At 32.1% G+C, this 123,762-nt stretch overlaps 1 protein-coding gene across 3 annotated transcripts; it reads left to right on the top strand.

Moving 5' to 3' along the window:
- The first annotated feature begins 42,414 nt into the window (after positions 1-42,414).
- LOC113512826 (uncharacterized protein CG43867) lies at positions 42,415-121,351 on the top strand. 3 transcript variants are annotated; one of them, XM_052894583.1, is made up of 27 exons: positions 42,415-42,473; positions 84,439-84,534; positions 86,078-86,266; positions 86,639-86,758; positions 88,596-88,772; positions 89,888-89,987; positions 90,662-90,816; positions 91,449-91,574; positions 92,032-92,149; positions 93,111-93,353; positions 93,979-94,258; positions 94,484-94,691; positions 96,261-96,422; positions 97,426-97,566; positions 98,194-98,338; positions 99,044-99,156; positions 100,112-100,333; positions 105,559-105,681; positions 107,860-108,017; positions 109,166-109,343; positions 110,716-110,871; positions 111,696-111,870; positions 112,695-112,866; positions 113,557-113,686; positions 114,849-114,980; positions 115,138-115,218; positions 115,698-121,351. In XM_052894583.1, the coding sequence occupies exons 2-27, from the start codon at positions 84,448-84,450 to the stop codon at positions 116,070-116,072; spliced, it is 4,266 nt and encodes a 1,421-aa protein (XP_052750543.1). In that variant the 5' UTR covers positions 42,415-42,473; positions 84,439-84,447; the 3' UTR covers positions 116,073-121,351. The 3 variants fall into 3 exon arrangements, with proteins under 3 accessions (XP_052750543.1, XP_052750542.1, XP_052750544.1); XM_052894582.1 differs by lacking the exon at positions 42,415-42,473 and adding an exon at positions 49,289-49,808; XM_052894584.1 differs by lacking the exons at positions 42,415-42,473; positions 84,439-84,534 and adding an exon at positions 85,275-85,461.
- The last annotated feature ends 2,411 nt before the right edge of the window (positions 121,352-123,762 follow it).

Genomic DNA, 123,762 nt, shown 5'->3' with positions numbered 1-123,762 from the left:
TAATTGTGATAAAAAGTATTCTAATAATTCAGGATATGGTTTATTTGTTTTTTATTTATATACGTCTCGCCATTTTACTTAGAGTAACAAAGACACAAACTTACACTTTAATATTAGAATGTAGCATAGTGTAAGAAATAATATGGTAATTTTCCTTTTGTTATTATAATTTCTGACCTCTTTGTGGTAACCGAGTAACAATACAATGTGTTCACATTCATTCTCATCTCTAAAATGTAGTAAGAGGCAATTAAATTAACAAATATATATTTCTTTCCTTTTTTACGTCTTGAAAAAAAAAATACGAGAAAATGTAATGATAATGAGTATCTAATTGTCAATATTTTCTAGAAATTCAAAATATATACAGCTATTATTTGCTATTGCTTCCGTATTCTAACTTTTGAATGTCATCTTGCGGGATTCTTCTTCTTAATATCCAAATTTTATTTATTGATAATTCAGCATTTTGTTTCTAATTCTGATAACAGTTATGGAAAAAACCTGATTTAAAAATTATAAACATCACCTATGAAAAGTATCATAATTTATGTGAATTCCTAACAATTATAATTTTATTCTTCTGTACCCTATATTTGCCATATTAATTGCTACTTTTCAACTTACAAGTTGAAAGACAGGCATGCCGGCACAGATACTTGGCAGTAGTAATACAAATAGGACAGAGATAGAGGTAGACGATTTTTAAAAGTATAAGAGTCTATCATATTTAAAAATCAGTACAAAACTGACTTAATTGGACTTGAAATAAACGCGTTCTATATATCTAAACTACTTTTTCGACGCATCGTACGGTCGTTTCCTGCAACAATGACAAACACAATATCGCCTTGGGAATACCTTGGAATATTCATGGAAGCAATAACGTGCTATAAACAGAATTGTACAAAATATTCGCGGGGCACGCTTAATCCGGCGACGCCGTTAATATATGCGCGGCACGGTGCCGGCAGCGACCGGGTTAAGGCAACGGTTAGGTTAGGCACGGTAGGCTTTGTGCTGCGTCCTACAATAATTCTGCACAGAATAAATGAATGTTGTATATTTAGATTCTGTAACCTAGTTTGAGATTATTTTTATAACCTGATGTTCTGTTTATTTGTATTCAGCCAGTTCTTATTTTTTACTTTGCTTGTGTGGAATTAGGTATCAATGATTTTTTTATTTCTATAAATGAACATATTTTGTACATTTCTATACAGAATAAACAAACGTTGTATAGAACGATTAGATAACCTAATTTAGAGAAAAGTTTTAAATTAGTGCCAACTGATTTTTGATTTAAGTTAACTTTTTATCCACGACGTTGCTTGCGTAGAATTTCTACTTTGTTGTTAACAATTAATGATATTTAATGAATAAATGTTATATTTATTCACTTTATACAAATTATTTAAATTACGATTCTGTAACTTTGTTTGATAAAATACATTTACATGTAACAAATTTTATGTTTACTTATGTCTTTACTACTTTACCAGATTATGTCCCTAATTTTATTAGCTTAAAATTAGTAGTCCGGTGTATATTTTATGCATTCTGCACAGAATTTCTTTATACATAATTAAGTATATTGATTGATTTTATTACTAGACATTTTTAATGTTTATGCTGTTAATATTATCATCATGTTTCATTCATTTCCTATTTAACAGCTGCGCTCTTGTCGGTGGAGCTCTTGCCATTCACTATAATTTTCAGCGAGTCTCTTCACCTCTTGATACGACACGACACCAACTATTTCCTTGATCTACCTGATATGTCTTGTTCTCCCACTTTTTCCTTCTATTTTACATTCTATTATAATATATTAGATGTGTAAATGTATTTTTTAGCTTCTATCCACGTATTTGCTCGTATAGAACTAGGAGTTTGTACTTTTGATCTTTTACCCGACTGCGCGACTAATGGATAATATGCCTAAACTCCTATCCGTATACATTTTATTATAAATTTGTTAATACGTATAAATTAAGATTATAATTAAATTATGTATAGCAGAAATCGAATAATATTTTGAATTATTACTATAAGAGAAAAGGGGTTTGACAAATTGTTTACGTTTATTTAGGACGGGGTTCTCTATCACGATCGCATAAAATTTCACTTAACACATTACCTATCGATTTCTATAATAACATCATTAAATACTAGCAATAACCTGCGGCTTTGCCCACGCGAATCAGTAAGGATATAAAGTATCCTATGTGTTAAGTTTGCACAATCTAACCCTGTACTTAGTTTCATTCAAATCCGTTCAGTATTTTTTACGTGAAAGAGTAAGAAATATCTATCAATCTATTGTTACAAACTTTTCTATTTATAATATTAATAGGTTAACCTGAAGGTGAGATAAAAAAAGAAAGAGGGGGGGGGGCATTTAGACGATCTCTTTCTTCTTCTTGAATAATGTTTTTGCCGAACACTGCGATATCGGTTTTATATTTTGTGTTAATTTCAAATCGAAATATGAAATAATTATAGAACAAGTCTAAAGAATAATTTAAAAGAATATATCATGAAATGTTGAAAAGACAAATGAATAAAAGGCAGACTTGTAATATCTTAAAGATAACCGAATTAAAAATATTTTTACACAGAAAAGATACGTGGTACCCCATAGGAATTTTCTGGCATTACAAAGTTCTAAAGAAGTTAAAAAAAAAGCGAAGCATAATTTAGCATTGTTAAATGCGACTGAGAAGTTACGTAAATAGATTTTAAATGAAAAATAATATTTTTGTAGATAATTAAAAAAAACAAGAATGGCAACAATGGATATCATATCTATCACGGTGTATTTTGTGATGTAAAGTACTGTTTATATCAATAATGTTTATATAATAGTTTATACTAACCTATGATTAGTATTTCCCATCAGATAAGCAATCAGCTTATTTGACATTTCCAGTTGCATGAAAGAAATAATATCAGTGTTACTATAAAAAAAAATTATCTAAACAGCGTTTCACAAAGTACTACCTAATTAAATATTCTTTAGACAACTTTGTAATAAATTGATCTATTCGTATACTAATAGTATAAAGAGGAAAAAGATTTGATTGTTTGTTTTTTTGTAATGGATAAACTCAAAAATTGCTCAAGAATTTAAAAAATATTTTAATTTATAGAAAGCTACATTATCAGCGAGTACTGTTACTATAAGTACTCATGTGAAACCTTGTCGGATCGCTAGGCAAGTTTTATTTTTTTAAAGCTCTATTTATTGGCACAGTATATACTAAGCCACCTAGTGTTCGTATACTAAGTACAGAATATTAAAATATTTTTGTTAAATCCCTTCATTCGTTGGATAAATGAATAAAAAGCTTTCGAAAATATATGCAAATAGAATAAAATGTAACAAGGTAAAGATGAAACATCTTAAGAGAAAGTTGAAGGGTCTGAGAAAGAATAACACGAGTCAATTTCAACCCCTAACGGTGCTTTGATCATGCTATTGGTTTATGTAAAATTTTTAGATTTTTTTTTGTTTTGCAAGACGTTTGTTTTTTAAAATGAAGTGGGTATTAGAGGTGGGTAGTATACATATATATATATATATATATATATATATATATATATATATATATATATATATATATATATATATATATATATACTGTAGTTATAATATCTATATATGGGTACAATATCTGGTATATTAAATGTTGAATATCCAATATATAATGTCGAATAAAACACCTGATTGAAGTGAATATAAATATCCGACTAGTATGAGTGATGTCGAAAGGGTTGATGACCTTTATTCCGCCATCAATGTCTAGAGGAACATAATACATAGATATTCAAGCGCTACTGATATTGCCCATTTTTAGTAGGTATATATATGAGTTTTTACGAACGTTTTATGTGACAATGTTTGTTACTCTTTAATGCTTAAACTACTTTACGGATTTAAATGAAATTTGGTACATGGGTAGGCTATATCCTAAGTTAGTACACAAGATACTGTGTGATATACGCAGAATACAGCTGGTATATTAATATTTCAAAATTGCTACAGGTGCATGAATTAACATGTTTAACAAAACATACTACACAATACGTAAAATAAAAATACACAGTTGTGGTACGTTGTAAAGATTTAATGTACTGATTCAAGTGGGCGGAGTCGCGGGATAGCTAGTGGCTAATAAATTAAATGTGATATACTCGTATTTTACAATTAAAAAATATGTATATAATTGCTACAGTTTTTTACTGCATTTTTAAAATCAACTACACAGGCTATCTATCTACTATCACCATTTATTTTGCCTTTTATGATTTTATTTCGTAAACTCTGTTTTTATCTATGGTTATTTTGCATTTTTTAATGTAATACATAGACTGTTGAGTACAGATAAATAACATATGATAACTCTGTTGTAAATTTCTAAGAAAAAAAAAGACTCCTAAACTAATCTGTTAAGATCTTGTTTATGGTTCATTCAGCTGCTTTCCATCTTAATCACTAGTTCATCAATTTTCATTGTTGGCAATGTAATAACATAATTGGGTTAAGATGATGAATGGTGATCGCGCCGCGGACGCAGGTGGTATGTTTGATATAAAATACTGGAACGGGCTTTCTCTGTTACTTCTGAATTGATTTCAAAATTATTGTTAGTCTTAATGTAAATAGCCTAATTTTTTTTTAATATCTTTTTATTGTGACTTTAATTATGAGAAGGTTCTCAACACGTATGCATTTTTTATGTGTGTATTAGGCAGTGCCTTCGCCAATTGGGCATAGATTTTTTTTATTTGCAATCGACAGGATTTAATGTGGTATTAGTAGTCTTATATTACTCATAATTTTATTTATCTATTTAAACTTTAATGCATAGTAAAATTATATGTACATTTGGCGGACTTAACACCGGACGGTATTTTCTACCACTTAACCATTGGATAAAGCAAGAAATAAAATAAAGAAATAATTTTGTCATGATTAATGACGCTATTTTCTTTTTCTCTCTTCATTTAAGAGTTTCCACTTGTCGGTGCAAATAATTCATGCATCTTCTTCCAGCCAGCTCTATCCCAGGCCATATCCTTGACCTCCCCATACGACATGATCCCTAGTTTCTTTATGCAGAGTAAAACAAAAAAATTTTTAGTATAGCGAGTACTAATATACGAGTATTTTCAAACAGAAGAAGGTACTCAATTCGATTGTATTTTTTTATGTTTGTTACTTCATAACTCCGGAAATTCGAAACCGATTTAAAAAAGTTCTTTTTTTATCTTTAAGGATATGCTTATAGACTGATCTTATAAAAATTTAAAGAAAATCAGTTCAGTAGTTTAATTTTTAAATCAAAGTAACCGATTTTGTTAGAACTTAAGTCGGTTTTTTTTGTCGAACACGAAAATAATCGAAGATTCGATTATTTTTCCCATATTAATCCTGTTTATTTTTTGTAATAACTTATTATATATACTACATAAAACTGTTATCATAATGTAAGTTTGCAAAGGAAAATATTTTATTATTATTATATAATATTAATATAACATTTTAAGAAATCTATTCAGGACTAATCTGGGACACATTTCTACAATTAACACAATGCAAAATAAATAGTGTATAATATTATGGCAAAAAGTTCAAATATTGACATATTTTCAAATTACAGTACTTTTAAATCTGCCGTTCTAATAATAAAAAAGAGGTAAATAATCATCCTCTTTAATATGAAGTGAATGTATATTAAAGCTTACCATATATTTTTTGCATGACACCTTTTATGTTATTTTGTTTAAAATAAATAAATTCTCCCTTTTCTTCTGAAAAATTAAAATATGCCGTTGTAACCAGTAATTAAGCCATCACTAAATATCTGAACTATTTGCATGAGATAAAAATTGTAATCATAGTGGAGGTCCCGTTGGTTGCTGTAATAAATAAATAAATTAATTTAATGAATAATTTCCATTTACTCCTTTTTAATCTTATATTATACTTATAAAACAACATAAATATTAAGTAGAAAGTTCATATTAATATTGTATTAGAATTTTAGAAGCATTTACAATAACCTCGCTCACTTCATTATATTGAAAGCACAATGTTCCACGGTAAAAATGAAAAACAATAATTATTAATATCGTTCAATTTGTAGAAGCTTTCTAAGCTTATGTTCAACTTCGAAAAGTTATGAAATTTCTGCTAAATAATGAAGTTTCGCAAGTGAAATTCAATTAATTTATCGTCGATGAAGGAATAATGGGGCTTAAACAAAGAAGTTTCTAATGGCCCCATCACAAAGGAGGGTTCTGGGTGATTAAATCTTGGTGAAAACTAATAATTTTGCATATTTGAAAATAACTACCCATGGAAATACTGGGGAAATCTGGGGTGAAGGGATTGTTAGTAATGAGGTTCAATGACTTCATTGCTAACAAAACCATCGTAATTAATTCACCTTGTCGATGGCGAGCTATATATTGGTAAAAAATGGCCGTGGACATCATATTGAACAATTCCTCTGAGCACAGTCCGTTGTGCAAGCTATGTTCATTACAACGAATGTCTCTGACTACTCCATTAGGGAATAATCCCATATTCCATTTTCGTGAACATACTTTTTTTCTTAAAAGTATATTTTTATGGGCATTTTTCGTAAGTTTCGGTCCATTATGACATGACTGCATAGGAAATTGTACAGGAAATTGGGCACGTGACGCGACCGGACGTGACGTCATCGCCCGTTACACGAACTAGCCAATCAGAACATTCAATTACTACCGGCCGACACCAGTTTAATCCGGTTTAAATTAAACGCATGTAATTTGTTGCAGGTACGATCGAGATGGATTTGCTGTTTGCTGTGTTGGTAAGAAATATATTTAACCAATGTAAAATTGTACTAATCCCAATTATTGTGCACGTTTTTATTAATGCAATAAAAATTCACAATACTATGTTCAGTATGATTACTTAACATTTGCTCTTCACTTTACAATTTTGTATTACTAAAAGTTATTATGTAAGTATTCGTATTTTATTCTATTTTATTTTAAAAATAGAGTAAATAATTTTAATATAATCATTTTAAGTGATTTTTTTTTATGTTTAAGAAATTATTACTCATAAGAAACGTATTTACAATCATAAGTAAACTAAGAAAGCAATTGACTAAAAATAAAATACTAAACTATCTATCTCAAAATACAAATACTTACACAATATTCGGCATAATATTTGAAGAAAATAATTTTTATTTTATTAAATTTATTATGATTTCTAAATATAAATATATTTATCATCACATATTTTAAATATATGTGGTAATAATCTAGAAAACATAATTTATTTATTTATATCGCTTTATTCTACAGTAAAACCTTAAATTATAGAATGCAGAGTTCTTAAGAATTAGTACAATAGCGAACTTATGGCATAAAAGGAATATTATTGGATATACCATATAAAACAAAAAAAAAATTTAAGGAAAATCGAAGAGCTTAACAAATGGACTAGAGATTTCATGTTGATAATCGCTTAATACAAACACCTAATCATGTCAGAACCCTGATCCGAGTGGATGTATCTCGAAATACATCAGTACACAACATCCGAAGAAAAGCAACAACATAATGAGACCATTAAAGCCACCCCACTTATTTCATTAAAGACTCTTTCACGTCTCCCCGGAGTTCGTTTTCTCCCATTTTTCCCTTCATACAACACACTGAGTGGTTATTATTAAATTTGAGAGAACACATGTTTCCATTGAGTGCTTTTATTATGTTTTTCACAAGACTTTAAAAAAATATGGGGCAATTAGGTTAAGTGATTGCCTTACGTTACAGTAGAATGTAAGTACATTTTGCTCTGCAAAAAAGTCTTTACTTAAAACATGATATATTTTGTCTCCACTCAAGTCTCTTATAAACAACTAGATGTTCCGTTTACAAAAAGAATTATCATAATCGGTTCAAAATAATGATGTAATGGCGTAACAAAAAAAAATTAAACGGGAACCTCATCCTTTCTGAAGGCGCTTTAAGGTAGATAACTTGTTGGGACTTTCATTTTTTTATTTACTAAATATTTCGAAAACTAACAGAAACATATTCACATAGCATTTTAAATAACTGGTCTAAATAATGTTTAAATAATAATAACAATATTTATTTAATTAGACTACATAAGGCCCATTTTGTTAGTTATAAAATGACTTAACCTATGTTAGTAAATGAGCGGTCATAACGCTCTTACATTGATAACCTGTCCCACCCAATATTTTAGGATAGGACAGTCCATTTTGTCAGCAATTGTCTTCAGGACACTGTTTGAGCTAACACGCACCCTACCTAGCAGCGAAATAACTTGATATGATTTCTGTATATGTTACGCAATACTTCTCGCTGCTTCGCCTTCGTAAATTATAATAAAAAGTATCATGTGTTTTAGTTTAGGATATGATCTTAGCATATGATCTACATATATGTACAATAAATTTCATTAAAATCAGTTTATGCGTGATTGAGTCGTCCTAACGTCTTTATAAACAAATTATAAACATTTTAAATGTTAGGATTTTTAACTAATATCCTGCAACTCCGCTCGCATGTTGTATCGCATCCGTGTACATAAAGTATCGTATCCGCTAAGTTAGGATATAACCTACCCGTGTACTAAATTTTAATCTAATCCGTTCAATAGCTTTTACGTGAAAGAATAACAAACTCCCATCCATCCATCTATCGATACAAACTTTCGCTTTTTAACAAAAATAATAGAAATTTATATGATATAAAATTAACAATATTTGCCGTGTGGTCCCGGCATAGAATGGGCCACCCCTTCCTTTTCTGTGGGTGTCGTAAGAAGCGACTAAGGGAAGGCAAAAGATGAACAGCAGCGTCCTTTTTAAAACATTTTTAAACCCTAACTGCGGTTGCCAATCCTCCTGCCAAGCGTGGTAACTACTGGCAAAACCCCCCAAGGAGGCTTATGTTCAGCAGTGGACAGTTAAAGGCTGATATGTATAATGATATCGATGAATAGAATTTAACCTCAACGCAATATAAAATTGATAATACCTGTATTACTTGTTTTCATATATCAACAAAATAAAATGCCGCGTCCCGAACTAATTGTATCGAATCCCACCTAAGTTATTTGTCTTTAAAGTGAGTTCGGACGCGGAAAACTATTTTGTGGGAATGGTGAAAATTTTCAGGCGCTAGTGCGGTGCGCACTGAATTCACAATAGCCCAGTCGCTCTTTTTAAAACCAACCAAACCTAGTTTCTCGAAGAGGGAATGAATGGGAATTTATATCTGTAGTCATAACGGTAATATGTTTATTTGCAATTCATTTAGAATTCTACATTTGATTCGAAATTGTACTAAGATTGTTGATGCAAAGCTTAAAGAGAAATCTTTAATATAATTCGAGGTTTCAAATTTACCTGAGTCTAGTTTTCAACCAAACTTTTAACTTATGCTAGTAATAACATATAAGTCACTAGCATAAGTTAAGAGTTTGGTTTAATTTTAATGAAGCTCATTGTGCCATCAGATTGTTCTATCGGTTTCTCTTGGCTATAGTTACAGGCAGTATGTCTGGTATACTATTGGATCAAAACGTTCTCAAATTTTAATACTGACTTATAAAATACATGAAATAATAATATTATTTGTAGATACAACAAACAGGATTTTGCTGTTAACAGAAATAAACACGCAATTTCAAAATTTTCAAAGCCGATTCTGTTCAATTAATAAAAATATCATGTAACATACTCGTACACACACAAAAAACATATTCAGATTTAAAATTTATGCACCTTTTCGAAATTACTTTATTTAAAAAAATGTGTTATTTGAAAAATATCACATAACATGTCCACAAAAAAATATATGTATGTAAATTTGAAATTCGAATTCATGCATCCATTCGAAGTCAATTAATTAAAAAAAATGTGTAACATTAATGAATAGTGATATTTTTGAATAATTCCATTACATTTTTCCATCAGAAACAATAAACGCTGTTCTATAAACAAGAAAATAAAATAGGATAAGCTCTAATCAATTTTAAAAGCTGAACTAATGCAATAAAGTCTGTCTTGCAGACTACAGAGCGATCCAGACTAATGCACTCATTAGTCTGCCGGATGCGTCTTCAGAAAGAAATATCCACTCTACACTTGATTTTCTTAGGTTTCCTTTGTGTTTATTATCATTCTTGTTTCTTTCCGTTACATCAGTTTAAAAATCTGGAGATAAATTCACACAATGTTCTAATTTCTTTGTTTTTTTTTCGGTATCTGTGTCACGGATTACAAAGTTATAGTTTGTTTTTTTGCTCTTAATTTCCCATTACTAAAGTTAGGTATTTTTTATATTCTTTATACATATTTAGCAAATCGGTTTGCGCGTTACTTTCAAAAATAAATATTACTCGTATTATAGTTGCAACAATGCTGAAATGCTTTTGGCTAGTTTTTTTTTTTTTTTTTTGCAAATGACATACTGTAACCATTATAGCTACGGAGTGTAGAACGATCCCCCACTAGCTGGAGTGACGACCTGAAATGCATTGCAGGGAGTCAGTGGATGCAGGTAGCTCTGGACCGTTCTTTATGGCAGTCTATGTTTTTTTTTTATATATATATAACTTAGAATGGCAAACAAGCTGACGGCCCACCTGATGGAAAGTGGTAACCGTCGCCTATAGACATAAGCAGTACCATGGACATAACAGAGTATACTGTTTCGCCCATGATACCTCCCCATGCGTTGCCATTCCTGTGGACTCAGGTGTTATTCCTCCGTACCCAGTAAATTCACGCCATATCCCACCCTTCAAACCGAAACACAGCCATGCAAACAACTGCTTTACGGTTGAAACACGACAGAGGTACACAAGCAATCGACTTTTGTACAAAGTCTTCAAACTGTTTTGTACAAAAAAGTGGGAGACTTATGTCTAGCAATGGACGAACAATGACTGAAATGATGATGATGATGATGAACCATTATAGCTAAGATAATATACATAATATATTTTTGCTTTATAAACGAATGGTACCGATATTTTTTTTTTTTATAAAATTTAACTATACCTGGCATTCAGTATTCTTTTTATTCGAACTATTCAAATATTTAACACCAGCCAGTAGTTTATTCAATTGAACTTAATTAGGTACACTTTGTTTAAACTAGTTCGCAAGTCCTTTTAAAGTTCCATTCTAATTTCAAAAGGTATTTATTACAAATAACTCGATGGATTACTTCACTGTTTATTTGGAGTAAAAATATTTTAAATTAAATCTCACGAACGATCCAACGCAAATATCCCATTTTTATCTGGAGAGAAATTTTTTTGGCACATTTTTAACGGGTATTTCTAAATCAGTGAACTGCGGGTATTTTCAAGTGCACTTGAATTGAAGCCCCATTCCACGGCGTTTCCACTCCAGAAGTAATTTTTCAATGCGAGTTTCTTACGAATTTAATATATATTTATGACGATAGATAGTATATATTTTATCTTGTAAGTAGAGAGAACTGAATGACAACGACTTACTTTACATCGTCTGTAAATGTACATATATAGAACCTCGCGGATTAGTGGTTATTAGCCCATAAAACTCCAATGGACGTGAGTTCAAACAAATTTCATCGTCATCGAAGATTATATGAGGCTCCACCTCAATAACATTTATATACTTAAATAAAAATTTCGTTTATTGTTTATTTTATTTACTTAAATTTTAATTTATTTAAATCGCGCGAGAACCATAGTTTCGAGAGTTTAAAAAAAATCGTGTTTGTGTTTGTGTGTGTGCGTGTCTCAAAAAGGGTGTTATTATTTACAATATTTAATATATATATATAATATGATATATGGAGTACTACGTAATACTAACTTAACAAGTATATGATATATTCTTTAGCAATATAAAGGTTGTAAACCTCTTGGTAATAAATAGAAATAAAGCACAAGTTCTCACAGTTCATTTAATTTAGATATCATACTATTAAATCATATATTTACTTATTTTACATTGTATATGAAATATAATAAATAATAACATAAATACCCAACTTCTGTTAATCCATTAACACTTATTTAACTATAGCTTCTTTAGGACTTCCATTAACAATAATTGTGATATATTTTATATAATGACCACGTGGTTTACTATACTTGTTCACTCTTTATACGTTAGGGAGCTCCGCTCTGTTCAACGGTTGAACAAGAAGTGCCTCCCCACCCAAATAACAATCTTTTATATCTACAAGGCCGAACTCGAGTGAACAAGTCAGCGAGACCACGTGTTCTTACAATTTCATTTTATTCAAGTATCATGACAATAAATAATTATAAAATTAATTAAAATATAAATTATTGTTCTATATACATTACAAGAATAATTTATTACCAAATTTGGTATAATAACAATTTTAACGTTTTATTATATTTAAAGTAGTTAGTTTGATTTTTATTAATAAATGTAGGCACACATTTTAACACAAGATGTTTAAGAAAATTAATATAATTTTAAATAAATATCTAACACATGCGTACGTATTACACACGTATATATTTATATATATAAAATATTGTCGTAGTGTTCAACAATAGACATTCATATTCACGTGTGTCCAAAACTCATATTGATCAGAAATCATAAATGCCATTACCTGACGGCTAGGCTAGCACGCAATATGAAGAGGTTTACTACGACTTTTTACTGGCGGTCGTTTATTATAAACTTTATGATAGCATAAAATATAAAATAATGGCGTATTTTTATAACCCGTTGGCATAAAACACCTTTTACGTTTGCGATAACATCGTTATTGGACTGACTGGCATGAGTATTGCATTAGTGGGTTATAGAGAGATGAATCTCTTGCAACTGATTGGTAACAAAGTCTTCACCGGAATAAATTACTTCATACAAAGTTGTCTGCATGGATTTGTTTTACCCATCATTTCTATTGTTAAGCCATTAACATGTTATGTTCCAGTTTGAAGAATGGGAGGATATCATAATGAAGTTACTGTAATTCAAAATTTTATTTTTCAAAATATAATTTCTAGTATTAAAAGCATATATCAGCATTCATGGATAATATCGCATATTTTTGATATCAAATCGTAGAAGTACCCCTATTCTACTTCGGCGAATCCTTTCAATTATATTTTCTACTTCGAGTTTCCAGAAAAGTCGATGTCCCCGAAATGTAGAAGAAAGCATTCTGTAAAATGCCTTTTGTGGGTATCAGCTTTCTGTGAAGATACGAAACCAAAAAAGTTTACCAAAATTAGACATAAATTTGTTGAATATCACCTAATTATGTATTGTACCTCAAATGTCGTTAGTATGTATCTTGAGATCTAAACACTGAGTTTCTTTGATGCGATGTAAAAAATAGACATAAATCGCATTTGTTAAATATCACCTATCTCTGTATTCGATCTCAATATATAGATATCATTAGCATATATCTTGATATCTATATATTGAAGTTCTCTGATGCGATGTATATCAATTACGTATCGTGTCACTATATAGTCGTGTCATCGTTTCAACAATATTATAGGTACGAGTAGTAAAATAAGTATTAGGTATCCTACTCAATATTTCATAAAATAATTTACCATAACATGTTCCTTTATTTCCTTCTCATTACGTATTCACTATTTTATGGCCTGAAGTTTTGTTAGAAAATACTTTAATGGGTCATAAAAGTAAAAATTTCTAGATTCGCCGGCTGATTGTTGAGTAATATCAAACCGCTATTGTTTTAATAGTATTTTTTTGTTTCTCATTAGTTCATGTAATAAGCCTTCTTTTAAAATAATAGGTACTTATAAAACGTCACATAATATTAGTAGGTCGTCTAAACAATTTTAATAAATTTATTTATTTCAACTGTATTTATTGCATACAAAGATTACGTTGTTACATATTATTATCGTATTTTCTTAGTACATAAATGTTTAGTGAATAAATATATACATTTTGCTATAAAAAAGGAATAGCTGTTTTAACTGTAATAAATTACAACATATTGTCTTGACACATTGAAATATAAATAAATAAATATTTTTTTACCGTCAACTTCAGAAATATCTCAATGTATCTAATTACAAATTGCAAAATAATAACAATAAAAGAGAAGTACAATGAATTATTTGATTTTAGAACGCGTAATTGTCTATTATTAAGTAAATTTAATAAAAATATTAAATGAATTTAAAAAAGGATTTAAATAAATAAATAAATTTTACTCCACAACAATTTTTTTTTATACAACTTAGAATGGCAAACAAGCTGACGGTCCACCTGATGAAAAGTGGTAACCGTCGCCTATACACACGAGCAGTACCATGGACATAACAGAGTATACTGTTTCGCTCATGATACTCCCCATGTCTTGCCATTCCTGAGGACTCAGGTGTTATTCCTCTGTACCCTGTAAATTCACGCCATAACCCACCCTTCAAACCGAAACACAGCCATGCAAACACAACTGCTTCACGGTTGAAACACGAATGGGACAGAGGTACCCAAGCAATCGACTTTTGTACAAAGTCTCCCTCCGGTACAAACAAGATATTCCACCGCAAATAGAAAGATATATAAGAGATATTTATATTAGCGTATAAAATAAAATATAAGGAGTTTCTCATCATTATAATATCTAAATATTTTTTTTTATCTTTATTTGCTCACGATGGGTATGTGAAAGTTGACATGTGTCCGAGAGAATGTAACACAAAAGTGACGCTTGACAGACAAAAAAGGGAAAGGAAAACAGGTAAATATTCCGCGTCGATCCTAAACAAGTAGCGACAAGTGTATGATTATAAAGATAATTGTATTCGGTGTCTGGTGTATGAGTCATTATGTATTCTAAGTTAAGATTAAAGTAAACTCAGATCACAGTCAGAATCTTACTAATATAATAAAATTGTAACTAAATAATATCTGTACATAAGAGATAATCAAGAAAAATTAATATAATAAAAAAAACCGTCTTCCAAAAAAGACGTTCATGCTCACTTTTTTACTTTATCCGAGCAGTAAATACTTTATATTATTCTCAATTTCTTGTATAATATAGTATGTTTTATTTATGTGTAAGTATATTTGTTATCTATATATATTTATTCGTTTATATATGTCATTCTAGTATGTATATATATCAATAATTACTAGTACCACATTCGAGTATTTTGACACTTCCTTATGATTGACTGGGAGAGAATGCTTTTAGCAATAATTCTGCCATGTACACATATGTGTACATGTGTATTAAGACCCCTTATATTTATTTATTCATTACTACATATATTATGTAGTAATAAATAAATAAATATAAGGGGTCTTAATAAGAGCACTGGAATTTAGTTTGTATGTATGTTTGTGTCCGCATTAGGCACTAAATTGTATACTACTTATGTACTTTTAATTTTTTTTTGGGTTTTTAATGGGTTTCCTACTACTAAAATCCACGCGTACGAAGTAGTGGGTTCAAAGGTAAATATAAAATAATCAAGAAATAGGTCTGGTCCATCTAGGTCCATCTAATACAATATTAGCAAAGAGTTTATTACTAATTAATTGTTATTCTTTGTCATCATCTGAATGATGATACTGTAAAGAACGCCATAAAGAACGATCCTGAACCACCTGTATCCACTGACACCAATGCATATGAGATCATCACTTAGTAGTACTTAGTTAACATATTAACATATTGACGGGCACAAATTCCTCTATTAAATTTGTTTATGTACTACGAATACTTACTCTGTAACTTTATTTCATTGTAATCATTTATGTAGTAAATTTTAAATATACATAATTTTTTTTTCTTAAGTATATACATATCTAATACATCGCAAATGGCCAGACCATTACAAGCAGATATACTTGTAATACATATACATATTTATATTTTTTTTTTTTTTTAATGGATGATAATGGAATGATAACCCCGCCTGCGCTAACAGTATACGCTGACGGAGTACCAGTGATAGATGATAGGTGAGGATGAAAAGGCAGGTCAGTTAGCCCATCGTGATGAATACACTTGGAATTCAACACGATGGTTTCCAGGGGAGACCACGGGGAGGTCGACCTGTTAGGGTATATTATTAGCAATGGAAATGATAATCCGCATTACTAACAATCCCTTCTCCCCCACATATTTATATTGTGCAGGAATAAAACTCTAAACCATTCGTAGCTGATTCTGTAGCAGTATATTAAATCATTATTTTTTTTATGTATTCCATAAGAGTATTTATTCTATTTTGTCATAAACTTACCACACCTCACATGAGTCATACTCTTTTTAAAATATTATGATTGGTGAATAAATTAAAATAATTAAAGATTGTGTCCCGCAAAAAACAACTACAATTGTGACAGAATCACTTATTTTAATCTACAAACTAAGCTACTAAATCAATTTTGATAAAATTCCTGTGGGATCAATCTGTAAGTATATTCTTTCGGGTAAAAGAAGACTTTTCCAAATCGCTTTAGAACTGACGTAGTTTCGAGTTAACAAACATAAAAAAATATTACTGAATTAAGGACCCCTTCTTTTTGAAATCGGTCGATAAAAGTAAGCAATACCATACCATCAATCTCTTATACGAGTATCAACACTTTGAAAAGCACATTTTTGTTACGAGTATGATCACTCAAAATAAACCTAATCATAACATCAAAGTGTAGCTTGGGGTAACTCCACCCCCGGAGGACGTCAACTTCGTTAACAATTTATTTTATCTTATACGCCTTTAAGATCGCTTACACGTATTTTTGGCAGAAAACAATTTGTATTTCGTTTTATTAGTAATAATAATAATAATAATTAATAGTAAACGTAACGTTGAAATACCTACTTGTAAATTATTTGTATTCAGCCGATTTTTAAAAATATTGTATGTGTGTGTGTGTGTGTGTTTGCGTGCGTGCGTGCGTGCGTGCGTGCGTGTTATATCTATTAAACTGAATATTTCTCTCGAATAATTATGAGTTCACAAAAATTTTGAATTTTTCATAACAATTTGGTAACTGACTAAAAATTTAATATGGAAGAATATTGTTATTATATTTTTACAAATATTTATTTAGGAAATAAAAATATTTGTTTCCACTGGTAGATAACTCCCTAAAAATGGTTCTCAGAATTTTAATTCCATCCTATAGTATAATTACCTCCATAGTCACTGTAATTCTTTTTTTATCTCTATATATTATTTTGTACTCGTATGTATGTATTTTTATATTTATATATTTTTTTTAAATTAATCCTCAAGGGCGTACAAGCTCGCATTGTATTTATATCATTGCATAATTATACACTCGCAGTAGGGCGGGAACTCGTTAATAAATCATTAAATGTGTCCGTCCGTCCGTCTGTGACAAGCCCCAGCTCTCGTATGTAACATTAATACAAGACCAGTTGGACAGTGCCCCCGTTATATTAATGTTTTCTTGTTTACTGTTCATATTTTCATCTGTAATTGGTAAAAAAGTATTTACAATAGTTTCATGCGGGGAGGAGAAGGGATTGTTAGTAATGGGGATTAGTAGCCCCATTACTAGTAATATACCCTATCAGGTCGACCTCCTCGTGGTTCCCCCTGGAAACCAATCGTGATTGATTTATTGTTAGATTCGTCATGGTGGGCTAACTGACCTGCTTCATTATCACCTATCATCCCTCACTGGTGCCCCGCCGGTGTATACCGATAGCGCTGGCGAAATTGCCATTCCATTATCTTCCATTAAAAAAAAAAATTATATATGTTTCAATTCACAAATGTTGTGAGTTCTAGTATTATTTTAAATGTGAAAGTTTGTAAGAATGTCTGTATGGTTAGATGTTTGTTACTCTTTCATACAGGAACTACATACTAATAGGTTTTGAATAAAACTTGATACACAGATAGGTTATATCTGAATTTTAGATTATGTAGACAGAGTGTCTCCATACAAATGTTTCGGCAAAAATAGTTAAATATATTATAATAAAAAAAAAATAGTTCGCAATTCAAATTTAAGAAATTGATCTGATCTGGGAAATATTAAATTATTGGCAATATTGACAAAAAATACCGCGTTTTGTTTTAGTGAAAAAAAATGGTTAAATGTCAAATACCTTTTTTCACTCGATGCTCTATCTATAATCTAAGACTCTAACTTAAAATATAGGCTATTTTATGCACTGATTTACACCGCACTCTGCGATTCTCATAATACCCCTTAAGCGTCGCCATTCCTGACGGTTAAGGTTGCCATAACAATTATGCCTTTATATTTCCATACTAAGTAATATCAATGATGATACATTGTATTTTTACCCTATCACAGTACGTAAATTAACAATTTAATTAAAATATTCAAATTGTTTAAATAAATAGTAAGTAAAGTATTATATTTATATTTTGTGACATTTATATTACACCTCCATGTTTATGTAAAAATGACAGTATTTTCATCGTGCCTTCGATCTAACTGTTTATAATTACTCCTCTCTATCCAAAGGATGTCTGTAAGAAATCGCTTTTAGCGATAAGGCCGTCCATTGTTTTATCACTGCGATCATTTTTTGTAATTGTTTGTATCCCATAAGTTTACTAGTGTAATCTTTTGGGAGAAACAATAAAGAGTCGTCTATCTATTTGTATGGTCGACAACATCTAGCAATAAAATCGTCCGCATATATCTCTTCCAGTTCACAAAAACCGTATTCCGAGGAGAACTGCGGCAAATATATTTTTCACGGACCCTCGATCCTTAATGCACTGTTAACTTAAATCTTTACAACGTTCTACAACTGTGTATTTTTATTTTATGTACTGTGTAAGTATGTTTTGTTAAAAATGTTAATTTATACACCTGAGTCCTCAGGAATGGCAACGTATGGGGGGTATCATGGGCGAAGCAGTATACTTTGTTATGTCCATGGTACTGCACACGTCTATAGGTGACGGTGACCACTTTCCATCAGGTGGGCCGTCAACTTGTTTGCCATTCTCAGTTTTATAAAAAAAAGACTTGTAGCAGTTTTGAAATATTAACTTACTAGCTATATTCCGCGGCTCGGCCTGCGTGAATCAATGCATTAAGTATGGTTTTGAATGAAATTTGGTACACCTACTCGTGTACCAAATTTCATTCAAAACCATTCAGTAGTTTTTGCATGAAAGAGTAACAAACATTCTTCTATTCATACATCCATTCTTACCTACTATTACATTTATAATATTAATAGGATTTGTACCTACAATTAAAGAGCCCAAACTTTTATTACAAATAAATAGGGTCAATTCTGAGGTAACATTGCCTAGACTTATCTCTAAAATTACAATTTAGCAAAACTAGTACAGACCATCGAGAATTAAATGTAAAACAGTTTTGAGTTGCCTCTCCCAAAATTTTGTTTATATTCGTCTTTAGAATAATAATCTCGCTGTAATATTTATTTGAAAATTTAATTTTCAGACATAGAGAATTTTTTCATAATATGCCATCATATGTTCCTTCCTTTCCCGTGGGTCTTGTAAAAAGCGATTAAAAGGGTAGGCGAAGGATGGTGGATTGGACAACAGCGTCCTTTTTCAATATATTCATGAAGATCAACTCACACATATAAAGCCTAACTGCGGTTGTCAGTTCGCCTACCAAGCGTGGCAACTACTGGCAAAACTCCCCAAGAGGGAGGCTTATGTTCGGCAGTGGACAGTTAAAGGCTGACATGATGATGATGATGATAAGATACTGGAATTAATATCGTAGTTTACCTAAATGATCGCGTTAATTCCTATCTTTTAAAATATAAATATTACTATTTAATTATTTATGTTATAATATAGTGTAATTATTTATATTGACTTTATTCACGTTTTAAATTCGGAGATGCCCGACTAGTTTCATGCTCAACAGGAGCCCTTTTTCATGAGCGTCGCAATGACTACAATACAGTGTGACTCACGATAATTATTATTCAACAATAGATTTTGCTTTACCCATTCCGCGTTCTAAATTCAAATATGTTCATAATGATGTATCTATTTACGAATCATCTCATAATCTTATTAATGTACTAGCTGTTGCCCGCGACTTCGTCCGCGTTTCGGTTATTTTTCGTAAAATAAATAGCCTATGTCCTTCCTCACAATTCAGTGTTTTTGATGTAAAAGACACATTTCCCTTCACTGCTCTGCTCCTATTGATCGTAACGCGATGAAAAGTATACCATAACCTGCCCAGGAGTATAAAGAATAATTGTACCAAGTTTCGTTAAAATCCGTCTATTAGTTTTTGTTTCAAAATTATAACCATTCTATAACGGACATACAGACAGACAGACAAAAATTTTATTGATTGCATTTTCGGCATCAGTATCACACACACACACACACACACACACACACACACACACACACACACACACACACACACACACACACACACACAACACACACACACACACACACACACACTCGAATATTTTTAATAAAAGATTTATTATCGTTATTAATAATTCTGTTTATTCACCCGGCGTCGTAACAAAATCTCTTATAATAAAAATAAAGAAAAATATAAAAATACCAGCAAAGCGACCGTCGGTTAATAAGTTGAACTCCAACGAGCTGGTACACAGGTGTCGGCGCGGAGTGGCCAGTTCAAACTTTATGATTTACGGTTTTATTCGGTTATTAGTATTAATATTTCACTTTTCATCATTATGCTGCTTCCTTTAAAGGACTGTTCGTGGCCGCGGGTTTATTCGCGTGACCTGGTTATTAAGTAGTCCTATAAAGTACCCTATGTTCCCATAAAACATGTGCATGATAAATTTTATTTAAAGTAATATTATAAAAGGATTGATTCTTTTTTTTTTTTAATTAACGGGAATTTTTCGACACAGAACAAACTTAAAAATAATACATGTTCTAAAAAACCTCAATGTCAACAGCGAGTAACTTCTTATCTTTCACGTATTTAAAACAAAATGCAGTCAGGAAATATATATAATTTATGCATTTTATTTACAAGAAATTAAAGATCTTTTACCTATCTTCCGTTCGAATCCGGTACGGGTTACTTGTTTATAATATCAGTATGGGTTTATGTGAAACTAGTGTTTCGCATTCTTTGGCTTTAATTTGATCGACATATATTAATTCGTTCATTTAGTATTTAAAACACCAAGATGTAACAAACATACTTTCACATTTATAATATTAGTAAGGATAAAGATTAACAGTTCACAGCATTGGCTAACTATGTTAAATATAAATTGGCGAATTTTTAGTTAAATTGCCTAATCTTCTCCACCTACACCCGTTTTTATATGTAACATTACATAAATTTCTTCGGGGTCACCTAAAAACCGGTTTGATTACTTTCGACGGTACCATTACTGTCAATCGAGTCATCCCGGTGACCATTTGTCACAGGCGATCGGCCGCCACGCCTCTCTCGTGTTCGCAGTTTCTGGATTGAACTAGTTTGGGCCACTTTTATCTCGTTTAAACTAGCTCTGAAAAATAAACGTTGAATGAATTCATCTGGGAATTTTTCAACTATCTAAGCGTGGAGGCATTTAATATTCTCTGTTTTTTATTTTACGACTTTCTCTTTTGAAATTTGTTGAAGCGGTGTTTTATCCTTTTATTAATGAATATAATATTGTTTTAAAACTAGTTGTGGCCGCGACTTCGTTTATCTAACTGTACTATACTGTGTGTTAATTAATGTAACCCATTCCCTAAAACTAGTGGTACTATTCATTAATTGGGTCTCAAAAAGTATTTTTTCCTTGAATAAAAATCATATTACCTAAAAATAAAAAATAAATTAAAAGTCACAAAAAAGAACAGCCTGTATCTGTTCTTACGTCTCTATACATTACAAAGTATATGCCCACCTATTTTTTTTTAATGGGTGATAATGAAATGGTCACCCCGCCTGCGCCATCGGTATACACTGGTGTGACACCAGTGAGGGATGATAAGTGATGATGAAAAAAAGCAGGTCAGTTAGCCCATCGTGATAAATTTACTAGAATTAACCACGATAGTTTCCAGGGGGAACCACGTGGAGGTCGACCTGATGTATTGCTAGCAATGGGGCAGTTAAACCCCAATTACTTTCCCCCCAAATATACCCACCTATTATTGTGTAGTGCCATTGTTACAAATAAAAAATATTCTTTTTTCGCTATTTTATTATTATTTATAATTATTGTTTTTAGCAGGGCCTATGTTAACCAATAGACAGTTAACGGCTTTAGGGGCAAAAGAACTGTATGCTGGTATGGAAACGCCGTGTTTTTAGAAAGATAATATTATTAAAAAAATATACAAAGCATATAAGCGAACAAAATAAAACTAAACTGATACTAACTTCAAATCACAAACAAAAACTTCTTTTTAAAAAAATTAAAAAAGAAACTAAAAAGGTGCGTCGTGAACAAGTTATAAATCATCAACAGTGTCATTATCATCAGATAATGTCACTTTAACAAAATTGTGCTGGAAAAATAAGAAATGTTACAGATTCGTCCACACTGAAGTACCAATAGCGGTTTACCTGAAAAAAAAAAAGTTATTTAACGATAAAACATCTCGTAATGATACCTTAAAACCCATAAAACAACACTTAATGACGTCAGACAGACGCGGAGATAAATACATTATGCATAAAAATGTTGCCAACATAACAGCACAAATGCGGCAATGTTTGACCTACTTTTTAACTAATTCCGTCGAGGGGTGCTGTGAAATGAAAGTCTTTAAATTGTCGTATGAGTGCTAAGCTTACAAATATTATACGTGATTTTGCCCGGTACTTCGTATGCATGTATTTTAGAAATAGAAAAACCCTATAAAACGGACCATTTCTAGATCCTAATTAGGAATAGTCTATAGTCTCTAGATTATAATCTAGACTACAGTGTAAGGATCTTCAAAAAGGTCGTATTAAGGTTTCTTAAGGGTCGACAACGCACGCGTGACATTCTTGGTATTACAGGCGTCCATAGGCTACGGTAACCCCGTTTACCATTAGACGTCTGCTAGTTTGTCACCACAGTTGTATAAAAAAAAGATAGCGTATCAAACATACATTGGATTTCAAGTGAGACCTTAGAAACACAGCTTTGAAAACTAGATTTAATTTGATGTTGTAGTTTTTACGTGACTTTGGAACAAACGTCCAGACAAAATTTATATATATATATATATATAAATTTTATTATCTATATATATATATTTATATATATATATATATATATATATATATATATATATATATATATATATATATATATATATATATATATATATATCTTAAATATCTCCCATATACAGACATCTAGTTAAAATTTTTATTTGTAAGATACAGAGTGAAGTCGTGATGTGATAATTAGCATCCCCCTATATACCATAGAAACATGAATCAAAAAATGATAAAAAATATTGAGATAAGTAACAACTACTAAAGACGCATCCGGCTATTCAATTAGTATGGCAGACACAAAATTATTAAATATTATTGAAAATTTGATTCTCAAATTTTTTAAATAACTAATCTCATATAACTGTAATCATATAAATCATTAATTTTATAAATGTGAAAGTGAATTTGTTTGTTGCATTGTTCGTAACGGCTGACCAAATACTATGAAATTTGATATACGCTTACTACATATATGAGATGGAGAAGGATATAGGTTACTTTTTATTGTAAAGTACAAATGTTCGCCTTATAGTTTAAAGCATGCAAAATCATTCTTGGCTAGGGCCAAGTTACATTACATCTAATACATAAATATACATTATTTAACATTACATCAATTACTTATTGATAATAAGAAATTTATTATTATCAATAAGTAAAATTAATAGTATGTTAAAAAATCAATCAATAACAATACATTAGATTCAGTTCAATGTCAGTGCTATTTAATAATAAAGTACAAATTATGTCATTCTGTAAATAATTTTGTCTCGGTTAATAAACATATCCTGGTTATTCGAACGAAGTCACAGGTAAAAGCTAATGTCTTTATAATTTTACATTATGCAGTGTTTAGAAAAAGCCGAAGGGACAAATAAGGACAAAATTAGCTTATTTACTCAAAACTTACAAATGCCCGATCACCACTGACAAATGTGCAGCCGAAGCGAAATAACAAAGAAGGAAGGACAATTATTTAAAGCGCTTTAGAACAAAAAGCTACGCGAGATATGTCTCGGTGAATAAATTGGGCCGGTGGCGACGTACGGCAAAAAAACATTTGTTTTACACAAAAACAAAGCCATATGGGACCAGGGTGGTGGGGATGCTTTAAGTGCATTACGCCTATACATATACTCGTACATATATATGTGTTAGTGACCCGTACCGGCTTCACGTTTTTTTTTAATAAAATGTGACCCTTGTTACTGGCTGATAATGTAGCTTTCGGTAGGTGTAAGAATTTTTTAGATCGGTTAAGTATTTTTTTGAGTTTATCCAATACGAGCAAAAAATCAAATCTTCACTTGTTATATTAGAGAGAATATTAATGAATAACAATATGGATGAATATCCACCGTTACTGTTTAGTATTCCAGCGAGGCTCCAATCGGAGATGATAGTTCAGGATGAAAGCAGATTAGTTGATCCATCATGACGAATTCAACAATTAATTAAATCACAACAGTTTCCAGGGGAGTTTTATTTTATGCAACTTAGAATGGCAAACAAGCTGACGGCCCACCTGATGAAAAGTGGTAATCGCCGCCTATAGACACGAGTAGTATCATGGACATAACAGAGTATACTGTTTCGCCCATGATACCCCCCATACGTTGTCATTCCTGAAGGCTCAAGTGTTATTTATTCCTCTGTACCTTGTAAATTCACTGCTATATCCCACCTTTTAAACTGAATCACATTCATGCAAACACAACTGCTTCACGGTTGAAACACGAATGGAACAGTGGTGCCTAAGCAAGCGACTTTTTTATAAAGTCTCCCTCTGCTAGTTCCGCGTGGAGGTCTACTTTGTAAGGATTATTGCTAGCAATGAGACAGTTAGACTCCGTTACTAACAATCTCTTTCCCCATAGACTAAAGTAGGTAGGTACATACAGATAACTGCTTAATCTCCCTCTGGTAAGTTTGTAGTCATAAATTTTATAAATCTCTTAAATGCCTATTATTTATATTATAAGATCGATCATTGTGACAAGGTAAATTTTGATGATGAATGTTTCAGCTAAGGTATTTTAATTGTTGTCCCCCGGGACGGATAGATGAAAAGTTCTCATGAAAATTGGAATTCGCCCGGTGACATGTTGATGGATTGTGGCCATTGTGTTGATTGGCGGTTGGTTGGCTTTTTCATTGCATCTGAATACTTAGTGGGTGGTTTTTTTTTTTCAATGTCTTTTTCTACACCTGATTTCTTAGAATAAAAATATTCATACTACTCAATGATAAAGAAGAATGATACACTTTACAAAATTTAATGAAATATACCACCTGATGTAAAAGTTGTAATCGTTGGCTATAGACATGATGATAGCACAGTGTACACTGTGATACCTCGCGCATTGCTATTCCTGATGCCTATAGTATTACGCCTCCGTACCTTATAATTTCACTTATGTTAATTGTAGCAATTTCAATAAAGAATGACTAATATCCGATATCTATATATTAGGTTTTTCTGGACATTGATGATCACTCAGTTCGATATCATCCATACCACTCGGATATATACCTACATATCAAGAGAGTTTTTTATTTCGATATTATATATTGGATAACCAATATTTTATATACCTGTTAAATGGCCAGTATATGTATAGATATTGTAACTACAACATTTAGATTAACTGTTAATATTTAATTTAAATCATTAATTCATTATTCTGTCTAATTAAGAAAGGGTATAACTTACTCTAATTAATTCTGTTTCAGCATACATAATTACTTTAATTTTCAATGAATTAACACATTAATAACACACACATATATGAATGGAATACATTTTTAGAAATTATCCTTTAACTCTAGATACATTTAAATACGGTTAATTTATATCTGTAGCATAGATATTAATTACTTTAAGAATTTGGTAAAGTTAAGCTAAAAATGAACGAAGAAACGAAAGCACACTTTTTATAGTAGAAAATGTGTAATATGTAAATAAATTGACAGCGAAATTAAAAGAACACTTTCTATCTACAATGCATAATATTATAAGAAAAGAAAAAAGGTAAATACGATACAAGCGCGATAATGGATTTTGGACAACACTAAATTAGCGCTTAATTTAATTTAACGCCAAATGTAGACACTAACAGTGATTGGTACATTTGGCGCGTAAATTATAAAACACTGGCCATTTTATCTATTTTATTGATTCTATTCCTTTTAAATTATTTGACAGTATGACAGTATAATGTAATGTGTAAATGAAATAAATATCTAATGAATAAGTTATAGTCAAACATGTTTTTATCTGTTAATTATGTACTTGTAATTTTTCAGTTGTATATCGAACGTCTAATGTATGTTTATTAAAAAAAAATCATTGTCTATAACATTATTTTTATGTAAATAAACGAGTTACAGTCAATTTGGAAAAGCACTTTTCATAATATTAATACACCGGCCCTGTCAAAAATCAGTAGTATCGAATGGATCTCGAAAGGCCCCGTAATAAATGGATACGGGTCCAAATTCGCTCAAACCCGTACTGAAAGCTGTACCTCGAATAATTTATTAAAAGCGCCTATACTGCTTTGTTGAACGGCGTCCCGGCAGGGTTGCCACTCGTGAACAAATAAAATATTCAGTTGTGGTTTATTCATCATTTTTATTTCTTCGCCGGTCGTAGGGTATTTTTAATTTTCTACAATAATCCTTCTGTATAATATATTAACAAATTTTGTTTATATTGAGTTACAATACTCGAATAAGTCAATATTACTCTTTTGGTATGTTGAAGTTTATTATAATATTGTGGTTAACTTGAGTGGATTAACTTTTTATTAGTATTATAAATAACATAAGTCATAATATGACTAAAGTGATCGTATTATATTAATAAAAATTATTGATCACTAAATAGCATAAAGTAAATGTATTGGTTTTGTTTTAAAAGTTTCTAAGTGAAAATATAGCTACTCACGTTCATATTTGATGCGTTTTGTAAAATTTTACTTAATAACTATAATAATATAACGTGTACTTACGAAACTCTTAACAATGAAAGTTTTATTTACATTGTAAGTATATTTTCCTGGACTGGGTCTGTCTGCACAAAATTGTTTCCTAATATATTAAGCCATTAAAATTTCTAACATTTAAATAAATAAATAAATTACATTATTTTGGAGGATTTCATTATTATTTTTTTGTTTCTATTATTATTATATTTCTATTATTATATTGTCTATGCTTGTGCATTAAATTATTCACAGTATTTAGAAATAGTGACAACATAAAACCAAATTAAGCTTGCTATCAAATAAAGCAGCATCTCAATAATTTGTATTTAAATTTTAATAGAGAATTTGCAATACACTGGTGCAATTTGAAATGCACTACGAGCAAACTGAATTAATCATTCGAATCTCAATTTGAATTACAAATTGGCACGCCTATTTTGTGCTCGGTGTTGGCAACCCTGTGCCTACGCAATGTCACTGGACATCAATCACAAAGATGGCGCCCAAATTGTGGTTATGTTCCTTTAAATTCTATTAAAAAATACTTTTCGGGTTATGTAGATATTCCTGTGATTTATTCTCGTGTTGACTAATATATACACTTATGGAAAAAGAAGCCGAAATGGAATATTGTTGTTTGATATTAATTTTATTTTCCTAAACAGGATATAACCATTCCTAAATACTACTTCTAATCAAATTTTATGACGATTAGTTTAGAAAACAAACAAACTCATTTTCACAATTACAAAATTTTTAAGGATAGAGACAGTAAGGATATTTAGTAAGGATTAGGACTAGTACTAATCTCAATTCTTTACTAAAATGTACTTAAAAAAATTGCGACTCTTCCTTGCTTTTTTGACGTCTTCAACAGAAGTCGAATATACGATTATTATGTTGTATTTCTTCTAGAAAATTCATGACAAACACCACAATTCCGGCTAACGAAGCTCATAGTTAGAAGTTAAGAGTAAATTAGATTTTGTGCAAGAATTTAAAAAATATGAAAGTTATTTTCCCACTGCAGGGGAATGAAATTCGATTTGTTAGACATTGAATATGATTTCTCCTGGCTGAGCGGGAATGTTAAGAGATTTTTTTCAGTTTATTCATTCAAAAGTGTTCTTTAACGATATTTTACTTTGGTATATATTTCCGTGAACATATAACATTTTTTTATGTTAGTAGATAGTACGTCTGATTTTTGAAAACTTGTCAGGTGTTAATAACATAGTCTGTATTTACTTTACAGCAGAAAACTACTAACAAAATTTTAGCTTTACTAATAAAATTATTATTATAAATAGTATTATATATATATCAACAAGCGACTTAAAAAAGGAGATTCTCAATTCGATTGTATCATTTATGTTTGTTACCTCAAAACTCTGTCAGTTATAAATCGTTTTGGAAAATTATTTTTATCTTAAAGGATATAGTTACAGATTAGTCCTATAGAATATTTATCGAAATCGATTCAGTAGTATTTTTAAATCAAAGTCATTGGTTTTTTAAGTAGGTTTTCTTGTGGTACACAATCTTAAGTTATAATTTTATCATAAGAATATTTATTATATTTTTCATTATATTTCATTATACATCTATATAATAAAACACATACATTAATAATACTTACGCTCCCAAATAAAACAGCATCAATTTGTCAAAATTGTGAACGAATTTACGAATGAATGAAATAAAACTCTTGTGGTGACGAATTAAGGGCGATAATATTGCGACGCAACAGGGATGAAATGGCGTGGCAATTAAATTATCACTTATGTGCGTACCAAATGTAATTATAAATATGATCCTGTTGCTGATATTTAGCGTAATAATAATAATATGAAAGTATATAATGCCCAAGTACTATACCACCCGTTACTTTTCCGTGGGTGTCGTAAGAGGCGACTAAAGTAACTTAATAGTCAAGGGATGGGCAGCAGTGTCTCTCTTAAAATATCACTAAAGCCTAACTGCGGTTGCCGATCGCCTGCCAAGTGTGGCAACTACTGGCTAACCCCCACTTATGAGGGAGGCCTATGTTTAGCAGTGGACATTTAACGGCTGGAACGACACGAAGACAATAATTATAGAAAATATGTATAAATAAATTCATGCATTCCTATAAAAGTTGTTTTTTGAACCCAACATTAAATTAAACTATAAGATTTTGAAACGGATTTGCAAAAAATCCTATTAATATGAGAAAGTTTGTAACAAGAATAAATGATTAGATAGATGAATGTTCTTTACTCTTTTACGCAAAAACATTTGGATGGATTTATATAAAATTTGGTACACGATAGGTTATATACTTAATTAGCATACAAAATATTTCTTATACTGACTCACGCGGATGAAGACGCGGAATGCAACTAGTTCATTATAGAATCGTACACCGTTCCCAAAATCAGATAATGCAGGTGTGCAGTACCTACAAACTAAAGTGATTTTATAAAGTTTCCAGTATCCTGCATATATGCGGTTATGACACTCCATATTCGCTAACGGAATAGCACGTTGTGACTATAATCTGGTAGGGTTAGGTTCTCGTCATTTTACTAAAACAAGAAATTTCAGCAGTTTTTGTTATTGTAAAATTTACCTATTTGTTTATCAGTCGTGTTTATAATTATCATCAAGGTAGCATTGTCATTATTTTCTTCTTCCAAGATACTGCGTCATATTCCAAAGTGAACAAGTCTGCTGGATTGCCATCTATATAATGACCAGTCCTACCCAATATGGCCAATATCTCGTATTGGAGCATCAGATTTACACTTTCATCATATCATTGGTTAACTATCCACGGTTGAATTTAGGCCTTCCTTTTGGTGGGTTTTGTCAGTAGTTGCCACGTTTGGCAAATATTATTAATTGAAAATGAGTTTTACAATGTGTTACCTTTTGACGCTCTAATAGCTTAACCAATCATTATGAAATTTGAATTTGATTTGATTGAAATACTAGCACTATGAGGTATGAAGATATAGGCATAGACCTAGCTCGATGTGAACGGAGTCGCAGATGAAAGCTAGTCTATAAGTAAGGTTCATCGCAAAATTAGTCAGAAAATTGCATCGTTGCTATTCAACGACCCGGGAAGATAATATAAAGACGTTATAGAAATGCATTTCTAACTTTCTAATGGCGCTGAGCATCTCACATAGTGACTATAGAACTGTCTGAACTCGGAAACAACTGGCATCACGTGGGAAATGAACCAGCGACCTCTCGCAGTCAACACTCGCGTAACGTGTGTAATTAGACGCAACGAAGGGAGCGATTCCAGCTGTTCACTTGCAGTTCCAACAAAATGGGGTTAAACTGGTTTCGCTTTTGGCATTGAGAATTTAATTCTAAAGAGGATTTCGACTCGAGGTGTATGTTGCGATTTGATTTTGTTATTTAGACAACTTAACGAGATTGCTTTCGGTTTAAGTTTACTTAGCTTTAGGTTCAATATAGAATGTTTAAAGCATCTTCTAAAAGGATGAATATCTCAATACATCTATTTTTGTTTAGAATATTACAGAAAACGAAAGAACTGATTTGTTGACTCCATTTTCGCATTGCGTAGTTTATGGTTTATATGACAATAAGTGGGTAGAAGAAAATATATCTGCTTCGGAAGCGGAGGCATGATAGCGCTTCATCAGTCTACTCGTGACCGCGGTCGGTGTAAATTAATCGACACGTCGAGATTTTCTTTATGCAACTTAGAATGGTACATAAACTGACGGCCTACTTGCTGGAATGTGGTAACCGTCGCCTATAGACATGAACAGTACCACGGACATAACGAATTTGTGTCGCTCCATGATATACTTCATGCGTTGCCATTTTGAGGTTAACTCAGGTGTTATGCCTCTGTAAGCTATAATTTCATGGTCATATAAATTATTATAGCTTACCTAAATGATCTCGGTAACTCCCGTCTCTTATAAACCAAGAACCGTTTTTCTATTCTATTTTCGTTAATTATAAAGCGATATTGATAAACATTTTTGCAATCTACTTGGTTCGCTCTCGTGTTGATCATAATTACAATTGATAACGTTGTTTTTCTTTACAAAGCAAAAGTCTGATTGTTGCTAGGCAAAACTTAATTGTAGATACTCGTACACGAGTTCTAACGTTCTAAATTTAAATATTTTTGAAATCGAAATGTTAAACGTGACGTAGGCTATCGGTGCGTTTTATTTTTATTAATAATGTTCAAATTAAATTAAAATATAAATTTTATCACGACTCAAGATTTTTTTATGCCAAATAGAATCTACAGTGTTTGCAGTTACGATGTCTATTTTCATCTATGTCTATGGTTAACTACTTTATCACTATTGTCCAGGCCTGTGAGCTCATTATGGGTATCAATACCGAACGTCCCATATTTAGCACTATTGATACCACTTTAATTAAGCTAATAGGTAGTTACAGTGCTACTTAATGACCTGTAATGACTAATATTAATGCGGATGGACAATTTGGGATTTGCAAATGTAATATAGGACGATCAATTTGTATGATTTTGTAATTTTTAGAAATAAACAATAGCAATCTAATATGAACATTAATGATTGATTGTAATAATAATGTATGTATAGTATAACGGACTTCAAAAATGTTGAAATAATTTTTTTAATAGAAATGTAATATTATTGACAAGTAACTTATATCCATAATTATAGTATCCAGCGGCTTCGTCTACGTGACTCAGTACATAAAATATGCTATGTGCTAAATTAGGATACAACCTACCTATATATTTATACGTAATATTCCTTCAAATATGTCCAGTAGTTTTTGCGTGAAAGAAAGAGAAAGAGAGTAAAATCCATCCTTACAAACTTTTGCATTTATAATATTCATTTATTTATGTTAGTAGCTTTTACCCGCGACTTTGTTCACATTTGTATATGTTTACTGACCGGAAAGAAAGTATCCTGTAACTATCTCCAGGGCTCCATTTATCTCTATACTAAAATTCATCATAATCGTTTCAGCGGTTTAGACGTGAAAGCGTAACAAACAAACTCACTTTCGCATTTATAATATCAGTTAAAGATGTTATACTATATCTATGACAAGTATATCAGTTGATTTGAAAATCGAATTAATATCAAGTCGAAATCACGTCGAATTCGATTGCTGTTCAATTCTGTTTAAATAATTTTTAGGTCAAGTTGACAAGAAAAAACAAGTGATTTGTTTATTTATTTACTCAAAATACCTAAAAAAGTCCAAATGTTTATATTAGTGTTTGTATTATGATATCATCATCATCATCATATCAGCCTTTAACCATCTACTGTTGAACATAATCCACCCTCTTGGGGGTTTTGCCATTAGTTGCCATGATTGGCAGGCGAATTGGCATCAGTTAAACTTTGAAGATGTTTTAAGAAGGACACTACTGCCCATTACTCGCGCTCCCTTAGTCTCCTCTTACGGCACCCACAAGAAAGGAAGGGGTGGCCAATTCTCTGTCGGGGCCATAAAGTCATTGCATATATATAGATAGTAATGTACGTATATAATATGTTTGTATGGGAAGGAAAGGGATTATTAGTAGTGTAGCAATATACCCAATATATTGCAATATACCCAACTAGGTCGACCTCCTCACAGTTCCCTATGGAAACTATCATAATTAATTCCTGATGAATTCATCATGATGGGCTAACCGGCCTGGTTTTTCATTCTCATCTATCACCCTTCACTGGTGCTCCGTCAGCGTATACCATTAGCGCAGGCGGGGTTACCATTCCATTTTCACCTCCCCAAAAAAAAGTTTTTGAATGTATATAGTATGTACGTATATATTATTATGATATAAATTTTGATTATTATGACTCTACGGGGCATTACATCCATAACTCAGCGGGCACTACTCTTTGGGAGGTCTAGTAATAAGAGTTTAATATGAACTAACATGATTCACTATAGTTGATTATCGTGTTACATCAAATTTAGCTAGTAGGTATCCTCACTAATATTATAAACTAGCTATATCTCATGACTCCGCTCGCGTGAAACAGTGCATAAAGTATCCTATGCCCTAAGTTAGGATATAACCTACTCGTGTACCAAATTTAATTCAAAAACGTACAGTACTTTTTGCGTGGAAGAGTAGTGCGTAACCGTCATCTATAGACAGGAACACTATCATGGACACAACAATGAACATCTATTCATCCATCCATGTTGTCTAGGATAGGTTATATTCTAACCTAATACATAGTATAAACTAGAAATCGATCGTACAGGGATGGTAAAATACAAAATCCTAGTATGCCACTCGTATATACATACATATATTATGTACAGTATATGAACCGTCTCACTAAATACGTACACAGAAACCACCTTTTAGTTCTAGTTCACTAAAACCGGTTTCCAAACGAAAGAACCGGCTCAAAGGATCGGCACAGAGTGGATTCGACGATTCACAGTTCAAATTTTTGGCTGCGAGCACCCTGCGGAAAATCGAAACAGAATTCTGGGAAACTCCACTCAATAGATGAAATGTTGGCAGATTTCGCCTCCGCTTTGGAAAGTGTTTGGAGCAGGGATCATAAATAATAACTCTCTAATGTGATCAAGTATGTTTGTGCGTGTATTTCTGTTGAGGTACGTACTTGTGCGTGTGAATGAAAATCAGTCTTGAGGCAATGTTTAGATTTTGTTCAAATAAAATAAGCGTATATCAATTTTGACACAATTAGCTTAATACGGAACTCAGTAATACAGGAGTGTGACTTTTCGATTAATAAAAGAATCAAATCGGTTCAAAAATGGCGAGGAGGTCTTACATACAAAAAAAAAAAACAATAAAATTTAGAACATTCTCCATCCAAAGGTTGCCTGGAAGAGATCGCGATTTTAGCGATAAGTTTTTTCATTGTTTTCTTTCATTGTTTTCTTTCATTGTTTTCTCATTGTGATTATTTCTTGTAATTGTTTATATCTAGAATAAGTTTACTATTGTAATCTTTTTCAGGAAACAATAAAGAGTATCTATCTGTCTAAAAATAGGGAAAAATAGATACATAGATAGATCTATATATCTATCTAACATTCTCTTTTTTTAAAAATGATAAATAAGACAAAATATTCATATTCATATATGATTAAATGGTATTCTGCGTCATTCAAGTGATTTTTTTTTTTAAAGGTTTTCAGATATTATTGTTAATTATTTATAAAAATTACTTCATGTTGATTTTATATTATTACCCTTTCTTTACTTATATTAAAAGTGAAAATATAAATATCAAAGTGATATTGTTTGTTATTTCTTAGCGCCTTAACGGTTCAACCAATTGTCATGAAATTTGATATACACGAAGATAGAAGGACGTATATTACAGTTTATTCCGATCAATCAACATATCCCGCTCGAAGTCGCGGGTAAAAGCTAGTTATTATTAAGTAATATTATTTTTATGAACGACGGATCCCAAATTTCCACTTATTGGATATGGGAATACTCTTGGTATATTTCTGTCTGTTATTTGATGCATCAGTGAGCAAGGGTTTAGCTCCCATTGAAGCAGCTTTCATCAGAACGTAAGTTTGACTCAAAGGAAATATGTTTAAAGTGCTTTCGAGCAAGAAATTACAAAATGACTTACCGACGTCAAGAGATTCTTTATTTCGTGATTTGGTTATTGACGTTTAGAGGTTTGTAGGCATTGTCGAAAATATAAAGAGGAAAGATTTTTTTATTTGGAATAGATCAATGGATCATCATCATCGTCATCGTATCAGACGTTAATTGTCCACTGCTGAACACGGGAAAGAATGGGAACATTCTATTTGTAAGGGATATATTACAAAAAAAAAAAAATATTTAAATGATTTTTTTTCACCTAAAAAGCCATTACTAGCGAGTAACGTAAGATGTATTTTATTAAAAGAAAAAAATTTATAGCGGAGGCGGGTCCTTAGTAACTTAAAATTTTAGAGATCCCTAATACCCTATTGTTGTGCCAACAATGTTTATCACGGGACTTTAGCTTCTATATACGACAGGAGAGAGGTAGACGAACTTGATTTTTATACGCAATAATATAAAAAGCAAACAAAAGCTTAAAAAAGTTATTAAAATGGGGTGCTTTTAAAAAAAAAGTGGATAAAAATTATAGCTATGTTTATGAAAATATTCATTAGAAGAACTTATAATTTGTAGATTTAATTTTTTTTTATAAATAGCCATATTGTATGGTTTTGCCCTCACATATGAAAATATTTTTTTATGCAACTTAGAATGGCAAACAAGCTGACGTACCACCTAATTGGAAAGTGGTACCCCTCGCCTATAGATAAGAAAAGTACCATGGACATAATAGAGTATTATACTGTGTCGCCTATAAACCCTTCATGCCATTCCTGAGGATTAAGTTGTTATGCTTTTACTGTGTAATTTAATTTAATTTGAGAATAAAATTAGATATAAGCATATTATGTTAAATTTAGTGTATAATTTAAATTTTGGATACATTTGAAAAATTAATATATATAATTATAATTTTTCAAATGTATTCAACCAAAAATTGTCTATAGGCGACGGTTACCACTTGCACAAATAAGCTGATAGCCACCTGATGGCTTTCCATTAGGCGGGCCATCAGCTTATTTGCCATTTTAACTTACATAAAAAAAATTACGTTACAAATATGTAATGTTATTACAGAATATTTTGACGCTATCAAAATTACTGTTTTTTATTAGATATTTTATTATTAAATATTTATTACCGGGATATTCCATTTATATATCAATTTCATTTATAATACGTCTTTATGTATTTATTCAAATACAATAACGGTAATAAGTAAACGTTTTTAATAAAATGATGGATAGAAAAATCACGCTATTGGTTCCACAATATTTGTATACGTATGTACAGTACTAACAAATTAAATGTATCACGCAAATAAATTAGAATAGATTAAATTGTTATACCTACGTAAGTAGGTTCATTGATCCGTATAGAGATGTAAATAGATAGATAGATACTCTTTATTGTTTCCTCCATAAGATTTTAATAGTACACTTATTATAAATATAAACAATTATAAGAAAATATTACACTAAGAAAACAATGGGCGGCCTTATCGCTAAGAGCGATCTCATCCAGGCGAAAGTCTTACCTGACCTGTGGATGGAGGAGAAAAGTAATTAATTAAAATTTACGCTACTCTTTTTATTTTTTAATTACATTAAGGCTAACAATAATTTGAATATATAATTCAGTATATTATATTATATATATATATATATATATATATATATATATATATATATATATATATATATATAACCGAATTTAGAGCCTCCTTTATTGTAAAATCTATTAGTATATATAAATCAATAAATGAAACAGTATATATATAACATAAAATTGATATGGCGTCAACACGCGTGTACTATATCAATTGCAAAAAGAATTAACAATCTCGATTCAGAATCGGCGAAGTAATCGTGTAACATAGCCACGAAAAATAAGGATTTCTGTATAACAAAGGTTCGACTGGGCAAGAATGTTGTAGCATTGAGCCCGCCTATTGTACTGTATGTTTTGTGCTCAGTCCTTACTAATATTATAAATGTGGAAACGACTTTGTTTGTTTGTTACCTCTTGGCGCTTTAACGGCTCAACCATTCATCTTAAAATTTAGTATGACATACTATTTTTTTGGCCATGTGGTGCCGGCATAGAATATATTACCGCTTTTTTTCTTGGGTGTCGTAAAAGGTAACTAAGTAGGACGAGAAACGACAGCAGCGTCCCTCTTAAAACATCTCTAAAGCCTAACTGCGGTTGCTAATTCACCTGCCAAGCATGGCAACTACTGGCAATATCCCCTAAGGGGGAGACTCATGTTCAACAGTGAACAGTTAAAGGCTGATATATCTGATATATAGATTATGATATTATAATATTTGTCCTGAAAAAGGACTTTGACTACTTTTTACATTGGTCGATCAACATATCTCGGTGATGCGGAGAAAATCGTATGTAAGAGCTAGTGTAGATGTCAATAAATAATAAATTTAGACGATTTGTGAATTTCTTTCCGCTGAAAGTCGCTTAAAACCATTAAACCACTGCAATAAACACCGCAACACACCAGCACTCTGCAAACAACGAATGTCAATAAAACTGACATTACAGTGAGAGGAGCCGGCTGACCCAAATGTGTCATATTAATGCCCTATAAATATATTACTACCACTATAAGACGACCTCCCTCATTCGTCTCTTACTATTCAAAATTATTACTAATATATTGCGCTCAGAGCTCAAATGTTGTGGTCGTCGGAAGCGTAGCTTGCCATTACTTCGATTTAGTGGTGATATGTGACCCCAGGCAGTATCACGTGCTAGTCTAGTTGTAAGTTATAAACGTGAATGAAGTTATTGAAACGCGACAAGTAAATGCAACTGTATCATAATTTAAAAAATAAAAGAAACAACGAATTCAATCACGATAAAATGAATATGGAACACGTAGTGAATATCAACTAATTGGCCATGTGGTCGCGGCATAAAATAGGCCACCCCTTCGTTTCCCAAGGGCGTCGTAAAAGGCAACTAAGGGAGAGCGAGGGATGAGCAGCAGTGGACAGCAAAAATATGATATGATAATGCAGCTGAACAAACTGTAATGAACATGCTCGTTAATAAAAAATTTGGGTATTCCATTGCAATTTGGATTCTATTGTGATACCTATCAATATTTATCTGTTTATTGTCCAATGTCATGTGAGAATCAACTATATTGTTTATGTGTGTTTATTTTTATATTTTTGGTGCAATAAAAAGTTAAATAAATAAATATTATCTTACATTGGAAACTATTTTAACACAGATTCATTAGCGTTTTTTAGAAAGCTATCAACAGAAAACAATATATGAAATTTTACAATAGCAATAAAGGTGTTGTTTGTCTCGTCAAATTCCCAATTATTAATCAAACGAAAAGAACTATGACTGTTATCTTACCTACCATATGAGAAAGATTATTAATAGCATGTATAAAAAATAAGAACAAAAGAGGACCTATGATAGATCCCTAAGGAACACCCATTTTAACAAACTCCCTCAAACTTTACAGCATTTTTATATCAACGAAGGTAGACAAACAAATATAGATAAATCATATAACGCTACGACGTTTGATTTGTCGCACTCTGTAACTATGTACCTACCGTACTCGTTCCGTTTGACGTTTGCATTGCACCCGCTTCCTTCGTGTGCATTCAATGTGCATTTTATTTGTGAGTTCATTAGTTACTTGTCATGTTTAAACCTGGTTTATAGAAGAAAATAGGAAATATGACTTGATTTATATTTTCTCTATTTATACTTTGTGTTGTAGATGGATTATCGTAACGGTCTAGGTATCTAATAAATCTTATTGATTGCTCTCTATTAAACCGTTAACCCGTGAATTAAATTACAAACATTGTATATATTTGAGACAAAGACTCTTCCATATAAGTGATATTAAAATTGTTAATATCCTTTTAATTTTTGTTAATACCACTGACGTGACAAAAAATCTACGAACCTCTTGATGGTAAGCGGTTACTCTAGCTTATAAACGCCTGCAATAATAGGGGCATTACGCGCGTTTTGTCGACCCTGACGAAACCTCTTTATCCCTTTTTTGAAGAACCCTATCCTCTAGTCTTTTGGAAAAACCTCAACAGAGAACTCATTCCATGACCTGAGCGTTCGTGGGAGAAAACACTTCTAAAACTACGCTGCATGCGACTATCTAAGCTCATAAGATATGAGGGTGAACTCTCTGAAATCTAACTTCATTACATTTCATCTTAAATATATTCCATATACAAGGTGAATTAAAATTTGTTAATAGAGTGAAAGTGAAAATTTTTCTCAAGGAAACAACTCATGTTTTCAAAAAAATAAGTTTCCAAATAAGGATAAAAACAAATGTTATATACTAAATAATTTGACAGCTAAACACGTAGTATAAGTATTAGTGACTTTTGTATAGTTTTGGTATGGTTTCTTTGCTGTATGACAAAATTCTATAATTAAGGAGACTGTCTAACATAAGCCTTCTCTTTCTATATATCATAATTTTCAGCTAGTGTTACTTACTAGATGTATATAGCAAGACTTTCAGTATTTTATCTATTACTCTTTTATTACTTTGTACTATTGTTTTTTTTTTTTTTTTTCATTATAAGAACTTAAAAGCAAAAAGCATTTAACTATTTTTACCTTTTATTCCGACAGACATCCATTTGCTCACGCTAAGTGTTTGTTTTAACGTTTAAGTGCTGCGAAATATTGATAGGTATGTATACTACATGCCATAAGGAATTAAAGGAATTTACCAAATTTTGGCTTTTTATATTTCTCTATTTAAATATGTACACATTTATATGTATTATTTTTCCTTTATACTTATATATCTGTATTATAATAATCATTGTATGTTATTAGAATTTTTGATGTCACATTTATTAAATATACGTACACATTTGTTATTATTATTGCCTATTCTAATATTGCTTTCCTAATTCACTGTTTATCCCAAAAATTTACTAGTAGAGAATACTACTAGCATTAATTATATCTACCTTTTGTACTATATTTTTATGTGGTAAATAAAGTTAGTTAAATAAATAAATTTTATAGAATAGAACCGATCAATATTAACATAAATAATATTTTCAGATCTTCTGAAAAAGACATCAAAGTCTGGCAAACTCACGAGTATATTATATGCATTATCTGACAATTTTTAAATTTACAACAGAATTCACAATTTAACAATTTACAACAGTTACTACAAGGTAACAAATAAGGTCTACAAGGTGACGAAAAGTTCAGAAATCCCACCCAAAATGGTTGAGTAAGGAATGAAAGGTTGATTTGAAGAACGTCTCCCGAAGCATAGGCCTTAAAATCGAGATGAGATTCCCCCGAACAAAGCCGGGTAGGCCGTAGTGCTGCGTCCAATTTGTTGCGAAACCCTTCAATTGGGCATTTTTTCCTGTGTAGCGCACTGTTGTATCATTTCAGGATTTATAATAATGACATGATTCACCCTAGATTTGCATTTTAGCTGGGCCGAGATGATGGATCCGGTATATCTGTATCTATTCTACAGCTGTGGGATAACGTGGGCTTTCAGAATTCAATCTGTTAGGAAAGGAAAATGAGAGTTTTGACAAATCCCACCGGATATCTGTGCTCACATACATAGTTATCTACATAGCTTTTGATGCTCAAAATGGGATAACAATTTTAGCGATGTGACCTCGTGTTTTTTTTTTATATATTACATCCTCTGAAGACAGTGCTCTAACTGCGAAACTGTAAAGAAACATATGTCGAATAACGTCAAAAGATTTTAAGCCTCCCACTTTAGCTGTTGAAATAGTATGGGAGAATCAAGGTATTTGTAATTTTTGATATTTAAAACGCGCAATATTTTGTTTTAATAACATATATTTTATAGCGAGGGTAGATTCGTACCTTCTTATTTATAAAAACGTAAAATTCTCATTAATCTTTTTAACTACTGAAGTCGTTTGTCTTTTTTGTTAAAATTCCCAATTTGAAAACAATAAATAAAATAGATTTGTAGGTTTTAATTTTTATGAATCATCATCTTCATCATCTTCCTGTCTTTATTCCAATTATTAATTAGGGTCAGCATAATGTGTGTTTTTTTTATCCATATTACAAAAAGATTTGACCTTGTAGTTTTACGACCGGCCGCCTGCCTGATTTTAACTCTCTTTGGAATATGAATTTAATTTTTATATAATTTGTATTTTTATGAATATAGTGGTTAATTTTATATACGATCCTTGTGATGTGCGATACTTAGCATTTTGCATCCATCCACTTCCAGCGATCTTTTTGATGCCATTTTTTTTTTCTAAGTTGTAGGAAATAATAATTTAAATATGTAGTTATTCCATTTAGAGGTATGTCCAGTTCAGTATTCTAAAAAATAGAGGCGGTATTTATTTTTTAAGATTCTATTCTATATGCCTACGAACATACGTAAAAGAACACAGCTTACAGCGAAAACGATCTCAATACAATACAATCTAAGTCCTGTTTTCGCACCCGTATATCACCGCTATAACATTTGCAAGTAGCGTACACCCTTTCACGAACCGATTCGCCTCCCCGCTCCTCAGAAACCGCACGAATACTCTCTCTTACATAACAATAATACCTTTTCTACAGCCTCCCTGATAAATAGCTGGATATACATTATACTACCTATATTTTGTTACCCCTGCGACCCACGTGGTTCAATAAAGTATGCGTACGACAACAGAGCCATCTGTTGGGTGGTGGTAGAGTTACTAAGTCTAATAGACAGCGCCTGAAACGGTTCCATTCGTAGCGAAGCTTCGCGTATGCTCTGTAACGAGTTTAATATAAATAGCAAAGAGATGGCGTTACTAGTAACATTTTTGCATGAAGAGGCATATCGTTATTGGTATTTAAATATCTATTGTTATTATTGCATTATATTACTAGCTAAAGCTATTTATATTTTAATCTTTTAATGCCTTAACATTATTGAGTATATTAACGGAGTATGATACAATATATCAACATACCTTTTCATGTAAGTAGACTTGTTCTCATCATCTTTAGATATGAACAATCCCACAGACGTGAGAGGAAAAAGGATTGTTGGTAATGTGGATTAGCAACCCTATTACTAACAATATACCCTTTTAGGTCGACCTCCTCGCAGTTCTCCTTGGAAACCATCGTGATTGATTTATTGTTGAATTTATCACGGATGGGCTAACTGACTTGCTTCATAAATCCTACCATATATGACCAAAGAAACATTTTAACATTTTTAAATCTATGATATAACCTTAATATGAAATTTTTGCTATGTTCGATTCCAAAATTTCAGATAATATTTCATGGTAGGTCCTTTGGTCAAAAAGTAAATTATCATAGTTTACTTAAATGATCGCGTTAATCCCCGTCTCTTATAAACCATAAACCGTGCAACGCGAAAATCTAAAAGATAATATAGGTACCGATTTTGTTGCAAAATACATATATGTATGTATATATTAATGATATTTTTTTTCTTTCCAGCTCTCCGAGCTCGAGCAGCGAGTTCTCGAAGCGGAGGGGAGGGCGGAGGAAGCGGAGGACAAGGTAAATTTATCTCCTTTTAAATGACCACTACCGATGTTGAGGTCATCATTAATTTTACATTAACATCTTGATTTCGCATTTATTTCTTTTAATATTACAATAGAAAATAAGGTGATATTGAGAACAAATTTAAAGGTAACCTTTTTCAATTATACAGGGTTAAACCAAAATCTGTAACTGCATGTAAAGCTAAGAATCTATACATGCTATAAAATATATTAGGACAGAAATTTTGGGAGTCAAAAATCAAAACTGACAAAGAATTTTAAGGCTTACTGAGTCAGCTCAATGCACCGTGTTTTTTTTATATGAAAAGGAAATAATGATCCTGCCTGCACTATTGATATATATTGGCGGGGCAATAAGACAGGGATGATAAGTAAGAATGAACCAGATCAGTTGGCCCATCGAGGCGAATTCCACAAGAATTAATCATGATGGTTGCGAGAGGGAACCGTGTGGAGATCGACTTGATAAAGCATATCGTTAGCAATGGAGCAGTCAGATCTCATTATTAACAATCCCTTTCCCCTAACTGCGCCGTGTTAGTATGGGAGGCTTAAAAATGTGTCTCTTTTCGATCCAGAAGCATTCTTCGATGAAACTTCACTTATAGAATACTTCCTTGTCTTGCAATGCCAACAACTTCAGTTTTATTATCAAATATGAAAGTAAGTTGGTTTGTTACCTTGTAGCGCCTTAAAGGTTTAACCAATTACTACGAAATTTGGTGTACACGTACTATGTGGGATAAAAAAAGATATAGGCTACTTTTTATCCCAGTCTGTAAACATATTCCGAAAAGTCTCAGGTTAAAACTAGTATGTAATAAAAACACTTGCCTACACAAGATTGCAATTTTAAATGGAATAGACAGAAATATTGATCCCTTTAATATTATTTAAACAAGATATTATCTACAAATATAATTAAAGTCGTTCATAATTGTATAACTGCATAGTGTATAGACATTTTATATGCATATCTATGTATTGTATTTGTTTTCCATTTCTTATTTGTCATTAAAATCGTGTGTGCTACTGTTAATTTATTTTATTTATTTATTTACTTTATTTATTATTTTTTAAGAATCTTACAGCTGTAATAACTTAATAATAAATAACTATATATGACAACAATAAGCTAATTAGAAGTTACTACATATAATCAACGTAAATTGAATTATAGTCTAGATAATTAATAAATTTGAGAACACAGGCTAAACGTCGTTAAAATAAATTAGTGAGTAATTGGAGGTAGTTTTTTCTTATTAAACTGCTGCTTTTATTATTAAACTTTTATATAGGCTTGCACAAAAATAGAATTCAAAAATCGAACGTTCCGCTTTAAAAATAGAATCTCTTTTTTTAACATAATAGAATTCTTTGTATTGAGACCTAAGTACCCAACTCAACCCATTGTGCAAGTCAGTGGGGTTAGGAAAAACATTCCATTAATCCTGCCCCTGGCAGATTCCGGTAAGCTATTGTTTGACGTGGACCTTCGTCAGTGTGGGAGTATTAACTGCTGTTTCTGTGTAGACACATAATTATAATCTTCCTACGATTTTCGACGAAAAATAAATTCCATTGACTATATGGATCTACTAATATTATAAATGTGAAAGTGAGCTTATTTATTTATATATTCGTTAATTCTTAGCTCCTGAACGGTTTTTTCAATCACTATGAAATTTGGCATAGATATTTACAGTGTGGTAAAGAATTTTTTTTAATGGATGGTAATGGCCCCCCACCTTCGTTAACGGTATACGCTGTCGGGGCATCAGTGAGAGATGAAAGATAGAAATGAGAAGGCAGGTCAGTTAGTCCATCGTGATAAATACACCTGAAATTCAGCACGATGTTTTCCAGAGGAGACCACTTGAAGTCGATCTGACAAGGTATTTGACCGATTGCTAGCAACGGGACTGGTACTCCACATTACTAACAATCCGTTCCCTCCCGGTAAATGACTTAGGCTCTAATCTAAATCTCGGTCATTGAACATATTGCGGTCACGCTGACGAATATGCATACAAAAGTTAGTAAGTGTACGCGGACAAAGCCGAGGGAAACAGTAAGTTGTTGTTATTGTCGTAGCTATGAAGCGTTTATAATACAATGCCCATCTAAATTAATTAAACTACATTCAGTATAAGCGTGTAATTTATTATTCAATTAAAAATGTAATAAATTGATTTTATGGATTTTACACAATAAAACTGTCTACATAATAGTTAACGGTCGCTAAACCAGCAAATTAATTGTCATGAGGCTATATATTGGGGGTTATTAATTAACTAAACTGAAATTGTATTTTGAGCAATAAAATGCTGCTTTATGATAATTCATTGCAATATCTCTTTACTTATATTACAATATTAAAGCTTCTTATCTGTCTGTGTATATATTTAATGTTTAATAATATCTTTAGTGATTCCGAGTTTTTTTTTTATTTTTGTTATACAACTTAGAATGGCAAACCGAGGTACCCAAGCAATCGACTTATGCACAAAGTCTCTAGTAAATAATTAACATAATAGATACTCTGTTATGTCCATGGTACTTACTGCTCATGTCTATAGGCGACGGTTACCACTTTCCATTAGGTGGGCCGTCAGCTTGTTTGCCATTCTAAGTTGTATAAAAAAAATCAGTATGTTATTATACATTATATCATATGCATTTTGTTTTTACCTAATGGTTAACTGGTAGAAAATGCTATACGGCATTAAGCTCGCCACTTGTATAAAGTTTTATTGTGCAATTAAGAATAAATATAATTAGGAATAAAAAAATAATAATATAAGAATCAGTTACGTAAAATGGAAGTGTACAATGTAATCCTTCTATGCAATAAAGTATAAATATGTATATAAGTAGGTATGGGGAATTATGAAATAATTGTATTAAAGTAATAACACGGTTACATAGTTCGTCAAATATTCAACTAATGTTCCAACTCAGTGTTATCATCATGCATAGCTGAGCGTTTAATTTCACGAGCGTCTAGAACTTTCACCTCGGGAATAACTTATAGACAATTTCAATAGAACTTAATGAAAATTTAAACAAACGAGTAAATTTAGACCCGATTATATAATACAATGCCGTGCGATCTCAGCATAGAATGGGTGACCCTTTTTTCCCTTACGTGTTGTAAGAGGCGACTATGGGAACTTAATTGTCGAGGGATGGGCAGCAACGTCCCTCTTAAAATATCAGCCTAACTGCGATTGCCAATCCTCCTGCCAAGCATGGCAACTACTGGCAAGGTCCTTTAATGGCACAGACCTATATCCAGCACTGGACAGTTAACGGCTGATATAATAATATAATACAAATCAATAATGGATTAATTTATTGAATATTTCGAATTATTATGAATATCATTTAAAGGATGTTTTGGTGATAAATAAAAAAAATATCTTTGTCTTTTTACTAGTTTTTACGCATGACTGTCAGCGTAATTGGAATATGTTTACTAACCGGAACAGAAAGTAACCTATGTTCTTCTCCATTCCATATAGTAAGTATATACCAAATTTCATAGTTGATTTGTTAAAGCATTCAGATGCTAAGAGGTAACAAACTAATAAATAAACTCACTTTTACATTTATAATATTAGTAAGAAAGTACGTATCAAAATTCGACTGAAACACAGTTTAATTAATATTTCTTTCTACTGATTACGGCATTTTAGTGGCCCACTGGCAACACGTCATAAAACACCCCTATTTCGGAACATTTGTTAGAATACACGCTGACAACTGAGAAATGGGGGGAGTCGCGCGCGGGATTATGTTCAGGTGCGAGGGAGGTGAGCGTACAGACAGTAGGGTAAACACTACACATAACTTGTCATCTTGTTTTTGCGTCAGAAAGTTCTGAATTAGCAAGATAGATAATGTAAAGTTATATTCTCTTATAGAACTTGAACTGTTAGACCTAACGTTGATATGACAGATTGGTTTCAACAGTGCGAATAAAAAATATGGTAAATAGAGACTTTGTACAAAAGTTATTTGCATGGAGACCTTTGTCCCACTCAGCTGACTTTATAGTTTTTTTTAGCCTTCCCAAGAAAATAGTCTTAAATACGCCAATGACACTTTTAGCACAATGTATTAGGCTCGCTTAGAAATCACATCAAATGAACTTATACATACATTTTGTTCTCTTACTGTATCTTATCAATTTTAATTCTCTCTATTCTAAAGTTGCCTGGGAGTTGCCTAATCGCTAGATGGCGATAAAGCTGCCCATTATTGCATCTTTATCTTACTTTTATGTAGTTAACTTTATGTAGCTAGGTAAATAGATACTCTTTATTGTTTCCTCCAAAAGATTACAATAGTAAACTTATTATAGATACAAACAATTACAAGAAATAATTACATATAATTAATTATTCATTTTGTTTGTGTTGTTACTTTTATAATTTGTATGATTCTTTGAAGGGAACAATACATAGTTTTCATTCATTCAGCATTCATTCACTCAATAAAAGCTGACTTCATATCGTGCAGCGGTAAATTATAAAGCGTCAATCAATTTGCATGTAAAAATGTATGCTTTTGCCAATTTTATTTAGAAAAAAAAAATAAACTCATCTGCCGACGCTACAGTTGGCTGTGTGCACACGACTGCAAATAACGATCGCTAAGCGGATCAGTTTTATTGATTTTCCAAATTGCGGGATTATGACTCACTTCGCTTGTATTAACTCTATCTCTTGTCATCATTATAATAAAATTTTAAAGTTAAAAATGTATATAAGATCATATTTAAATTTGTAATTCTGTAATTACAAAGTATTTACAATTAGATATATATATATATATATATATTTATATATATATATTTATGTGTAAATTTTAAGTGGCAATGTAGATAGCTACTTTCCTCAGTAACAGCACACTATAGTTTTTATGTGCTTAGAGAAATAATCTACAATAACTTGTTGATCGTAGCTTATTTCCCTGATAGAGTTATATATATATATATATATATATATATATATATATATATATATATATATATATATATATATATATATATATATATATATATATATATATATATATATATAATATATATATATATATATATAATATATATATATATATATATATTATTAGAACTAGGTTTTTACCCTCTACTTCGTATGCATGGATTTCTGAAGTAGGAAAAGCAATAAAATAAAACACTTCTAGATTCGAATTTTAAGTTAAACCTTTAGAAACACAACTGTTAAAACCACATTTAGTGAGGTAGTTTTTGCGCAATACTGGAAGAAACATAGACAGACAGACAAAATCATAAAAAAATTGTTTTGGTATCCATTGGTGTTATTAAGGCCCCTCATATAATTTTTTTTTTTAATATCTTCGATTTATTGACATCGTCTAGTTACATTTTTTATACGTATTATATAAATAAAAAAAAAAAAACATAATATGCTCATAATTATTATGGCAACAATTAGCAAATTTATGTAATAGGTGAAAATGGAATAGTAACCCCGCCTGCGCTATCGGTATACACTGACGAGGCATCAGTAAGGGATGTAAGTGAGGATTAAGTTGGCGCATTATGACGAATTCGACAAAAAATAACCACGATGGTTTCCAAAGGTAACCTCGTAAAGACCGACCTGACAGGGTATATAGCTAGCAATAGGGCTTTAGACCACATTACTAATAGTCCCTTTTATCTACTGAGCATATTAGTTATTATATACTTACTATTTTTATTATTTTATATTCGATGAGTATTCTACTTATATAAATTACTAGCTTTTGCACTAGACTTCGTACGCGTGAATTTTAGAAATATTACCCCCTTGTGGATTGAATTTTCTAAATTGCTGACTTATTGTTCACCTACGCCAGGGTTTCCCAGAGTGGTAGCTATCTACCGCTTGGAGTCGAAATTGATTTTCCAGGAGTCGACATAAACGAAAACTGATTTTGGAGGTCAACGAGATCTAAAACTCGACCTCTAATTAACACAAGCCCTTATTTGAAATTTTCAAGTTACTGTGTAATATATATGTATGTTGAAAATAATTTGTATTAATAATTATTAATTACATTTAATATATACTGAATTAAATTTCTGTTTATTTTGTTAAATTTTGACCAAAAAATGATATCATTCTACCGCAAACTTTTTTAATTAGTAAGTATTTTGATCAAATAGGGAAAAAATTAAAGATTTTAAAGTAATCTGGCTATGAATGTCCGCCATGTCAGATCATTTTTAAAAATGGATCTTTTTGTTGCCCAATTGAATAATTAAAATAGTTGTAATATATGACCTACGCTATATAAAGATTTTTTTTTACAAAATTTCAAGATTCTAAATACAGCGATTTCGGCTGTGTGTGTTAATATATAGGACAGTCATTCAATCAGCATCCACTTTTATATATAGGTATATAGATTATATTTTTAATGTAAGTCTCACAACCGTTAGGTACGTTTATCCAACTGTTCACAGTTGGATATTTTTATTAATCGGCAACATCAAACTATTCTCTTTTTATTTGAATGAACATGAATGATATAACCCTACGTGATTGTGCCCCTTGATTCGCGCACCCCAACCAAAAAATGTTTCATAAAATGTCCAAACGACCTGTAACCTTATCTCGTCGCAATAAACATGTACCAATGATCTTTTGTCGCGTTTTTTTTTTTATCAAGCACCTTTGATGGCCTGGCAACATCGAGTTTTGCCCTTCGATGCCACCCTTGTACGCATGCGCGATTCAACCCTTACAAACTTCAAGTTGATACACCAAGCTACCGTACGCGAGAACTTCGCGACGATAAATATATATACATAATTTCTCTTTATTATTTGACTGTAAAATTATAAAATAAACGTAATTATAATCCGTCTATAAAGTTACAAAGTGAAAATAAACTGGCTACCATTGATACAGCGTGTTATCAATATAATACTACACTCTAATACATATATAGCTGGTGTTATGCTTTTGATCAATAGTACCTATTTATTAATTTGTGTTCTAGATAAGAAAGTAACGCTTTAACATTGATATATAACTAGGTTTACTGCAATTGTGATAAAATACCATTTGGGTCTAAAAAGCAACGAGTATATAAGCATATAAGTGTTTTAATGACTGTTTATTTTCGATAGTGTATGGTCAATTTTTGAGGTTGGTGTGCTCGCTTGGTTAGTGATAGTAATATGTCGAAACCTAACACGTTGAAGGCACACAGACTGAGTGCTGAGTTTGCGGAAAAAAGAGGTCAGACCATCAAGAAAACGGACCCTACCAGCTTATAGCAACCACCAGTAAGTAAAGCATGTTTTTCTTCTCAAATAATTATATTATAATACTTTTTTTTAAGTACAGCATAGATTAAAACCTATAGCCACCTTGAAGTTTACATTTTGTGCTATTTATTGATGGAATTAATAGAGACTTCTCATTGTGACTTTCCATGGAAATTGTACTGAAATAGAGGAAGTGTTCCAGCATTTTCATTCTAAAAATGTATACAAAAATTTAAAAAATAATCTCGATTCATGAGTCATTTTCGTATACTAATATTTCTATTTATTACACAGATAAAAATATCAATAATTGTTTATACCACGAATATGTCAAACAAGCATATAGCCCATCTGGTGGTAAACGGTCACTGTAACCTTTTTACGCCTGCGACACTATTATTTATATTAATTGCATTTAAAACTACTTATTATTTCCTCATGCTCCTCAAATGTTGAGCCTACATTTCTAGTGAATACACCATGTATCCTCTTCTATAGGTATTCCATCACCCGTATCCAATAACGAGGACAGGATACCTTAAATACTGTACCGTAATTCATAAAAAAAAAAACTACTTATTATTATTGATAGAATATTCAGTGCATATGTCTGCTTTAAATATTTGCTGCTAGTAGATTATAGTTTAAGTTAAAAATATTTATATTATTCACGCATTTCGGCTACAGTATAAATAAATTATTAATATAGTAGAAAACTACATTATCAACGAATAGTCTATATATTATTTTCGAAAATTTTGTACACCCGTGCGAAGCCGGGTATAATCACTAGTTATTTATGTATAAATATTTTGTTCTGCAAAAAAAAAGATCAACTTTCATCGTGACAAAACACACCAATAAGCAATGAGATGTTTCGTAAATATACTCTTATCATATTAGCTTTATCTCGCGGCTTTACCCGCGTGATTTAGTACACAGCATATCCTATGTGCTGAAGATAATGGATTTGATTGGAATTCCAAAGTTATAAACTTTCTTATTTATAATATTAATACGATTGCAAATATTTGAATTTAGAAACCGAAAATGTGTGTTTACAAACCATTTCGTATTTTTTTTTTTATGATTTATGTGTTTAATATTATATGTTTTTTTAGTAATTTTTTTACTCTTTAATGAAAAGTGGCAGTTTCAATCATCCCAATAAAAAATATTAACACGGGACTTTTCCTGTCAATTGCTAAAAGAATTATCAAAATCGGTTCAGAATAAACGGCGCAATCGTGTAACATGGCCGCTAAAATACGAATCGAGAACCTCCTCCTTGTGTAAGTCGCTTAATTAGCTGCGTAACACGGAAAATAACATTAAAAATATTTCGAGCGTGTTGCCATCGCTTGTTGTAATCACCCCCATTAATATTCGGCGTTATAAATTCATAATCAAATTCATTGCATTGCCAGTGGAAACATAACAAAGTAAGGAATAAGAAATATTGCGTGTAAGCGTGTTTAATAATCGTTGCTTCAAGATTTATAACTAAATGGAATGTGCGGCTCGATATATAGACTCGATAACTATTAGTTTTTACTAGAATACTTTGTACTATAACGAGAGTAGCCTTCTTTATCCCGAATACTACGTGTGTAACAAATTTATTGACGATTATCACTGGCCAGGCGCCAAGTGATAACAAACAAAACGTAATAAACAAACCAACATAATTTCCTATCTTTATATACCTCCCTTAGTATTTCCTACCATTTATTTCATAGGGAAGACACAGAATAACTTCATTCCTTTATTTCACTTACCTCTTTCTGATGTCGCACCACGATGATGGGCCAGCGACTGCATTCATGCACGGTAGACCGCGTACAAATAAGTTTGCCAACTCTTATGTGTACCGTACCGTAACAATGTGGTATAACTCTTCCCTTGACTTGTTTACTTCATTCTACCTGTAAAACATCGAATTCTTGAAACGTAGTAGTAAAGTAAAAAAGCACTTAGTGAGCCGGCATTGTGCGGCCAACCGTTGAGAAGGGGGGGGGATTGTTAGTAATGGAGACGAAAAATCCCATTGCTAGCAATATACCTAACCAGGTCGACCTCCACGCGGTTCCCCCTGGAAACTATCATGTTTGATTCTTCATGATGAATTTATCATGATGGGCTAACTGGCCTGTTTTCATTCTCATCTATAACCCTTCACTGGTGCTCCACCAACGTATCCTGTTAGCGCGGGCGGGGTTACCAATCCATTTTCATCCAACAAAAAAAAACCGTTGAGAAGGTAACCTCTTTTCGGTTGGTCGTATTTATGGACGAAGTTCACTCAAGATGGTGTGGTCTAATAAAAAAAAATATAATTAGATTGTAACAGGACGATGTCTGTACATGAAAAATATTTAAGAAAGATTAATATGAGAGTCTTCAGAAGACTAATGCTAAACCAATATTTTTTAAAAATCTCTTTGTATGCTTGTTCCTGCGTTACTCAAAAACCATTGCACATTATTAGATACGGTTTTCACATTTGTATTCTTTAAGTGAATTTAAAAAATGGTATATATTTTATCTATATATTATCTTCTGAAATTCAAAATTACTAAAAATAAATGTAATTACGGGAATACTCGTAGTGGAACCTTATGGTTCCGTTGAGCTAGTGTAAGGTGCAGTAAAACTTCAAGTAATAAAAATGATAAATGTAATGTATGATGATCATCGTTAAATTTAAATGGCCGACAATATTTAAATGAAATTTGGTACTCAGGTAGATCACGTTTTAAATTCATACCTTTTATACTTATTCCATTATAGCCTTAAAAAAACAGCCTGAAACCATATCAAAGCGATCGAGATGTGATGCTGGAGAAATATATTGTAGATACCCTAGACTGCCTTTCGTACTAACGCGTCTATTCTTCGGGATTTAAAAATAACAACCAAACTCTTCACTCTATGTCTTCGCAGAACTAGAGTTCTTTGGCCACATCGCCCGGAAAGGTGATCATAACCTCGTACAACCGATTGTAGGCAGGGTGGACGGCAAGTGATCGAGAGTGATTCCAAGGTTACAGTTAAGCGTTATCCAACTTAGTTGTCCTATTAGTTACATTAGAGCCTACAATCCGATAAGGTATTAATGAGAACCATTTTAATAATGTTATTAATAATGAGTAACGTTAGAAATGTGTATTATTTAGATATTTTTGGCCGAGTATCGTATTTTCTTTTTATTTATCCGAACTAGGTTTACGTATTGACTCATCCAAGTGTCAATTAATAGAAACCCTAACGACGTTTACATCTAAACATCGGTTACCGAATTACATTCTTATATAATTTAATAACTATATTAATAGCAACATCTGAGTTTCATGCTCGTAAGTTTCTTCTCAGCTGAAATTATATTCGAATTGCGCGGTAGGTTCATAAAAATTAACGATTGACAGAGTTGTAGACTGGTTGAAAGAAAAGAATTACGATGAGACGGAAAATTTATTAAAAATGAAATGTAATATAAATACAACTACTAAATAGATACATAAATTAAAATAATATTTTACAATTAAATTGAAGATGAACTTTTAAATTGTTTAAATAATATTACAGTAAACATACAAATAATTTTACACACTCTCCCACACACATACATTCAAATTACACTCTACACACAGGGAGCACATTTTTACACAATTTTCATTATTACCAATAGTTATAATTAAATGAATTAACTTTATATAAAATCAACATTCTATATGTAGCACTAAAAATTTAGCTGAACTAATATTATACTATCTAATGAGGGTTGAGCGCTGTTGTCTGAGATACAGGTTTTATAACCTAGTTCAGACACAGATGTTTCAACTGATCCAAATGTACAAATGAATTCTTACCTACTTTTACTGTAATTTCCAGTGCTGAGTTTGTTACAATCATGGTTATGCAATAAAGTTATTTATTTATTTATTATTTATTGACAGTACTTATCGTTAAGTTTATACGAATAAAAAAATATTTTAAATTTATTAAAAAAAAAAGGTTGGCATTATATTAAAAAAAGTAAACTAATTATTATTCATGTCGTTTGGAGCACATGGTTTTACGATTATTATCTACATTCTACCTCTTTCAACATGGACGCCACAGCCCACAGCTGTTTCTGTTGTACGCGTGCGCAATGTTTCCCGCCATCTTTGAACTTTTGCACGGTGATTGACGACATCCTCTAGTCTACCATTCTAAAATACTACTAAACTATTAGTACTACTTAATTTATACACGTTTGAGGGTAGCACCCTGGTATTAAGTCGAGAGATTTAAGGCCGCCTTCTGAAATACTCTACTGTTTAATTGTTTTTGAGTATTTATTGTTGCTCTATTATAGCAGTATAGGTTTATTTCCTATTCATTATATTTACTGAGTCACAATTTTTTTAAATATCATTCGGAAACATTAAAAGTACATATTGAAAGTCAATTAAATAGAATATTCATACAATTTTGTATCTGTCGAATATTTTTTTTATACCACGAAGGTGCCAAACAAGCATACAGCCTGTCCGACAGTAAACGATTACTGTAGCCTATGGTCGCCTGTAACAATTACCGTATTAAAAAGCGCAACATTTTAAAACAATTTACGTTGTTTTTTAAAAGAGTTTGTAGTGAGACAGTCTGCCTAGTTGTTATTATAAATTTAAGGTCATTGCCTATTTTGTCTACTTCACTATGGCAGCCATTTATAATTGTTTCTATTGTACTACAAACACGCGAGTCACGATCAACTCATTGTTAAAGTTTCCTTAGGTTTTTGTGACTAAGCTTTACTTCGCTAATGTAAAGTTTCATAACAAAAGGACCAACAGGACTCAAAACATTAGTAAGTTTCATATTATAAATATTAAACTTGGAAAAACTTTTACATTTGTATGAAATTTGAAGCACAGATGGAGTATCTTGTACCTCTTTATCATAAATCACATATGTGAAGTCGCGGGATAGAGCTAGTATATTATGTATTAAAAATGTAAGCAATGATGTTATATATAATTTTAAACTTTCGCGTTATTTACACATATTTTACATACACAATTGAGACTTAACGCAATCAATGAAAAAACCTACCTAACCTACATACCTGCTTTTTTATTGCCTACGTTTCGACGTACGTTGTAGTCACGACAGGACTGATATAGAATAAAGATAGAAAATCTAATAACTATATACTATAATAGGGTAAAATAGATTTCACTCTATATAGTATTAGTTATAATTAATTATATTGATATCATTAGCATTTTTTTTAATGAGTGTACTTTAAATGAAGCTAATCTAAGCTAAGCTATGCTTTTTCATATTCTTACCGTATCCTATGCAACAACGCAAACTTTTTATATACTCCACTATGCAAAAACGCAAACTTTTTATATACGCAGGAGTCTTCAATTGTTTCTTAAAAACAACGATCTCAATAATCTAACACTAGATACAAATATGAACTTGTTGTTCCTATGTATCGTTTAGAAAATGTTAATAGATCTTTCATGGGAATGGGCATTAAATTTTATAATAGGGTACCGAAGGATATTTTGGATATACCTTTTAATAAATTTAAAACTGGTTTAAAAAAATACTTATTAAACAAAGCTTTCTTACACCTTAAACGATTACTTGAGTGACAAACATGCGTTTTAGTCAATCATGCATGGTCTTTTTAATGACCATGAGACAATACATTTAAGTAAATACACATAATGTTAACTGAGATTTAAAAGAGTAACTGTTGCGTTTTTTGCGAGCTCTTCTCAACAGATAACAACCTTCTGAACTCTGCATTCATAAAAAATTACAATTTAAAAATGTTTTTAACAAGACTATTTGAATTTGATAAAAAAAGCATAAATTGAATAATGACAGAAAATATAGAGTCCCCATTCCCAATTTGAAGCTCGTAATTAGTACCATGTTAAATATTTATAATGGGACGCTCAATTTATTTTATGATTTTTCACTCATATTTATTTTAGAAACATGTTAAATTTCGTTGGTAGAACACTGCGCAGTGATTTCGGCTTCACCTGTATATTGTACCTTACAGATAATAGGATATTCTGATTGAATTAATATCCAATCAAAATATCAAATAATAATAAAAGCAGAGAACTTGCGTAGATATATTTCTAGACGATAAAGTAGAAAAGCGCGTTAGTGATCGGTGTACCTACGCACAGAATGAGTCACGGGTGCAATAACCCCGACCAGACAGTTGGCTTTCGGATCAGTCGATAGATTTGTCCATGGATAGGTTATTTGATTTTTTCTCTCATATGTCTTATCTATATATCCACACCAAATCTCGTATAGATAGAAATTATTGTGTTTCAATAGGACTTAATTAAAATGTAAACAAACGAATAATCGACGTATGACACGTCTTTTAGTAGCCAATAGATTGAGTGCGTTTTTCGATTTATTACTAATTGCATTTAAAGAGTGCTGGGCAATACATTTATATAGACATACAAATATATAATTTCATTTTTACCCAATACATAATCTATATCGCCGTGTGGTCCCAGCATAGAATAGACCACCCCTTCCTTTCCCGTGGGTGTCGTAAGAGGCGACTAAGGGAGGGTGAGCGATGAGCAGCAGCGTCCCTCTTAAAACATCTCCAAAGCCTAACTGCAATTGCGAATCCGCTTACCAAGTATGGCAACTACTGGCAAAACCCTTTTAAGGGGGAGGCTTCTGTTCAGCAGTGGACAGTTAAAAGCTGATATAATTTATGTATATGATAATTTATATACCTTTATATACTTCTTGCAAATGTAACACGAGTCACACGACTGAATTATTTCATTGCATCTTCCTAGCTCGTGCGGTGGTGAACTAAGCATATTTTACAGCCAAAACCTTTTAGCGTTAACAGAAACATCTAGTAATTAAAATCCAAGATTCCGTCACGTTAAAGTTTATCACAGCAACAATATGTAAACTTTGCACCTCGTTCTACGTTATTAGAATTTATAGACTACTAGCTTTTACCTGCGACTTCGTTCGCGTGTCCAGAATAAGTTTATTGACTGAGATAAATATTAGCCTATATCTTTCTCCATCCCATATAGTACTGTGAAGCCGTTAAGTCTCTATAAGGTGGGAACAACAACGGTCCACCACCCCTGGAAACCATCGTGCTGAATTCCAAGTGTTGCTTATCACGATGGGTTAACTGACCTGCCTTTTCATTTTCACCTATCATCTCTCACTGGTGCCCAACCAGTATATACCGTTAGCATAAGCGGGGTTACTATTCTCTTATTATCTATTAAAAAACCCTTCAAATCGAAACACAGCCATAAAGGCACAACTAAACAACAACACCATAGGGAGACTTTGTACAAAAGTCGATTGCTTGGGTACCTCTGTCCCATTCGTGTTTCAACCGTGAAGCAGTTGTGTTTGCATGACTGTGTTTCGGTTTGAAGAGTGGGATATGGCGTGAATTTACAGGGTACAGAGGAATAACACCTGAGTCCTCAAGAATGGCAACGCATGGGGGGTATCATGGGCGAAACAGTATAGTCTGTTATGTCCATGGTACTGCTTATATGTCTATTGGCGACGGTTACCACTTTCTATCAGGTGGGCCATCAGCTTGTTTGCCATTCTAAGTTGTATAAAAAAAAAGCAGGCGAACGTAAGTGCATCAGGTAGGTCGTATAGTATTATATTGTCTATACTCTCTAATGATGGAGATAGAAACATACTAATTATCTATTTGCATATTAAAACATGAAAACTCATATACCAACACTAGTTTATTTACCATAAACCTATCAGAAGCATAAGTACGTTCTGCACAGTCGTTTATAATGATATCGCCTGCATTGCTTCAGTATTCCAAATTTAGGGTTGTCAAACAAATTTTCTACACACCTGATGTTGTTACTTTTTAAGCGATTTTAAAAAACGTTGTTAATTTAAAGTGATAAAGTGCTTTATATTATTCTCAATTTCGTGTATAATATAGTATATGTCACATATTTGTAAGTATATATATGAATAATATATATAAATATATATTATTCATATATATTTATTTGTTTATATATGTAATTTTAGTATGTATGTATATCAATAATTAGTAGTATTTCCACATTCGAGTATTCTGACACTTCCCTATGGTTGTCTGGGAGAGAATGCTTTTAGCATTAAGTCCGCCATGTATACATATTTGTACTAATGAATAAATAAGTAAAATAAAATAATTATTATAGCAATTACTGCTTATACCGTATCAAAACAGAATCACAACAATACATACATTTTAAAAAAAGTAGCTATAATTGAAAAGTTTTCTCAATAAAATATACAACAAAAAGTTATGTTAGTTTATAAATTAATTTATGAAAATAGTAGAATAGAAAACAATTATTACCAGAAAAAAACACAATTACAAAAGAAAATACAGAAAATATATATAAAAGAAGTGCCCCATACTAGGCGAAAGGAACCGGCTCAGCTGATGCTGTAAGTGTCTCAGTGCAATGTGAACAGATGCACAGCGCTGGTTTTCAGCCAGTCCTTCTCTTAACAAAATGCAGGGTACATCTGCAAATACCTCTTACAAGAAATGTTTCTTAGATACTATATTAAATAAAAAAGGCACAATAGCACAAATGCGATTTATATATTTTGTGACTAATTCAATTGTATTGCCTCAAGGCTCTGTAATAGGTCTTCTCAATCCATGCCCGGTATTTGTACATCAAATATCTGCTTAACAATACATATTATATCCATAAATAAATATCACGAATACTCCATAAATCTCAGCAACAAATACAGACAGAATAACAATATCTCAATACAGTTTATAAATATTGAATATTAGGCGTACTTGGCGTCTTGGCAACCCTAAGTATATCTCCATAATTCATGAGTCTGCGCATAGTATGACGCATTGCGAATTTACATAGATTTCTGAACACAACCCGGCCATTGGGCGCAGCTGGCTCTCCTAATACATTTTTTATTATTTTATCGTGTACTGAAAATAGATTTTTTTCTACTTCTTCTATTTTAGAATCGGTCTATGTAATAGTTTGATATTTTCTAAAGCGCAGAGATGGTGCTTTGCATAAATAAGATCCCAGAATTTAGGATCAATTTAATGTTCATTTTCTCGTCACAGTGTAATTCTCCTATCATAGGCATAGTGGACAGGGTTCTTTTTTTATAGGCTGACATTTAGAACATTACCCTCGAATGCGCTATCCGTGTACGCTGACAGGGTACCAGTGAGGGATGACAGGGGAGGGTCAAGTTAGATCAGTCAGTCCATCGTAACGAATTCAGTACATACTCGTAATTATTATTTTTGTAAGTTAGATAAAAGTCCCAAAATTCCATAGGGAGCCTTTGTGCTAAAGTCATCTGCTTGGAAACCTCTGCCCTATTCGTGTTTCTGCTATGAAGCAGTTGTGTTTGCATGGCTGTGTTTCGATTAGAGATATAAAAAAATAATACCTAAGTCCTCAGGAATGGTAACGCATGAAAGGTTTTTTTTATATATGATAATGGAATGGTAGCCCCGCCTGCGTTAACGGTATACACTGGCGGAGCACCAGTGAAGGATGATAAGTGAGAATGAAATGGCAGGTCAGTTAGCCCATCGTGATGAGTATACCTGGAATCCAGCACGATGGTTTTTGGGGGGACCACGTGGAGATTGACCTGACATATATACCCATATTGCTAGCAATGAGACTGGTAATCTACATTACTAACAATAAGCATGGTGGGTATCATAGGCGACACTGTATATTCTGTTATGTTCAGGATACTGTTCATGTCTATAGGAGACGGTTACCACTTTCTATCAGGCGAGCCGTCAGCTTGTTTGCCATTCTAAGTTGCATGGATAAATCGTACAATAACTGGCCATAATTCTTCACAGAATTAACGGGTAACTAAGTAATAATTCTTATATCACAACCACGAATCAGTTACGATCAAGTACTCCTTTAAGGATATCACGTAAATGTCACAGGAAACGCTTCTCCGAACTATCCTTTATACTGTCAACGCATCTATATTCGAGGACTGTCTGTCTGTCCGTCACACTGGTCGTAATGAGGTGATTGTTACTGATTTAGTATGGGCAAGATGGCGCCTCGGTGATACATGACACGTGTATTATGGTTTTATTATAGGACAGTTTTGTACAATCGCACGGTAGAGTTAAGTGCGAATAGAATTGATAACCTGTGGGTTTCGTACCGTACTTAGCTTAATGCTTTCTTTTTTTTATACGACTTAGATTGTGTTTCGGTTTGAATGATGGAATTTGATAGTGAAATTACTTACTGTGGCATTTACTTTATTTTAAAAAAATGGAACATGTTAAAGATACCATGAAGATCACAACATAGTAGTCTGTAGCTTACATGATGTTATTCATATAGAGAGAGACTAAAGTACTGCTTTCCATCATTTGGGTCTTCAGTTAAAGTACATATTCCAAAAAGTATATAGGATTTCTAATTATTATGTTTTGTAGTTATACTATATTAAACCATCTTTCGTACATTAATGATTATTTTGGGCTTTATATCCGTTCCATTCCGCGCCATCCGTTTTTCATATCTCCTACATGAAGTTGCAAAAACCATATCTATCAAAAAGATTATTGGTTACTTGTCTAGGACAATAATGATATGTCAGTTATTACTCAATTTACTCTTATCGATCGTATAATATATCGAAATAATATTAATAATAATGTTTTGTCTCTGTCAAGCAATGTATTTATTATACTGTAAAGCGAATGAAGAGGCACTTTGATATAAGAATACTGTGAAACAATCCATTCGGAACAGTATACGCTGGGTAATACAACATTTTGTGTTTCAACCATATCTCCAAACAATTTCAGCCACAATATAAGGGAAAACAAACTTGGCCACTCGCCAACCACGTCCAACTGTACTTCGCCTCTGTTTTCGCCTATTTTTTTTTCTCTGCTTGTATATATCTGAGTACTGTAAATTAATTGGTGTTGTTGAACAATTATCTTACATGTGTAACTTTAATCTGTAGAGTGAGATAAGAACCAATTGTACCTACAATTATACATTTATCTTTTTACCGACGAGAGAGTTTGTATAATAGTCGTCTGCTTGGATACTTCTTTTTTTTTCTGTAAACAACTGCGCTTGCATTACGATTTCGATTTAAAGGGATATAGCAGTGTAATTACAAAATACATATTGATCACAACGTGGATCTTTATTATATATTTCTTTTTAATAATTAAAATTTTATTCTTTCTTACATCTGTCAATTGATGTGCTACAAATTTTATCAATTAAAAAAATAAATTCCAAATCGGTTTATAACTGATGGGGTTATGAATTAACAGACATAAAAAAAATATAATCGAACTGAGAACCTCCTTCTTTTTGAAACCGGCTGAAAATGTATTTATATATAAAGGGTGATATATAAATCATTAGTATACTTATAAGGAGTGTTCTTACTGGGAAACTGAATATTTTTCCTAAACAAATATGAGTCGATTTTGAACCTTCCATACTGACATGGACCGTTCAGTCGGCTGTCCTGCTGGGAGGCTTTACATTTTTTTGACGTTTATGGTAACATATTTATTTAGGGAAAAATGATTGAATATACTGATATAATGCTCTCCTAAAAGGATGCTAGTAATATCGATTGTAGCCAGTATAAATAAAATTATGCAAATACTGTCCTTTGGTCAGTGTATCACTTGAGAAAGATAGATTTGGTTGTTTTTTTTAATATTCATATTATTTCCTCTAAGGTTTTTAGGAAAAGAAAAGTTTGAAATATTATATACAATTTATTTCTAGCTATTAAACAGAAAAACATACAATGTGAGCAAGAATAAGACGCAGATACTGCTGTCCCGTTTTATCTTGTGGAATGGAGTAACGAAAACGTATCTATCGATTGTTTTGTTTGCTTGCTTAAAAAAGAAGTTGTTATTTATATTATTATATGTATTAAATGTATTTACTATTTTATAAATGGTGCAATAAAGTATAAATAAATAAATATTATACACTGTACTGGCATACAAAATAATCGTAACCCACCTGGATTTAAAAATAAAGACCCTTAATCTCACCGAAAATAACCCCATACGATGCAAAACGACAGAATGAAACCGAAATCCACGCTGATTACTCTTTTACATCTCTTTTTATCGCCGATTGCGTTACTCTAACCGTTGTTACCCTCACAACATCCTCGTTTTGACTCCGTTGACGCCACTTTATTGTCTTACAATGTTTATTGGCTATCTATGTGACTTGTAGTCCGTACTAAACAATAACTACTCACGAAAATAGCTCTAAATCCTATTGCGAGAAGGTGCAAAATGTAATGAGTATTTTCACATAATGGGCGTAGCTGCTGGCCCACGTTCTGGCAATTTACAAGAGAGACCATTGTTATTATGTGTATAAGTGTAATGCGTGTTGATTAATAATGTTATGGTTTAATTAATGTTGTTGGAGGGAAGGAAATTGTTACTAACAGCCTCAGTGCTAGCAATGTACCCTATCAGGTCATCCTCCACGTGGTTCCTACACGGAAACTATCATGATTCATTATTGTCGAATTCATCATGATTGGCCAACTGACTTACATTTTTCCTCGTCTATCATCTCTCACTGGTGCTCCGCCAGCGTACACCAACAGCGCGGGTGAGGTCACCATTCCAGTTTCCACCGTTAAAAAAAAATTAATATTGTCAAACAATTTATTATACGGCGCGTAAATAAGAGAAAATGAGAATAGATATTTTATTAAAAGAACTGTTCAAGATAAAACATATAGCGATCAATTGCCTGTACAGCCAAAAATGCAATGGGTGAGAGTGGAATGATAACCCCGCCTGCGCTATGTGGCACTGGTGCCCTGCCAGTGTATACCACACTGGTAGGGCACCAGTCAAGGATTATAGGTTAGAATGAAAGCAGGTCAGTTAGCCCGTCGTGTCGAATTCTATAAGAATTGACCACAATTGTTTCCAGAGGGAACCGTGTGGAGTTCGAACTGATAGGGTATATATTGCTAGCAATGGGGCTGTTAGACTTTACTACTAACATTCCATTTCCCTCCAACCTACAACTTATCTTGAATAGGTACCTCTGTGCTATTCATCTTTCTATCTGCCAAGCTGCAGTGTCTGTATTTGACGATGTTTCAGTTTAAAGGGTGGAATTATAACAGTGAAGTTACAGAGTAAGTTAGTTCTCAGAAATGGTAACGCATGGATACCATGAGCGTCACAGTGTATTCTGTGTTGTACTGTTTACGGCTATAATTGAAGATTATTACTTTCCATCTTAGATTATTAATTAGTCTCCGCTGTGCTACGACTAGACTAGACAATGCACTGCTTAAGGACAACAGTAATATCGCCGTTATCATTAATCTTAGCTCACCATCTAGTGGGCAGTCAACTCATTTGCCATTATAGTTTGAATTGCATAAAAAAAGTAAAACAAACAAACAGTTTCTATATTTTTTATAACAAGCATGCGGCTCACCTGATGGTAAGTGACTACCGCCGCTCATGAGCACTTGCAACACCAAAGAAGTTGCAGGTGTGCTGCCGGCCTTTTAAAAAGGAATATGCTCTTTTCTTGAAGGTTACGATGTCGTATCGGTTCGCTGCTGGGTATTGATTTGCTTGTAAAAGAAAGTGCCTTGAAAAATGCACGCATTTATTATATTATAGCTAATCGTATACAGTTTATCGTAGGCAGGTATTATTTTAGCAAAAGTTCTAGATTTTTAATTTCAATTGTTTTTTACCACGAAAATGGTCAGGTCATTTAAACTATAATTTTAAAGAGAAAAGATTTACTTTTAATTGTATTTTTATTTATAAATGGTTTATTTAAAAGCTTCTTAACCGATTTTAAGGTAAATAACACGTGTGGTATATAGCACTGTATTTTAATTAAAAAGAAAATCATGCGAAGCCGACGTGGGTCATTAGTATAATATATCGTTAAATAAAATAAAAACTTGTGAAGTACTACAAGTATTTTTTCACTTATAAAGATATTTTTTTATTTACTTCAACACCAAAGTTTCAATGGATCACAATGCGGATATTTCCGTGCAAGCAAACTTTGTATTGTCTTTTTACTGGTCGTCACGTCTGTACCTTGCGTTGGAATCGTTCCAAATACAATTTTATTGTTCATATAATTTCTCGGGATGTCCAAAAAAGCAATATGAGAGCCGCACCGGCGAAATTTATTTTATTACAAGCTTTAGTGCAATACTACTTAGGTACTATTTCACTTAAATACCTATCGATAGAGAGATAGCGCTAGTGTTATTATATTTCTTGTCCGTGATGCTATATCTGTATTTATTATCATACATTTCAAAATAGTATCGGTTTATAAAAAATATATGTATACTGGAAATAGCAATAGAGGTTTAGAATCTAAGAACAAGTTTGTTTAGAATATATAAAATCTCAAAGATACTGAAATCTCAAATAAATTACTTTTAAATTTACACAGATTAAAATCATAGATTAAGGATTCCTGGCATTCTCTTTCTATAATCAAAATAAATATTTATTTAGCATTTAGTCATTATTTCCTTTTAAAGTAAAAAGAGTTACAAAACAACTTTAAAGAATTTTTGTGCAACCATTTTAATAAGCATATGTATGTCCCTATGTTTTTAGGGAAGGTCGTTCAGTTTTTTAAATACTGTAATTGGACTTCAGATTACTGACAATTTTTCCGTTACACCTTTGTACGTATAGTGAAATAATAATATTCAAAAATTTTCACATTTATATTCTGAAGCTTTCGTAATTCTTTTGGCACTAAATTATAACTTTTTATACATATATTTTATTATGTATTCAACACGAGTTTTGGTCCTTTCAGATTACTTTTTATTATCACATGTTGTTACTTCGTATACTCATCATGTTTAAATAAGTATTTTTACTGATTTTATAAGTAAAAGACTATGATTTATTAACTATCTGTTTTATTTCAGTAGTATAAGTATATTGACATGAAAAGTCACCTTCACACGAGTTACAATAGTATTGTACTAAAGTTTAGTACAACATAACTAGTAACCAAACTTTTAACTAAACGACTTGTTTCAATCGATCGTAAAAATCGAGAAAGTTCTTTATTAATACGGTCGTTTTTTTTATATATGTACTTATTCGTATGTGAAGCTATAAATTTGTTGAATTTTAATAATTGTTATTAAAGCAAATAACATATTATATATTTCGTAGCGAAAGGGGTCAGCGACCTACCAAAAAATTTTATATTATAAACAAATAATTTATAAAATAATAAGTATATATATGTAATATAAAACTCAATTTACACTATCATGAATAAATAGCTCTTTAGTTTTTATTTTAGTAGTCTATGATATTTTAGAGGAAATAATTAATAGTATCTATTTCTATGAAAAACTCAATTGAACTTCTTTTTCAATAAGAAGTACAATAAAGCTTGGAATTTAATTAATGTTTGTATTTACTATACACTGAACATTCCGTGAGTGGTCAAGGCAAAGGTATTTCCTATATGACAGCAGACGTGAATTCCGTGCATTGGAAAACTAGGATAACTTCTATGCAATTGAAGCTATTTAGTATCTAGACCTAAGTTTCATTTCATAATCAGCTTTATAGGAATACTAGTGATCCGGCCCAACTTCGCACGGGTAGATAGAAGTGTCGAAAATAATAATATATCGTATGTTTCCCGTTGATAATGTAGCTTCCTATGAGTGAATGATATTTTAAAAGCAGTTGGGTATTTTTTGTGTTTATTCATTCATCATCTTCTTACCTTTATCCCAATAATTTGGGGTCGGCGTAATATGATTTTGTCCATATTAAAAAAGACTTGGTTTTTAGTTTTACGACTGGCCTGTGTTTGTCTATTACAAGAAAAAAAAAATTAAAAATATTTCCTCCTTGTAATATTAGCATAGACAAATTCATTATAATAACTATTAATATAAAATCTTTTCGTTGTATACAGATTTCTATTTGGAATATGTCTTCTAGTGTATTAATTATGTATTTAATTATCAAATACAATACAGAATTAAAAAAAAAAAGTAATAAACATAGACATCATTTATTTTAGTTCGATTTCAAGAAATAAATGTTCAATCTATTGTAAATTGTGAGATTTACTTGCTACAGTGATGGTTTACCATCAGATGGGCTTTATGCTTGTTTGTCACCTTTGTAGTAAAAAAAAATATAGTCTTGACGGTTTAGCAAGGTAGAAGGATTTAAATGTATAAGACGTTATTTACTTATTATATATATATATATATATATATATATATATATATATATATATATATATATATATATATATAGTATTATTTTTACATAAGTTGTTCTCTTAATTTGCACTATACACTTTTGGGCCATGATATTGTGCGTCATGGGTTTTTGCGTAACCATACAAACTTACCCTTCCTCGCCCTATATATCACCTGTCAATTTAAATATTCCCATCGTCGCAACAAATTGCACGAAACATGTTTTATCATGGGCATTAGTCACTATTATACCTCTTTTCTGGACACGCCTATTTAAGCCATCGACAGGGAGTTCACCCCCATACCTGTCCCAATATGAAAAAACTGACAGTTTTTCTGCTATTGGATATGCTGGAAGAAATTTCTTTTGGAGATAAGCTCGCTTTTGTGCACTTTTATATTTTTAATAACCTTTTGTGTACAATAAAGAAAGAATACCTTAGACGCTAGATTTCAGAAATGTTTTCACTAACCACTAACGTTCAGCCATATTAGTCCTAATTAAGACCCCTCATATAATTTTTTCTTAAATATCTTCCATGTATAGACATTGTTTAGGGGAGCGTTCAAATATTACCTAACACAATTTTGTGTCTTGTAAAACATTACGATGCATTACAAGGGCGGGAGAGGGGTTCGACTGTTTTATTTTTATTTAGATAAAAAACTAGGGAATAAACATCTCCTAAGTTTCTAATGAGGGAGGAAGGGTCAAAATCTTTAAAAATTGCGTTACATAGTACTTGAATGTACCCCAGTTAAAACTGTATTTTATTACTAATATTTTTGAAGATTATCTCCGATGTTACTGTACTTCGGTAAGTTTTAGTATGAATGCTCAAAATATATATTATGAATGTACAAAGAATAATGAATGGAGTTTTTCCTATATAGTATATATTAATATATTAAACATAATTGCATACAGCTTTGTCTCAATATGTCGATTGTCGTTACAGACACTTAGCTTTGCCGGGAACGACCTGAAGGCGAGGCGAGCCGGCGCCATACGAGTATTATAGGCGTGGGTGAAGGAACCGTTTACTATCTCAAACATACTGTACATCCTTGATTATATAAATCCTGTGATACTGTTTTCCTTTAAAGATATCAGATAATTAGCGTCTGCTGTCTAACATGAGCGAAATTCCGTGTGACGAAAATTTTAAGTCCGAATGTCCAGAACCAAAAGATACTAGGCCAAATTACAGTAAAAATACTTGATACTTAATGAATTCACTCCTTTGTCAAATTAAATGCTATCAGAATAGCATCCTCTAGGGGGGAAGGGATTGTTAGTAATGGGGATTAGTAGCCCACTGAGTAGTAGTTAACTGACCTGCTTCATCCTCACCTATCATCCTTCACTGGTGCCCGCCAGTGTATACCGATAGCGCAGGCGGGGTTACCATTTCATTATCATCCATTAAAAAAAATAGCATCCTCTTTTAGTCAACCGTTGCGCTAAACAGAAAGAGTAAAAGGCAGTGCTTTGAATTAGACTTATTAGTTAATAAATAAAATTAATTATTCTTATTAGATATTTGTTATCATATATTAAAACTTAGTACAATGTAGAGAAAGACAATGGAAACGTTTTTTGTTTCTTGACTGACAAGTGATTTGACAAGTAACACCATCATTAAAATTTTTAGATTTAATTTCGATAGAACATGTTTTACCTATATATACTCATAGGCAATCTCATTGCTTTCAGCAATAAGACTACCTTATTGTACTTATACAACTGTACCATTATATTTATTTATCTTGCTTATTTATTATGTAATGCAATTAAAGTATACTTATTCATTTATATATAGATCAAAGATAAAAGACAGAACAGACAGAAGTGACACTGATTATTCTAGTAACTGTCGCTACACAATGGAAACCTGCAAGGAGCATTATGGTCATGTTAGTAAAAAAGTTAATAAACAATATTTTTTAATCTTATTTTTTTTTTAAACTAAGAATCCATAACACAAGGAATCTAAAAATATATTATCATTATCGGTTTATTGCCTACTCAAGTAATAATAATTGTTTATGTTAACTTTCCAAATTTAATGGTCCTATTTTAGCGTCGTTGTCACGTACACTTATTTGCATTGTGCACCTTTTTAAAATTTGATTATATATGTATTTATTATTTGGAACATAAAAATGTAGGTACAGTTTATCTCGTAAGCAGTTAAAATATCCCACCCTCTTAAACAAGTGGTAAACGAATCTATTGGTAGAATCGTTTCGGTTAGCGCTCGCATGAGTACAAGATACCAGGGCATCGCTGTCTCATTCTATCTCATGGACTCGTTAGCGACAATGATTTTATAGATAAATTTGTTTCCCACTTGTCTAAAGGGTCTGGAATCTTAAATCAAATCCTACTCTCTGGTAGGTATGGGTAATATGAATACCAATCCAATATTTATATGTTGGATTCTTGTAGACATTGATGGCGGGAAAAAGTCATCATCCATTTCGATATCGCCTAGTTGGCCCATATGGATAAGATACTTTCATGTATTTGTTATTGGATATATTGGTATACAGATATTGTAACTAAAATATATAGATATTGTTTTATATTATCCACCCCATACCAGATAGTCATAGTACATTACTCGTATCTACAGGCGATAATCTATATTGCATCGAATCGATGCCGACACCAAGTGAACGTTACCATTATATCATCAGTACCGACTTGATTCCAATTAGATTGAGACAAAAGCGGCCTGTTAAACCCCTTTCGTCGAAATACTCTGTAAAAGAGACTTATTATAAGAATTATTGCTACAAAAATACTTATAAACATCAAAGAAGAACGTCATGAAAGACCACAGCCAGTTTTCTTTTATGTAAGGGCTCTTGAAGAAGTTACAGAATCCTAGTTTTCGAAAGAGTAGAAAGAGAGATAAATTCGTTTTGTCATAATTTCGTTACTTCATCTTTACTGGACTATTCAAAACAAACAAACGAAAATATAAATAAATAAGAAAAATCTTCAATAGCCCATTTAGCTTTCTTGAATGTTTGCCCATGTTAGTAAAAAAGAAAATATTTTGGGCAATAAAAGATTTATCTGTTCATGTAATTGGATTTATGCGTGTCTACTAAGTTTATTACTAGCCATTCCAAATTCTCACTCAAATGCCTAACTTTAGATTACTAAATTAAAATGATACTTTGCCAAGGACGTAGGAACTCTCTGTATACTAAGCTAGTTTTAATTAAATTCCCAAGAGTTTGCCTCTTAGCGATCAAAGGTACCTCACGGTAGTATTCCTTGTGGTATAATTTAATCTTAGCTATATAATTGTGATACGATTATATGTGATTGCTAACTAGATGCAATATTATTTAGTTGTTTATAAAATTTACATACAAGTAGGACCGGGAATGAATTCTATCAAATAATAATTATCATTCGATAATTAAATTAATAAAAAAAATTCAGAAATCAGTAAACACATCACGTATTTATTATTATCATTGAAAAATAGACTTTGCCAAGCAAAAAACTTTACACAATACGACCTCTGTGATCTATTGTGCTGGCCCTTTTTTCAAAGTTCGCTGCTAACTCCTGCCGGTGATAGGAATTTTAAAATGTTTTTAGCAGCGATGTTTTTACCCCCTCAGGATTTAAAGTCTATTTTCCAAAGGAGATATATCGTTTATACATAAATAGGCTACAGTTACGAATTCAGTTCCATAGCGTTTCTGTCTTATCATGATAGGATCTTAGGCATAAATCTTTGTTGATACAAATATTGTTTTTACTCGAGAGTTCTTTGAGTAGTTTTCTAAAAAATTTCTTAATTGGCGCATTCGTGTGGTTTAATCCTGGCGATGCAAGTCAGCTATTATTTACTACGATATATACGATAACATGCAAAGAAAAATACAGGAAAATTTAAAGCTTCCTTTTTTAAAGTCACCTAACATGTTACAAGTACAAAATATATAATGAGTAGATATATGGTAGGAATCATTGAATAAAAAGTAAAAAAAAAAAGAAAAAACAAAACATTTTAGTGGAGATTACTCAGTAATATTAAAAGATGAGTAAATATTGTAACACGTCAAACTAATATGTTAGATCGATTTCATCAAGCGAATGGTCAAATATTTGAATGGCGTCTGCAAAGGAAAGTGCATTCTCAAACAAAGTCCCCCTTACTCGTATTACGGCTCATAACGGAGATTTACCATAAATTAAAGTGGTAGAGCTCAAATTCTTTTAACAAATGAGTAACAGTATCCCTTCATTCGAGCCAGTGAGGCATCTAAGCAGGGTTCTACCCTCGTTTTAGGGTTGACTTTGACTCATTAATCGATATTTTTGCCCTAAATATTGTAATAACATACACCACTATATGGGTCGCATGTACGAAGAACTGTTTGCCAAGTAATGCAATATTTTGCAATAAATTCATTGTGGCAACCCTGACCTGTTAGGAAATGGGACGTTGTATATATTTAACTTTTATAATCTGTATATGTATCATACATGTATACATAGGTATTTAAATTTGCATAGGCAATAAAAATCGGGTATGTGGGTACTATTTGCTTGTAATCACGTTATATTAGGTTCCGATAGTGAATTTAAAAAATGCAGATAATAATAATTCATTAAAAAGCTTGATCTTGACCTATCTTTCATTGAGAAAAAAATGTTGTTTTAATGGTGTAACACTCTCTTAAAAGGATGCTAATTATTTTAGTTTCTCCCAAATAGTAAATAGTTCAGTTAATACATACCAGTAGTTACATAAGTTGTATATATTTTATAATAAAAACTGTTTACTGTACTATATACTATAGTATTATTTATACTGTGATAATACCCTACTGTATTATAAACTTTAACGTTTATAACAATAATAGGATACTATAGTAAGTACAGTACTATCGCTCTAGCGCACTCCAAAGTAGCGTCTATCCCTTTATCCAACACCTCTACGCAATCTACCGCCGGTCACGTTCACTCGCTCGTGGTAATCCAATTGCTTTGTTCTTTTGCTCTGAGCTGAGCTCATTTCTGTCCTAATTGGCAAACTATTTAGTATTTTTATGTCTATTTTTAAATTTTATTATGTTACGAATTAAAATTACTAATGATCTGAGTGATAGTAGAATTAAGAGCCCCGCGATAAAATAATCTTAAAGTTTTAATTTTTTCATGTAAATAGCCGAGTCTTTTAGTTTGAAATTTATTATCTATTAAGCTTTATATATTTGTAGTGATTTTTTAACTCTCAGCCTCATTTTCTGAATATGAATATGGCAAGTATTTTCTTGAATTTTTTAAACTAGTGTCTGTTATTAGAATTGTTTGAATGTAATAAAAACGCATAATATAGTCCGAAAACAATATTCACGTAGTATATATGAACTGGTCTGATGACGGAGATAGAGGATAGCGAGTGTACTAAAATGAATAGACCAAGATTCGTCTCGTTTGTTTACGTCTGTAGACGGATTTTGGAGGTCATCACAAAAACAATTATTTTATCTTATTTATATCTTATAGTTTTTTAGATAAATATTTTTTAGGCAAAATGTTGAGGTTTATTCTTTCAATTATCAATGATTACTATATTACTCTCAGTACTACTAATTATATTAACCGCTTTATTACGCTGCTGAATTTAAATAAAACAAAGTATTAGCCTAGATAGCCTAGATTTGGGCTTCTAAACTTCAGATATTATACATTTATCCAGATTACTCCAGTAGATTACATATAATATATCATGATTGGAATCGAAAACTTTTCAACGCTAAAACAATATTTAATAACTATCACGATTTATACGTTATTATATTTTTTACTATCTTTACTGGACTGTTACTAACATGATAATTCGATAGTATTAATGCCACTTGATTGTCACTCCATTACAAACACAACAATTTTAAAAAATCTATAACGGAATTAAATAATTTACCTTGACATTGTATTTTAAATTTATACAAACCGTCGTAATAGTCATATTTGATTATAATAATACCTACTATAATCTGTCATTACAACTAATCAATAATAACTAAATATTGAAATAGGGCATTAAAATTCGGTACTAGGTATTGATTTTCATATTAATATTTATAGCCTGTAATCATTTCTTGCTTTCTCTTTCCATAGCGTTTATTCAGATTTTATTCTTACCAGTTTTTTTTTTTTTGTATGTGCTGTTTTGTAATTATCTGTCCGTTTGTTGACCAAAGAATACAATGTCTCACCACTTCTTTTCATCTATAGGAAGTTATAAATGACAATCACGTGAACAAAACACATGAAAGAAATCATTTGGCGTGGCAATGGTTGACTAAATTTCCTCTTATTGGAAGAGAGCCGTAGCCGACCAGTTACGGATCTTAAGATTTCAAAATCTTATAAAGGTTATAAGATAAGTGCTAGTAATGGAAGGCAATTGATTACTAGTAATGAGAAACAAGTCCTCGCTGTTCTTGAGATTGATTGAAATTCTGGAAAATTTGTTACCATGAGCTAATTGCCCTTCATTCAATAAATTAATTAAGTTAATTGGCTTCATTTATACTCATCTATCATCCCTCCCTGGCATTCCATCAGTGTAAAGTAATAATGCGATCGGAACTATAATTCCATATTCATCCATAAAAAAATATATTGAAACTTAGTGTATGATCACCAGCTAAAATGTCCTCAAAATCTTGCATTAGATTACTGGATGTAATGTAATCTCTTGAGCTGTAACTTTTTCGAAAATAGCACGACATGTGACCTCACAGTTCTGAGCAAATATAGAGACAATTATGATCTATAAATGGTATCAACCGAAAAGATAATGTTCTACCATTATCATTTTATTTTTGATTCTACACTTTGGCTACTGACTAAGTATTTATGGCGATACTCTAGCTATACATGGAAGAGGCCTATACTAAGTACTAGATAATTAACAGGTTTTAGTGATAATGATAATAATTGATTTTCTCATATATTTTCTCATACATTTTAACCAATATACCTATTGTTTGTGACAAAATAAATATTTTCACGTATTTGGCATGAAATTTCCTTTAATCTCCAAGGCGAATCTAGCCTTGGCAGAGTTTGTCCTCCAAGATTCTGGATGTGTTCCAAAATGCGTCACAGACTTCAACACTGTTCCTGCTATATTATATATGAGTATATAGTGTCGGAGTAGACGCGCGTCGCGACACAACGTAATAAAACCAACTTTCGGTGACGTAAATTGGTTTTGAACGTGGATTGCGATTTGTGATCCTGGAAGTCTGACTTATGTTGTAATCATGGATAGTGCAGTTTGTATTTTTGCCTTTGTACGTTTTTAAATCCACACGCGAGCTCGGAAAAATTAACATTCGATTTTTAAATGAAGAATTATTGACATCGATAAAAAATTTGTATAAAAGTCGTGAGTTATTTATTACTTTTATCTTCATCTTCTATATTAATTCAATTGCTATTCGTTAATATATCTTAAACTCGAAAATGGCTTGTTCAATTTGAATTTTTTTTTTATTTTATTCATCCTAATACAGACGTGGTTTAAAGAAAAAAAATGAAACATCCTAAAATTCAACTGAAAAATCGAAAAATTGGTTATTTTGTATGAGAATTGTTACTTCGAATTACTTTCAACAGATGTCATTGTAGGTAATACAAAGTTCACTGGATCATCTAGATTTTAATACAGATTTCAATATTTTTGTATGTAATCTCTGTAGGGGCATTCGTTATATCATTTACATACATGTACATTTCCCACTTCACAATTGTCCGCTGCCCACCCCAGGATTTGAAGCGGAGCTTCCAGCTATAAACATATCTGAAACAATAGAAACATGTCTGAGAGAGCACAGTGTACTTTTTTAACTACCCCTTCTTCCCTCGAAATATAATCTTAAATATGCCAATGATTAACGGCAATTACCTAATGGTCAAGAAATGGATAGCAGCATCGCTCTTAAAAAGTCAAAGCCTATCTGCTGTTGCCCAACACGTCTGCGTGGCTTTTACTGGCAAAACTCGCATTGTAGGGGTGGCCTATATTCAGCAATGGACAGTTAACAGGTGATATAATGATGATGATGATACCAATGATTGTATACTGCTTGGCCACAAATTTACAGCTATTTTATATATGCCTTATATTGTTATCCAAAGACACCACGTTCACGTAAATAACGCTGTGTTAAAATAAGTTCATTAATATATTCAGAAACCTTGTTTACATATATCATGAGCGATTTACATAAATGGCGGAGGGAAACATTTTGTATTCCTCGTTACTGAATAGCTTATGTTTATAATTTATGTTATGACTATATAATTATGTCAATATTTTGTTGACTGTTTCTCCCTTAAGTATTTTTTTAATACTGTTTCGTAAAGCGTTTTTATAGATTTGCCATGTGGTCCCGGCACAGAATGGACCACTTTTCCTTTCCCGTGGGTGTCGTAAGAGGTGTCTAAGAGAGCTTAATACTCGAGAGATGGAAAAAAGGTCAGTATAGGATGCAAACCTCTCGGTCACATCGTGTTTCTGCTGCCGAACAGCTGTGCTCGAATAACTGTTTCGGTTTGAAGTAATGGTGCGTAATACTCGTATATCTATATATCTATATATTGGTCCAATAACGAATTGAAAATCTTCAAAGCAATGAATATACATATCCGATTGTTATAGGTGATATTGAATAGGGTATAACCTTCTTTTTCGCCATCAATATCCATCGAAACCCAATATATAGATATTGCGGCAGTACCGATATTATCCGAACCTAATTTGAAGTGTGATATAGCAGTGAAGTTACTGAGTATGACAGCTTAGTGCTTTTGGATTATTAATGAGGGGCTAGACGTCACATTTATATCATGTAGTGTATTCTATGATCTCTATTCGTTGTCTAGGATCGTATCTGTAAGCATCTCAGATGAGCCGTTAAGTTATTTTTATATGACATATATTTATTCATAAAAGTATAAATGTTAAAATAACTTCGTTATCTTTTGGTGTATACGTACTATTTCGAATAAAGAAAAACCGAAGCCAGTTCTTTATTCTTTATTTAAAATTTGTAACGATTAATGGATAGATGTTTGTTACTCTTTCATACAAAAACTGCTGAATGGATTTGTATGAAATTTGATACACTCTTATCTTAGCACATAAGATACTTTATATACTGATTCACTCAAGTAAAACCGCGGGATACCGCTACATTTATATATGTAACTCCATCCTCCACACCATCAATATAGCATAAAACTGACACGTGTACTTTTAAACAAAATTCCTTATCCTGTTCAATATAGAAAACAATACAACTCCACAAGAATGCCCAATTGATCGTAAACTCTATAATAAACATTTATTATACAAGTACCTTCAAGCATGCGTGGTGAATGAACTTTTATATTCCACAGAATCCTTACATATTTTTCATATAGCACAATAATTTTTTTTTATTCTAACACCTGCAGATGGCAATGGTTTATAATGAATAAACAGACAATACAATGTCAGGTCGACCTCCACTTGGGCTTCCTGCAGACCATTATAATTAATACCGGAAGATCGAAGACGGAAGATGACCTGTCATCTTTCACTGGTGCCCCATCATTGTAAACTGTTAGCATAGCCAGAGGTACATCTGTGCCATTCCAACTTTATCGGTTAAAAAAAAAGAAACTACAAACTTTAATTCGTAATAAATTGAATAACGAATTAATAAAGCGTATTATTCATACACTAGTCTTTATTTAAAATATCATTCCTGAATAAAATAGTAATAAAATTCATACAACACGGATTAGACTCCACACTCGCTATTGGTATGCACGCTGTTCACTCGACCCTAACTCGAAACGCCTTTGTTTGTGAATTGACTCAAGCTTAATTCACTCACTGGTATTTATAAATGATAAAAATAGACGAAGGACAATATTATAAAGTTCAAGTCTCGATGCGGCAGCGTTCCTTTTGAGATATTTTGGAAAAAGTTGATTCTTATATAGACTATTTTTGGCTGTCCATGCAAGAATCTTGGTGTCGTTCTGTGTACGTGTATAAAAAAAAAATGCAATATAAAAAATGTATATTGCTAGTTGGCGTTGATTTTTACATGGCAAGTCCAGCTGTCACGTTATGGGTGTCTCCAAATTTTTTCAATGTTTAACCCGTGTTTCTGTGGAAAATATATTTAGTGTTTTACTTCAATTAGTAATTTGCTGTCCTAAAAAAATTCTTCGCCTCCAAATCGGATTTAGAATTAATTTAACTGTTATAAAATTCAACTCTTTTTAAATTTACTTTAGACTACATTTCACTAAGTATAATACTTGCATATTAAAAGTACTATGTAAATATCGATCCTCATAATATATACTCGGCACGTCCTGTAGGATATCCTCAGTGCTGGTTAGTTCGCTTCCGCGCCGCAAACAGCGTGCACGTCGCGTTCTCTTTTCAAAACATAAAATACTGTTCCGTAAATGAACCATTCCGCGGGGATTGGTTCAGTTTATATAATGTGAACTGCCCTTTATAAGTGCGTGTTGAATGCGCATTTTGATGTGTACTTTGCGGTTTTTCGATTGTTCAAATTGGATTATAGTGTGCCTTCGTAGCTAAAAAAAGTGTAACAACGGTTTTAAATAATACTGAGTTATTTGACAGTGATTATAGTAAATTAAATTGTATTAATTTATTAAATTACTATTTTATATTGTCATTTATGTAAAATTCATAAAAATTTGTAAATTAGAACAAAGTGGATTTACATAGCACAAAGAGACATTTCGTTACTTATAAGTATTTCTTAAAGCAATGTTCTTGGTTTCTGTCTAAAAATATAGTATCTTCCTATAGATTATTATTATTTTATTTATGTGAAATACTAGCAGAATTCCGCGGCTTCACCCGCGTGAATCAAAATAATAATATTAAGTATCCTATGTGAAAAGTTAAAATACGACTTACCTGTGTATACAATTTTATTCAAATCAAAGAAAGAATAAAAATCATCCGTCTATCCATCGCATTATTATATTAATAGGATCTATTTGCCTGTATATGTTGATAACAAGGCTTACGAGGTAGGCAGAGATAATGTAACACCTACCCTCTAATCCGTATAATATAAAATAGAAAGAGTTTCGGTCCGTGCCTACTAAGAACGGTATCAAACCATTTTTCAGATACCAGCTTTATCCGGCTTTGAAAGAAAATATAATAAAAAGTATCTTATATTTATCTTATATTAGTCTATATATGGACTATTTGTAAGATGCCCAATTTAATTCAGATCCGTTTAAGCATGATTGAGTTTCTAACAAAGGTCCAAAAATGTTCACAAGCTTTTTGGACAAGTTTATATATTATTGGTATAATATTTTATCAAAAATCTTTATTCATCATCTCAGTCATTAACTCTCCACTGTTGAACATAAGGGGGGTTTTGACCAACAGTTGTCACACTTGGCGGGCTGGTTGTCAACCGTAGTCAGCCGTGGGTAATATTTTAAGAGGAACGCTGCTGCCCATTTCTCTATCATTAAGTTCCCTTAGTTGCCTCTTGCGACACCTATAAGAAAGGAAGGGGTGGCCCATTCTATGCCGGAACCACATGATAAATTAAATCCTTATTATTACGAGTATATCATTATAAACGGATAAGCGAGACTATTTAATTAGCTCCTTGAGTCTAGTAATTTTTAATGACTTAAACGCCATGATTTCATGTGACCAATAGGTTTCAGGCTATATATACATATATATTTCTTCAAAATTTAATCTTATTGTCCAATAAGTTTATTATTAAAAATTGTAATAAATGGACCAGACGTATTCTTTTCAATTGACTACAAAACGAAGAAAATTATCAATTAGGATGTATTTTTTTTTTCGATGTCTATTACTTTATGACTCCGTCAGTTATTATAAACCAGTTTGGAAAATTCTTTTATCTGAATCTCTTTTATCTTATATTTACAGATTAGTCCGATACAAATTTTTATCAAAATCGGTTAAGCAGCTTAGTTTTGAAATCAAAATAATTAGTTTCACCGCAATTGAAGTCTTGTTTTTTTTTTAATTATTCGTTATAAGTATTGGTATAAAATACTAGCGGTGTTCTTGACGCCATCCTCGTGACTTGATTAAAAGAGACTAGTACCTACGTTAAATTTATAGCTTTTGGAGTTTAAGCTATAACGTTTACACATATAAACGTATATATAGCATATAAACGTTAAACTATTTAACGTTTATATGCTATATGTATGTTAGAAATTATAAACCTATCTACCGACATAATATAATATTTATAATATCATAAGAACAATAAATATCTATACCTTTATTCTTATATAGTTGAATATTAGGTGCTTGGTGTAAAATTTCAAACAAATGTCAAATAGCTGCTTTTGAATTATTTAACTAATTTAATAATAATTCGTATTTAAAAATAGGTTTGAAAGTGATTAAATAAAATTAATTAAAAAAAAAAAGGTATAGTTATGCACTATGTTCAATATGAGATTTTTTAATATGTCACAAGGGTGGCAAGCAAGCATACAGCCCGTCTGATGGTAAACGGTCACAGTTGCCTATTGTCGCCTGTAACAATAAGGGTGTCACGTGCGCGTTGTCGACCCTGAAGAAACCTTAATATATCCCTTTTTGAAGAACCTTATACTGTACACTCTAGAGGAAACCTCGGCAACATTATAAAAGAATTCAATCTTCTTTATATTTTTTTATGCAACTTAAAATCGCAAACTAGCTGACAGCCCACCTGATGAAAAGTGGTAACCGTCGCCAATACACATGAGCAGTACCATGGACATAACAGAGTAAACAGTTTCGCCAATGATACTCTCGTGCGTTACCATTCCTAAGGACTCAGGTATTATTCTGCCATACACATTACACTGCCATATCCCACTCTTCAAACCGAAACATAGCCATGTAAATGTATGTAAGGTAAATGCATTATCCATTGTAACAAAACAGTACATAAAAACTTTCTCATTAAGTAAATGGGACCTTTTCCTTAAACAACAAATGTAACCGTACTCGAACCTGCACTATCGCTAATTTATTGTCCCCGGGCACACCCTGGGCACCGCGGCTCCGCACCGATGGTCTCGCCTTACTTGGCCCAAGTTAATTAGAACTTGAGCTTTGAGAACACAGTTCCCTTTGTGGGTAACTCGTACTTTTAATAAGTACGGTGCCGGTTGTGAATTGTTCTGTATCAATTTTGTACAAGTAATTCACTTCTTTCTTGTATTTGCTGTTTTTTTTTTTAATTTGAAAATAAGTTTGTTGCCTTCCAGAATCTTGATAACTCAAAATTGCTGTTAAGTATGATATTATAAGAGTCTATCATATTTCTTTTTTTTTTTTGCAAAAAGTACGACAGGTTTCGTCTTTCAAAATAAATATACTAACATGGAAATAAACTATATCAATTATTATATGGATGAAAATTAAATGGTAACCTGCTTGCGCAATCGGTATATGCTGGCGAGGTACCAATGATGGATGATAAGGGAGGTTAAAAATAACTCAGTTAACATATAATACAGAATTATCCAAAATAATTTCCAGGGGGAAGTTGCGTGGAGGTCGACCTAACAGGGAAAATCTATTAAGTACAAAAAGTATTATAAAAATCGATTCAGAGCTGGCAAAATGCGTAACATGGTTACGAAAAAAAAAACAGACAAATTCACAACCTTCATCCTTTGAAAATCATTTATATTTCACATAATTGTCATAATGAAAACAGGAAAAACAAAAAATAATTAGTTACTAATGATAATAAATACTGTTGCGTAATTCATGACTAAAATTATTTTTATCCAATTATGGCCACACACAAAATTCCTGTAATCATTTCCTATGGCCCAAATACGCGGAACTCCGGATGTCTCACGTCCGAGACACTTCCAATCGCGATACGAGATCGAAGCGACTTTGATCTATTCCGGGCGCCAAATGGTCCACGTCGTTGGTAAACATTTAGATTGATTGTACTACACCAACGTTAACAAGCAATGGTCACTCATCAATCTAAAGTTTAAAGTGAGAAGCCTTGTAAAATTTCCAAAGAAAGAATGGTTTTGGTATATAAAAAACCTACTACATACATTATTTTAAAGCAGCCTCGAGTCGGTATCACTTAGAACAAAAAATGTTTATTCGAAATCTATGTATGCAATTTATTAATATTAAAAATTTTGTAAAGTAGCTAGGTCTTTTATAATTGTTATCGATATCAATATTTTGGCCAGAAGTATTTTATAAAAGTTACACAAGAAAATTTATATTGATTTATTATATTGATACTTCTAGATAAATTCATGCATGAATTCATTTTCCATTTTTGTCTTTATAAAGGCAGTGACGGTTCTTAATAATGTAATGGTTTATTTGCTCTGTAAGTAGAGCAGTTAGGTCTATACCAAGTGGGTTTTTAAATTAATGGCGGACGATAACTAAAGTCAAAAAGCATATGTATGTATATATTTAAATACTGCATTATAAATTCAAATTTCAATAATTAATTTCTTTCAGTTACTGTACATATGCGAGATATAATATATCATTATACTATAAATATTCTTGGATATTTTAATAGGAAGAAAACAACGAGCCCTCGTCCGGTGGCGCTTACCGATGCGTTCAGTCGCTAGTTATTTTGAAATTGTAAATCACGAGGCGGCGAGTGCGGTGGCTAATTTTAACTTAAAAATGTTGATCCAAGATTGATACATCCCGTTCAAATAAGCAAATGTCTATAAAAATACTACCCTATTTACTTAATGTTACTTTAACACCTCTGTTTATTACTTTCTTCTTAACAACAACGTAATAAAAATTAACTTGCAGTGGTGTTGGGTAAATAAGGATGTTAGTTAGTGGACAATTCATACGAGAATGGTTTAATTAGACAGAGTTTAATAATGAACGCAGTTGTATGTTTACTCCTATGCTTCATTTACACTTGACCGCAAATCCGATTCGTAAATGAAGTTCATTTGAGCAGACTGTACTAGCTAATATATAATGCTATAGGTATTTGAAATATAATAGCGTATAGTTAAGCTTCTCGTCATCACAATTACAAATATTTAGTAAAAATAAAAAAAAAAATTTGAAAAAGTTGTCATTGTACCTATATATTTCGTTTTACTTCTTCTTAACATTTCATTTATTCAAACAATACTTAACTGTTATGTATTTTTATTTGTAACTGAAAGTGTCTTCTTATTTCTAATATATTTGATATATGATTCTTCCAGAAGTGTTGACTATTGCTTATTTTTCTTCGCCGCTTGTCTAAGTGTGGCCCGTTTTAGAAATTTCCCGATACTGCCGTCCCCTTGTGCCGTGAGTCAGGCAAATTACGGCGTTTGTGATTAATACACGCTATTCCTGGTTGTATCCTTTATTCGTTGCTTTAGTTTCCTTTGTTCTGGAAGACATAGCCCGGTGTAAAGTGTTTCGTCACATATATTTTATATTACTAATCATTTTAAGAACACGTATGCCATGTATTACTCAAATATTTTATAAGAGCTCCATCTAAAAGTTTTACTCGTGTTTTACAATGTAAATATCATTGTAATTCATACTAGAAGATCTATTAAAGAACAGTTCTTAGATATAAGTGAAATTAAATAATATGTAATATATTATTAAAATGTTATTCATTTTTTTTAAGTAAGCACTTAAAATATTTAGATATTACAATCACAAAATAACTAAAAATTTCTCCAATATATTTATATTATTCATATATAAAAATATTATATACCCATAAAAAAATTGTTTTTATTTTCTTAATTAATTAATGTATAATTTAATAATAGTTTGTATAATGTGAAAATTGTAATTAATTAATATTAAATTATTGTCGCAATGACTGTAAACTATGATTATATACCTGAAATAAAAAAGATTTATTATTATTATTATAATGTAGATATCTTAATTATAAGTCCTGTAAATACGTAAAGATCGAACTAAGAACATTGCAATTTAGATATACTTAATATCATAAAGAAACTTCATTAGTAATTTTGACTAGGTAACACCGCTGCATAAGGACATTGAACTTTTTACTATTTACACATTAATATTTCACGTGGTTTATTATACCGGAAACCATGTGCTTTCATATGTAATGCGGATTATGGACTATAAAACGAAGTGTGTATGATTCACTGTCAAAATGAGATGTGAAGCCATCGGAATGCTGTTCGATATCCTATATGCGGGCCAATGTAAGTTTGTATATTCATCATGTGAAATACTATACATGTGTACATTTAACATAACAGTTTAAAAAGTTAAAGATACTTTAGAATTAAGCTTCTATACTATACCAATCCCGATTCAAATGAGTCATTATGTTGTCTATTTGCTAATTTCCAATAAATTGTGTAAGACTGGTTTATTTTATTTGTCATAGTTTACTCTAGTCAGCACTTTATATTTTAAATTAATAGCACTGACATCAAATTGAATCAAATTTATTTTTATAGATATTTCAACGTACTGTTATTCAGAAAGTTATTTTTTTTTATTTAAGAATTTTTTTTCTTGTGGTTCAACTAATACATGATTCTCTTTTATCCAGCTCTATTCCAGACCGATTCCAGATAGCTTTGGCCTATCTATACGACATGACATCTATAGTGTTTCCTTTATCAGTCCCATGTAGTTATTTCTTGGAAAGTATAATGTTTTGTAATGTTTATGTAATTTGGTCATAATATTTTTATTGACTTTATTTTTCTCTCTTAATTTTATAATTCTTGATTTATAACGAATAATTGATTTGATCCATCAATAAAATTGCAAGCCTTAAGGCGAACATTTGTATTTTTTAATGAGATCTGTAAGAGAATGTTTTTGCCATAAGTTGTCCTCTTTATGCATATTAGAAACTGCGACATATTAGAAATAGCTTGTTATTGAAATTATCCATTTCAATAACAAGCTATTTCTAATATCTAATATGACTGAAGAGAAATAATGATTATGGCTTATTTCTTATTCACGAATAATAATGAAGATCTTAAAAATATTAATTCGTCCAAAATCCTCCAAATTGACAGCAGGTCATATAGAAAACATTATTTATTACCAAAAATGTTTATTAGCACAGTAATTACGATTGTAAAATTAATGAAATTCGAGTCGTTGCACAGTCTGATGATAATCCCCACCAAATCGGACAGCGCTTGCTTTAATTCCGAGGATTACTTTTTAATCCCTCTCTTGTTGCTTTAAAATAATCCCCCGTTATGAATTCGAAACATGGATGCCATATATGAAACAAAATGGCTTCACGTAACTTAATATTTTCAAAAATATAAATAGCTTATTATTTCCTAGTATTAAAATATGTAAATGCAAATAAATAATTTATATATATTTCCATGTATAAACTGTTAAGTAACTATTTATGACTTAGGATTTTTATAAATTGAATTTCTTTAAATTACTTTTATGAAAAAAAAGACACTATATACCTTTACATTAAAAATGTTGTTCTCGATATTTATCTTGCGAAAAATTAGAATACTTTATATATTTTCAAAATGCTCTAGTGATTTAACGTTGCATCATACTCGTACTTTAAAACAAGGCATCGCTGTAACAACATAAGTCAATTTATATTATGCCTCGTCCCTTGAAACACGTTACTCGGTCAACCATATAGTGCACTATGTGGTTAACCAAGTAATGTATTCGATCTTTGAATACATATTTTATTCTGTATCATAGCATATTGCGACACATTAGTGGGTTTGAATGTTGTGGTTTTGTGCAAGATCTAGCGACGTTATAGCTGCCACATAATTTAATAATTATAAATTAAATGACAGATCACAATCTGATTATTAGGTATAAATAAGGATATGAATCCAAAAATTAAGTGTATTGGCAGTATATAAAAAAAGTAATTAATTTTAAGAATGGTCGATTGTTATTCAATGATGATGATAAACTTTTTCTATAATGCGGCATCATTAAACGTGGAGTTTGATTGTTTACTTATACCTTGAAACAAAACCATGTTTCCGCAACGATTGCATAACAGAGGGGTGTGGCATACTAATTACTTACGAGGCAAAGTAATTTTAAAAATTTGATAGCTGCTTACAAGAAATTACTTTCTTTACTAATTACTGTAATATTCTAAATAACATTTATTTTTTCTACAGGTCCGCGCCATGGAGCAGCGGCTGTGCGAATGGCCAACGGGCGCTGATGGCGCACCTAGAGCCATATCGCGTTTAGAGGGCCAAATTGAAGAACAGGTAAGATATTACCTGTGATATTAATATCTAAGCCTGCTAAGCGTTGAGATTACTAGCAAAAAAAAAAAAACAAACTACAACTACACTTATGGGGGACGTCTATGTTTAGCAGTGAACAACTAACGGCTGATATAATGATAATGATTACTAAATTAATAATAATTTTATAAATAAATAAATGCTACTGAATATTTTATATAGTACAATTTATTCCCAAATAGATCTTATATTATAGGTACTAAAAATCTGATAATATATGAATAATTACTACAAAATCGTCTTCATTGATATTCTTTAGACAGGGAATATTCTACCAGTAAAACTGAATGCTTTTGAAGTTTCAAGTTTCTAATGTATACTTAATTGCAAGAGCAAATTGATAAAATATTTCAATAATGGCGAAAAGTTTTTATAAGTTGTTGTAGATGTACAAATTTGTTTTGAATTGTTTGACGTCTCAAGTATCTATGAAAAACTATATAGATTCACCTCATCGTTTTATATTGACAGTAAATTTAATATTAAATAATATGAGAAGATCGTTAAAACAAAAAATCAATCAATTATAATCAATAGGAGTATCATTTTTAGTATCTTTTACGATAATAATTAACATCTTACGAACGCGCCCAAAGTATAGAAAGGTGTGAGGTCACAGGCCTTTAAAACGTCACCAAACGTCACTGACGGAGTTATATGATGTTTTGTTTACGATTGTTTGTTTGTTTTTTTAGGTCTAAAAGTGACGATGTTTTTTGTTTCTAGTTAATAAATCTGAATTAAACATGTTAAACAAATTGCAAATTTAAATAAACTGAAGAAAATACTTGTTTCTATTCATCTTTTATGTCTAACTTAGAAATAATATGAGTGTAAATAGGAAGTATAAGGAGTAATAATTATCTCTTAGCAATTGTAAAAATGCAGGTGAGAGGAACAATATGTACCCTCGAAAGCCAATTATTAAGTTAGCTATATATATATTTATGATACATATTCATATTTTTTATGAATTATTCTATAATGTTTAATTACTTCATTTAGAATTTCCAATTTTACTGTAAAGAACTTTGTTTATTTGTGGTTTGTGAATATAAATTGTCATAGAAATACTCTACTATTGCGTTTTAGGTCTTTTATAATAATGGAATGGTAGCCTCATTTGTATTATCGGTATATGCTGGCGAGGCGTCAGTGAACATAAAATCAGCTCTGTTAACCCCTCGTGACGAATGCAACAAGAATAAATCACGATTGTTTCTAGGGGGAATTATGTGGAAGTCGAACTTATCAGTTCGACTTCCTTAATTACTTACTTTTGGCAATATAATTAATTAATGCAAATTCTTAAATAAATAAATAAATATATAACACATAAAAAAATGAAAAGTATTAACTTTATTGTGTATTCAAAATTATAAAGTTTTTTTTTTAAAGAGAACATTTTATAACAGTGTGCTTTACAAATAATGGTCTTATCATTAAAAGCATTGTGAATATATACAAAATAGAATGTAACATATAAGTTTACCTATATTTCCAGAAACAGCTAAGACTCCAGGACGCGAAGCAGGTGGAAGCAAAAGCGGCTCGTATAAAAGAGTGGGTGACAAATAAACTCCGGGAACTTGAACAGCAAAATCAGCTGCTGAGGGAACAAAACGACCGGTGTAATCAGCAGTTGGAGCTTCTTCGTAATCATATAGCAGCACAGGGAAGCAGGAATTGTGCTGTAAGTATTATTTTGGTTATATATTAATGTAATATCTTTACATAATGCTCCATATTTATCAAGAATATCTTATTTACCACCTATTTAAATATTAAAATGTGTAGTATTAATAAAAAAGTCAGTAATAAGGTATTTAAAATTCTATTATAATATGAGGTATATTTAAGAAAAAGATTTCATTGGATTATTTAGGCTACACAGTGTATTGCCATATATATATGATGATATCTTCCTGTTATCCTTTATCAAGATGTAAGAATTAAAAAATTACTTCAGCTTATTTAGGATTGACTGTAGTCTTTTTCTTGGCTATCTATTTTATCATAAGAAATAATGTTATTTATATTTAAATTGTGATGAAACATCCTCCAGTTTCTGCCTACACGAGCGAGCCTCTCCCTTGAAGTGAGGACAGAGGACGGCTCACCTCGTGCCACTTCAAGCCTGTTGGCTTCAAACCGACGGCGGTCAGAAAGCCTAGAGGGGCCTCAGGTAGAGCCCTTACAAACCCATAGGGTTGCTATGCAATTATTTTGCTCTTCCTTATTTCTTGCACTTGTTTTTCATATTCATTGGTGTTAGATGTACATTCACAATTTTTATTTAAAAAGTAATAAAAAAGTAAATATTATTAGCCTTATATTGGCATGTATCAAATCATTAGAACTCTAAGTTGTCTACTTTTGTATTTTATATCCTTTACTTTTCACCTTTATTGTAAGATTTGTGTTTCTATTTTATGTAATATTAACTGTATCCCGCTTCGACCCCGTGAAATAGTAAACAAAGTATTCTATGTGCTAATTTAAAATATAACCTATCCAAATTTTAATATCAAATTTCATTCAAATGTGTTCAGTAGTTTTTGTGTGAAAGAGCAACAAACACACATCCATCTATTATTATAAACTTTGGCATTTATAATATTAATATTGAATTGGTTTAAAATTTTGTTATTGACATTTTAACAGTGATTGTTGACACTTGTGTTCTAAACATTCATATGTATATTCAGCATAAAATCAAATAATCAAATGAATGTTCTACCACACTTTATTCTATTTAGTTTCTGACCACTAATTCCTCTAAGCTATTACCTTTTTATTTACAATATATATCTCAGTTAACTTTTACATAGTCTAGTTAACAATTGAATGTACAGATTAGTTTTAAGGTTTATGTACCATGTATGTGTACCATAATTTTATCCCCATGACTGGGATAAAAGAGTATATTGTGTATTTGTCATGTCTCTATGTCGAATATTAAATGTAGACAAATTTTATTTATTAATTATTTAATTTATTTATTTACATAAGTGACAAATTGTACATGTAGCGCACATAACACCATAAGGCATTTTCTATCTGTTAAGCATGGCTAGGCCAAGGACTATTGATGTCGGTACAGAAAAAAGCTTACAAAATAATAATAATAATAGTAAATACGTATTAAATACAATTAAACTTTGTAATATGTCTTTCATAATGATTGAATGGCGTTAAATCGCTAAATCATCAGATTCACATTCATATATATAATTATTATTAGATTTTACAGTTTGTAAACGTACAAATACCAAATATAGTTTTAACTCCTCATTTGTGTTTAGCATTCAGTATGTCAGGGACTTAACCCACGCAGTTAGCTTGACGGCACAAATAAGGAGGTTTAATTGCTTAGCAATATTATCTATTTCTTGTTTTACACGCGTGGGTGTAGCCAGCATCATTTATTAGTCTTTATGTAATATTCAAGATAAAAAAGATTAATGTTTTTTTTTTTTTATAAGAGATCATCTATTTTTAACGACTTTCGATATATCCCGTTCTTGTTTTGCTCATCTGATTTATATAAGCATAAAAGTATTTTTCTATTTAAATTAAAAATAAAATTCTATTTATGTACTTTATCCATATAAAATTATATACTTTAAAGCACATAAATTGTAAATAGTTTTTGACAAGAATTATTTGAATAATAGAGAGTACCGCAATGCACAAATTTATTTGATTCATTACATTACAAGTTTAAAGGAAATGTAAATACGGATAGATGCCGAAAGCAACTTTGTTTTATTAGGATGCGTTTAATGATACTAATTAAATATAATTTTAGTCTGCCAAAGGCTTTTTTATATAAAAAAAGCAGCCTTGTATTACAGCTCTACTTAATATATACGTGGAAGTAACCCTGATATGTTTGGGTATTTTCAGTTCACATCCAATTTCTTCTTTTTCTTCCTTCTTGTTTCGTCTTTATACTGTAGGCTATCTATCAAGGAATAAATAATAATATAAAATTTCTTATCTTATTGTTTTCTTCACAGCTTCCTATAAACTCATCAGAGCCCCATTACAGTACACCGGTGCGTCATAGACGGAATCTATCTATTGGTACTACTAACATAGCGAACAACGTCAATGCTGCCACGCCTCCTCTAACCACCATGAACCGAACCATGGATGAGAGGACAACAGCTAGTTTACTGGCTGACGATCTCGCGGTAAGCAAACATTATGAAGTTTATGTTTATAACTAGTGGCCTGTTTCGGCTTTGTATGCGTAGATAGGTAGAGGGTCTCTGTTTTTTTTTTTTTTAAATAAAATTCAGCCCATGTAAGTCGCTGATAATGTAGCTTTCTATAGTTGAAAGGATATTTTTTTTTATTTTATCAATTTTTATACAAACATAAAATCAAATCTTTCCTCTTTATAATTTTACATTTGTATATTGTATCTTTTTTTATATGTTCGTTTTTCCTTGACTTCTTAGATTTCGTTTCCGCGAGAATTTAAAGAAATATCATTGGATTTATAGACCTATATTATCCAGAAAACGCCTGCATAAAATTTCAGCCTTTTAGCATAGGAATTTTGGCTAATGGTATCGCATTTAAGATCATTAGTCATCCATCACTGACCTGTAGGAGGTCGATCCGTGCCTATCTGTTTCTCCATTGTTTATTAATTTATGGTTTATAATAGGCGGCTATTGACGCGATCGTTCAGGCTAATGAGTAGACCGTCGTACCGTTCAATAAAAGTGTACATTTCTTTTTAAAAAGCCGACAGCACACCTGCAATTCCTCAGGTGTTGCGGGTGGTCATGAGTGACAATAGTTACTTGCTGTGTGGTCCCGGCATAGAATGGACCATTCCTTCCGTTCATAATTAAGGAAACTTAATGATCGAAGGATGGGCAACAGCGTCCCCCAAAAAGCTTAACAGCGGTTGCCAACCCGTCTGCCAATTGTGGCAACTACTAGCGAAACCGCCCAATAGGCCTGTAAGAGACCTGTGTTGAACAGGGGACAGTTAACGGCTGATATGATGATGATGTGATGTGATGTAAAAAAAAAAGAAAACTACACGTGATCATGGCTGTGAAACTTGGTAGAAACATCGATTTAAACCCAGATATATTATCATAATTTATTCAAATGATCATGTTATAAACCATGCAGTGTAAAATTTTAAATGTTAATCTGTTTTTTTTTTAAATTAATGTAATAATGAAGCAATAGCTAGAGAACACATATTGCCATCATTATTGAGATCTATACATGTGCTCATAGCGTATTTAATTTTGAAAGTAACATAAAAAATCTATATTTTCAGACGGCTGTAGAGAATTTAGTAGTATTGCCTACGACGCCAAACACGTCAACAGATGGGGACACCACTCACGATTACGCTGAAATTTACACACCGAGCAGAGGTAGGCTTTACTATACTAGCTTTTTGCTCGTCACTTCGTTCGCGTGGATTTAAGACGTAGGGAAATCAACGAAATTGATCTATGACGTATCAAGATAGAATATATACCAGTTTTTAAGTTAGACCTTCAGGAATCCAACTGTGAATCGCATTCAATTTGCTAGTAGTTATTGCGTGATTCCAAAACAAACGTAGACAGACAAAATTTCAAATAATATTGCTTTTACCTTCTATTGCTCTTATTAAGACTTTATATCAATTTTAAATATCTTTCATGTACAGACGTCGTGGAGTTACAATTTTATTGTATTAATAAGATATAAAACAAATAAATTATTCCTTCAAGAGTGTAATCTCTAATGGAATAGTTAGGCTTTTAAGAAAAGTCACAAGCTGTAAGTTCCAACACTGCATAGTTAGCCAGTTTTGAACTCTCGACATCTGAGGTCTATAAATCAGGATAGTGTATTACTTGATAGAGAACTGAATTGACTCTTAATTCTCAAGCCACTACGTTTTCCCATACAGGGTTGCCACTCGAGATATTTTTGTACTGTTTGTATAATATTTATTTTTGAGTGTGTAATTTTTTTTTTTTATTTTCGCTCTGGAAGATTAAAAAATTGAACTCAATATTTTCTGGTAGCGTGAGTAATATTTTTTTTTATTTTCCAGAGCGCACACCAGCGTGGCAGGGTACTGTAAACGTGGTGGTACAGGGAAATAGCAGAGGAGGATCCTCGACTGGGGACAGCTCGACTTCTGAACAACCAAGACCGCCGACGCCACCGTTGCATCGGTTTCCTAGTTGGGAAGCCAAGATATATCAGGTATGAATTAATAACATTCAGTATGAGATAAAATGACCCTAGGTCCCTATATGTGAGTGTTCTAATATTGAAACTATATTCTCCCAAAGGAATATAGGTGGCAAAATGGTAAAGTTTATTGATAAAAACTTCAAATGCCTATTTTAACTGTTTTCTTTTTCTTTTGAGCTAAATTCTCAATTTGAGTGAAAGTGACACAAATAGATTTTGTTTCATAAAAAACAGTGACTTCAAAATTTGCTTAAAGCACGCTTCGTTAATAATTTAAATTTAACCATGTAGTTAAATGAGTTTTTATTTTTAAGTTGTTCGTAAGTCTCAAACACCTATGCGTTACCTCAGTGTTCAATATATTTCGAAATTCAATAAGCTGTTTTTTTTTTAATATAAGCTGTTTAGTTGATTAATTAGGCATTAGTGATTACTTGCTCTGTGTAGGTGTTCGCTTAGTTTTCTAAACTAAACAGCTGAAAAAAATTTAAATTTATATATTTTTACTTAACACTTCGAAAACTCATAAGTAATTATTTAATTATGCATATCGTAACTTTTTTAATGTTGTTTGTATAATTATATTGTGTCATGGTGCCTTTTGTACAAAGAGTCTTATATATTTCCTATTTCCGTGTCAGGTAGCGGACGACGGCCTCCAACAGTCGGTGGAAGAGGAGCTCAGCCCTCCGCCGTGCCCGCGGCCCATGCACGAGTCCACCAGCTACCAGGACATATCCGTCCCTGTGTATGCCACGGTTAAAGGGGTCAGTATTATACTGCGAATAATAATAATACTGCCAAATGGTTAACAGTAGGCTCTGAGCAGCAATCTAATAACTTGCCTGAATATGTCTCGTTTAAAGTTGAAACACATGTCGCAAAACGTGCGTGAGCAAAATGGCAGTCGGAGATTGATAGCTAATATAGAAGGTTGTGGAACTTCTGGTAGTAGTAGTTGTGGTCAATCTTCGAGTGTTGCCAGTCATACATACATTAATGGTAGCAGAATTAAACAAAATAATTCTAATTAAATAACAAGTGATATGGAATGGACTTCCGCAAGATAACACATCTTTCACTAGTTCAATAAAACAGTATACTCTGTTATATCTATGGTACTGTTTATGTCTACAGACGACGGTTACCACTTTCTATCAGGTAGATCATCAACTTGTTTACGTCTGTTAGTTACATAAAAAATGAATATGTTTATTGTTACAGCGTGCTAGTCAAATAAGATCGATGCCTTTTACTGGTGATTCTTCGGATGACTCATCAGATGGGGAGGAGTCCATGGGCGTCACTGTGCATAACACACCACATCACAACCCTGTATTCGGTAAGTAATTGTATAGAGTATCTCATGATTTGTGTTCATAATATATGTGGATGCTGCTATAAAAAGCTTTAGTATAAAAAATGCTAACAGAAAACTAAAGAAGGATATATAAATATATTTTGTACGTATAAATGTATTATACATGGGATTAAAACTGCTTCTAGCAATGGGACATGCCATTGTAATTTTTATTTATCTCGGCAAGTTTAAGCTATGGTGGCCAGTTATAAATTATTGTATATTATCTCCTGCGATGATTTGATTGGCGCTTTGTAATGATATAATATTAATAAATATAGTTCTTTCTTGGGGGCTTTATGCTGCATCCTCCTTTGGATGGACACTGATGCTTACAGGATTTTGTATCTGAAACACAAGAACACTGACACTTCCATGAATAATATATCAATACGTTGGCGTGCTGATGGCTTGCATCCTATTATGAGCTAAATCAGTTAGGGCTTGCAAATAACACACGGCAGTGAGACTATGCGTGTTGTGTGAGAGATATTATAAAACTATTTTTTAAATGCTAATAATACATTTGTGACAACCTTCCTAATGTTTGTGGAGTCTGAAGGGAAATAAGGTTATATTTTTTTCAGTATTGCCTATTTACAAAGCAAAGTGATAATTGATATGAGTGTAGTTCTAGTCCTGTATTTTAGAACATACAGAGACTAACAAATAATTAATTTGCTTATTGGTCGTAATAAGAAACTTGTAAGGCTATTATTTGAACATAATAGTCACATATTCACTATATATTATAATTATTAGTGCATTTGTATTTTTTTTTTAATTGAACACTTAGTTCAAAATAGATAGAACACTTCCAAAACGAGTTTTTAAAATGTTTCCCATTTTTGTGAATTTAATTTTTCTAAAAAATAAAATAATAATAATGATGATATCCAATCATGCATTCATTGCTTTACTAACGTCGCAACTAACTCAACAGGTGCGCAAACATCAAACCAGCTACCCATAAATAACGTCAACTTAACACATACGCTGCCAGCGTCCATACAGCAAACGTCGAATCACGGTCTAGTGCTGACGAATAGTGCCAACGGACAGTGCAGTTCGTCTGACACGAGCTTAAGTGCTAGTAGTCCGTCGAAAAGTGTCAAAACTAGTTCCAGCTTAAGTCCGGCTAAACGATCCAGTAGTGGGTCGCCAAGTAAACAGAGTAAAACGAGAGGTGAGTTAATACTCTAAAATTAAAGATAAAAGTTTGATGTACTTTTTTTTTATGAATTTGGCCGGTCAAGTTTGCCAGCCCATCTGGATAAAGTTACCATAAACATTTTAAGATTTCCAAGAGAAAACTTATTCTGAAATATTGTTAAGAGTGTTCATAAATAAAGTAATAACTTGGAAAAGTTTGGCAACGTCATAATCATATTCTGTTTTCAAAAACAACTCAATAATTTCTTGTTAACTGTTAGCAAATTAAATTGTTAATAATGCCATAATATACTTATTAAATTGTCGCTGAAAATTTGGATTTTTATGGCAAAAAAGTATTTGAAAAATTCCAAAGCAGAACATGAAGGAAGTGCGAAGTTTTTAGTGACAGATTCATATGCAGTATATTCTATGATTAACGTTTTAGTTCGCTATCAGAACGCTTTTTAAATAACCTATCAGAAACAGAAAAATATTTATTTGTTTTTGAAAATAGACAGATACAACGTTGTCATACTGAGTTATGATCGATCGTTATCTTGAAAAATTTTATTTGAAAAAGTATTCACGTTTATTATTATCAAACGTAATAAGATTGCCCATATAAAAGTGTCAAATAAAGTATTCTTAATTTTCAGATACATCGTTCGAGTCTGGGATGTCGGATGACTACGCGATTCCACCGGACGCGGTGTCGTGCAGCACGCGCGATAGCTCGGCAGCGTCGCCCTCACTTGCCTCTCTCTCCCGCGCCAATCCACACCCCCACACACATCCTCACACGCACCCCCACACTCATCCCCACGCCCATCCTCACCCTCAACACCCAACGGACTCGCCGCGTCGCCACGACGCATTAGAGAAGAGCGGACACCTTGCCAAGTTGGGGGGAAAGCTAAAGACTTGGAGGAAGAGATGGTGAGTTTAACCACATATTTTGCCATTAACTTAGGTATTACAGTAACATTATATTAAACTATTTGTGTTTATGTTTTGCTCATATTTAAACTTTGCAATGTTGTCCCGGCACTTAACATTTTTGAGTTTATCCATTATAAATAAACAGATAAAACTTTCCTCTTTATATTATTAGTATAAATGTATAGATTACAACAATTAACAGAACATAAATTCCATTTTCAGGTTTGTATTGAAAAATGGCACATTGTCGTACTGGAAGTCACAGTCCGAAGTGAACAGGAAGCCGCAAGGACAGATTGGGCTCGGTGAAGCGTGCAAGATATCGAGGAACGAGGGCGCGGCTACATTCGAAATCTTCACCGGGAGTCGAACTTACTACCTCACCGCTGATAGTATTGCTACTATGGAAGATTGGATTAGAGTTTTACAGGTATATACATACATATCTATCACGCCTATCTCCCATTAGGGTAGGCAGAAAAAATGGAACACCAAATGCTTCGATTCAAACAAACCTCTTTCGCTTCTTCCACATTCATCTATCTTTACATACATGCTCGCCGGTTACGGGTACTTTTAATTTGGCCCTTCTTCAGCACGTCGTCTATTTGGTCGACATATGTCTGTTTAGGGCGGCCCTTACCGATATTTTATGCTCGCTAAATCTTTGTAATTCTTCTTTCATCTTCTCTGAATGACCAAACTGTTTTGAAATATTTTACTGAAATTTGCTGTAGTCCATGTTACTGGTAGTTGATTAAATTTTTTTTTTTTATTTTACATACTAATTGTAAAACAAAAATGCACACCTGCAATGCCGCTGGTGTTATGGGTGATCATGGGCGGTGGTAGTCACTTACCATCAGGTGAGCCGCATGCTCGTTTGCCCCCAACGTTGTAAAAAAAATGGTGTGGTAGCGAAATTAAAATAATTCTAATCAACTAAACAGTATTATGTTATATACACAGCGTGAGACTTTATATAAAAAGCGTCTATTGGGTACCTCTGCCCTGTTAGATAGTACAGACAGGAGTGCCTCTGTTTATGTCTTTTTGTTCAAAACATGGGATGTTTATGTGAAATTAGTGTGTAGTCCTTGCGAATCGTAATGTATTTGGGACATTGTGGGAATTATGTTTTCCGTGCTGTCCCGGCGAAGAATGGGCCACCCCTTCCTTTCCCGTTGTTATCGTAAGAGGCAGCTAAGGCGACTTATTGGTCGAGGGATGAGCAGCAGCGTCCCTCTTAAAAAATCACCAAAGCCTAACTGCGATTTTCAACTCGCTTGCTAAGCGCAAGTACTGGTAAAACCCCCTAATAGGGTGAGGTTTGTGTTCATCAGTGGATAGTTAAAGGCTTCTGATGATGATGAATAAAATTGTTACTGATTTGTATCTCTTTTAAAAACCCGCATACAATAGTGGAATAACAAGTACCTTTTGCTCTACAAATTAAAGAAACAATTGCTCTGCCAAAAATGAATTATTTTCAAAATATTTATAGCCAATATCACTCGGGATAGTGTAAGGATTCTAATTATACCCCATACATTTAACTCTGATCTGATCACTAATAATTGAATAAGATGGAATAACACTTTAAACTTTGTTGTCTTTTTTTTTTTTTAAATAGAACTATTCATTTGCACCTTACAAGAAGGGACAAGCTTATAAAAGTTAATAGCTTTTACCAGCGACTTTCGTGTGACAAGGATATATTTACTGTCCGGGATTTAAAAGTAGCCTATATCCTTTTGCATCCCATATTATGTATACCAAATCTCATAGTATATAATTGAGCCAATCGAGTTTAATTATGCTGTTAAGTTGCTATAATGTAACAAACTTACTTCCACATTAATAATATTAGTGCAATTATATTATTATTGGTGGCATTTCAAAAACTCATAAACCTGAACTTTAAATATTCCTTTTCTGAGCACTAATTTAAAAATGGGGTTTGATGGCACAAAATAATGAAATATATTTAATATTTCAGAATGTCCAAAGGCGAAATGCAACAAAATTACTACTCAGCAAAGAAGACAATAAACCAACTATTCAAGGCTGGTTAACGAAGGTCAAGAATGGGCACGCTAAGAAAAGCTGGTGCGTGCTTATAGGCAAGATGTTCCTTTATTTCAAATCTCCAGGAGATCAGGTAAGTCTTTCTTGATTTAATTAAATAACAAAATACTGTACGATTAGATTTAATTTATATATGAAAATTTTATTCACATTTGGCAATTTATTTCACAATTGAGAATTTAATTTAAAAATTTAAAACAATTTTTTTATATATCTTCGATATTGATTGACTGGGATGGGAAAGTAGTTTATATTTTACATATGTTATGTCATATATTATATAGAGGTTTCTTCAGGGTCGGCAACGCGCACATAATACCTCTGGTAATTACAGGTGTTCATAGGCTACGGTAACCACTTACAATCAGGTGGGCCGTGTGCTTGTTTGCCATCTCAGTGGTATAAAAAAAATAGAGGCAGATTTCATGCAAAAGTCATTTGTGCGTTTCTTTTATGGAAACAACTGTACTTAGGTTTGAAGGCAGGGTTATAGCAACACGTGAAGTGTACCAGGGACACAGTCTATTTATTTTGTGAAGTGTATAGTGCTGTTCTTCTCTATAGGTAACGGTTGTTGCTTTCCATCAGGTTGGTCGTTAATTAGTGCCATTCCTTAACAGTATAGTTTGTTTAGACTAATCATACTCAACGGGGGGGAAAGGGATTGTTAGCAATGGAGTTCGACATTGCTAGCAATATGCCCTATCAGGTCGACCTCTATGTGGTTCCCCCTGGAAACCATCATGAACAATTCTTGTTAAATTCGTCACGATGGGCTAACTGACCTGCTTCATTCTCATCTATCATCCCTCACTGTTGCCCCGCCGGTGTATACCCATAGTGCTGGTGGGGTTACCATTCCATTATCACCCATTAAAAAAAACACACTAATTGCAAGATAAATCGCAAAAGCACTCAGATTATTATTAATCTAGGGACTTCTGCTAAATGCTTTGCTGTACAATACACAGTAATAGCAAAGTAGTATCATCCAATAGAAGTTGTATTAAAAACATTGGAAATCAGTTAAACACTTATAACGTTGCATTAATCGAATTCTTTAACGCAATGTACAGAACCCAACGGGCCAGATCAACATGCGGGACGCTCGCGTCGAGGACGTAGAACACGTGTCCGACTCGGACTCTGAGGAGAAGAATGACGACACCCGCAACCACCTCACAGTCGCCATCTACCCGCAGCACCAGGTAACTGGGGTCAGTGACATTACTCATCGTATTATTATTAGCACGTAATAAAATTGTTGTATTAGCCGTTAATTATCTATTGCTAAATATAGCCTTTCCCATAAGGGGGATTTTACCAGTAGTTGCCACACCTGGCAGGCGGGTTGGTAACCGCAGTTCGGTTTTGGAGACGCTTTAAGAGGAACTGCTGGCTATTCTTCTCCTTGCCTTAACCGCTTTTTACGATATCTACGTGAAAGGAAGTGGCCCTATTTCTATGCCGAGTTGCCGTATGCAGATTTCTATTCTATGCCGAGACCACATGCCAATGTAGCATCATAATTATAGTATCTATTTGTCCCTCTTAAAAGATCTTTAAAAGCCTAACTTCTTCTAAAAGCATAAATTCATGATCGGGACTTAACGCGACAGTATTACAGGTAAATAGTATTTACATACCTGATTTTTTATTCCCGACATTTCGATTTGGTTTGCACTACGTCGTGATCAAAGCAGGACTGAAGTGAACGGTGTTTTCTGGCAGCCCGCGCAGTTTCTTCGTCTACCCTCACATTGTCACAATTATTTTTTATTGTCTGACGTAGTTTGTTATAAATGCTGTGTCCAAAGACGAAGATAATGTGTCACCCATTGCAGGGTCCCACGTACCTGTTGTTCGAGAGCAAAGCGGACAAGGACTCGTGGTTGTACCACCTGACAGTCGTAAGCGGCGGCGGCCTCAGCCAGGGGACGCATTTCGAGCAGCTTGTTCAGAAGCTCATGGAGACCGATGGAGATCCGAGTAAGTCATTTACTAATCGAATCCCGCGGCGTCGCCCGCGTTTATTAGTTACGGTTAAGTCTTTATCAATAAGAAAAATTATACGGGTTGCCTACTCTAATCTGCATATAATCCATAGTTTATGGATGGAAGGGATTGTTAGTAATGCAGACTACCAGTCCCGTTGTTAGTAATATATCCTGCCATATTGACCTCCACGTGGTCCCTCTTGGAAACCATCGTGCTGAATTTCAGGTTCATCTCATCTATCACCCTTCATTGGTGCCCCGCCAACGTATACCGTTAGCAGGTAATGGAATTATTAGTTATGAGATCTAATAGGCCCATTACTAGGAATATAGGATATATAACACGTCGACCTCCATGCAGTCCTCCCTGGAAACAATCTTAGTTATTTTTTTATGAAATCATTACAATGGGTCAAATGACCTGCTTCATCCATATCTATCGTCCTTTACTGATGATGGTGCTGCCAGCGTATACTGATATCGCAAGCGGGATTACCATTCCATTTTCGTCCGTTAAAAAAAGTAATAACGAATCGGTAGAGCTGTAGGGAGAACTGCATTGGGATATTTCAATAAATAAGGAAATTCCAATAATATTCAATAAAATGCAAGAATAAAAAATGCAGTATGGCGCTCCATATTGATTTTGCTTATTTTTTTTTTCCTCTATCTACAATCGTTTGCTTTTTATTTCCAGATTGCGTGCTGTGGAGGCATCCGACGCTGTTGTATTCTAAAGAAAATATTACGTCGCCGCTTACATCGTTAAATTCCGAGGCGTTGCAGGCCGAAGCTTTAAAGTTGTTTAAGGTATTCATTATACAACTTGGTATAGCACCTTCATATTTTTATTTTTTTTCAACATTCGTATTTGTATAATTTATGTATTTATTTTATTATTTATTGCACAATAAAACTTTGTACTAGCGACGAGTTTAATGCCATATGACATTGTCCACCAGCTAACCATTAGATAAAAGCAGAAAGCGTATGAAGGGCAGATGTGGTGAAAGATATGTGACATAATTATAGTAATAATACTGAAATAATTATACATAATACACAAGAAATAAAGATATATATATATATATATATATATATATATATATCCAAAAAAGAATAAGCATTATGGGATATAGTAACTATTCAGTAATTTGTATCTAGAGTTGGTTTTGTTGATTCAACAAATAATTAAAGTCTTCTTTTAGAAATATATATGTATGTGAGTTTGTTTATTCGACCTATAAATGAAATGTGTTCAGGCATCTTCTTAATGCCGATGCCTGAACACATTTCGATGTATAGGTTATCGTTGGAATTCTCTCATCTGGAGTGATACTGGTTATAAATATTTTGAAAATTGTTTCGTTCGGCGGGAGAGTCGTGATTTGTAATTTGCGAAATAAAGTTTACATATTAAAGTTTATTTGAATATTATTTTTCATCCGTGATTTCGTCTGCATAACCAGCCTGGGAAAAAAACCCAATAGCGCGGGCAAGGTTACTGTTCCATCATCATCCAATAGATTAGTATTTTACTTGCTTTTACCCACAACTTCGTCCGCATGACCGCGATATTTTTACAGACCGAGATAAGAAAAAGCCTACGTCCTTTTCTATTCAACATAGTATGTGTATACCAAATTTCACAGCGAATGGTTACGTTGTTAAGACGCTAAGACATAACAAACAAAGCCATAAACAAACTTACTTTCACATTTACCTATAATATTAGTAATGATTCCTATTGTATTATTATGTACAGTGCGTCCAACTATTCATGTCTGTGGCGGTGGAGCACGCCGGCATCGATTACCACGTGGTGCTAGCGCAGAACGCGCTGCAGCAGTGCCTGGAAGTGGCCGAGCTGCAGGACGAGCTGGCGTCGTGCCTCGCCAAGCAGACCGCGCCCCACCTACACACCAAACACGGCGTGCAGGTAACACCGCGCCGACAAGCTAAGCTTAAAGCAGCCAAGCTTAAGAATGTAAGTTCTATTGTTGTTTCGGGGGGTTGGTGCACTATCAAATATATTGGGTCGTGTATGGTATGATTATTGTTTTATTATCGAATAAATAAAGTCCATATAATAATTGTCTGATACCAGGATGTCATGTGCATATAGGAAGTAAACGTCTGGAGGTTTAAACTGGCCTCCACAGTTAGTCAAGTGGTATATCGATAGTTCGATAGAGATACGTTTCTCGTTTGCGCACGCATGAAAAAAAACAAGGTCAGACATTGCTGTCTGGTTTTATCTCATGCGTGCAATAGCGATAATGTTTCTATTAATAGATGCGTTGTTGTCGTATAGTAAACATCTAGGCTCAACTGAATTTTCAGTTTTTTGTAAGTTTTCTAAATTGGTCCAACGATGAATCAAACTAGAATATTACATTAAAATAGTACAAAAATATGAGCACATAGAAAAAAAGTCTTGTCATTCAGTGGAATTTCTTTCAGGCAACAAGAAGAAAAATTATGGATCCGTCTATCTTTAAACCATACAACATATTGTCAAACTAAAAGTACATCACTAGTTTAACAAATCGATAAATATATGATCATATATATTTGATAGTGTAATAACGCTCTTACACGTGTGGGAGCGGCAGACGAGTTATTTTTTGTTCAGTGAAGTGGATTTTAAGTTTTGAAATCAAGAAGTTTATAACCAAACTGAGATTGAAATCAATTTGACCTTGATATGGCAACTAGTGTAAGCGAAAGAGAGATATATTAAATCGTTGTTTTGCATCTCTTTCTATCAGCTCAGATTGTGATGTAGTGTGATAGAAGACAGTGGGAAATGTCTTACGTGGTCATTAATTTTGGCATTTATTTGATATTGCGATCTCTATTTGGTTTTATGCGTCTTGTAATCAGTTGTAGATTTTTTTACTAACATTTTTTTTTATTTTAATAAATTAATTAGTGGGTTTTAAAATTAGTACGTAATATTAAGCATCAATGGTGTATATTACTAAAGATCAATTATTTGGAACATTGTGCCCATCAAATTATAGAAAATATTTTCTATCCAAAGATCCATTTTAATCGACATTAAATGAGAATTATATGTGCATTTTTTACTTCATATTAAGCTTTATAGAAAAGCAATTAAATAAATTGTAACACTTATGATGAGTAAGTAAAAGACGTCTCACTTTATTGTCTCATTCTATCTCATGCATTGGAGAAAAATCTTGTTTGGTCATTAATAAATTTTAATATATTATTTTTTATTATATTTTAATATTTAAAAGTAACCATTAATTCAGAAAAATGTTTCCATCAGTCATGGATTATTTAAATTTAATTATTATATAGAAATACGTTAAGATTTCATTATGTTCATAAAAATTAGGGTACTACTTTAATATTCTTTTATTGTTCTAATGTTTTTTTTTTACACTAGTACGTGTATTTGTGCTTCTTAAAATCGTTTACCGCTCCCATATTTGCTGCCTATGTTTGAATGTTTTTATGGCAGTTTTAGTATCTGAATCTAATTTAATTAAAAAAAAAATTCATAATAAATATAAAAAAAATTGTAAACTGGCCACATTAGCAGTCAAATTTTTATTTTTTATTTGCAATTCAATGAATAGCTCTTATATGTCTTAAAATATAACAGCTGTTCCATGTAAGGTGAATATAATAATATAGCATGGCTCTTGGTGTTACCACTAGCAATAAATTAAAACGAAGTCTATGGCAAATTGTAAAATAATTGTCATTATCGGTTTTAAATCAAATAATAAATATATTGACATAATCATCGTTAAGGTGTCGAAAAATAATGTACAAATGTTAAGAAATATATAAAAATATATTACTATCTTTTTTTTTTTTTTAATTCACAAAGGATATCAAAAGTATCTTTTCATGTTTGATGGTCTGTATTCTCACCGGCAGAACTGTAAACATGAAAAGGTCGGTTTTTGGGATAAAATAAGTATTATATTAACATAATATGGGTGGGGTGTAAATAAGCAAAACGCTTTATATTCGCAAGGGCTTTAGCTAAGCGGTACGCTTAAACGCTTTTCTCATATACCACCGTATAGTATCAACTACAATCATCACTCGGTTTCGAACTTTGTATTCGCACCTTTTTCATTTATGAAAAAAAAATATCTTGTCTTTGTTACTTACGAACAAAAAATATATATATACAATGTTTCTAAGTAACATCGAAGTCTATTCTTTATGACATTTTCTCTTTTGTTGCATTAAAATTAATTACTTATTATTTGTTGTAAAATATGCATAAATTTGTTGCAATAAAAAAAACAGAATGCAATGTCATTAAAGAATAGTTTATAAATATGTAATAATAATAGCTTAAAAATAATACTTTGCGTATAAAACAATATACACTAACAAACCATTATAAGTAGTAATTGTAAGCTTTGAGTGTTGCTATTAAGAATTAAATCAGCTTAAAGTGTCGTGGTTGATCAATTTGGAATTGTGTATGTGAATAATTTTATTGGCTTCATTGAAATGCGAAATTTTATGCTAAATTATTAATATAAATTGGGTAAGACGTCTATATCGGTAAGAAGGTTGTATTCCAACTTGATCTTTACGTTATGGCAACATTATTTAATAAGGCGAGTATATTTATTTGTTTGTGACCTTAATAATTGTTAATTTGTAAAATTGCAAGTTGCAATATTACGAATTAAATCGCCTTTTGTTTCTTTGTTTAAAATAATTACATAAATTTTTAATTTTATTTTCATTTGAATGTTGTCATAACAAAAAAGCGGTTTGTTTCGTTGCAAACTTTCAAATGGAATGTTGGTGTAAATTTTCCCCGACTTTTTGTTTATTCGAAGTTTTCTTCCGAGAATGTTTGTCCCCCCGCCCCTCCCATAGTTCTAGGGAATGATTTATTTTTTAATTTTTCTCTATTATCATCCATACTCTATCATAGCTAGTTTTCCTTCGCACTTCGAACTCCTTTTAATTAAAGGTTGGTGTTGCAAGTTTTAGTATGTTACCCGTTTTTAAATGAATATAATAGTCGTATAATCAGCTCTTACTATTAAAGGAGGTAAGTACTCGTAAGAAGGTGTAATGTAAGATGTAAAATAGCAAAGTATAACTGCATAGTATGACAATATTTTAGTATTTTAAGTTACAATAAATAGTTTTATAATATTTATTACTTTCAAAGTTATTTGAAATAATAAATTTACCTACTGTTTCAAATTTTATTTAGATACTACGTTTATATATATATTTCCTTTATTAATTTTGGTTTTTGTCCTTATGTCGATTTTGTCTTTTACAGAGATTTTTTTATACAATAAGGAAGTTCATTTTTATATCAATTCCATTGGTGAATAACATATAAAAAGCAATTCTCAGTTATGAATGTGAATTTTAAATTAGAATCGCAATAAATTTAATTAATTATTTTGCTTAACAATTGAGACCTTAGGTTCATTTTCGCGTTGGCCAGCTTATAATATTTTAATTCTCCGGGCAGTTATTGTAGTAAAATTATATATGTCATGTGATTTAAATAATTTATTTTATCTAGCTTATATTATATATTAGCTTATATATAATTTATTTTATTAGCTATTATCATTTTAAAATTAGATATAGTTATTAGAAATATCATCAGGACCCTTCTGAGGTATTCTAGCCACATTAAACTGTATGCTAACGGTTTGTATTATTGCATACATTTCTCACTCAGTCCACTTTTATATATCTCTCTCTCTCTTCGCCTTTAGACTTTTTTGGTTTTTTTTTTCAATAAACTGACTAATTTTACGTTTAATAAGAATATAATTTATATCAATAACAGGAAGTCACATCCATAATATTAATTGTTATTTATAATTATATTGAAAGTATATTGTGCAGTTGTACTTTATAAAAACATTACCATAAAATTGTATCAAACTTCTATACAATTGTATATAATATATACTTACTGGGTGGGATGTTGTATGGGATTGTGTAACCACATGGGGTTGGTATATTAGCACACACACATATGCATAATGCACTCGCACTAACATAATACAATATACTTACAGTAATGTATTGACTTTAAATAGTAATTAATTACTTTCATTAAATAACAGATCATTGTATTGTGGTCTGCTTGGATATATAAGTGTTAGCGGTTTCGACCTCCAAGTCGCTTAAGTGCCACATAATTACACCAATCGCTTGATCAACAAGATAGGATACCTTGTTTGAGAAAAACTCAAATGAATACCTGAGGGCATAATCCAGAACACCGAGACCAGAGTCAATTAAAAAAAGTTCCTACTTGCTGTAACTCTTTTTTAATAGTGAGACAAAAGTGGCATTACTGTGTACTAAAATTATAGATTATAAAATTATATATATATAATATGCCATCATTTTGTAAAAAATAAATTAATGTGCACACAAAGATAATCTTAAAAGTTAGAATAAATCAAGTAGTTGCTGTCGTATCATCTCTGTCTCTTTCTCTCACTTCTATGTTTGTACAGTACAAAAAATTAAAAATAAACTCTTGTCATAATATAATTTACTAACTCAATCGTAAATTATCAAATCAAAAAAAATTTTGAAAAATACTAATAATTATAAATATGCTGTGTTAACAATTTTATACTTTATTGTTTCTTTAATAAGACAGGATCTTGTATGAAGCATACATGATCTAAACATTAGAATAATACATTATAATAATTATTTTATAGACATGAATTTAAGATAAGTATATATTATTTGTATTTATTATTAAAAGAATGGCCTTAAACTCGCTTATAAAAACTTCTACGAGCAACGATCAGTGTGAATGCTACTTTATTATAATTCGAGATTTTTTAAGACCCTCAATGAAAATTTTACATAATAACATTATTTGAACATATTGATTGTGAAATGATATTTGCACTAGATTCTAATTGATTGCACCGATTTTCTAGGTACTCTAAACTGACATGACGTACGTTTTTACTTAACATCTCTTATAACACTGATACAGCATTAATTACTCTATACAAAACAAATTCGCGCACAGTGTACTCTGTACACGAAAGCGGCTACTCTTCTCACTAGAGGGCGCCTCTATTATAAATTGTAGTCCCATAAAAATTAGCTAACAACTCCCACCCCAGTAAACCCAATAGGCCCCCGTAGCATAAAGGCCCCCGTACACGGAACACCAACATTTCATTTGTTCAGCAACTGCTACTGTGCGCCACACAATCGCTGTTCACTTGTGACACGGGCGCCTCGTCCGTCGGCGGGGACAACAAGAGCGGTGATCTACAGCCCAACGCTGCCGGATCGCCTAGCTCTATACAGGTAAACATTAGTCATCCACACAATCCGTATAATCCATTGCCAGCATGGATGAGGATGACTATTACGCTGCGATCGTAGAACTTGACGCGTCACCGATTCGAGATATAATTACATTGTCAGAGCATTTAGCGGTAGATTAAAAAAAATGTAATGACTTTTCAAAAGTGCTTCAATGTAAGTTTATTTGAATAAATGATAAAAAAAAAAATTATGAGAATATAAATTCTCTTTAATTAGTAGTACTCTTTAATTGGATACGTATAGATTGGCCACGTTAACATGGCACGCCCCTCCAACTTTTTACTTTAATGTGTGTGACCATATACAGATATGGTGCTCTGTTTGTGTTTGTGAGAAAAAGACTTCAGTAGCAGTCTGGTGAGAGGTATATATATTATACACCTTGGTCGAAACTTTGTAAATATTTTTAGTCACACATATGTGTTTTCTTTTTTTTTTTTATTTTGGAGAGGCATGCCAAGTCTTCGTGACAATCTATACAGAGTCTATGTAGTTGAGGGAGTTCCAGTCCATTTAGAATTACATTTTATATGCTTTTACATTTTGAAATTTCAAATTTTATGATTCTAGAATATAACCATGAATAGAATACATTTTAAAATTGTTTTCTAAAATGTTTATTCAGATATCGTATAAATACATTTATATCTTAGTCAATAGAAATGAAGAACCTTTTAATTATTCTTCTACTTATACCTCCGTAATATTGGAAAACAAAGTCTTCATATAATTATATATGTCTTTTATATCTATTATATATATATATATATATATATGACGATATTATATTGGTTGTAATTGTAATCATGCCATATCGTGCTACGGTAAATTATAAAAGCGTCTAATCAATGTCTTGTCCAGTGTTAAGGGAGTAACATCTTGAAAAACTAGAGTAGACTTGTGAATTATATTGGTTACTTAGATTAATACTGTTTTGATAAATTTGGTTGTTGTATTTTGCCAGTATGGGTTACGTTGTAATTAAATTCAGACTATATTCAGACATAATTAATTTCTTACCAGAGGGAGACTTTGTACAAAAGTCGATTGCTTGGGTACCTCTGTCCCATTCGTGTTTCAACCGTAAAGCAGTTGTGTTTGCATGGCTGTGTTTCGGTTTGAAGGGTGGGATATAGCGTGAATTTACAGGGTACAGAGGAATAACATCTGAGTTCAGTATTTTGCGAAACAGTATACTCTGTTATGTCCATGGTACTGTTGTCTATAGGCGACGGTTAATCATTCATGTTTGCATTCTAAATTGTATAAAAAGAATATTCGTGTCATAAATTGATCTCGAATCGGTGGTATACATCTCCAGATGCATGACTGATGGTGGTGATAATCTATCACCATCAGTTATGTGAAATAGGAATTAATGTGAGGGTTGCCAATTTAAGCTTCATTACACACTGATTTTTCAAATTTTTTGTTATGTATGAATATTTATTTTTGTAAAATAAAAAAGTTAATGATAATTTTAACAACCATAATGAGATGCATTTACTAATTTAAAGTTTATTAATTGTCATATATTATCTGTCAATTAATACATTTATATTTTTAGAAAAACCGGTCTGAATGAAGCTTAAGCAATTTTATGAAGCCAATAAAAATATTATACCTCCTATAAGATTATTATTTTAATATAACAAGTATGAGAAAGGTGAACAAGGGTCACACAGATCCTTAAGCGCATCCGTATCACCAGCCTTATTATATGGAGAAAATCCCATAGACTAGTAACTGATTAACTGATTTAAACCCCTGTACAAATTTAATAATAAAAAAAAAACTTTTTAATTTACTATTATGAAGTGTTTATATTAATTTTTGTGTACAAAATTTCAAAATCTGATACCCTCGTACAGTTCGCGGTAAAAAAACTTGAACGAAATCACAGAAAGTGAAGCCTACGCAATTGTTTTATATTTGTATGTAAAATTATTACTGCGCAACTAACGTTATCTTAAAATAGTGCACAAGTTATTTCCCGAGATCTATAGCTACTGCGTATGCACTTTATCGCAACGCAACTTGATGTATATTTTTATATGCCACAATTATGACGTCCCAGCTCAGTTCGGTCCAGAGAATTAAATATTCACGATAAATTTCATTTAATATCTTTTATTATATATTCATGGAATATTCCAGGCTCCCCTTTTGTCAGTGGATTGCAAGAGTAACCCGCCCACATACAGTTTTGTCCAGGGCTGGCAACTTTTAGCACTAGCCGTGAGCTTGTTTGTACCAAGAAATAACAGGCTACTTTGGTATTTGAAGCTTCATCTTAGCAGGCATGCCGATTCAAAGTAAGTATTGTTCTTTAACTGTAAATTAATGTAGACTAGCCAAGTAAGACAGTAATAACATTACCATCTTGTACTAAAAAATAAATAATTTAATTTTTTAAACCACTATCGAGTATTTTTGTACATCCTAAAGGTTGACTGGTAGAGAATGCCTATAGTATTAAGTTCGTCCTTTGTAGATAGATACTCATTATTGTTTTTTCCAAAAAAAATTATATACGATACAATGATATAATATAATACAATAAGAGATACAAACAATTAAGTGTGATGAAAAAATGGCGTGACTGATATGTATGTATGTATGTATGAAAAAATGGATGAGGAAATGAGAAAACAATGGGCGACCTTATCGCTAAGAGCGATCTCTTCCAGGCAACCTTTGGATGGAAAGGAGTAGTTATAAACAGTTAGATCGGAGGCACGATAAAAATCCTATCATTTGGACCACATTTTATTGTTCAATAAAGTTTTAGATAAATAAATGAAATATAACCTATTCTTCTATCCACCCCAATTCACATTTTTGTTGAATAATTTTTTTTAGAAGTAGTAATAAACAAATTATTTTATTTGTTTATTACTACTACTACGTATATATAAAGTTTCATGACGACTAGTTGAGATATTAAAGTCTTATTAATATAAATCGGGATATTTAAACAAGAATTAAAATTAACATATTTTTACTTCACTTAAGTAGTTTTTTTTTAATGGATGATAATGATGTGGTAACCCCGTCTGCGCTATCGGTATACACTGGCGGAGCACCAGTGATAGATGACTAATGAGGATGAAAGTCAATCACACGAATTAAGCCACGATGGTTTCCAACCACGTAGAATAGGGTATATTGCTAGTAATGGGGCTATTTGCTAACTCCCCGTTACTAACAATCTCTTCCCCCCCCCCCCCTAAGTAGTTATAATGACTATATAATTCGGAAAATATTTTACATAACTTTAAATATAATATTAATATGTTTAATCTCATTAAGTAATAGAATTGTACAACATTTTATTTTTACTTAAATCAAATTTATTTAAATTTTATGTTCTTTTCAAATCTGTCAAAACGCTGGCTAACATGGTTTCAATCGTGACGTCATTTATATGTAAATATTTAAAAAACAAATGCATTTTTTTTAGAACGGAGTGTGGTAAATACGCCGCGTACTGTTCGCGCGCTCTCGAACGTACGATACGCAACGGCGGGCGCGAGGACAAGCCGTCAAGGATGGAGGTGCTCAGCATACTGCTGAAGAACCCGTACCACCACTGTCTGCCGCACGCTATACCTGTACACATGCTCAATAACACATATCAGGTACATACATACAAATAACTATGAGGCTTTATAGCTTTCGTACTGAAGTGTGACTATGCCGTGACTATCTGTATATTTAAAAAAAAAATCAATGTTTGTCATTGTGGTTACGATTATCCTGTGGGTGTCGTAATAGGCGATTAAAAAAAAAATCAAAATATTTATCATGAGAGATGTTTGGTTTACCATTCAATGATAAATTAGTCACGATTTTCCCGTGGAGGGACCTGATAGTGTATATTGATAATCCTTTCCCCCAGGGATGATAATGTATATATATATATATATATATATATATATATATATATATATATATATATATATATATATATATATATATATATATATATATATATAATGATTAACCCCGCCTGCGCTAACAGTATACGTTGGTGGGGCACCAGTGATGATAGGTGAATAATGAAAAAGTAGGTCAGTTAGACCATTGTGATGAATACATCTGAAATTCAGCACGATGGTTTCCAGCCGCGTGGAGGTCGACCTGACAGGGTTAAAACGTAGCACATTACTAACTATCCCTTCCCCCGCATAACTGCGGTTGCCAAGCGTGGCCAAGTGTGACAACTCAGTAGTTGCCACACTTGGCGCACGGTTATGTCAGTGCATAACCCTGTAATAGGAAAGGCCTTGTTAATGACTGATATGGTGATTGATGATTCGAATAATGATGATGTTCAATAAGATCCTTATTAAGATTTCAATTTTTTTTTATACACAGAATAAACAAGAACGGCCCTTATTAAGATTTCTGAATTTTTCGCCCATGTAAATGCGTTGCCATTCCTGAGGACTCAGATGTTATTCCTCTGTACCGTAAATTCACGCCAATTTTGTAAAGCAATAACCGTACCTTCCGATTAGGATTATTCTTTATCGATTTTCAATTATTTAGTAATCGATATTGAGAATTACGTGTATAACTAAAATAATGCGAAGCACGTTTGTTTTTATTGTTTAGTGTGTAGCTTACTTATTGTTTCTTAATTCTAATTTTCAATTTATTAAGACTATTCGTGTTTCAACCGTGAAGCAGTTGTGTTTGCATGGCTGTGTTTTAGTTTGAAGGGTGGGATATGGCGTGAATTTACAAGGTACAGAGGAATAATACCTGAGTCCTCAGGAATAGCAACGCATGGGGTATCATGGGCAAAACAGTATTCTTTGTTATGTTCATGGTACTGCTCATGTCTATAGGCGACGGTTACCACTTACAATCAGGTGGGCCGTCAGCTTAATTACCATTTTAATTTGCATAAAAAAAGACTATTACTAAAATATTCTTTAGTATTTTATTATAAAATTTTACATTTATTCCTATCAAAGATCTATTAAAAGTTTAATATTAACACAGGTTATAAGTTTCGATGGCTCAACGACAGTGGAGGAATTCTTATCTACACTAAGCACAGAGTTGGGCTGCAGGGAGTCTGCGGCTTCAGGATTTGCACTGTTCAGCGACGACCCCATAGAAAAAGATTTGGAACATCATATTAAACCAGACAAAAAGGTAACACTCGTCGAAGTAATCATTCTTCAATTAATGTTTTAGAGGGAGATTAGTACAAAATATAGTATAATATAAAAAGATGTTTCTATCCCACTTGTAGTTCTATCATTAAGTGGGTGGCTTGTACAGAATAACAGTCTTATAGCAGTAAATAAACTATACGTACTAATTAATTCTTTTTTGTTTTTTAAATGCAGTCGGTTGTCAATGAAGGTTTCTTTCTCATATAGGTAGTATTATGATTTATATATGGTGGGATATGGCAGTGTAATTTCGTGGTATGGAAAATAATATATATACCCTCAGGAATAGCAATGCGTGAAGAGTATCGTGGACGTAATATTTTTATGGGGGGGGGGGGGGGAAATGATTGTTAACCTTTTAATATATGCTCATTTAATAAAACCATCATGTTTAATTTTATTCATAATGGTAATATGCATACATTCTCACTTATCATCTTCCACTGGTGTCTAGTCGGTGTATACTAATAGCGCGGGCAGGGTTACCAATCCATTTTCACCCATTAAAAAAAAATCTGGGAAAACTTTTATATCCTATTTACTAATTTACTTAAATTTATTTCTAATGTATCCCCCTTTTTTCCTCAATCCTGCAGTTCCCAGTCCTTTCCGCGCCTGACAAACCACCAACAAATGCATTCCCAAAGAGGGTTAACGTCAGGGTCGGTCGTAAAACTATGAACCAATTTTTTTTGTAATATGGATAAAAAATATATTACGTCGACCCCAAATAATATTTAAGATAAGTGTAGGTGGATGATGATGAATTAATATAATAAAATGATTATATTTATATTCCAGTTATGTGACGTGATATCAAAATGGGAGACGGCGCTCAGAGAGAAGGGATCAGGAAAGTTCGAGAACTCGAGAGTGATCAGACTTACATATAGGAATAGGTTATATTTCAAAAGTTCAGTTCGAACGGAAACTGATAAGGAGAGGTTACTGCTCTGTTATCAAGTCAATCAACAAGGTAAGATTTATATTGTTGTCGTATAATTTTATTATATATACTTTAAATTGAACATATGAATTATACTAGTGTGGCCGAATCTTAAATTATATAGATATTGTCCCCATATAAATGCTTCGAGAAAAACGAGTCAACTTTTTCATATAATTTTGCGTTATAACTAGTTATAACTGATTCCTTTATAACTTCTATAATTTTGACCCATACTTTTTGAATTTTTTTTTATATACAACTTAGAATGGCAAACAAGCTGACGGCCCACCTGATGAAAAGTGGTAACCGTCGCCTATAGACATGAGCAGTACCATGGACATAACAGTATATACATATACTGTTTCGCCCATGATACCCCCCATGCGTTGCCATTCCTGAGGACTCAGGTATTATCTATTGCATATGCATCTATATTGTATAAATGTTTTTTGATAACTGTGAGTAATTATGTATCTACATTTATGATTAATTTATGTAGGTACACTATTCTCATATTATCAATTCTGTCTGTACACAGTTTCAAATCCGAAACACAGCCATGCAAACACAACTGCTTCACGGTTGAAATACGAATGGGACAGAAGTACTCAAGCAATCGACTTTTGTACAAAGTCTTCCTTAATGCGTAAATGTGTTATCTTTTTAATGCGTAAATACTCATTTTATTTCTTAAATAATACGTTTAAGATACATTGTATATAGAACACTGATAAAAAAAAAATAGTCTTCTAATTGGACAATTTCTTTAAAAAGTTTCTTAAAAATTAAATAATAACACCAAAACACCCTGATATTTATATCATTCGTTTAACGTAAAGTCCCTTCCACAGTGGTAGCGGGCAGGTTCCCTGTCACCCGGGAACTGGCGGCCGAATTGGGCGCACTTATGGCGCAACTAGATATGGGCGACTACGCTGCTAGCAACTCGCAACACAACCAGCCACTGGCACACAGGTTCTACCCCTATAGGTATAGGGCCGGCCTCAGCAATGACGAACTCAGGTGAGTACATTGTGTGTATATTTTAGGCATAAGTAACATCAGTATCGTTCTGGTATCTATGTATAGGATTCCTTTACTGAAATATTATTGAAATCGGTATTTCAATATCACTCATACCAGATATCTATATTCATTTCGATCGGGTCTTGATTTATATATATATATATATATATATATATATATATATATATATATATATATATATATATATATATATATATATATATATTGGATAACCGATATACGGTATAATATATCCGTTACTCTTTATTTAAATTTTAAATTTATTGAAATAAATTAAATTCCTTAAAACAATCCATTTTACAAGCAATGGAACACACAAAGAAGGAAGGCAAAATCTCGCTTTAAACCATAAGCTCGCTTATTACCACCTGTGAGTTAGAGATCATCGACAACTTCCGTAGTCCGTCTTTAAACCAAATTAAGGGAAGCAAACTGGTGTTCAGATTGCAAAAAGAACGTTTTTGCAATCGAAGGAGTTTCATTTATGGTTATTTAACCACAAAAAATCGGACGAACTAAGAACCTCTTTTTTTTTGCAAGTTGCTTAAAAAACGAGTACAAAAAGGATTGAAAATATAGAAATCGGATGTTTTTCATGCGAAGCAACACAGAACAAATATTTATAATTGTGGTTCACTAAACATATCGTTGTTACATTTTCCACAGAGATGTAGAAGAGAAGCTGCGATCAAAATGGATCGCGCTGAAGGGTCGCAGTACGGCGGACTGTGTGCGAATCTATCTTAACTGCACTAGGAAATGGCCTTTCTTCGGCGCCACCCTGTTCCAAGCTAGGGTGAGATTATTTAACTTTTTTTTTATACAACTTAGAATGGTAAACAAGCCGACGGCCCACCTAATGGAAAGTGGTAACCGTCGCCTATAGACATGAGCAGTACCATGGACATAACAGAGTATACTGTTTCACCCATGATGCCCCCCATGCGTTGCCATTCCTGAGGACTCAGATGTTATTCCTCTGTACCCAGTAAATTCTATAATCTATATTTTCCTGTCGATTAAGATCAGATTAGATTAAATGTAAGAGCATAGTCATTCATGGAATGAATGGTATTTTTTATGGCTATAATGGAATGATTGATGCATAGATCCGTGATAGAAATATTACGAACTAGCGGCCCGTCCCGGCGTCGCACGGGTGGACATTTTTACATTTCTAAAATGTCCGTTAAAACTGCACACGTGACGGAAGCTTAAAAATGGAGTAACTTCTTCCGATTTCCCAACATTTCCCTTCACTGCTCTGCTCCTATTAATCGTAGCGTGATGAAAAGTATACTTTAACCTGCCCAAGAGTATGAAGAATAATTGTACCAAGTTTCGTTAAAATCCGTCGAATAGGTTTTGTTTCTGTAACGAACATACAGACAAACAGACAGACAAAAATTTTACTGATTGCATTTTTGGCATCAGTATCGATCACTAATCACCCCCTGATAGTTATTTTGGAAATATATTTCATGTACAGAACTGACTTCTCTACAGAGTTATTATAAGTATAGATTACAAATGAGAGTAAAGTAAGGTCCAATAACCGTGATGATTTCAGAGGAATTAACATCTTTCTATCCTGTTCATTTCAAATTGAATATTATTATTATATATTCTTTATTGCACTAAAACATACAGTAACAACAATAAGTTAATAACAATGTTAGCATAGGCGAACTTATCTCTAAAAGAGATTTCTTCCAGTCAACCTAACGCAGTGGCATAGGAAGTAGTGAGTGGGCAGTAGTAGTGCAAGACAGAAATTTAAATAAATATTTACATAAATTATTAAATTATTATATTATTTTAAGTTAGTAATTGTGATTATTTTACACGGGATAAAATGTTTTTTTTTTATTTAACTGGGCACCTTTACTTGTATTATTATTGCAATCTAAACCGATTATCATCACCAGATTGATCATGATGATAATGATTCTTTTCAGATAAAACAACCAGATTTATCAATGGTGTGGCTAGCGGTGTCCGAAGAGGGCGTCACTGTGCTCGAACTGGCTTCCATGTCAGTTATCGGCCGGTACGCGCTCAACTCCATTGGACTCTTCGGCGGTCTGCAGGTCAGTTATCAAATCCATTAATGTCAAATTACCGCTTACCATCAGGTGGGCCGTATGCTTGTTTGCCACCTCAGTGGCATAAAAAATGAAAAAAAAATAAAAGCATTTTTAAATATAAAATATGGGTATTAATTTAATCAATTGATTTTGACCACAGGATGACCTCATGATGCTAATAGACGGGGACGATGCGACTAGTCCTGTTCATAAGATGTTAATAAGTCTAAATAAACCAAAAGTAAGTAAAACTATCTAATCATTTTAGTTTAAATATAGAATTTCTTATTTAGTGTATTTTATATCAATGGGAGTTTATAATATAGTAATCGCCACACTTGGCATTATTTACTAGCTAAATCTTCTAATAGTAAACTCCCATAAGGAATAGCCCCGTCTCTTATGACAGTTTAAGGGGGATGCCTATCTTCAGCAGTGGATAAATAACGGCTTTTATGATGATGAAAAAGGCTCCAGGTCTTTCACAATGCAAGCAAAGAACCCAGTACCAAATTCTTACGAATTAAGTTATAGTATTTTCAGATTACAGATACTTTTATTCTATAATTTAAACTTCGTTGATAACTCTATCCTATCAGTCATATCTGATATGTCTAAACAGAGAAATGCGTCCCGAATTATTAAGTACCTAAAAGTTGGGAATATGACAAAGGTGTCGAACAAATATTGTGCCTATAGAATTTCTAAATCGATTACCAGATGGTGGAACTGACGCACCTGATAGCGGACTACAAGAACGCGCTCCTGCGGCCGGGCGGGGGCACGCCGCAGATGAACTCGCTGACCCGCAACGGCAGCCACCGGTCGGTGCGCGCGCCGCCGTCCACGCTGCCGCACTCGTCGCCGTCCACGCTGCCGCACGCCGCGCACGTGTCGCACTCGCAGCACTCGCAGCACTCGCAGCACTCGCACCACACGACCGGCCACAACACGCTCAACTCCGCCACCACGGCCACGCTCGGTTCCGAGCGCGCCGCCACGCTCACACTCAGCTCGCACGGCCCGCCCGACCTCCTCAAGTCCACGCCCGACCACAAGAAGCGCGCGCACACGCACGACGGCGCGCTCGCGTGATACCGCCCACCCACAGCGATCGATCGATAAACTAGTGCTTGTACTAATGGTGCTCGACGACCGGAGTGACGTGTAGCGTAACAAACGTTACGTTGCAAGTTACGGCTCACGTAGCAAGTGTTGCGCGACGGGCTCGAGTGATACGCTGGTATACTCCAACAGGGGTTCGTAGTCAGTGAGTGATAAGTACAGTTACACTTAGTGTCCTAAAGTGTTGGCCGGGAACGAGCGGTGTAATGTTACATGTTATGTTACAAGCATGCTACGTAGTAAGTGTTGTTGTAATATTACACGAAGTATAATTGTGCTTGGTTTCCCTAAAGGTGCGTATTGGTTGGGAGTAAACAAAGAAAGTGAACCGTGTAATACTAAATAAGTACGTTCGAGGGCAATGTTACGTAGCGTGTTCACTTGTGTTAATAGTCGTTTCTGAGCGTTACGTCTACGTTGCAGCGTTACATTACACTCAAATACTTTTTGCACACGCGCTGTAATATAACGTTCAAAGACGAATGAGAATACGCACTATTACAATTTTTAAATGTCAACATGATCTTGTTGAATTTTGTAATAAAACGAATTCAGATTTATTTCTAGCGCGATACGAAGGGTTTCATTGGTGAAAGTTGACCATTCCACGAGATATGTTCTATGTAAATGGGAATTCGATTAATTCTAAATATACCTCATATTTTGTAGCTGACAGTTCGGCCTCTCGATCGGCTCGGTAGTTCGATAGTTAACGTAATTTATTTTTTCAGCCTTAATATTTTAACGGTTGCTAATTTAGGGGTTCTGTGCGGCTTATACGTATTTATACATGATGTGAACTCTATAGGTGTATGTTTCTATGCAGTCTAAAGCCAATTTTGTATGTAGCTATGTATGCATATGTGCAGGGTATAATAAATGCTATGTAGGAACCGGGCATAGTTATAGTGACAAACATTTAAATTATATAAATTTACAAAGCTACATTCAATGGAATTATATGTTTTTGTAATGAAATGTAGTAGCTGAATTATACTAGATGTACTTATAAGTTCAACTTTTATATGAAATCATGTTTTTTCTAACGTCTGTGAAATAAAGTAAAAAAAATTGTATAAAATATAGGTATAATTATACAGTTTTTTGTCACTTTATATCCCTTTTTTACATTATGAAAATAGCGAAAAAAATAAATCAGTAAATGTTACATGACAACAATTATATAGGTCAGTACGTAGACAAGAAACATTATTTGAGCGTACTTCATTATAGAATATTTAGAAGTGCATCATGTAACCCTACATAAAGGACTGCAAGTATTTCGTTCTAGTATAAAAAAAAAGTCCACTATAAAAGTATCTCGAATACTGTTCCTCGTCTAAACAGACACCAAAATGCCCTACGTATGTTTTTTAAACCCTGTTTATTGCTATATCGTGCTTAGAAACTGAATATATATTTTAATTTTTCAAGGAGTTACCGTTAACTTGATTTACTAAATGGTGTCTATTTATTTAAAAAAAAAAGGTGTAGTAATATGCTATCTACAGTCAAGAATATTTCTTTTTCCTTAATGTACTATTTTAGTACAAATATATCGAGAATACTCTGAATGAATCTCATACAAATCGAACACTTATTTCATATGACATAGATATAGTATGCTACTATAGAAATAATTACTAGTGCAATCGTATTGTTCCAAAAATAAAACCCTCCAAAGCTTTAATTATCACAAAGAGCATCACAATTTTAATTTAAATTCCCAAAGAAATAAGGTTCAAATTACAATACATGTATCTCTATTTGTCTTTGCTTTAGTTTAATACTGGCTGTCTTCATTTTTCTTCAAAAATATATAGTAATAAAGAGAAAAGAAATAGTAAGGATAGCCACACATTATGTATTTTATATGTAACACATATATTTTTCCTCCCTTAATCATAAAAAACTAAAACCTACAAATCTACTTTAACTATTACACTGTTTTGTTACTTTCTTTCGAATTGCGGATGTAGTTTAAAAGAAAGAGACATAACAGTTCAATAGATAAAATATGTTTATGAAAGGTTTGATATTTTTATTAATAAGGGGTATTACAATTAATATTCTATTTAATTTAGGAGGGTGTTAAATCGACTGATATTATTCTAAAGTCATCAACGAATATAATAACTTTCTAGATCTAATATAGATATAGATTGAATGACGATCATTATGTGCTGTTGATGTGAGCTATATAATTAGTGTGTTATTTTAATATAATTACACATTTATTTATTACATTAATTTTCCTTTCTCATTCAGGAAAATGTGCTAGATTTCCTCAACATTATACGATTATTACAATAATATTTATTTCACGTTTATTTTCAATTGAAATTTAATCATTTTGTATTATAACATTTTATTTTCTAAATATAACAAGTTGAATTCGAATTTATTAGCATGATTTTAAGGAAGTGTTCAACTAAATGGTACAGAATCTATTCACAAAAAAAAAAAAATATTTGTGGTTTATTTGACATATAACTTGACAGCTACGTATATAATGTGAGAAGCTCATATTTTGTCGATTTCGATTCGTTTTTTTTTAAGAGAAATGTTCTGTTTCACTAGTAGAACATTTATAAGATGCTAAATAAGGCTGGGTCCACACTATCGAGCCATCCTCTGGTTCTTTCTCGGTCCGATCTCGGTATGGCAAATAGAAACGCTTTAAGATGGTTCTTGACTATAACTTTATATTTATGTATGTATTCTTTATTTTGTATAGGTATACATTATTATTATTTATTATTTTCTTTACCTATCCCAATAATGAAGTACTGCGTTTGAAATATTTTGTTAATGCCAAAGGTTGACTGGCAGAGAACCCTAATAACATTAAGTCTGCCTTTTGTACCTTATTTTGGTCAATAAAGTTATTTAAATGAATATAACTGGGCTGTAATATAAATACGCACATTGTTTCTTTCATCATTATTATATCAGCCGTTAACTGACCACTGTTGGACATAGGCCATCCCCATGAGAATAGTCTGCTAGTAGTTGCCACGCTTGGCAGGTTTGGCAGCCGCAGTTATTCTTTAGTGATATTTTAAGAGTAACTCTGCTGTCTATCCTTCGACCATTAGGTTCCTAAGGTCGCCTCTTACTTCCACGGCAGAGAAAGGACGGCCTATTCTATGCCGGGACCACACATTGTTTTTTAATAATATTTTATCGGATCGAGTACGGAATTATAGTGTGGATCTAGCTTAATGATTGCTATTTCATCCTGTATAAACGTATTGTATACTGTTTTCTTATTATAAAAAACCTAATTGTATGTATAATTTATAACTTATTTTGAATATTGTTCAATTTATATATTTTTATACAACGTTACCAAGCTTATATGATGTGATTATTTACGCACTTTCATACAACAAATGCACTTTTTTCCAAATCTTTGTCATTGGGTTACTTGTACCGAGACCAGTTTTGTGCAAATCGATTTCAGTTTTATAAGAAAACCATATTTGTTAAAATACGGACATGTTATTTTTTTTTTTTTTATTAAATTTATAAGCAATATTTGTTATATGCGAGGTGTAACTAGAAAAACTAATTGCAAAGAGCTACAAATAATTGTTAAAAAGAATTAAAACCATGACTTTGTAATAACGTATTGGTAATTCCCGATAGTCTCCAGTACTTTAGTTAGGTACATAAAATGTTAATTTTATCTTATATTGTTCTATATTTTACTTTACATTCAAACCAAAGATGTTATACTATATAATAGTAAATCATCTGAAATTGTAACGCAAAAACAGTTTCCTGTTTTTTTTTTTTTATACTACTTAGAATGGCAAACAAGCTGACGGCCCACCTGATGGAAAGTGGTAACCATCGCCTATAGACATGAGCAGTACCATGGACATAACAGAGTATATTGTTTCGCCCATGATACCCCCCATGCGTTGCCATTCCTGAGGACTCAGGTGTTATTCTTCTGTACCTAGTAAATTCACGCCATATCCCACCCTTCAAACCGAAACACAGTTAAATTTTATAGGAATTACCATAACAAACTCATTTATTGAATATGCATACCACTATATTGTATAAATATTTTTTGATAACTGTGAGTAATTATGTATCTACATTTATGATTAATTTATGTAGGTACACTATTCTCATATTATCAATTTTTATTTATAAACAGTCTAACAAAGAAATTTTAAGCAAAGATTTAAACTTTTGTCAAATTAAATGTTAACTGATTAAGTCTAAGCGCTAACAAGGTAAGTCATTAGTAACTGTTGAACTTCTGGCCATAGGACCACGACACTCTTAAGCAAAGCGTAAGCAAAAATAATTTATAATTAGCAAATAAAGGTGGCGAGGAAATTAAATGTACATATGCAACTTATAATGGTAAACAAGCTGACGACCCATCTGTTGGTTATAAACAGATGGGTCGCTTACAGATATAAATAGTGATAAAACCGTGGAATTAATTAATAACATTAATTAAGAGATACCACATTTTTATGTACCCAAAGTACAGTTCTATCGGGAACAATAACCAAATGGAGGTAGTCGTTGTAGTACATAGACCATAGAGGCTAACCCTTCAGTGTTCGACCAAATCGCTTCAATGAAGTTCCACGGGCAGGCTATTCTGCAGACTGTCGTGTGAATTTGATACGCAATTGTAGACCCAAGCGCGGTTTAATATAAACTCAAATTTGCTTGTAATTATTTCGTCAATGGACTATCTATTGAGTGGGATTTGTACTTCTATAAAAGTACGTGCCATTTTTAAATTTTATTTGTTTAATTTAATAATATTGTGATGCTTGATCTACAATCTCGTATTCCGTAGTGTCGCATGGACCGCTATTAATAAATTTATACTATAATAGATTTATAATAAGGTAACATATATGCACTTTTTGGCATAAACACTAAACTGTTGATATAAATGTGTATAGAAACATTTGCAATGTATATTTTACATTAGAATGGACGATTTCTTTATTTTGTATAAGCGATATTACTTTGTAAATCAAACGATAATTTATTGTGTAGGTATTTATTATTTTTGTTTATAATTATTGGTTATTTGTATAAATTCATATGATATACAATTCTATTGTTTTTTTTTTTTTTTGTTAATAATGGCCTAATTAAGACTAGAAGACTAATACGCGTTGTGGGCCTAATCTCATTAATAATTTTGGTGATTTACTAAATTTTTGTTTGACGATGTGAGAATAAACGTATTATTTAAACTGTCCAAGTTTTTTATTGCTCAATATTTATAAATTCCTTATCATGATATTCTTTTAAGCTAATCTCCGAAACTACTTAGCCGATTTTAATTTTTTTTTTATAATTTAGTCATATGATAGGCCTAGAATAGGCCACTCCTTTTTTTTCCTATAGGTGTCGTAAGAGGCGACTAAGGGAGCTTAATGATCGAGCTATGGGCAGCAGTGTCACTCCTAAAACATCTCCAAAGACTAACTGCGGTTGCCAACTTTGCCTAAAAAGCATGACAACTACTGGCAAAATCCTCCTTATGGGAGGGATAACTTTGTCCAACAGTGGTATTTTTTGTTCCAATTTAAAAGAATAACTTAAATCATGACAAGAAGAAATGAATATGGCAGGTGGCAGTTGAGGGAAAGGTAATGTTGACCAATTCAAGTTATATTTGCTGTCTGGAAATCAAAGAAAATCCCTCTTTTTAATATAATTATATTGTGGATAAATAGATAGATACTCTTTGTTATTTCCTCCAAAAGACCATAATATTTATGATTCTTATTATAATATAATGAGTAAGTTTTTATTTTAATGTAATTCGAATAATAATATGAATAATATAACAGGTGAGGATGTAATTAGTTCACTCATCGTGATGAATTCATCAGAAATAAGTATTGCAGTTATTGACAAAAAACGAAATGAAACACCTACTACATTATAAAAATTCCTCAGCGCCATCTATCGAATTATTATAGTACTGAACTTAAAAAGTAGTAAAAATATTATTTTATATTATTATTGATTTCACTGTGTAACTTTCAACCTTATTACGAAAATTATGGGAATTATCTTAATGAGGTAAACTGACAGAGCTGAATTAGCTGAATGATTGATAGTTGCTTTATACGATTTTTCTATATACATTTTGCTACCCCTATTTCACCCCCATTAAGAAGCAGTATGAAAAAAATAAATATGTATACTTTAATCCTGAACATTATTGTATAATTCTGCAAAGTTCAAAGCAAATCGAATGACGCAATAAAAAGTTTAATAAAAAAAATTATAACTCATTCACCCCGCTCCCTGTAAGTTTTTCGCAATAAAAAGTAGTCTATAATCATCTTCAGGATCTCATCTATCTCAATATCAAATTTCACCATAATCGATTCAGTGATTTAGGCGTGTAAGCGTAACAAACAAACTCACTTCTGCATTAACATATGTATGCAACAAAAGAGGTTTTAAATTAAAGTTTTCTTCTATCAAGTACGGATTAAAATATATTTTAATCAAGATGTAAGTGAATGAAAAAAGTATTCAAATGTCCGGGGTGAAAGCTCCAAAATCAGGGGATTTATGCTTTCGGTCCTGGGGGGCAGGTTATAGAGATGTCAGCCCTAGACAAATAGATACTATTTTTGAAAATAATTGTTTTGGTTTCCTTTCGAAGAGAGAAGAGTAGTTAAAAGAGAAGTAATTCTCTCTTTATTTTCACAGGAATAAATCTCAAGGGCATTTGTACAGACTACCTAGTTAACTGTATTGGTACAATAGCTATGTTGATTCATACACAATGCATTCCTTTGTTATCCAACCCATGGTTTCAAGTGTCACATTATTATAGTGAATGTAACTTATCAACAATATAATATACTCTGGAAAAGTACTTTTTAAATGCACGATAATGAAATGGTAAACCCGCCTGCCCTAACAGTATACGCTAACGGGGCACCAATATGAGAATGAAAAGGCAGATCAATTAGCCCATCGTGATGAATAGACCTGGAATTCATCACCAGATGGGTTCCAGGGGGGACTACGTGGAGGTCGACCTGTTAGGGTATACTGCTAACAATGGGGTTACTAGATCTCAATACTAACAATCCCTTTCTTTCCTATTAATGGACATGTATTTATGATATAATAAAATTACATTAATTTTATTCATTGTCATCATACATATTAATTTGTGCAAATAACAATAATGCTTGCTCTGGCCACACACAATAAGTACGTAATCAGACGAATGGTTTCCGACCGGATTCGATTACCGAATCAAATGCAACGTTGAACATTTTGTACTCGTAAATGCGCCATTCAGCACCACACACAAATACACACACACACAAGCGGTTTGTTCCGTGTCGTTTCTAAAACAGTGTTACCAATTAATTATATTTTTTACTTTTTCGTTTAATTTTTTCGATTTCATTTAACATGACGATTTTAAATTAGAGATTTTTTTGTAACGAAATTAAATTTGTTACTTTAGTCAATGTATAAATGCACTAAATTGATTACTAAAGTAAAATAGTAGCACCGGTTTTTCTATCATTACTAAATTATGGTCACTTCACACGGTAATGTAAATAAATAAATAAAAAAAAAGTCCTTTACTTCTTTATCCTTAAAATTACTATTTCGAAATATT

Source organism: Galleria mellonella, unplaced genomic scaffold (assembly GCF_026898425.1).
Source record: "Galleria mellonella isolate WM207_F2 unplaced genomic scaffold, CSIRO_AGI_GalMel_v1 utg2134, whole genome shotgun sequence".
NCBI lineage: Eukaryota > Metazoa > Arthropoda > Insecta > Lepidoptera > Pyralidae > Galleria > Galleria mellonella.
This window is presented reverse-complemented; position numbering and strand designations above follow the sequence as displayed.

Bases quoted from the DNA above. Each gene is read 5' to 3' on its own strand.
- LOC113512826 (XM_052894583.1), top strand. From the start codon at position 84,448: ATGGAGCAGCGGCTGTGCGAATGGCCAACGGGCGCTGATGGCGCACCT. The intron at 110,872-111,695 runs GTAACACTCGTC...TTTATATTCCAG, and splicing joins ATATTAAACCAGACAAAAAG to TTATGTGACGTGATATCAAA. The intron at 114,981-115,137 runs GTCAGTTATCAA...TTTTGACCACAG, and splicing joins GACTCTTCGGCGGTCTGCAG to GATGACCTCATGATGCTAAT.